The sequence below is a fragment of the Strix uralensis genome, chromosome Z, assembly GCF_047716275.1.
Source record: "Strix uralensis isolate ZFMK-TIS-50842 chromosome Z, bStrUra1, whole genome shotgun sequence".
In the NCBI taxonomy this organism is placed as follows: domain Eukaryota; kingdom Metazoa; phylum Chordata; class Aves; order Strigiformes; family Strigidae; genus Strix; species Strix uralensis.
Genome location: NC_134012.1, coordinates 98,541,546 through 98,683,930, shown reverse-complemented (window position 1 = coordinate 98,683,930; position 142,385 = coordinate 98,541,546). Strand labels below are relative to the sequence as shown.

The window sequence follows — 142,385 nt, the reverse complement described above, 5'->3', positions numbered from 1 at the left end:
TAAGCGTCAGGTTGGTCTGTTTTGCCCTCTTGTGCATACTTTCTTACTGACTGCCAGCATTTTCCAGTTGAGTCTACATTAATCTGAGCACTGATTTAAAATAAATTCAGTGATATTAATATCCTGAATAAAAGCAGTACGCCTCCCCAGATGAGAAGCAGCGGGTCCTGCCCCAAGCGCCTTGTCCAAAGCACCGATCTACGATAAAAGTCTGCCTGAGGATGGCAGCATCAGATGAACGGCACCGTGTGTTGCCAGCATCGGGTTTTCATCAGCTGACAATCCCTGCAAGGACGGTGCTGGCATCACAGCTACCAGCGTTTCCTGCTTATTTGCTGAGAGTGTGAAGGATGGATGCATTGCTCACGCTGGTTTTGTTTCCAGTGGCACACCATCCCTGCAGACAACGGGGATTTCTCTAAGTAGGCCCTAGTGCTTTTGAAAGATTAGCTGTTACTTAACTGCTAAGCTAAATCAGTCAAGCAGAGAATCGCAACTATGCTGTTTCAGAAGCAATTTCACGTTCTCAATGTGCCAGGCAGAAAGGAGTTGCCTCAAGAAGAACCGTGTGTGCACATACATACCCACACGATACACCGAGGGGGTGAAGGACACTGTGTGTTGCAGAACAACCACTCAGTTAATGCTCTGTGTTTCTCAGCTACCCCCGTTGGGCTTTGTGTTCCTTTCCACAGCAGGTCTTCTTGCCTTTAGTTGTACTTCAGTCAGTTACAGTTTGCATTTCATCTTTAATGCGAGTATTTCTACATAACTCTAGAGATACTAGCAAAGTCTCAGAGGGTGCTTCTGGAGCAGGTCACTTACATGTATCCATTTTTCAAGGATTGTAAATAAATATTGTAATTCTGTAAAGACCTCTCAAACTTAGGCTTAGTGTTGGTAACATTTTATCTTTTTTTTTTTTTTTTCCCTATTCCCAGGTGCACAGGATCTTTTGCAGCTGTTACCTTGTAAGTTATAACCTACTACTCAGAAACTTAACTTGTATAAAGACTGAAAAAAAGGAACGTCTGTGGGGATTTAAAGAACAAATAAACCGATTGGGGATTAAAGAACAAATAAACTGGGTTCCTCCGAACCCAAGGACAAGTGACCTCAAAGCATCATGGACAACCATGTAAAATAGAATGTAGCAGCCATTTATTAGTAAAAACAAAACAAAACAAAAAAAAAAAAATCAAAAAATGCCTGTCCTGGATCTTTTTTGGTGGTACCAAAGTTTAAGTCTTTGTGTTTTTAGAAGGACTACTGATAGAGAAAATGCTTTCGATGAATCGTACAGATAAGCTGTGGAAGGAACTGCTGATCCTTTCAATGCCACAAACACTGGCAACATCTGCCCGTTCATCTTTTGCTTTTGAATAGTGATTGTTTTATGAAAAGAAATGTGTGTCTTACCAGATGGGCCAGAACCACATCTGGCTGGACGGATGGATGGATGGATAGAGCAGCGTTAGCCATACACAGTGCTTTTTAAAAGCAGACTGGAAATTCTCATACCCCTCTCCCTTGGCCCTCTCCTTCTCTGGTATTTTGCCTGCTGTATGAATTACGATTGTACTCCTCTGGAAATATTTTACAATTTAATATTGAGTGTAATTAAGAATATAATCACTGTTATCAAAAAAGGTATTTAACTCTGTTGTAGTTTCTTTATCATTCATGTGGATAAAAAGTCTATAATAAAAAAAAGAAAACTATGAGATAATAGTTGAGCTTCCCTGTAATTTAATGCGATGCTTACTCTACTAAAGAACTGGGAAATTTATCCCCAAGAGTACATTTTTAGAAATATTTTAATTCACAAATAATGTGTTGGAAGTACTTCATGGCAGGAATCCTCTGCCTCTGGTTATTTTGAAAACATTTGGAAGCAGATCAGTGGAATTTGAGGAAGTTCCTTGTGCATCCACAGAAATAAAGGGAGACTTATGCCAAAGTCAGTTGACTTTTTTGAAGACTGTAGTTCAGGTCTTCTCCTGATGATGTGCAACACCCCGATTGCCAGGGCTTTCCTGAGAGAAACTCATCTTTGTGCAACGGGTCTCAGTATTCCCCTCGTTCCCAGAAAATCCCTGGAGATAGTTCCTTAGTGCAGCCCTGCCGATCTGGAAGGCAGGGGAGGAAGGGTGCAGCCTGTTTTCGTGCCCTGTCCTGCGTAGTTTGCTCTTCCAGTAGGTGAGCTGACAAGACTCAAATACAAGACTTGCTGAACTGGCAGCAAACTGGCTTTTGTAGCGTGGAAAAAAGCAACGGAAGTGCCAGAAAAGCTGGACCAGGTCAGACCCAAAGTTATCCGTGCCAGTGCCCTGTTCCCAATAATAGATGAAATCAGATTCTTTGTGAAAGCACGTGAGCAATTAGAGATACATTCCCAGAATATTGTTTTAACATCTAATGATTTACTGCTCATTTCTGATCTAGACATGATGTCTTGTTTTTATTAACCCTCAATGGATTTTTATTTCCATGAACTCATCCAGTGACTTTAAAACCTAGGCACACCTTTAGCAGCTTACAAGATCCTGTGGCAATAAGCTCCACAGCTCAAATACAGGTTGTGAGTTAAAAAACCAGCTGGTGGTTGTAGCTGCCACCTGCTAGCCTCATTTTATGCCCTGGGATTCTTGTACGGGATGAGACCAGTTGCCAGTTGGCTACTGGCAATCTCTGTCCACCTTCTCCATGCCGGTCCTGATTTCCCAGCCATCTATAGAGACTTTTCGGTTGTCTTTTTTCCAGGTTGAAGAGTTGTAGTCATCCCTCCAACAGAAGCAGTCCTGTAGCTTTTAGCCTTCATGTGCTTTTTCCTGATCAGCTACATCCTTTTATGAGATGGAGAATTAGCTGTGTATTGTTCTGCTGATGGAGGATGTCAAACTCAGACACCAGAGTGAAAAGAGTAGGCTTATTTTACTTTTAATAATTGAAGGATATAGCCAAGTAATACGGAAATTAGGCAACAAGAAAAATACAGAATAGTACACTCAATTATTACTACATACAGTTAATTATAGAAAATAAGAATAAGCAAGTTAATGCACCTAATCATTACTACAGGACAGGGAGAATAGTGATTAAGATCCATCACCCCTTGCATACGTTACCAACATCCAGACCCGCAGGCGCTGGGCAGCCCCGGCTGCAGCGAGGATTTGTTGAGCCTTTCCCAGCAAGTGGGAAATCCTACGCGGTGCGTCCACCCGTAGGTGAGGCACCCAAAGTCGCTGTGAGCGGGTCCAGCTTTATGTACCAAAAATCAGCAAGTCAGAATAACTGGCACTTTTCCTTGAGCAGAAACATCTGGTTTCATCCTCCTGTTGGATTCCACCCAAAGCCTGGCCAGGGCTTGTGTGGAGAACCAAGGGAGTGTCTAACAAGGGTTAACAACACTTGGGTTCTCAGCCTTGAACAAGGCTGAACAAGGGAGGTTGGATACATTCTCTCAGCATTTCATCCTCACTGCTGATTATATTCTGTCCAAGCTGCATCTTTCACTAGTGAGCGTACATATTTCGTTAATGTTCAGATACTAATTAATAAATGCTAATGGTAATAAAATTTTATTAATTAGCAGATACTAATAATGGATAGCATTTGGTTGTGAGGTTCATCTAGAGGTCAACTTTGTTTCAGGGACTATTATCCAGGCCCTAGCACTACAAGTATTCAGGATACAGGATGCCACATAGATTATAGTACAGAGTGACATGATGGTATTTTCTGTGATGAATGAACTCAACTGTAGTGTGGTGGTAAAATGTTTTACCACTATAGATCAAAAATTTTGCCCAGACATAAAGTAATCCAGTTAGTAAGAAATTACTGCCCTAATGGCTTCTGAGTGCCAGAGGTCCTGGATGTGGTCAGGCGTGCAGAGTAACCCATTGTCCCTCCCCACTGGAGAACTAGCCTGGTCAGACCCAGGAGCAGTCACGAAGGATCTACAACAGGTTTTTCTACTCCCTGCTCAGCAGTGCTCAGACCATCATGTTCCCCAGCGACTTTCCACAGCGAGTAAGTCGTGCATCCGTAAATTGTGAAACTGTGTATTAAATGCGTAGTTGACACAAAGGACAGAATGGGTATGCAACAAATGACATTTCAAATCGAACATCCAAACCCGAATTGTCCAATTTGCACTTGGTTCGTTATGCTAAACTCCCCAGTCAGGAGAAGGAAACACTGCTTGTCTGGTTTGTAACTGGTCTACAGACCACAACTGCAAAGTTAAGATGGAATGTATGTCTCAGAATTAAGCAGGAATGAGGTGTTTTGAATTAAAAAAATCATCCCTCACACTGATAAAGCTCGAGAAGGTGATCCTAGAAAACAAACACAGAGCAGCCACCACCTGAACCAATCTACTTCGGTAAACATCCATGGAAGCTTCTTATCACTGGTTGCTTTTTGTTTGCTTTCCTCTTGTGCCAAAGTTTATACACGTTAAGGTGATGAGGATCCCATTAAACACTTGTGTTTCACAGACTCAGCCCTCAACATTTCCACCAGCGGGCATCATAAAGAAAAGAAAATAAAGGATAGTAGAAGATTTACCCAGTAGTTGATATGCAGTGTACCCTAAGGCCGTGTCTAAAGTCATTCCCCTGTCCCTGAACTCAGCTCTATAGTTAAACCATTGCAGCGGCCCCAGCAGGGTTGTGTTTGAGCCCACTGATGTCCCAGGGAGCTGTTCCCGTCAACCCAGACCCACAGCCTTTCCCGATGGCAGTTGGATGTGGCTACCCTGAGCTGCAAGGTAAGGGTTTCATGGTGTGGGTGCAGCCACGGTTAATTTACTGGTATAGGATAGCCTGTATTGTCGCTCTCCTTAATTTAAAATGAACGTCGTGTTAGTGTGGAAAATAAACATTCAGCTTTTTTTACACGTGGCATGCAGCTTGTCGATACCTTTAAGGAACCTGCATGTTGACTAAATATCGCTTCCACAGCTCTTACCACCGGAGAGGCAAAAGGAAATAGCTGTATTACAAATCTTAGTTTCATCCTTTCTTTCTTCAAAATCCCCTGAGAATAGTAAAAACCACAGCACAGGCTACACACTGAGCTGTGATCTGAATTTTCCTGGGTGCTTGAACGAATAGATTGAAAAGCTCATTAGCGATTGACAGTCCATTTTTTTTCCCCCACAGAGCTGGGTTTCTGTGAACTTCCCACAGCATCTCCAAACTGAGCTCAGTCCTTCAGGCGTGGTGGTGCTTCTTCAGGACTTAGGGCTTAACTCATTCGCTTCTGAGATACTTTAGCACAGTTATTTATGTTGGTGAAGAAGCGCACCAAGCAAAAGCAGGAAGGTGTGTGCTTTCCCTTATTGGAGAGCATGAGAACAGACCTTCTCTTGGGACCATATTTTCGGGTGCCTTCAAACCACCTCCTTCAAAGACATTTTTTACCTTTTGTTGACCTTGTTCTGAAATGACAGGTGAAAACCAGTGAATCATGAAAAAGTTATTTGAAGTGAACAGCATATCTGAGCATTTATTGCTCTTGAGATCAATCATACTGACAAATAAATACCTTGATTATTATAAAAATGTTTTCTCCGCATGAATAGGCCAATTAAAGGCGTTAACAGTGAAGATTTGGACTTCTTGTCTGAACTGGGTATGGCAAGCAGGATAAGGCCCTGCTATTTAATAGTAAATAAAATGTGTGGTTGTTGTACTACTGACCAACTCTTGACTGTTCCTGAGTCTTTCATCTTCTGTGAGGGGTTGAAATTCAGATTTCCTCAAAATTTATTCTTCCTATTCCATGATTTTTATGTAAAACTTCAAGGCAGTTGTGCCAAAAGTTTTGCATCTATTTTGCAGTGCACAAAAAATAGCACCTTCTCAGCAAACCTGTATTTTTACACAAATTCCACATTTTACACAAATTCCACAAGGAATTAACAAAAACAAAGCCCAGCATTTGCTCTGACTCTCTTGGATAACTACTTTTACCCCACTGGCTTTCAAAGCAGAATCACTCTACTAAGCAAAACTGTTGGGAGAGCTCCTCTAGGACATCTCACTATTTTCCTATAATTTTCTGTAGCTCTTTTTCCTCTAAAGGGTTTGTCCATGGAGTTTTTGCCCAGATGAGCATGGCAGGGGGGTTACAACTAGATGATCTTTAAGGTCCCTTCCAACCCAAACCATTCTATGATTCTGTGATTCTAAATATATTTTGATAGTTTTACTCAGCCGGCTTGGATTATTTGGTACACTTTTGAGAGGGCTTTTTTTCACTATAGTAAGATTATCCTGAATACATACGCTGATATGAAATGTCTCATCTCCAAACTACTAGCCAAGTGTTCACTAATAAATCCCCGAGCAGGTAAATAACCTACAGCCGTACTAAGCCGCTCGGGCGCTGCACGTGGCTTGGATCCTTGTGCCCTGTGGCATGTGTCTCTACGGCCACGTCCACACTTGGCTGGTTGCCCTGGTCTCACTGGGTTTGTTTTACCTGTGCTGGCAGTTTGCAGTGGTGGACAGCACCCAATCCGCGTGAGATAAAATGTTCCTGCAGGAAAGAGCTGTGTCCTCCACTGCAGCTCCCCACTCTCATCTCAAGCTTGTCTGCAAAACTGAGTTTGGAGTCAGGCGAATACCAGGATAAAAAAGAAAAAAAAATCAAGACATTATAGATCCCCTTCGGGAATATTCAAAGCATCCTACTGCTTTTTCCTTAATGTCTCTGAAAGTTCAATGAAAGGGAATTTCCATTCACAAGAGAAGTTTACAGAGAACATGTCCCAGACACTTCCATCACGTCTCCACACTGGGCACGTACAAGGGATGGAGATCTACCATGCAGACGTTCAGTGGTTTGTAAGAGTGAGGTCTGCCATGTATTTACAGAATCACAGAATCACAGAATCATTCAGGTTGGAAAAGACCCTTGGGATCATCGAGTCCAACCCTCAGCCCTACTCTACAAAGTTCTCCCCTACACCACATCCCCCAACAGCTCATCCAAACGACCCTTAAACACATCCAGGGATGGGGACTCCACCCCCTCCCTGGGCAGCCTATTCCACTCTCTGACCACTCTTTCTGGGGAACATTTTTTCCTCATGTCCAGTCTGAACCTCCCCTGTTGCAGTTTAAAGCCATTCCCTCTTGTTCTGTCACTAATCACCTGTGGGAAGAGACCAGCACCAACCTCTCTACAATGTCCCTTCAGGGAGCTGTAGAGAGTGATGAGGTCTCCCCTCAGCCTTCTCCTCCTCAAAATAAACAGTCCCTTTCCCCTCAGGGCACAGTCTAAACACCAGAGAAGTCAGTCAAGAGACTCTCCTTGACTTTGGTGAGCTTTGGGACAGACTCAAAATTGCAAATGGGTTTCACAAACCAATTTAGGTTTTGGTTTGAGCTTTCTGTTTGTTTGATAAGGAAGTCAGTCACTGGCATCTGTCTGAATATAAAGTCCTCCCTTCTTGGGAAGTCTTTTGTGGCATGTACAACGTGGAAATATTTTTTAACACCATGCTTGCTCTGGCTCAAAGCCAAATAAAAGGCCACTGATGCCCTGGAGAGGGAGAGAAGGTATTTCCATACTGAGTGTTCTTCTCTGTGGATGGTACAGAATGGATAACTGTTGTGTGGCTTAACCAAAAATATATCTGCATGTATCTGCAGGCTTGCTCTCCACCGTTCACCTCTCTGTCAAATCTAATTCATGTAGTTCGTTCACTGTTTTCTTTGGCCACAGAGAAAAATTCACAGCCCTGGTCGTTATCTAAACATGACCGGTGATTTGGACTGTGGACATCTGAAATCCTGCCAAACAATCTCCAGGGGATTTGGAGAGGTGCTTTGGTCCTGTTTCATAGTAGCAGTGAGGCAAGAGGAGCTGAAATGGGTTTGCAGCTATTAATCTAGGCACAGCAGATAAATGCGTCAATCTCTATTGTTAGTTTTGAAAGACCTGCCAACCTGGAGTGTATTAATGTATTCTGTGTGAATGCATTAACAAAAAAGGAGTCTCCACCCTAGAGCACCACTCCTTCTCTGATCACAAAGCACAAGTAATTGCATTTTTTTCACAAGATAATTCAGTGCAGTTGCCAGCTTAGCTCCAGTGTGGCGGTAAGGCTTTTGCAGAGCAACACAAGGTCCAGATCTGCGGAGCTGTGACTTCCCTAGTGAAGGTATGGGAAGAGGTGGGTGCTGCAGACCAAGCTTGATGATATCCTCCTCCCCACGGTGCAGTGAAGAACAGCTAAACCAGGCTGCAAGAAACACCGAAATGAAGCACATTTCAAACTCAACCCTAAACTGGCCATCACCCATTAAAAACAACAGCTCCGCAAATTCCTGCCTTGTTCCTTTCAATGTGAAGAGCCACGTCAGTCTGCTTAACACCCAAAAAGCAAGGACAGGGCTCAGACTTACTGTGGTCCCGTAGTTGCCCCTTGGCCAGGAGCCATCTTGGCTGGTGGGCTTCCCTTGCCTGGAGAGCACCCAAACCACGGGGCTGCCTGCCCTCTCCACCCAGCCTGCTGGAGGAGCCCCAAAAACACCACTCTCGGGACATGGCATGTTTCTGCAGTGACTCCAGAATGCAAGCTACAGAGGTGGTTTTGCTGGAGGAGTTCATGCGATCGTGGCATGTCAGAAGGGGTTCAGTGCCCAGCGGAAGCCCTGGCAGGCTCCTAGGTGGAGTCTGGCTGTGTCTCCTGCTCCACCAGAAAGATCGTGAGAGGAATTGCTTATCAAAAGGACAGTGAGTAAAGCCGCACTTTGATCCACCTCCACACTTTATTGATTGGCTATAAACGGAAGAGATTATTCTGCCCTAATAAAAACCATGGAGAGAAGAAAGCAATCAACAGAGGCAAATGAAGTGAGCAATTAGTCTGAAACCCTCCAGACCAGCTTTACTTTCAGGCAAGGTCTGAGCAGCATGACGCTGACACAAGGATCTCCAGCAGTCACAAGGTAATCCAGAAATTTGTAATCTTATTCCGCTCTAGATTTAAACTGCCGTGGTTTATTTTCTTAACTTTTTTCAAGTTGAGGGGTGACACCGAGGTGCTCCTTAGGACATCTTACTGATGTGACAAAACCAGATTGTATCACAGTGGGGCTGGAGGAGTCTGTAGTAAGCAAGTGATTTTCATTTTCAGTAATACTTAGCCCAGCTCTCCTTTCACCGGGGAAAATTTCACATGAGAACCTGAAACAGCTTCTAGGCCAGCATTTCAGTTTATTCACAGACACATGCACTAATGGATAAGAGGCACAGCCTGGACAGTCTACATAGCTATAAAATTATGCTGCCTGGTTTTATTGTCCAGGCTTTATAAAAGTAGGAGTTATTGCAGATCCCTCTGATTCATGTCAGTAGGAGGGGTAATGGTTGTAATGATAGGACAAGGGGGAATGGTTTTAAACTAAAAGAGGGGAGATTCAGATCAGATAAAAGGAAGAAATTGTTTATGATGAGGGTGGTGAAACACTGGCACAGGTTGCGCAGAGAGGTGGTCGATGCCCCATCCCTGGAAACATTCCAGGCCAGGTTGGACGGGGCTCTGAGCAACCTGATCTAGTGAAGATGTCCCTGCTCATGGCAGGGGGTTGGACTAGATGGCCTTTAAAGGTCCCTTCAAACCCAAACCAGTTTGTGATTCTGTGTCTTATACAGTATCTCAGTCTGAGCAGCATTTCAGGGCTGGTATCGTTCCTCATATAAATATGAGTAAGGGTTTGGCTTGGCTTTTTTCCTATAGGGTTGTCACTTGCTTCAGTCACTCACTTTTTTCTTGTGCAACCTGTGGCTACACAGATTTTTCACAATAATTCCATTTTAAGTTAAGTTTATTGATGCAAAGAGAGTAGAATTAAATTGCAACATCTAAGACTTTAGATACAAGTTCTTTTTATACCTGAGAACATACTGGCAGACAAGTTATTCTTGTGTTTACTAACTAGATGTCATCAGGATACATCCTGTGACTCCACATTTTAGTTCTATTCTGGAAAAGGAGCTGGAATAGAATAAAATAATGATTGGAAACCTGCATATCACACACGCAAGCTGGAAATATGCGCATGCGTGTGTGTGCGTCTGTGTCTGTGCAGCAGTAGTAGTACAAGGTGACACCTGCATCTGACTTGAGCACTTTTTATCCATTATACTTTACACTAATAAGGCGTGTCACAGTTTTAAGCTTCTACAAGAAGAATATTACCATGGTGAAGGCATATAACCAAGTGGCAGGAGATATGCTTGAAATTCCCAGCCATGCCACAGGCTCTCTGACTGATGTAAAACAAATTGTTAGCCCCAGTTTCCCTGTCTCAACAGTAGGTTAATGATCCATCCCTGCCTCACATGCTGGCTGTGAAGAAAGCTTCATCCGCTGGTTTGAGAAACTTGGTGCTCAGATGAGGGTTTTGGTAACAAGCAGTATTGCTGTGGTAAGGTAATGTTCTTCACCACAAGGCATGAAACTGTATTTTGGGCCCGTGTTATCTTTCCATCTAGCTGTTGATCATTCCTAGTTACTTTCTTATGTGATGGCTGAGATGTTTTATAGGAGTTATCACTCCATTTCTGGAAGCAGTAAAAGAAAAAGTATAACCTCCGCTCAAGAAACTTGGGCTCAGTTACCTTTTCTGCTTAAGTGTCCCTCTGTGTCCTGGGGCAAATTGGCTGGGATTAGATAAAGGTGTGTGCTAGACGTGCTAGAGTGTGATGCCAACGTGCTTGTCCATGCCAAGATTAGATGCCATAGACAAACATAAATCATACTCAAGACACCCGGGGAGGCTCATTGCCTTAAGAGAAACCTTCAGGGTTTTGATGTCAGGTTAAACTCTGCCCTTTGGATCTGTCCCTTAATCCATCTTGTTTTGATTTCCAGTCTGCAAAACGGCGACAGCAGAATCTATCTCACAAGGAAGTTGTAAAGATAATTCACGTTAGAGGTGGTGAAATGCTCAGACTTCATAAATGAATCTAAAATAAATGTGCTGGTTTGGAACATTAAACTGTGATCCAGATGTCTGTTGGTTTCCTTTTTCAGGATGGTCCATGCTGATGAAGAAGGTTTCTACAACACCGTGGTTTCCAAGGAAGAAGGTATTTTACTCTCCTGTTTGTTTCATTAGCATTTTAAATCCATTTTGCCGTGTTTATTTGTGTGGTGACACTGCTGAGAGGCACCAGGCAACAGCAGTGTTATCAAGTATGTAAGATTAGCAGATACAGAGTGTTGAATGCGCTCAAAAGGAATGAGCGAATCAGACATGTTAGACCCATTTCTGTTGGGGTTTTAGAGGGGAGAATGGTGGAAAGAAAAGAAGCTGTTGCAGCAGAACAGAGGAGTGGGACACCTGAAGGCAGTGTAGCAAATTTCCACTCCTTTAAGTTTGGAATTAAATCCAAGAACAATATAGGATGGAAGCAGATTGAAAAGGGTGGAAGTGGATGGAAAGTGCTGGCTAGAGAAGCAGTAAGATTCAGGATCCTGCTGTGGCTTTACTGTGAATAGGTGGATAATATGTGGAAAAACGTTGTGGTCTAATAGTGCCGGGCAGACTTTTCCACCCTGAGATCCATTTGGCTGGGTTTCAGTCTCAGCCCTGCAAAGCAGTTTTGCTTTGTACTTTAGATACTGTACTGCAGATATGTACTGCAGATAAAGACCCATGAGTTATTAACTGAGAACTAACTGAGCTGTGAGATTTTTCAAGAAAAAGTATTTCCCAGGAATGCCCTTCTAACACAGAGCTGGTCAGCCCCTCCATCCACAGTTTGCAGCAGAAGGACCGCCAGTATTTGCAGCCTGTAACAACCTGGGTCATTTCACAAAAAGTCGCATTTCTTAAAGCTGTTTTTGGCAAAACTCACCTGTGATTGCCATACTCTCTTCAAGGTTCATCACCATCTACTTATGAGATTATCATGGTGTCTCTCAGTGGAAGTCTCTTACTGCTGGTTGCCATCAGCGTGGCAATAAGTGTTCTCTGGAGGTGAGTGTTAGGGCAGTAGGAGAGGACCCAGGGTCGCCAAGGAAATGCCTGCAGTGATGAATTCCTGTGGGAGCCGAGTGTGATCAGGGAGCCCATGGGAAGAGCCTGCCAAACCCTACTGCTTCGTGCGGTCCTCCCTCTCCATCAGCCCACAGCAGGGTGCAGTAACAGTGGCTGGAGGATTGCTAGGGTGGGTGCTTGGGTAACACCAGTTTAGACTCAGAATCATAGAATCATTTAGGTTGGAAAAGATCCTCAAGATCATTGAGTCCAACTGTAAAACCAGCACTGCCAAGTCCACCACTAAACCACATCCCCAGGCACCACATCTACACGTCTGTTAAACCCCTCCAGGGATGGTGACTCCACCCCTGCCCTGGGCAGCCTGTTCCAATGCTTGACAACCCTTTTGGTGAAGAAATTTTTCCTAATATCCAATCTAAACCTCCCCTGGCAAAACTTGAGGTCATTTCCTCTTGTCCTGTCACTTCTTACCTGGGAGAAGAGACCAAACCCCCCTTCTCTGCACCCTCCTTTCAGGGAGTTGTAGAGGGCCATGAGGTCTCCCCTCAGCCTCCTCTTCTCCAGACTAAACCCCCCCAGTTCCCTCAGCTGCTCCTCATAGGGCTTGTGCTCCAGACCCTGCACCAGCTCCGTTGCTCTTTAGGGCAATGATTTTGTTTTTGTTTTACATCTGCACCAAATTCTTCTCCCCTTCCTCAGATTTTATTGAAATGTGTATTTATATGTTTTATATTTTATTAAGGAAATTAAGAGACCCAAGCCCCTATTTTCTCACTACTGCCAACATTTTCAGTTTTTTCAAAAACAACATGAAGTCACAAGAAGAGGAACATTCCTTGAGATGTTTATTTCTATGATGAGAAAGTAAATGATATGTTTTGAGAAATCTCTTCAAGCAAAAACTCTGTTCAGCTTTAATTTGAATGCATCTAACCAAATGGAGGAGGGCAATGGGGTCATAAGACATGTTTTATGCTAAAGGGCAGAAGATTAGGGGGAAAGGAAAAGGTCACCTCCATAATTAATTAAATCAGCTTTACCCCAGCTATCGGTTCTGTACTGCCAAGACTTATATCCTGTTATTATTTGGATTGGGTTCAAAATAGAAAACAGGTCTTCATGCTTATCTGACACCTAATGATTTGCTTTGCTCCATTTCTGTTGTGCCAGGCGCTGCACATCAAATTATTTCTCCAAAAATCTCAGTTCGCCTGTGGTGGTGGAAAACATTACAGTGACGAAAAATAGCTCTGATGATAAGATTTCGACGGTGGATTTGACTGGCCCAGTGTGTATAAGTTACATTTCTGACAAGTGAACTGTTTCCCTGGTTTGCCATCTCTGAAGAGCCAATTTCCATTTTTTACTGTTCTTTTCTGCTGTCTCAACGACACCCCCCGGTTCAGCGCCTGAGCAGTGATGGCCCACAGCTTCTTCCACATGCAGGTTTCTTCTGGAGAGAAAAGTGGATGAAGGACCTGGGGGTGTATGCTGGTGAGCTGATGGACTGACATGAAGCACTTCATTTTCTCCACCATAGCTTTAGACTGTGAACTCGTAGCACACCAGTATTAGAAAATGCAGGAAAATGGAAGTGGAGAAAAAGCACAGATATATGTACCTTATCTCTATGATGTGTTAAAAATTTACCGTAGAGACATACATCCTTCCATATTATCTCTTTCTGTGGGTGAGTCATGGGAAAAAAAATGCAGTGGGGGATTTCTGGTGATTTTTACAAAGGTTTCCCAATCCCTCTGACTCATGTGTGAATCCCACACGTTATGCTGAGATCTAACCTTTTGCTCATGGTTTCCTACTAGCTGTACAACTCTGCGGCTATTGCTAATGTTATTGGACAGATTGCAATCTCTTAAGTCACCAGGTTTGTGATTTTTTTTTTTTTAATCTGCCCACTTTTACAGCATGAAGGAGGATACTGTCTATTAATCTTTAAACAGAGTGCTGCAGCTTTCCCAGCACCAATGACCTCTGCCTCTGGCATGGCACCAGCTTGCTAAGGAACAAGCCTGGCTGTTCTCCCTATTCAGGTGACAGTTAAAGGGGACAGACTAGTCTGAGATCTGGCACAGAGAGGGATCAGTGTGCTCCCTGGATCTGGCCAGCCTAGTCCAGCTTCATGCCCTTTGCTAACTGCTGCTGGGAACCCTTCAAGAGCTGCCGGGTATATAATTTTCCATGTACCTTATCAACTTTCTTGGCCTATCTCCAGCATGCTTTCCAATACAAATAGATGGAAAGTTGAAGGAATCAGGAGAAAAGCCCTTTGACCAATGGATATTGCTCCAAAAAGGGGTCTGGCATGGTCCGTTCCCCCTTTGTGCTCACACATTGCAGAGCAATGAAAATATCTGCAGGATCATTAAGGCACTTTGGAGTTGCCCACAGGTTGGAAGGATGGTTGGCATCAAACAGGAGGCCCTAAGGGCCACCAAATGTATGAACAGGAAGGCTACAGTCTATGAGTTTCCTCCTTTTCCAGGCTTAGATGGGGCCAGCCATTCACCGGGGAAGCCGTTGATGAAGAGTCTGGCCCCAGTGGGACACACCGTGACACCAACACGCTCGTGCAAGCTCCCGTATCTGATGCTTATCAAAACAGAGACTTAGGGCAGGCACAGAAAGATGAGGCTCTCCCACAGGCATGGGGCATTTCACAGCCATGAGTGAAAATCTGTGTGCTGCGAAGGCAGTCAGACTTCAGCCACCTTTACAACACCTCTGTGTTTGTCCCAAAAAAGCAGTTTCAGTAACTTTTCTATTAGCAGAGGTGGAAACCAGACCTGATTCTGAAACTGAGGGGACATGTCAGCTGTCCCTGGTGGAGGCTCAGCCACAGCAGGATCCTTTCTCCTCTGACATCAACCATATTCCCATTCAAACTATTGCTACTGACACCATTTTCCATGGTCTGATGAAACACATGCTTGCATGTCCACGGTGGCAAACACCAACTCCTTGCCTGAACAGTCTGTGCCACTTTGGTCTCCCTGTTGCATAACACCTGTACTTAGTGAGCTGCTCCTGCCCGTCCATCGCCCGTAACAGCGGCCTCAGGCACCCCTTCTCTTTGCTCTCCTTAATACCCCTGCTCGCTCTTCATGCCACTTGCCGTACAGAGACAAAATCCTCCCCCTTGTCAAAATTCATGGAGCTGTCTCCTCATCCTCCTCTAAATCCCTCCTTAAGACCCGCTGCTGCCTCAACGCCTGCAAATCCTGACCGTCTGTCAGCGGTAAGGCAGGGCTAAGCAGAGACTTCCAATTCTCTGGCAAAGTTTATTTGTTTTCCTGCTGCCTCATTCCTCATGTTGGCCTGCTTTTGATATTCACTGTTTTCCAGCTGAGACATGGACTGGAAAATCCCTACACCTGTCATCTCTGAAAAATATCGATATGGTACCAAGCATAATGAACTTTGGTTCTGGTTTCAGCATGAACACAGCACAAACGGTGACTGGGCTGAAGTTGCCAATAATCACAGTACAATACAATGTACTGTTGATAATACCAAGATGAACAGCAGCATGTGTGTGTGTGTACATGCACTAGACAACAAATGACATTTAAAGGCTGTTATGGTTATGGAGCCAAGTATGATAAACTTAGGAAATGGCGTCAATAAATTCAGGTGTAAATTTGAATTTTGTATTCGTTTTTCTTTTGTTCTTCAATCTCCGTTTGCGTATGAAACCGTATTAACGTCCTCTCAAGGTGCAAATCTTAGGAAAGCTGACAGGGTGTGATTTTTGAAGAAGATGGCTATTCACTTTTCAATAAGCCAGGAAGGACAGAGATGATACTGGTCAGCCCATACAGCGTCATGGACAAGACGAAGATCTTTTATACAGCTGCTGAAGGGTAAGAACTAGATACTAGTTCTCTCAGATGTACCAAATCTTATTGCATTTCCAGCTTTGGTGGTTAAAACAAACAACTAGACACTGAATCAGTTAAGTATTCAATTTGTGCTTACAACAGATGCATTATGTCTGTAGGACACATCACTGACCTTGGCAGTGCGATAGGTGTCATGACTAAAGGATGGCAAAGGCTTTAGTTTAACTGTGGAATGAGGCTACGGGAGTTATTTATAGCATATAACTCAGCTGCAGAACCTAAATTTTTTACATACACAGAATTTTTCAGTTAATGAAGTTACTCATTGTAGAGGTTGGTACATGGTAGGTGGGTGTAAGGACTCAGCTGCTTGGTTCGATACCCCATTCCAGAGTGCGATGGTTTGTGTCTGTTCAGAGCCCTCTTAAGGTAAAACCACGATGTAGCAAGTTGCCTTCTGGACTCTGAGGGTGAATATTTAAAGTTTGCTCATCTTCAGCTCATGAGGTATGACTAGGCCCATTGGCAAAGCCCGTCTAGAGACACACATTTGTTAGCAACCACTTGGCATGAGGCACCGAAAATAGAGAAGGCTGATGCCGTGTTCCCGTTAAGGGTCTTTCCACTGGGAATTACAGAAGTCAAATCAGAGGGAAGAGTTGCCACCAACAAAATACATTTCTCCACTTGATATTTGTTGGGCCAGTTTCCAGCCTTTCTTGTGTCTCAAAAATATTCTTACTGATATGTGTATGTCTGGGTATGTAAAATATCTAAAGGAGGAAACTGCCAAAGCTAGTTCAGAAAATAAACCCAGAAGATGGTGGCAAGTGAGGCAAAGGATTTAGGGACTGAAGTCATAAGAATACTTCCTTTGACCTGGTATTTGCTCACCAGGAATAAACTAACGTAATCCTGAAAACCTGCATGCAACAAGTTCGAGTATCGTTAACTGTAGAGGATAGTTAGACCTGAGGAGCTATGCTCTGTCTGATGATATTGAACAATAAACAGAATAAAAAATACCAAGGTCTTCACAACAGTTCACCAGCCTGAAGTTTATTCCTTCGACATCTGTAAGGCGGTTTAAAACTCTCCTTTATGGTGATTGACTGCACTCTGCAGATGACACCACAGGAATTTACTGCAATGAAACATAACACCTTAATGAAGAGAAAAAAAAAAAACCTTCCTTCTAATGCAAGCAACTTTGTCTGGTTTTCCCTTCAACCACGTAACATGATGATTCAGAGATAAGACTCATGCGGTCGTTAAGTTGCCATGATGGATTTTACAAAGGGGAAAATCACGTCAAGTTTATGTAAGCTTGATGGCACCTGCTCTTTGGAAATACATCTTAATTATGGGTAAAAATACTAAGCCATAACTTGTATACTTATTTTAAAAACCTCATTTTTTTTCAGAGCCATAATTCTAAACATTAGCTCTTCACTGAGGTTAGTATTTATTTATAGGCTGGATACCGTAAGGAGGTAGCCCAGGAAATGCTATTTGATGATGGTGGTTATTAAACGTGCCTGTTAGTGACCCCTCATATTTATCTGTATTTAATTATAGAATTACTGCCATAATGCCCTAAGTTATGTCTGAGAACAAAAGGCAGTTCTATTTGTGAGACCATTATATGCCAGCACTCACAACTTCTTAAAAAATAGTAATGACCTTTGAGATGAAATCTTTTCAGCCCAATATTGACTTTCTCTGTGTGTACGGAGTTTGGTAAAAATCAAGATTAGCCTTTTTTATTATTTATAGACACACAGAAAAAGATGGTTTGAACGATTTTAAAAAGTTTCTGGCAAACTTTGGGGGCCCCTGGGTAACTAGAAGTGGCTCCATTTCTAAATGTTAAACTGGTAGTTTTTATACCAACCACTATATGTAGTAGTTATACCAAATTTAAAAATCTAGATGAGAAATAAAGATGTTGGAATTCCTGAGCTTGCATGTACGTGTTCACACGTGCCAGTACACCTGAGTAGTGCCACTATCTGCTGACAAACAGGAAGTTAGATGTGTTTGCAGAATCAGAGCCAACATTTGGAAATATTTTGAGCTTTCATGTAACAAAACTCGTCAGTAAGGCTTAAATAATATTGATCCCACTGGAAGTGCAATAGATGCTTTATTCGCTTCCCTAAATTAAGGCTATATTCCTTTTCGAGACTGAAGTGACAAATACTTTTGACCAGATGACAAAAAACTCTGATGAATGTGTTTTTGTTCTCTGTTCTGTCGCCCTTACTTAATAGTAATAACTTTGGGGGTAAGTTAGTAACAAAACATGCTATGGCTCTGCTGATGGGGTGCTTCCTCCTGCGTCCAGCTCCAGCTGCTAAAACGTAATGTAATTTAATAGTAATGATTATCTAGATGCATAACACTATGTCATCGACTAAAGAAATTGTTTTGGAAAGGAAAAATGAAGACGAGAAGCAGCTGAGGTGTGGGCTTCTTCGTGCCTCATTCACATGGTGTCTGAGAGTCTATTGGTCGTACTGTCCCGACGCTTAATTAATTGCTGAAGTACCAGATCATCTCACGCTTGCTGGTGAGTGGATCTTAACCCAGAGCTGAAGCATGGAGATGTAATATTGATAAAACTCCGGATAATTTGCCCAGATCATATCAGAAATGTGTGGCAGGGTAAAGGATCGAGATGGGGTCTCTCCAGTCCACCACATTAAGCACAAAGTTATCATTGCTATCACAGCGAATGAGTCTAATAACCATCAAAGCTCAGTGATTATGCAAATCATTGTACCCTGATTGGGTAATAAAAGCTATCAACCATCCGGAGTTAAGGAGTTTGCATATTGTATGATTACTGAGAAATAAAATCAGAGTGATTATGCAAATCACCCCCTTCAGCCAATCGGACTGAAAGATGCAAGGGAAAAAAAATGTGTATTTATGCATCAATAACTATACAGTATCCCTGAGCTCCAGTTATTATTATTTTTGTTATTTGACTGCAGAAGTTCCCAGAGGCCCTGATCAATCCAATATAAGATAGAATTAGGTTTTGGATTCTGCTACGAATCTTGACTTCTGCAGTCCTTACATTTTGGATAAACAATTGGGATCTGAGCTGATTTCCTGCTAGAAGAAAAACGTAAATCAATAGATATTGAAAAAATGCAGGGGAAAAAAACGCAGATATTGTCCGTAAAATTAAATATAAAAACGTGTATTTCTGCACATGAGATGATTTACGGTTTTGACCGATCCTGCAAATATTAGATCAGTAATACGCCCGTGGGGGGCTACCTGGCAGCGGGATGACGTTTCCCTCCCACTATTTAGAAGGTGCGATGTTCAGACTACCGGCGGCGAGGGGCGGGCCCGCACTCGCTGCGCGCCAAGCGCGCTCCTCCGCGGCAAAACGCTGCGCGGCCCACAGTCCCCGCCCCCTGCCCCGCCCCCCCTCCCGACGCTCCGCCCCCTTACAAACCACACCCCCACCCGCAAAACCCCGCCCCTTCCCCGCCGCTCAGCCCCCGCCACGTCCCGCTTGGACGCCGGTTCGCGCCCCGGCGGCGGGCCATGGCGTTCACGCTGTACTCGCTGCTGCAGGCCGCGCTCCTCATCGTCAACGCCGTCGCCGTGTTGCACGAGGAGCGGTTCCTCCGACACGGTGAGGCCGTCAGCCGCCCGTCGGCTGAGGGGAACGAACGGAGCGGAAGCGGAGCGCGGGGCGGGGAGGCCCGGGCCAGGCCCGGCCGCGGCGACGTGTTCCCGGCACACGGCCGCGTGAAGGGAGGAGCCGCCCGCAGCCCGGCTGGCGGGACCCGGCCGCGGCCGCCCGGCGCTCGCCGGGGCCGGGGAGGCGCGTAGCGGGCTCCGCGGGCGCCGGAAGGCCGACCGGTGTGGCGGAGGCCCCTCCCGGCTCGCCGGGCTTCCTGGGGGACGGTGCTGCGGTCACCCCCCTGCCCCTCCCCGCGGCCTTTCCTTACCGGTGCTGAATATCAGCGTGCAAGGGATTGCTCGGGGGTTTTCAGTCTCGAAGTTGAGTTTTCTGCTGGTGTGGCTGATGTCACTTCTGTCGTTGCTTTGTCTGTCTCTTTTATCCCCATGGTTTTCTTTTTTTCTGTGCCTTTGTAGTATTTCATCTCCATTTGTGCCACGCGTCAGGATGCAGTGGTAGCGTGAGATGGTTTCTTTCATCTTGTCCTGCCTTTTTTTGGATGAGATGGCACTTCCCGGGCTTTGCACGATCACGCTCATGTTTCTGCGGTACTGAATAAAGATCGCCAAGGCTGGGGGCATTCTTGTCCTTTAAAAGAAAACAAAACTCTGCAAAACACAGAAAAAGCCACGCAAAGATCTGCAAAGCCCCAGAATAAATTACCTATGGTTGAAGGTTTCCCATTTTCCTGATCGGGGGAATCCTGACTTCTCCAAGTCAGGCTGAACTTGGATTTTTGGCAGGAGGGCAGATAGTTATCCCTTTTTCCCGTTCCCCAGGAGGATTCACTGCAGGGGACCTGCTCAGTTTGAGTTTGGGTTTTTCTTTTGCTTTCCTGGTGAGCTGCAGCTTGCAGAAAAGGGAGATGTGGGGACTAACAGGATGGGTCAAGCCCCTTGTCAGCCCCAGGTGACTCGGGAGACTTGGGAGTAACTCGGGGTTCCTCCAAGTGGGAAGCAGTGGTGATGGAGAGGACTCGTCTACCGACAACAGCGTGGTGCCAGCAGAGTGAGGGAGACGAGAAAGGGGGGGGGGGGGGAAATCACTCCGAAGTTGTCTCTGGAGAAAAGAAACTTGCAGGTTGCACAGTGCAGGTTTGAATATTGAGAGCCGCTCCCTTCTCTGCCCATCTCCAAACGGGTCAGGGCGGTGGCCAGCACGACACGGAATTCCCTGGTCCCATCACTGGGACCACAGACTCTGCTCCCCACAGCGGCCAGGAAAGGGATTCTCCCTTGAAGGGCTTTGTAAACCTTCAACACTTCTGTCGCTCTCGGAAAAGTTCCCAAGTCTGTTTTGTTTTATTTTTTTAATAGCAGTTACAAAAATCATCATCCCAATTTGGAATTTGTACTGACTGTTCTCTGTCGTGCAGCTTGTTCCTCAGTGCTGAAGCATCACTTCATACCCAACAATTATTTGAGATTTTTGTCTTCTGGTGAAGGACTGTGCACAGATTGTAGTTTGTTTTTGGTTTTGTTTTTTTTTTTATTTTGGTGGGTGTTTCTTTGAAGCCCAGATGAACTCATTTGTTTCTCTGGCATGCAGGGAACAGTAGTGTATTAAAAAGGTAAGGGTTTCCCTCACAGAATGACACAGAGGTGTCATTACTGTTGTGTTCATTAAAAGGTTTAACAGTTTTCAGATCTTGTATTCAGATTCTTGTATTCAAATCTGATGGTGGAATAAACCAAATTGGTTTGTAGTTTGTCTTTCAATGTTAGTATAAACTTCACCATATTCGAGATGGATCACTCATTAATATTGCTGATAGCATTTGTTGACTTTTTTTTTTTTTTTCCTGACATCTCTGGCTGTTTTTATGTGACACAGTTGGCTGGGGAAGTGATCAGGGGATTGGAGGATTTGGAGAGGAACCAGGAATTAAAGCACAGCTAACGAACCTTATTCGATCTGTACGAACCGTTATGAGAGGTAAGGTGACAATCTTCTGTTTATGTATTATTGTCTGTAAAATTTTGTTCCTGTGCTTTAATGAAGTAACATCAGGATTTTGGCTTGTTTACCAAGCAGCTGGTATTTCTGCTCATGATTTCCACTCTACCCTTCCTTCACGTGTGGACTCTGTATAGGAGGGCGCAGGTCATGGCTACATTGCCCTGATTTTGATAAAGTGTAAAACGTTCCCTGACTGACTCTGGCTTGTGGTGTCGCTGCTGTGTTTTGCCTTTCCTCGGAGTCTGGGAGCTGGGGGGAAGCTTGGTGAGTGTGCAGTTCACTTCACCTTGGCTAAATTCAATTTTATGTGAAGTACCTAGTGAGGGAAATGTAATTCCTGGAATTCTGAAAGTTAAACCAGGCTTACGTGCCCCAAAGGATTAGGGGAAAAAATAGACTTTTAATTTGTAAGTTACTGGTAGTTGTTCACTATAGATCACACCAAAAATTAATTTTATGATAAAGAGGAAGTAGCAAATCTTACCTGTCCTGTCGACCACTGGGTAAAAACCGATACATTTCTTTTAGATCACAGCAAGACAAGGGTAGAAACTGACTTTGAGATGGTTTGTTTCATTGTTTGGAGAAAGGATTGTTTGGGTCAAAGTTATAATGTGATGAGCCGTATAAAAATATTTATGCTGTTGCTTCCTAATTGTTAGTATCCTGGGCTTTGAACATGGCTCTTTCCACTAATTCTGATTTTTGAATAAAATTCAGTGTATTTTTTAAAGTTTTGTCTGATTTTACTCCTTAAAAGGAGGTCTCCCAAGATAAGTTCTGTCACTTGCAGAAGAAGTGCTCTTCTCTTTTTTCCTACAGTGCCATTAATAGCAGTGAACTCCGTTACAATCATTCTCCTCCTGTTGTTTGGTTGAAGACAACCTGGTGAAAATCTTTCGGACATCCAAAGAAGCAAGTTACTAACCATCACTGCTCTGAGTTTTCGGGGATCCAGCACGGTTTAGCTGTCAATTTGACATTTAACTTAAAATAATAAAGACACTATTTCTATTTATCCTTTTTCCTAATGTTCACTTGCAGTTTCATTAAACAAGATAAGGGGATCAATGCCACAACGCTGCAAATATATTGGACTGTGACAAGTTCTGTTGCTGCCTGTTAATAGCGCTGACTGTTAGAGTACACGTCGCGACATATTGCAATCACACAATCACAGAGTCTTCTAGGTTGGAAAAGACCTTGAAGATCATCTAGTCCAAACATTAACCTAGCATTGACAGATCCCAATTAGACCAGATCCCTGAGCGCTATGTTGCCTCTACTCTTCAACCCCTCCAGGGGTGGGGACTCCACCACCTCCCTGGGCAGCCCATTCCAACGCCCAACAACCCCTTCTGCAAAGAAATCCTTCCTAAGAGCCAGTCTGACCCTGCCCTGGCGCAGCTTGAGGCCATTCCCTCTTGTTCTATCGCTTATTACTTGGTTCAAGAGACTCATTCCCCCTCTCTGCACCCTCCTTTCAGGGAGTTGTAGAGGGCCATGAGGTCTCCCCATCAGACCTGTGCTCCAGACCCTGCACCAGCTCCGTTGCCCTTCTCTGGACACGCTCAAGTCATTCAATGGCCTTTTTGGAGTGAGGGGCCCAAAACTGAACCCACTCATCGAGGGGCGGCCTCACCAGTGCCGAGTCCAGGGGTAAGATCCCTTCCCTGTCCCTGTTGGCCACGCTAGTGCTGATACAAGCCAGGATGCCATTGGCCTTCTTGGCCACCTGGGCACACTGCTGGCTCATGTTCAGCCGGCTGTCAATCAACACCCCCAGGTCCCTCTCTGACTGGCAGCTCTCCAGCCACTCCTCCCCAAGCCTGTAGCGCTGCTGGGAGTTGTTGTGGCCCAAGTGCAGCACCCGGCATTTGGCCTTAGTGAAACTCCTCCAGTTGGCCTCAGCCCATCGCTCCAGCCTGGCCAGGTCTCTCTGCAGAGCCTCCCTACCCTCGAGCAGATCAACACTCCCACCCAACTTGGTGTCATCTGCAAACTTACTGAGGGTGCACTCGATCCCCTCGTCTAGATCATCAATAAAGATGTTAAACAGGAGTGGCCCCAAAACCGAGCCCTGGGGGACACCACTCATGACCGGCCGCCACCGGATTTAACTCCATTCACCACAACTCCTTGGGCCCGGCCATCCAGCCAGTTTTTTACCCAGCGAAGCGTGTGCCCATCCAAGCCATGAGCAGCCAGTTTCGCCAGGAGAATGCTGTGGGAAACGGTGTCAAAGGCCTTACTAAAGTCAAGGTAAACAACATCCACAGCCTTTCCCTCATCCAATAAGCAGGTCACCCTGTCGTAGGAGGAGATCAGGTTTGTCAGGCAGGACCTGCCTTTCATAAACCCATGCTGACTGGGCCTGATCCCCTGGTTGTCCATTATATGACTTTTAATGGCACTTGAGATGACCTGCTCCATGACCTGCCCTGGCAGTGAGGTCAGACTGACAGGTCTATAGTTTCCTGGATCCTCCTTTCTGCCTTTCTTGTAGGTGGGTGTCACATTTGCCACCCTCCAGTCCAATGGGACCTCCCCAGTTAGCCATGACTTCAGGTAGATCATGGACAGCGGCTTGGTGAGCACATCTGCCAGCTGTTTCAGCACCCTTGGGTGTAACCCATCTGGTCCCACAGACTTGTGTGCATCCAAGTGGTGTAGCAGGTCTCTGACCCCTCCTCTTCAACTGTGCTGACCTCATTCTGCTTCCCCTCCCCATGTCCCAGCTCATGAGGCTGCGTGTCCAGGGAACAGCCAGTTCCACTGCTAAAGACTGAGGCAAAGTAGGCGTTGAGCACCTCAGCCTTTTCCTCATCCTTAATTACCATGTTTCCCTCTGCATCCAGTAAAGCAGGGGAATTTTCCCTAATTCTCCTTTTGCTGTTAATGAATTTATAGAAACATTTTTTGTTATCCTTAACAGCTGCAGCCAAGTTGAGCTCTAGCTGAGCTTTGGCTCTCCTGATGTTCTCCCTGCATAACTTCACTACATCTTTATAGTCGATCGGATCGTCGATAGGATGAGGTTTTTACATGTCTCGTTACTCAGGGATGAATTTCCTTTGGTACACTTCCCAATTTATTTTTAAATTTAAAAAAAACAGAGGTTTTTTTAATTTCAATTAATACAGCAGTACTATTTTAAAGGATATGAATTAGGCTCGGAAAACATGTTATGAATTATTGAATTACAGTTGTGATATTGAGGAAGATAAAAGTAGCTGGGTAAAGTCCTGATTCAGTTTACATTGGAAGTCAAATTTTGCTAGTTTGATTGATTCCAGGCTTTTTTTCTGTTGGTGTTTCATAGCCTTTTCAAATCAATAATGTTTCATGTTGATGGTGAAGTAAGTTGAAAATAGGTGCAATTGCTATGCAAAATCTAAAAAACCTGTACCTAAAGCTGGACAACTCTTAGACTAGCAGGTGATAATAGTGATTAGCATTTGTTACTGTTCTGTCAAGGATTATTATACTTTTTAAAATGCGTGTTAAAATTCTGTGTGGTGATTAGTGTGTTGGAAGTGGGGAAACGTTTGTATTCTGAGCTTCTTGGGAAAGGTGGGAGGGGAGTTCTGTGCCCTTTTCAAATGGAATTCTTTGCTAAAAAATAGTGAATTTACAGCCTCTTCTGTTACTGCTGCTTCTTCACCTGCCCTCCATCTTCCTTTGTTAAATTAACAACTTTGAGATTGAAACTATGGGTATGATCTTGTTGCTTTGGTTGGATGTTATGGTGTTACGCAGCAAGTCTGCACTGAAGACAGCTGATTCTCCTTTAGAAAAGTTGGAAGTCTTATGTCTGTTCCTCTGCTACAGTGTTTTAGCTTATTTTCAAAGTGGGAAAGGCCAAAGGAAACGTGGCAGTTCCATTATTTTAAACAGCTTAGTTTATCATCCCTTCTTCTGATGTCTTGCTGTTGTATACGAAATCTGTAAAATGTGTAAATGAATTTAATGATCTTCAATTGCAGTGTTTTGCAGCATGGAATATATCCAAGGAGAGAGTTCTATGTTGTTTCCTTTTTTTAGCGCAAACTTGTAAATAAATTCTGAATTTCTAAGTTAAGCACTGTCTTTCATAATTCGCTCTATATCTGTGTACAGTGGGAGTATCTCAAAACCCAGCTTCATCCTGTTCCAGACACCAGAGTTACTGTTTTTACATTAAATACCTTTTTTCTCATCCCTGTGGCACTTGCAGGCATCATCTCTTCGCTATGAAGCTGTATTTTGGTTTATGTAGCAAATCTATTGAGCTGTGGCAACATTGGCCAGAGGAAGAACAGGATCATGCTAGCCTTTAAATTCTAAAGTAGGTAAATCTTATTGTAAAGTATTCCTTATAATAATCTTTGTGTAATTCTGAGGCGACAAGCGTATAGTCTGGATCATTGTTTTCCTATCTCTGTCTTTCGTGGAAACTGGATGGGACGTATGTGGAATAGCTACAACATGGAAGGTATGCAGGCCTTTTTGTAGAATTCTTGTAAAAAATCAGTGGTGGATGTTTCCATTGCTGATGCATTGGAGTGCCAAATGGTTTGAAGCACAGCTCACATATCGTCTCCTTTTCATATGTATTGACAGTTAAAACACTAGTTCTTTACTAAAATAAAAGCCAGTCCTAAAGATTACAAGCAACAGCTTTAAATATGTTGTGAAAAAAAAGTTATTTTTTTCCCCCATCTTCCTGTCCTTCAGAAAGGCTGAAGTTTCAATGCATGGCTTACAGCACATGGGCAAATCATTCCAAAATCAGCTGTGCACATGCAGTAAAAAGGAGCAGCGGTTCTGTGCAGCAGGAATCCTGCATTTGAGGCAAAACTGGGACACATTTTACTGGGCAGATGCAAAATAGTGATTCAAAGTGGGGCAGCAGTGGAAGATCAGGTCTCTCAGGTAATGAGCTGGGAAAGAGGGCAAAAGGGCAGACAGCAGCCAGGCAGAGAAAGTGTAGAGATAAACAGTGAGGGAGTAACTACACTGCTGCCATCTCCTCGTGTGGCTTTGAGCAGCTTTGGAACAAGTCTGCTGTGACTAAGTTCAAAGAAGGCAAAGGACCTCAAACCTGGCAGGGCCTTGGGTTCTTCAGTAACAGGGAACACGGGGAAAAGTTTCCACCTGGCAAAGAACTCCACATGCAAAGTAGCCTGGGCTCCAGCGGTCATGTCATGCCCCGAAGTGTTATCACTCACACCTGGCACAGAAATGACAATAACCAGAATGTTTTACAGATCAGGGTGAGGACTAAGACGTTCCAGTGTGGAATAAGTGGTCCTAGTAAGGGTCTGTAAACAGAAGAGGCTTTCACAGCAGAGGATTTGCAGTGTGATGGTACCCGTCATGGGTGGCTGCGTGTGGAAGATGAAGCTTGTGGGAAGATTCAGTTTTTAGTGCAAATACAGACAGGAATAAGGGATCAGTTCTGTATACCTGTAGAGTTAAAGGTTTTGTTTTGTAGGGCATGGGGACAGGCAGAGGAAGAAGTAGGAAGGCAATGGGTTTGTACACAAATAAGTGGATCTCAAACTGTTTTAATTATCCTTGACATCTTACCATAGGGTTGCAATGTTACAACTTTAGAATTGTACTACCTTATATACCTTGGATTTTTCTGAGGTACCATCACAATATAAAACTGTGAATGTATATCATAGTAATTTATGCCCTCATTTCTCATAACTGCAACAGCTTAAAACACAATTTCATCTACCCATGTTTTCTGTATGTTGCCTCTCCTGCAGATGAGCGTGGCACACTCTACTGCCTTCACAGCTAGACAGCGCTCTCCCCACACTGGGGCTTCCTACTGTCCCAGGCGAAGCGCACAGTCCTTAAAATTCTGTATCTTCCCAACCGAGCAGCTGTAGAAAGCTAATCTTCAAAATATCCACAAATACTCGCTGGGCGGCTTCAGGCCGCATTCCCAAGAAGACCAGGCCCGCTGGGGCATGGGGCGGCCGTTCCCTGCTCCTTCACACCCCCTCAGCGCGCAGCTCCGGGCCGCAGGACCGGCCCGGCCCCGCCGGCACCGGGCGCCCGGGGATCCGGGAGCTCATGGCGATTCCCGCCCTCCCTGCTGAGGCGCCGCGCGCCCGCTTCCCCTTAGCGCCGCCGTGGCCCCCACGGGCTGTCCACCGCGCTGCCTGTTGGCGACTGCCGGAGGCCAGCCGGGAACACCGGCCCTTGAGGGCTGAGCGCTGCCGCGGTTCCGCGCCTGGCCGCGGCTGTGGCTAACGTGCTGGTGACAGGCGGGCACCGACGCTCGGCCGGGCGGTACCGACTGTCGGCCGGGCGGTACCGGCGCTCGGCCGGGCAGCCCCGTTTCCGCGAGGGCCCCGCGGGGCGGTGCGGCGGCGGGCAGGCCGCAGAGGCGGCGGCGGGGCGGCGGAAGCCAGGTTAGTCCCGGGGAGGGGGCGTGCCCTCCCCTCTCGTTCGAGTGGGCTCGCCCGCCTTCTTCGGGCGCGAACGGGCGGAACCAGCCATCCGCGTCACGGGAAAGGGGAGCCCGCCGAGCCCGGAGACTCCCCCGCCAGAGAGTGGGCCAGTCACCTGCCCGTTGTAAACTGGCGGAAAGAGGCGGTACCATCTCCTTGGCCGGGGGTGGGGAGGGTAGTTGTAGTCTCATGCCTTTTCCAGTATGACGAGGGCAGGGAAAGGCCTCTGTCTTCGAAGCCGTTGTGGGGCAGGGGACCGGCCCCCGGGCTCCCCGCTGAGCGGGGAGGCGCGGACTGCCCCCGGCTCCTCAGGGGGCATGGCAGGTCCACAGAGGAGGCCGTGTGGGCTCTCTGTGGGGCTGGGTGGGTGGCCCTGGAGCCTACAGCCCCACTGCCCTCAGTGTAGCCTGACCCGGGCCTGGGCCGCTCAGCTGCCTTGTTCTGGGGCTTCTCTGGGGCTTCAGGGGCTCCTGCTTTTCTGCCTGGCATGTGCCATCCCCCCAGCACAGGCCCTTTGGAGTGGGCTGGTGGGGTTGGGGTGCAGGAGGCCAGGGGAGGCCGGCCCTGTGTGGGGAGTGCAGGGTACCTCTGCTGCGGTGAGCAGCCCCTCCGAGGCCCCAGCACATTTGTGCCATTACAAGCCTTGAAAGGGGACAAGGCCTCTTTCCCCATAGGTTGTGAGCATCTCTGTTGCATCCCTGTAGGGCATGTAGGCACCTTAGTCCGACAAAGACCAGGTAGGAGTTAAACTGGATGGTCCCTTACGTCCTGAACAGCCAGAATTACTCTATGGCTTCATCCCATTTCTGTAGTTGTAATGCCAGCACGAAGGTGAGGCTTCCCTGATGTGTTGGGCTGTGATTATGAAAGCTGAGGTACTGAAGTTTTTTAGGACTTTCTTCCTAGGCTGTGAGCTTTATACTTCAAATTAGGCTATGCCAAAAACTGGCTCTGCAAATAACTTCCATATCACCTGAATAAATAAATACACTGTGAGTAGGACACTGTGAATTGGAGAACCGGTGGAGGTCTAGGGTAAAAGAGGAATAAAAACCACCCCCATTTCTGCTAAACTAGGGTATTCTATCTGTCCTTAGCAGTGCTATCCATGCAGGCAAGGTGCAGTTGCTCTGCAGTCATGTGTCTTTGGATAGAATTTATATAATAGTACCTTCTTCAGTCCTCTTTTTAATCTCAGCACTTAAAATTCCCTCAGCCAGCACTGAAGTTTCTGGAGGAAGAGAGGTTTTTGTTGTCACGGAGGTAATGTGGAGTCATGCAAATGCCATTCTGTTCAGGTACTTTGTCTGCACTGTTTTACTCAGAGGAGATGTCTTAGAACCGTGGTGCCCTCTTTTCCCATGCAATTGATGAAGCTCCTGTAGGAGTTCTGTTATCAGCTTTGTATCATAGACATTTAACCTTGGCCTGTGTAGCAACAGACATACTATAAAATAAGCGTTTGTTTTTTTTTTTTTCTTATTGCAGGGAACCTGTTGGAATAATGCAAGTGAAATCGCAAAGTTTCCTGCATGTGTCTTGTACTTGAGACATGATCTTGATCATTGATAAAACTGTCTGCAAATACAAAACTGTCCCGATAGAAAATTAAATTTATTAAGGCAGATTCTAATCATGGTGTTGACTGCTCTGTGTTGGTTTTTTTTAAGTACATACATGTTGCATGTTCTGTCTGTAACCAGAAAGCTCAACATAAGATTGTGATGACTTGCTAGTGGTAATAGATCAGATACTCATTACAGCTAGGAGAAAAGCTTCTGTATTGGACATTTGTTAAGAAATAGCACAGCAAACTTTCTTGTGGAGCAAAATACAGCACTTGCAGCGCACGTAAGGAGAAGTGCTAGTTTCTGAAGACAGCTTTTTAGCCAGATGACTTGCACATGACCCCACTGTTTTCTTCCCCAGTGCCTTTATCCTTTGACTGCTGACTTCTGTTTTGGGCTGTGTCTCATGTACCTGTTCGTGTGACGCAGAAGTTTGCTGTAGAAAAACTGCTTGACTCTCCCCTTTGCCAGAGGAGGGAGTAACCCTTTGGGGTGCTGAATATCCTTGAGCCCCGAGAACTTCCAGGCTAACAGTCTGCAAAGTCACACAAGTAGTCAACCACCAAATAGCCTAGGAGTTAGCGCACCTGAGCTGTATTGTGGGCAGGATCACCCTAGATCTCGCTTACAAAAATGAAATTAACAATATCCACTTCTGCAGAGCATTTTGAGCATTATAGTCAGAGCACTGTATCATCACTTAGCAGTGTTATATTTACTTGAACAGCGCCATTGGTATCGATGGGACTTGACGAAATGTGCTTGCTGAGGCCTTGAACCAGCAATACCAGACCTAATGATCCTCTTCTCAACAGTCCTAGTTGTTTAGAGAATTTTTTGACGCGCACAAATAAAGGCACTTAAAAAACAAATAGCACCTGATTTCCATATATAGAGTCTTTGGGAAAATACCACCCCATCAATTATGTATTTTTTTAAAACACTGCCTTTTATTTCTCTGTCTAAAGGGGCCCATTTAATACTGCGAGTAATGTTCTGAGTAATACCGGGCTTGGCACAAATGAGGCGCTTAACTGAGTTCCTTATTTTTATTATCCATTGTCTGCTAACCAGTTTTTTGTTGTTTCATTTATTTGCCTTTTCCCTGGGGAAGGAAGGATGGCAGCTTGGCGTGCACTGAAAGCTGTCTTGGTGGATCTCAGCGGCACACTTCACATTGAAGACTCAGCTGTGCCAGGCGCACAGGAAGCTCTTAAAAGGCAAGCTACCTTTTTCGATTTCCTCTGATAGGTTATGTCAGCACTGTTTGCACAAAGAAGCTTCTTTAAGTAAATGGGCCCGAAACTTCTGCCTTTTTGTGCTGTTGTGGATAAGCAAATATGTGGCCAAATTCTGCTTGTATTTACACCTGTGTTAATACCAAGAGAAATCAGCAAAGGGTCTAGATATTGAAAAGTTACTGTGTATCACCTAAGCCCCTGCAGCTTTCCTAAGTTGCTCTCTAGGTCTTTTCTAAGTCTTTTCTTGATAGAAAAGACAATATTCAGGGTGTTTCCACTAATTCATATGGGACTGCAGTTTTAACCAAAGTAGAAAGTAGTTAAGTTAACCTGAATTACCTCATGTACACTGAAGTCACTTCAGCAGAGCTGTTCCCCAGTGCTTTGTTTAACTACAGGAACCTGATTGTACGTCTGAGCCCGTAGGTCTGTGCTGAGCTGAAGTGGAATAACAGAGAGAATAGCTTGTCCCAGTGAGCAGGACAACCTTTGCAGAGTTCTCGTCTCATTCGGTCTTTCAGCCAAGGCTTTGCTTTATTATTGTAAAGTTTCTCTGCTAGGTAAACAACCTCAGTCATTTTTTAGTTTGTGAAACATTTGATAATACAGCCCATCTTTTGTAGGAATTTCCACACGTCAATGAGCAGGACAGTTAAGTACCTCTTTCTCTTCTGATGAAAGGGTGCCTAAAGAAACTGAGGCATAGTAAAATTACTTAATCTGGCTGAGTCAAACCTGGATACGCCACACCAGAGATCTTTGTACTGTGTTATGACATTGTTTTCCTGGAGAAGACATCTTGCAATGGATGAAGAAAAGCAGAAAGTGATGTAAGCTGTCATGGTGAGGGAGGACACCTTAAGATGCTGGGGCACTAAGAATTAATAAGGGGAGAGGAACAGGGTTGAATTAAGGATGTGATTTTTTACTGGGGTTGTATTGGCCACTTAAATTTTTATAAAGCTAGACAGTTGCTCAGAGGAAAAGTTCACGGAGGAATTAGGAAACTCTGCATTATTTTTTGCAAATAATTCTGTGGAAATAATTATCTTGTAAAGGTGTAAAATTGCAAGGAAATAGAAACTGCTAAAGTGTTGGGTACGCATTTATTCGCTGCACCTTGTCTGCCTGGTGTTTCGTGCTGCAGGGAGAACTTGTGCCAGGTGAGAGTCATCATTCTCAAAAAAAAAAAAAAAATATGGTGATACTGTCGAGAAGAGCTCAGTATCTGTCCTGTTTGCTGCTCACCTGCAAACCTCCAGGCAGTAGAATGGACAGAAGAAATGGCTTCTGTAGAAGCAGACGGCAAACTGTTTTATAAAGTCACTGATTTCTCCTTTGTCTTCTGCTTCTTGATTCCTGCTGAGCTGAGCTCATGCAGGCCCTGTGCTGGCAAGGGAGGGGGTTAGCGAAGGGATGAGGTGCAGAGAGAGTCTGGTGCTGTTTGTCAGCTTCAACCTGCTGTCACCACTATGGAGAGTGGGTGTCATCGTTTCACTGCAAAGAACAGCCACGTCTTTTTGCTTAGAGGTTTGGAAAAAATATTTTCTCATGCTTTTTTCTGCTAATCCATGTCATTGGCCTTCTTAAAGAGAAGCTGGAATGATTGGCATGCAGTTTGCTGAGGGAACAAATGGATAGATTCCATTTCTAGGGTTACCTCCCAGTATTCCGGTTGATAATAAAATAAAAATTAATATTTTTTTTCCCTAGTAGGGACTTTTTTACTGGTTTGTACTTGTGAAGGGTCAGTGTATCTATCTTTCTGGGCAGCAGATCAGACGAGAGGAAGAAGTGGCAGGTGCGAGCAAGTCTCCAGCACTGACCAACTTTATTCTGATGTTCTCCATGCAATCGTGATGCCAGTGTTTGTTTCTATAGCAACACTCAGAGAAAGTGATGGTGGGGGAATAATTAAAGGGAACGTCGTTGAAATTGTCACTTAAAATTATTTGATTGTTTGGTAGCATGTACTGTCAGTGTAGGGCAATAATGTATTTTTGTGGGATACTGGTGTTCCTCAGCAAAGGGAGAAATGGCTGCAAAAGCTGACATAAAATTGCCACACAGGTAACACAGGTTCCTAGAGCATCCTGCATCTCTGAATGAGCCACAGCTGTGGTGAAATTCACTCAGCATGTGAGTTCAATATATTCAGCAACAAGGTTCTTTTGTTTGTTTATTTTGGTTCAGGATGCTCTTGATCCAGAATACAGGGCTGGCTTATTTATTATCTAGTTAGAATTAAACAGCTTTTCAAACTTGTTGTTGTTGATCGTAGATGTGTTTGTTACTACAATGAAGATGGAGTTTGGAATCACCGTTTTCCTCCCAACTTTTCCTGGTAGAAGAAAGGAGGGGAGATTTGGTCTTGTTCTGGTAGCTGTAATTCTTGCTGTCTGTTTCACATTACCCTCCAGTCCATGGAAATTAACAACCTCGTGGTTTTTCTGTGGCACCAGTAGCCTGGGATGTATAGTCTTTTCATCCGCAGCCTTTAGACAAACGGTCCTTTTTCAGTCCCAAAGAGACGTTAATAGAGGGATGCTGTGGCTGATTTGCCTTTCCTCTTCCTCCATCAGGCTGCGCAGTGCTCCGGTTACCATCCGATTTGTGACGAACACAACGAAGGAGTGCAAGAGAGACCTGCTGGAGAGGCTGACGAAACTGGGATTTGACATTGCAGAAAATGAGATCTTCACATCTCTGACAGCGGCCAGAAATCTTCTGGAGCAAAAGCAGGTGCGGCCTCTCCTCCTGGTGGACGATAAGGCCCTGCCTGATTTCGCAGGTGAGGTGGTCAGAAAACAACATGGGGGAAGTTCCTGAGCAACTAAGGAAACATGGTGCTCTGATTGTAGAATGACAGTCATACGTATACCACTAGCCGTGGTGAAGCCTGAGACGTGGAACTCTCCAGAGACATAAACATCCTTTCTTCTTTTTTAAATTAACATTAAACAGTTTGAAGTTGTACCTTCTTGAGGAGTAGTAGAAATGGCAACCAAAGACTTCAAATAGTCAGGAATTTGGGTAAAACTTGATACTTTTTGTTAATTTATGGTGTAAACAATATCACTAGATCATTGGAGAGTTATTGCACCTACTAGTGCTGATTTGTTTTATTGCAAGGATATGTCAATTTGTTGGAAATCAGGTTTCCCTCGGCTATTGCACAGTTTTTGCTAGTGAAGAGCTGAAAAGCAAGTGTGTAGGCACACGCAGGAGGCCATTTCTCTCTTAATAGATAATTATGAAATGTAAAATCTCCAGGTAGTTATTGTTACTTATCTTGTATTGAACATCTAGGTCTCGCTCCATATACTTGGATACCTTAATTGGTGACAGAAGGTTCATCACCCTCACTTCTCTAGATTGTCATCTCTAAAGACCTGGTTAAAACTTGCTTTGCTTTCACATGTTCCCATTTCCCTCTCTCAGCAAGAAGGGGAGTAGAATATGATATATTCTAACGCAGACATGTCTGGTGGGTGGCTGGAGCTAGGACTGTTAGACCTCGACTTAACCACATTATTGTTTCAAGAGTAGTGAAGATACCTGCATTTTTAAAGTTTTTAACGTTTTTACTCAGAGTTGAAAACTGTATTTTGTATATTCAGTCTTTCATTTAAAGTCAAGGCAGCAAAAATGTGGATGACTTACCACTGCTCCCTGTCCCCAGCCTTGTGAACTGAAATCCTTATGGCTGTGTACTTTAAGTAGGTTCTAATCTTGCTAGGAGCTAGACATTCCCTGTTAAATTTTAGTGCCATAGTCTAGTCAGTAATCTTCAGAAAGGTAAGTGTTCAGGAGAAAAGCCCCTGTGGGCTCTGAGGGCAACGAAACCTGATAATCTGCTCTACCTAACATCCTATCCAGAGAAATATGGCCCCAGCAATATTCTCTCTTTGCTTTCTCTGGGAAAGCTTTCTTGAGTCAGAAACAGCAGAGAGAGCAACTCTTGTACTGAAGGTATTTAAATCAGTTTAATCTCCATGTATTTGGGATCTTTCCACCAGTTTTACAGTAGCTGATGCTAATTTTGTAAAAGATGGCAAAGACAGAGGTATGAGTGGAATACATGGGTGACATTATCTGTATTGCCTGGGTCTGGAATGGGTTGTTTTGTTTCTTTTTGCTACAAGTGGTTTGGCTCACATTCTCGCAGTGCTGCTCTTGAAACATTTAAATACTGTGGAGAATGCTTTAAATTCCTCTTAATGGCTGCTATTGAACTATTCTTGGCTAATCTCACTGTAAAGTTGGTCACAGATGGATGAATGTAATCCATTCTTGGTTAAAGGACCCAGATGCTCTTGGGTAGTGTCACAAATCCATATGGCATCTCTGAGTGTACATTTTGCTCTCTGGGCTAACTGAAGGACATGGGGCAGGGGACATCAGCTGCGATGACACTCTGGAGACCCAGGAGCTCTAGTTGTCCCAGTAAAGGCGTAGAAGGTATGCTGCATGAAGGGGAACGAAAACCCCAGCAAGTGCAGGATGCAGCTGATAACTTAACCTGTCGTAAATAAAACTCTCTGGTACTCCTGTGGTTCCGTTGTTGATTCGGTTCAGAGGTGGCACTGCCATGTAAAAACAGTCGTGCCCCTCCGGATCAATGCAGGACAAAGGAGGTGAAAGCTGATCTTGAGGGGACTAATCCACATTAAAAAAAAAGACCTTGCAGAAGAGCCAAAACTAATCTAGTATAACAACTTCTAGGTCATGCTGCAATACTGTCTGCCATCATAACCAGACTGATATGTAGAACAACAGTCAGGCTTTATACCCTAAGTGGAGTTTCCTGTGACTAGAGGGAATAAAAAAAATGGTTGGAATTCACTAGCCCTCCTGCTTTACTGTCTTTATAAAGCAGATGAATATATGCAGAAAGCAATTCTCAGATAACAAAAAGTCATTCAGTTAAAAAAGTGGTTTGCTGCCTTTCAGTGGAGGCAGTGAGAGAATCGCTGTTCAACAGTCGCTGTTAGGACTTGTGTCCAGCTGCAGAGTCGTGTTCTTTGTGAAGGATGGCAAAGTCTGGATAGATCAACACCTTTTCTGAAGATGCTTTCCTCACTTCTAAGAGACATAAAACTAGTCTATGTGCTGTGTCTGTGTCAGAAAATGCTCATTTTTGCTGTAAAGGGATTAATTGCACTTGTCGACTGTGTACTGCTAAGTATGAAGAAAATTCTTTTGGCTCAGAATCATGTTTTGATTTTCCAGGGATAGTCACGGCTGACCCCAACGCAGTGGTGGTAGGACTGGCTCCCGAGCACTTTCACTACGAGAGGATGAACAGAGCGTTTCGGTAAGTCAGCCCCTCCTTGTGGCTTCTTGGGTGGTGGCTGTCTTGTACCTCTACATGCGTGAGGAAATCCTTCTCGTGTGAGAAGGAGGGGGTGGTAGCAATATCAATGTTACATAGCGTGGCTGTGGTGTCTTCCTCTGGGTCTGAGAGAGCACCGCTAACCTCGGTGGATTTGGGGCCTTAACCAGCCCTGGTTTTCATAGCTCAGTCTGTAAATAAACTGTAGAAGTACAGTCATGGTTGTCATTGAGGTGAAAAAGTTAGCAATGCTTCAAGAGGAAATACACAAAACCAGGGATATTGAGAAGTACCAGGAGATGGCTTCTATCTTCAAACCTCAGCCTTTGGAGCCAGAATATTATAGGGAAGGAAATCCAGTATTTAGAGCAGATTTTTCCTTATCTACCTAATGCAGGTTGTCGAGCAGTATCTTCTGAAACATCTTGTGTTCAGGAGTGGCCGGCACAATGTGCTGGGCTAGATGAACTGTGGATCTGACCTGGTCTGTCTTATTTCTGAAGCTCTTAGTTTTGTGTGTTGATTAAGGGGTAAATCAGATAAAATTTAACTGTAACTGTAAATGAGGGAGGATGCAACAGTGTATGCGGAGGTGCGCAGCCACGTGTCCTTCTTTCTAGTTCTAGCTCAGCAGAGCACTCTTGATCTTAACTTGAAAAAACCCTTTTGTTTCTAAGATGTGAGCCTGTTGCTGAGTTTAGCCCTGGTGATGTGTCTTTCTGTTGTGAAACTCACAGAGAAGGGTTGTCTGAGCACGCCCCTTATCCTGCGCCCCAACAGAGCCTGCCGTGCCCCCATTTCATTTCGCTGGGAGCTCTCTGAGCCCTGGAAGCCGTTTAGGCCAAGCTGATCAGCCTGGCCTGGTAACAGAGGAGCAGCACCCACCTCCCCATCCCATCCCAGCTAACCCCTGCGAGCAGGTGGTAACCAACGCCAGTGCTATCTCAGAGCTAAAGAGGACATCTGGTAACACCCTGGATAACTCCCTGCTGTGCTACGATACATGTGATGAGTCCTCTCCACTCTTTGCTCGTGGGACGATGGCTACCACACAATTTTTGGAATTTGAAAAAAACTGATCTCAAGCACCTTAATTTGTCTTTATAACCCCTAAATCCAAAGAGGGAGTATCAATTACTGCTCACCAGTGTCTTATGGAGGCTCCTTGGAGTAGGAAGCTGATGCTGTCCTTGCTAGTTCTATGTCATAAGAACATGTATTGACCCAAACTGACTCTCTGTCTGCCTCATTAGTGCGTGTTGCCAGTGACATTGATTTTGGAGTTTTACAGCACGCTCAGGAGTGGGCTGTAATTTCACAACTGCATGAACTTAACCTGTCGTGTATTCCAGTGCTTACATCATTTTATTTACTGATATTTCTGCCATGAATATAGTAGCCATTGAACAATAGTCATTAGCTGCCTCAGGCTGGAGGCCGGGACACTTGAAACCAGACACTTTAAACCAGTCATGACATTCAGGTTCCTGCGGGCCCTGGGCTTCCCCATGCCAGCACAGACAGGCAGGCCTGCAGAACTGGCTCTGTGGAGGTAGGAGAGGTTGGCCCAGGCTGAATTTGGGCTTTTTGCATTAAATTGGACACCAGCTCTGGTGATGAAGGTGCTGAAGGCCAAATCCAGTCGGTGTCCCGGCTGTGGGTGTGGTGTGGCCTTGCTGCCTAAGAGAGCCGTATCCAGGGGGTAGCGTGGAAGTGCGTGCTGCCTGGGCGTCCTGTATCCCGGGCTGTCAGGGTGTTGTGGCTGCGTCCTTCAGCTCACCTCGCCTTGTCACAGGTGCATTCCCAGCCACCTGGCTGGCTTGTCTGCCTGGAGGCAGATTTCATCCTCTGAGTCTGTCCTGAATTTGCCCAGTGTTTTCCTGGTCCTGTGTTTCAGGCTGGGCAGAGGCCCTGGGATGGGCTCTGTCTGATCTTTAACATCTCACTGACTTGTTCTGGGTTTTTCCCCCAGTCCTCTATTGAGGGTAAACTGGTTTTCTGGTGTCAGTTTTGTCTGGTCTAATGGAAATACTAACTACTGGCCACACTCTCTTCTTGAGCTTTATGCCATGTCCATATTCCTTGTCCTTTACTGCTCAGATAATTAAGTCACTGGGGATTTATATTGCCCATAGCAAAACTTTAAGGTGAATCTGATTAAATGCAGATACCTACAGTGCTGATGCCTGTATCTGAGCTGGTGACCTGGGCTCCTGAGGGAGAGAGGAGGTGCTTGTAAGGCATCATTCATTTTTCCCCTAGTTGTGCTTAAAATAGGACAGTTGAACTGTGCCCTAGAAGTGCTTTTTCCTCTCCACTGACTCTGAAGAGCCCAGTCTGACTAATTACCTGGTAGGCAACTACTCAGTTGATATCCAACATTAGGTTAGGTAAATCTAACCCAATATGAGTCCCAAAACGAGATACACAGAGTAAGGCCATTCTCTAGGCACCACTTGAAATGACTGAGACTAAATTTCCCTTTTTGTATACGTGGGATTTTGATACCACATTTAAAAGAATTCTCTCAGGTGAGATCTTTCCTGCAAACTGCTGAATGTAAGTGGTTGTGGTGCTGCTGTCAAATTAAATTTTTCTGTATCCTAGAGGCATCCTCCCATTGAGAACGTATCTGGCTGCTCACAGACTCGCATGCCAGCTCCCTTCTTGTTGAGCTTGCTTTGGAACGCATTGATTCAATAGAATTGTTTTGTGATAATTAAGTGAAATGAAATGTTATAATTTGTGTACTGCTCAGAGTACCCGGGCTGTTCTGCAAGCATGTGGGAAGGAGCAGACATCCTCCAAGGAGCACACAGCTCACCTAAGCCAGCCTCTTTGAGCAGAGCCACAGCAGAGCTCCAGAAAGGCAGTGAAGGGGCAAAGCAAGATTTTGTTTGTCTTCTTAATGGCGTTTTTTTGTAAATCAGGCAGGTTTAAGGGGAAAAGAAATCCTTTCTGCCCTCAAGGTAACAACCAGCATTTCCCCTCTTTTTCCTCTGGCTTTGCTAGTTACATTCCTACCTGTTGTGATAAAGACTGGAATTTCTTCAGTACCCAAAGAAGGTGCTGTAAAATCGAATGGGAAGCGTTTGGCGTTGTTACCTCAACTTTTAGAGATGCTGTCTGGAGGGCTTTGTGGCACTGGAGCTGAGGCTGGGGCGCAGGAGGACTGCAGTAACGTTGCCGTGCTTGGCAGTATCCAGAGGATTCCTCTAGCGCAGCAGCAGGAATGGAAGAATCAAAGATTAGGTCCACATTCTGTGAAAGCAAGCTCTCTTAAACTCTTAAAATTTATTACTTTGCTGTCCCAGGTCCACTGTTCCTGCACTGTGTGTGCTACCAAGACACGCTCCCTCCCACAACGGTTTTACGAGACAGGAGCCCTCAAGCAGACATGAACTGACAGGGCAGTGAGGCTAAGGAGGTGCTGATTGAGATCAGTGGGGCAACAGCAGTTTCTTAATTACTTCTTCCTTACGTTTTTCCACCTGCTCCAGACAATCCCGTGTCCTGTGCAGGTTTTTAACAGGTAGGTCAGCCGGCAGGCAACATTGGTGTCTGTGCAACCCCGAGGAGCGCACACGCTGTCGTGTCGGGGCAGAAATGAGTCCATGGAAGGTGGGAGGATATCGGCTGTTGGGCAGGCAGCAGTTCCCAGTCTCAGACCAGCGCTGCACTCACTTCATGAGGCTCCCAGGTGCTATGCCCAGCCAAGACCCTCCTGCAGTGCCGCCATATCGTGCATTATGACCCTTATTCAGTAACTCTTTTATTGTACTCAGAAGTATTTGGAATCCGCCGACTTGTTGCTTTGAACTATTTTCCACCTGGAATTTTTGGTTCCCAATAGCAAGGAGCCTAAATCCAGTTTTGTTTCTAAAAGACTTAGTAATAGCACTGTTAACTGGGGAATTTGGTGGGACACGAATCCCCCTAATACCTTCGTGCCTTTTTGTGTAACTTGTTATTGTAATTCCTCCAACGTTAAAATAAAAAGTTAAGGTAAAGTGATTCACCTTCTAGTTGGAATTCACATGGAAACACGTAGCTGTTCGGCTGTTAGAGGTGATACCAGCACCCCCAAGAGCTGCTGGGCTGCAGCATCCTGAAAGCGCTGCTGTGTTCTCAGTCCAGGCAGGGAGATTAAGGCTGTGGCCATCAAATTGCTACCTCCAACCACTACCTGTGGTTAATGTATTTTAAAATACTTGCTTGGAGAAATCAGATGGGTTCTAATGTTATGGTGTTTGCCTTAGTGAGAAGCGAGGCTCTGTAGAGGAATGGACCTAATTCCGTGAGAAAGATAGACAGGATTTAAAAATAGTTTTGTGTTAAAATCCTCAAGATAATAAATTCTTTATTTTGGGGATTTACTAGCTGTTTCTGAGGAAAAGAAGGAACTTTAACTCTCCAAATGAATGCTAGCTTGCGTTATCATTAGGGGCTGCATGAAAGTCAGTGGGAGTTTTGTTGTCAACGTAAATGAAAAGTTGATAAAGGCCAGTTGAGGCCTTCAGCTGTAAATATTTCTTTAATATGATTTTTGTACTTTCTTCTCCACTCATTCTTTAGGTTGATTTTGGATGGTGCTCCTCTTATAGCTATACATAAAGCCAGGTATTTCAAGAAAAAGGATGGCTTGGCTCTGGGACCTGGGCCTTTTGTAACTGGGCTGGAATACGCGACAGACACCAAAGCAACAGTGGTGGGGAAGCCAGAGAAAACCTTCTTCCTGGAAGCTTTGCGGGGGACTGACTGTGCCCCGGAGGAGGCCATCATGATCGGTGACGTACGTGGGGCCCCAATACTTTATCACCCTCCTCTTAACGTAGTGCTCATCTCCACTGCGTAGTGCCTACCAGATTACCAGATGCCATGAGCTGATCTTCCGAAAAGTGCTGGGATTAAACAAGGGGTGAAAATTGAGCTGTCAAAACTTGCAGGATTTAACATGTAGTCCGTGGGGTTAGTTCTCTTACTTCAGTCGCTGTTTGATCAGGCAAAAAAGCAGGTAGTAAACCATTCCTGTGACAGTGTGTCTAACAGGCAGCTAAACGATTTGACTCCATGCAGCTTTTAAGTGGCTGGTTAGTGAGGTGCAAGGCAGAGAATGTTATGAAAAACTTAAGAAACAGCATCTGTGACCGCTAACCAGCTGATCTGTTCTGTCCCAGGACTGCAGGGATGATGTCGGCGGCGCCCAGAACGCAGGCATGCGTGGGATTTTGGTACGCACGGGTAAGTGCTGGACAGAGCGGTCGTTGCAGGAGGCAGTGGGGCATTCAGTGATCTTGCTCCGAGCCCTGGTTCCTTGTAGAAGCCCGCCCACTCTGGCCTTTGTTACACCGAGGGGCTGCCAGGAGACCCCAAGTCCATCAGCACATGCGTTTTGGGGTGAAGTCAGCAGATGTGTTTCCTCAGCTGCAGCATGGCAGCCTGTCATGCAGTGGATTGTGATTAATTCAGGATAGGCCATTATATTTGATGTTTCTACAACAGGGCTAGAGCACAGACCCCAAACACAGAAGGATGATGTAAAGTAATAGATGGGGGCGGCTGATCTTGTAGGTGTGAATTTTTTGCTCTAATCACTCTTAAAATCCTGAGCACTAATCAAAGAACAGAACTGTTACTGTGACATCTCAGATTGACTGGTATTGGCATAGCATTGTAACCTCTGATCATTCAGGAACTCTGGTGATGTTCCCTAGTAATTACACTGACAATTATAAAAGTAATTTTGCTTCAGAACAAAAGTGGGACCTTAAGGGACTGACAGGTATTACCGACGTTATTGATGATACAGTGGACTGGGTAATGTCCTTCTGAGGTGGCAGCTGCTCGTGCCACACAGCCCATTATGCTGAAAACGAAAGCAAGCAATTCTACTTTTCCTCATAAAAAACAGAATGGAAGATGATAACGTGATTATTTCAAGACCCTACAACACGAAGATCTGAATCACATAGTGCCAGTACAGTGGAGTAATGCTAATTTTGAACCAGAGCCATCCCTGGAGGAATCTGCAGTGAGGCTCAGTGTTTGCTCAGGGAAGGCTTGTGGGGTGGTTGTTGCAGGAGAAGCTCAGATGGGTTCTGGTTGTTACTGATCTGAGGAGGCTGTAATTTTCAGGGGAAAAAAGGATACTCAGAGGAGCTTGGTAAATGCATCTTTTTGTTAATCTGTTACAGGTAAATATCGACCGGCAGATGAAGACAAAATCAATCCGGCTCCTTACTTAACCTGTGAGAATTTCCCAGAGGCAGTGGAACATATCCTAGAGCATCTGCTCTGAGAAAGGGAGTAGTTACTTCAAAGAAACCATCTGTGTCATATCATTTCCTTTACTCTTGCTTTCAAAATTAAGGTCACAGGACCAGTCAGTGCATGCGTGGCATCAGAAGCCAAGCTGTGAGCCTCTTCCACTCAAGATGTGACAGGGCCCCGGCGCAGTCGTGGCAAAGCCCCTTTCCTGTAGTAATTTCACTAGGATGTGATGAGGGACCGCGGATACCCAGCAGGTGAGACAGGAAGGCTACAACCAACACAGCCCCTTTCCTGAACGATGCCGGGGACAGGGCAGAGAGTTCTGTTTATTTTCAGTTTTCAAGAAGTAAGTGATTAAAAGCCCTGTCTGGAAAGTGTCATGTTCTTCTGCTGAATAAGCTAAACTGACAAAACCCACTGGAAATACTCCAGTAAATAAACCTGAAAGACTAACAGAGCCTTAGTCAGCCTGTAGTGATTTCACTGAGTAGGTTTCTGCTCTCCTCTAATTTAAAGGTAGAGATTATGCACATTTAGAAGTGACTTTTAAATTAAAATATCACCATTGTTTAATATTAACTACTGTTGATATCTTTCCTCTTATTAGAACAGATCCTGGGTTTTGTTTTTCAGATTTTACATAAAATTAAAACTGTCACCATTTTACAGATGTTTTAATTAGATGCTGTTATTAAAAAGAATGGTACAGAAACAAAACTCTGGTATTAAATGCCGTAGAGACTCTGAATTTTTGAAATTAGACTTCAGCAGGGCCCTATTAATGCTACAGTTGCAAGATTTCACTATTGTTGGGGCTTTTTGTTTCTTTTTAATGTTATGGGAAAAATCCTTCACAAGCCATGGGGACAGATTCCAGTTTTTACACAGTTGGTTAGCAGAGCTGTAAAATGAAATTTAATTCCATAGTTTGCAATGTTTTTCCTATGTGCTGAATCCACCAATATGAACCAACTTTGTAATGATGGTAAATACTTTTTCTGGTCCATTTGTAAACCGTAATAATCAAAGTCCTTTACAGTTGTTTTACAGTGCTCCTCAGTGTTAAATTATTAGATTGTAATTATACATTACTGGAGGATTAACCTTATTGAAAATACAGTTTTGTGTTAATGAGCCATGCTCGTTCTTGTTAAGAAAAATCATTGTGATGAAGAATGGGAAGCTCTCCTTACATCAGAGAGTGTCGATCTGTGGTCTCTGGTCGGATCAGATCTGATCTCTGTCTGAGACAGAATGGAGCAGACTTAGCAGCAGAAATAGAAGAAACAATAAACACCCCCCACCTCACACCCCCCCCTGCCTGGAACAAAAGCCGTCTTTAAATCCCATTTGTGTGCCCTCATCAGTTTTAACCTGCAGTTTTGAATAAATTCACACATCTAAGCACTCATGGCAACGATTCTGAATGTGTGTTGGTTTCTGCTTGGAGTACCTCAGGGAGGCCTTTGGCCCGTAGTCAGAGTCAGGTTCAGGAGGTGAGAGATCTGTAAGCAAAACCCTGTGGTCGCCCGTCAAGACTTCTGACAACGTGAGTGACACTGGAACAAAGAGACTGTCTGCCGTGGGGGTCCTGGTGCAAGACCGTGGCGCTTGGAAAGCAGCTGCGCACAAGCCTGTGCGAGGAAAACCCTGGCAGAACTCTGAAGAGGAGAAGTGTCTTGCCAAGCAAGAGGGAGGGTAAGAGTGGGGCAGGAAAGAGACCCGAGAGCCTGAAAAAATGACTAATTAGAGTTTCTGATTTAAAGGTTGCAGGACAGTGGCAGTCCTGACTGCTTACCCATACATGCTTTTAAGCAGAAGAGTGTCCAGCCTGGCTAGTATTGACCCTGCGCTGCAAAGACTCGCTCTGTGCGTTTTATGGCTGGCTGCAAACCAGTGGGGAACGACCAATCCAGTTTCTAGTTAGATTAGCCTAAATCTGCTGATTTTCTACACTGTCTGCAAGTCACTCTCATTCCGTGCCTTTTTTGCCTTGGAAAGTAATACATTTGGCATGTCAAGGCTTTGAGCTCAGCTGAAAATGATGACAAACATAACAAAATTTACCTGAATTTCACTGAAAACAGTGACGTTTTATTAAAAAGGGTGCAGGTCTCTGCTGGTAAAGCTACGCTGGTTGCGATGCTCTAGTCTCAGAAAGGGAGAATTACGCTAATCATCTGTTCTGAACAAGCTTTCTGCTCCAGTTCCTCTACCCCAAACCTGTAAACAACTGTTGTGAATAACAAGCAAACAATCTCTAAGTCTTTACACATAAAGTTAAGGCTGGAGTCTTCCTGACATAGCAACTGCCATTACATATTTCCATGAAGAATGTTTTTTGAATGGTCATTTAAAATGGATAATAGAAAAATAAACAAAGAACACCACCAACCCCCCCAATTAAATTTTGGAATTGAAGATTTTCCCCTGACATTTCTCACTGCATTCTCTTCCCTGGAAACAACAGCACTTCCTTCCCATCACCATTCGATCCTTTGGAGGCACAGTGATGCTGCTGTGGATAGCAGAAGTCTTTGAAGTTTTCAATCTTTTGGGGTTTTTCTTTTCAAACTGACTCAAATTCTCTCTGCCAAGCTGTGTACTTCTGGCTTAGATTCTTTGCTGATGGTTTGGTGTGGGCGATCACGTCCAGGAAATCTGCTGTTGTGATTGTGTCTAATTGGATTGTGGGTAAGTTACTGTTACCTAAAGAGAAGAGAATTGATTAAATACTGTTATTATTACCAGAAGACATTCTTTTATGTCCCTGCCAAATGCAACACTTAATATGCAAAACCAAAATGATAATCCTAGTGAGATAAGGAAAAATTCATATCTGTGCACAGAGCACAGATACTGACAGCTTTAAAAAAAAAGACATTTTCAGAATTGCTAGCTTAGGCAGATGTTTCAGAAATGTAGTTTAAAACTTTCCTAAGCAGATAACAGAGCTCCACCTGCTGGGGTTAACATTATAATGTCTAGAGTTACAGCGGTAGATCAGCATTTCCCAGACCGGATTCTCTACTCGGAGCTGTGGTACCTGGCTGATGGTTTTCAAGAGCATCGAAAATTTTCCTCACTGGTCTCATGGCTGCTTCCTTGCAGACGAGTTTTATGTCTGAGCCGGAGTACCCGTCTGTTTCCTGTGACGGGATCAGAATGATACATGACAGCTTACAGGCTTACAAATCGGTCAGGAATGGAATTTACAAGCACATATATTTTATCTAAAATATTTGTAAAGTCTATTCCTGTATGAAATATATATATATATATGTGCACATATATATTTTTATGTGTATCCTCCCCTCAACATTATGCAGCTTGTTCTTGTTTTGAATGCCCACACTACCTTGTAGGAGCAAGGAAAACACCAGGCATTTTCCTTCTAAAGGCAATTTTCTGTAGGTCAAATAAACCCCACCCTTCTGTGTCTGTTCCTGGCTTTCCTGTTAATATTTTTTAATTATATTTCCTTATTAATGCTTATGAAACAAAAACTTAGCAGTATTGTCTCTGTGAACAGACATAAAAGGGGCCAACTGGGTAAGCTCTAAGATATTTTCAAAGAATTGAGGATGTGACAACAGGCTAAATGAAGAAAGCCTCCTATCTAGTGAATCTCTTCACTGTCTAAATGCTCTTTTCTCCCGCAGCAGTGGAACTGTGACAAACCTTCCCTACACAATTAACTGTTCATTACTCCGATGAATTGGAAGTGCTCCCAGCTTGGTGAGAAGAGTGATAAAATATACTGTTTCTGGAAGTCTCCCTGTATTTAAGGCTGAAAATCTGGCCCAACAGAGAGGATCAGAAGACACCATTTTGCAAGCAGAGCTGTGTGAAACCAGCGATTTCCACAGCCAGGAACATGCCAGTAAAATGCTCAGCCCTGTGCCTCGCTGGTCTCCCTTTGGCTGGAGCCTCAAACCAAGCCGAGGTCCTTCCCCCAGCTCCGTATCTCACAGTTCTGGACCTCTTCTGCCACAATGGCTCCCACCCAGGAAGACCTCAGTCACTGCCTGGGCATTGTCCCTGCTGCAGTCTCACCTGGCCCAGCAAGCCATAGTCCAGATCCGTTCTCAGCTCCACTCCTCCGCTGTTGCTCAGAGGGGGCAGCCAGTGCTGGATCATCACCCGCCGTGCCTCTTTACTTGGGAGGTCAACCAAAATTCTCTTCTCCAACCGCCGCAGCATGGCAGAATCTAATTCCCTGCAAGCAAAGGAGGAGCGGAATCGTCTCAGCACACCTCGCTGCGGAGACATGGCTTTGACAGCAAGATTCCTGCTGTGGGGGCTGACACTTTTTAACCCCACCTGTAACTGTGTCAACCTAATTTTGAAAAAAAAAAAAAAAAAAAAAAAGTGGGGGCTGTTAATTACCCAGTGTATTCCTATTCAGTATGTTAGCAATACGCTGGCTTGTGACAATGAGTCTTAACAATAACAATCAGAAGTTGTAGTTCTCCTCCCTGGCTCTGGTACCCACCTGCAGCGTGTCTCACCAGGAACAACATCTCCCTTTTTCCCTTTGCTATTAAGGAGACACTACAAATTGTCTGTCTGGGATACTGTCAGGACTAATTAATTGCTACTTTGTAAGGGATGCTTAGTAGGTATAAAATACAAACTGAAGGTCTTGGATGTGAGCGCCATGTTTATGGCAGAACAAGATGTCAATCTGAGACTGCTCCTGCAGTACAAAATATAAATAATACAGCCACAAAGGCAAGTGTCCTTATAAAAAATCATGTGAAGGATGGACAGGCTGGATAAATGTGTCAGTGAGCCAAAAACGATGATGCTGTCAACATCAACACCAATGTTTTGCCTAAAAAAAGAAAAGGAAAAGGTAAAATACAAAAGATTGGGGCTACTCTTCATTATTACTTGCTTGTGATGCACAAAGGAAGCTTGAAAGAAAAATGAATGGTTCTTTCTGTTCCTTTCTCAATGCATTTCATCACCATCTAGAAACAGTCCTTCTTGCCAGTGCCACAGATTCTATCAATGTCAGGAGTTCTGGCACGCCCAGCATGCCAGCTTCTCTCAGACACACATCCAAACAGTTCATTTGAATATAGTTTTTTCCCCAAGTGCTTTTCAGTTGTTTGCAACTAACAACCAAATAACTCAATACAAATTCCTACTCCAGTTCATCCCTTGTCACTTGTGTAATGGGAATGGTCTACAGGTACCCCAGTCATCCACATAATTTTCAACAAGAAATAGCTGCCGCAAAATATTTACTCAGTCATAAGTCTCCAGTGCCTTTCAGGAGCTGCTCAGAGCTATTATCCTTCCAAGTGCTGTACCAATCTTCCTCTACTGGCCCCATTCAGTCACAGGCTTGTTATTTCAGTCTAAAATATAATTTGGTCCTCATACCTGCCGAGAAACTCTCATCAAGGGGAAAAACACTTCCATGTGCCTTGTGCAGGCAGAAAAACACAAGCACTAAGCACCATTTCCACCCTTGTCGGCTGAGCAGAAGGAGCCAGCTGTTGGAGGACTGCACCTGCAATCTGGGACCATAGCTACACTTAAATAAACCTGCCCCTACCTTTCCCGACTCCCTGGTGAAATCTTTTTGCCAGCAAAGTCAACATTCAAGCAACGCTTCTTGTATGAAACTCCTCTTTAATTTACAGGGAGCTCAAAGCCAGCTCAAGTTGGATCTGTAGCACGTCAACAGAGCCTATTTCTGTCACCTTTGGTGACTTGTCATTATTTTTTAATAGCAACTGTTTTCTACTGACATAGTACCTGATAAAAGCAAAACTGGGCTCCCAAATCCCCAGCTAGGTGCCTGCTTAGGCTTTCGACAGACCTCAGCATGCCTGGCTCTCAGCTCAGCTGCAGCAGAAGCGTCCCTCTCCCCAAAAAGGAGCTCTCAGTTTGGGAGAGCTTGTTCCACATGCGCTGCGCCAAGGGCAATTAAAGTGAAGATGAGAAAAACAGATCAGTAGGAACTCAGAGGACAACAGGAACTCACTCAGATCTATCCCACTCCTTCTAATCAAGGCCTCAGAAGTAAATACCAGAGTTTGCTAATCAATGGCTGTTGGTATATTGTTATTATTGGTATTTTTAGGCTAAGATGCTGCCCAACATCCAGTACAACTCCTCTCGCACAGGATCCCACCCAGACTGGACAAAGAACCACGTTAGTCCCCGCTGTCCTTCCAAACGTATTTTTCAGCTCAACTTCTTCTCAAAATTGCTTTGCTTGGCTGGAAATAATTACTCTCTGGCTGACCAACCCCTTGGCTGTTGTTTACCCATATTACCATCCTCTGTGTAAACAGTGCAAAAGTCCTCAGGGTTTTAGAGATGACTGCGTAGATACTCTAAACCACCGTTGCAGGGAAAGGACAACCACAGCCAGAGCCTCTGCAAATACCCCACAAATCCTCTAAATGATGACATTTTCCACCACTCTTCCTGCTTCAGAGCATTCCTGGGGTGTCCCCCAAGATCACAGTTTCATGAGCTCCCTAACCACGTTCTGTAAATAAATCCAGTGATGCACAGAAGTTGCTCTATTTATCCAGAAAGGTTACAGTGACCCTGGCTAAATAGCAAAATAAAGACATAACATTTTTGCTATCTGAAGTGTTTAGGTTGTTTGCTAAATTGTTTTGTTAGTGATCAAATACAAGGTTAAGTGACAGTAACCAGAATAGAATAATAAGCACTGAGCCAACCAAAATATTCTCTGAAACAATAGCTAATAAAAGTATTAAGAAATGCTCATGAAGGATACACAAAGCTGTACAGGACCTATAAGAGTGGGTGACTTTTTGGAGCTCCCCCAGGTTGACATCAGGAGGCATGATGTCACGTTATCACTCCCAAATTTCATGAAGATAAACAAGACAAACACCTATTTTCATTTCCAGAAGGAAGAAGGGTAACAAATGCATTTTCCAGAAGGGAGAAGGGTTACAAATGCATTTTAGGCAGAAATTAAGCGACCTCAACAACTCCAAAGGTGAACCCAGAAACAGCAACAAGGACTGACTGGTCCATAGTTAATCCCTGCCTAGTGCAATCATCACTGTGGTGCTCTAGAGGAAAAGGCATCAAGAATGAGCAAACTTCTCATCCTTCCCACCTCCCATCCTCCTGTGCAGAGGCCTGGGCAGGGCCCCCATAAGCTGAGGACTTGTTCTCACTCCACGCCTTCCCCTGCTCCTCTTAGGGCTTCCCCACACTGTCCTTCTCCAATCCCCTTCCCGCTCTCCTCCACCATACACCGTGCCCTGCTGAGAGGGAAGGAAAGGGCTTGCTACGGGGTAATCCCAGATCTGATTAGGATTTTGCAGCCACCTCTTCCTGAGCTCATCTTGGCTGTGCACTCACAGCTCTGACAGGACTTGGCTCGGACAGAAGGGAAGAGTCTTACCAGCCTGCACCAAAGCTTCACCCACCCTGATGCTGGGGAGGGAGAAGCAAGCAGCACCACAATGGAAGTGAAATCCACTAATACATTAGGAAACATTCACTACATGGATAAGGATCACTTTATTTCTTCGCTAATGAGGCCTTTATTTTATTTAATTACGTTGAATCATTTCAACAAGTAATTTGTCAATAGGAAGTGCCTTGATGAGCAGCAGGTAGTAAGGCTGGGCAGCAAGCACTGGCTGAAGAGGAAGATCAATAGCTGCAGTGCAGCTTAGAACAGCGTAAAGAGCTTTGTTTAGGCTTCTTTTCACTCATCTAAAAGCAGCTTGGTACTAATTTTTTTCATGATCAATAAACACCCAAGTTAAACAAATCTCTTGAAATCCAGCTTAATACCAAATGTTTGCAAGAGCACAGGGCTGTGCTGTGAAGCTACAACCTCGGACTGCAGTACTAGGTATTTTGAAACTTTGTTATGAAATATCCCTATGCAGCTGAAGTCTGGGGTCTTACAGTACAACTGAACAGTAATACACATAAAAATAATCTGTAAGCATAGAGCTGAGATGTTAAAGGGAATTCGAATCCTGCCAACCTCTCTGCAAGCACCCTCCCAAATTCCTTGAGGTTGTAAGCCTCAGTGACGATGTAAGATGCTCATGGCTTTCACAAGCTTTCTGTCCTCCTAAAACACCTTTCTAAGGATATACTTTCTAAGGATTTAAAGGTTGGATTTGCTTCAGAGAGGCCAAAATCCAACTTGCCCATGAGCAAAGTTGAGAAAGTCCAAAAGGAAATTCTAAGCTCTCAGCTATAAAACTTTTGAAAGTGGGAGCTGGCTTCTCACAGCAGCTCAGCTGTCACCCTCATACCAACAGAGATTGCAAGCTTTATGTGGGAGCAGTTCCCCCAAAATAGAAATCTTGTCATTTTGGATCTACCTTAAAAAAGCTGTGACATTTCTTATATTTCAAAGAAGCAATTTTTCCGAAATTAGCACTTTGGAATTGCAAAGTGATCCAAAATCAAACGTGTAAAATACTCAAAACTGTATTCTGTAATTTTTGCATGACTTTCCAGAAAAAGTTTATTGGTTGCATAAGACAGATGCACGCTAACAAGACACGTGCAGGAATCTCTTTCTGCAGGAGCATCGAGAGAGAGGTCAGCCTCATGCTTACACTGACACATCTCCAAGATCCCTAGATCCACCACCAGCCACACAGTGACCTTCAAACCAGTTACTGTCTCTGAACTCTTCCTCAGTGGGTTTGAAATACCCCATTTTTCCTTTCAAAGCAGTGTGCAGGAGTAGGAAGACATGGATCCTCTGAAGACATCTGATCCTTTTTAATGCTGCCATGCTGCAGCATTACATGTGAAGCTTAGCTACTCACAGGATAATTTAAAAGACCATGGAAAGGTGCAATGCACTGCTCAGAGTTTCTCTTCCTAAAAGGGTAACGATGCTACAATAACATAAACATTTATAGCATATTACTAATGAACCATAGAGCCAAATGGATTATTAATGCATTAATTCTCTTTCAAACTTAACTGTTCACACACAGAGTAGATATTTATTTTTCAGCATTTTCTTACACAACTGGAACGTAATTAAATCAAATTCTGCTCAGTTCCTTTCATGTAGATACTGTAACACAAAATGGGGTGGATTTTGTACTGATTTAAATTCATGAGTTTGTTCAAGGCATAAATCCTCCAAACCAACACACAGACTCCGCTCTATTATGGCTTTAAAAGCCAGTGATGGCTCTGTACTCGCACTGTTGGGCCAGGGTAGGAACCAGCCTAACTTGTACATCTAATTTCTGCATAAATTTTAGGTGCTCACATGGCCGTTCTTCTAGTTAAAGAGTCTGAAAGCCCTGGGCAGGTCATAGAGAGAGGCAGATGAAAGCCTCTGAATATGTTGCCACTTTGGCACTTGAATTTGAGCAGGTAAGGTGTCTGCCTGGTGGCTCTCAGAACCATCCTTCCCTGACTATATGCGAAACATAAGATTTTGTATTAGGAAAGAAAATGTAGAGGGAATGATAGGCTTGTAGAAGGAGGCGGACTGGATCTCTTCCCATGATGGACAGAAACCTTTACAGCAGAGACGAAGAACCGTGTAATTCTCAAGTGAGTTCTTAGGTATTTAATCTAATTTATATAACTTTAATGAGGGATACTGAAGGGTAACACACTGCCTTTTTTTATGCAACTGTGCCTCTATGCCTAACTTAGAAGACCAATCCCCTTAGGCTTTCTTACATTCAGAAGAGAGAAATACTTAGAATTACTCTCACGGTACTAAATTAGGCCCCTGCTTTGATTTACAATATCACAGCACGGCTAAGGTTGGAAGGCATCTCTTGGAGATCATGTAGTCCAACCCCCTGCTCGGATCAGGGTCAGCCAGAGCAGGTTGCTCACGGCCACATCCAGTCAGGTTTTGAGCATTTGATGGAGATTTTCACAACCTCCCTGAGCAACCTGTGCCAGTGTTTGATCACCCGCACTTGAGCTTTCATGAGATTCCTGTGGGCTTACTCCTCCAGCCTGTCGAGGTCCCTCTGAACAGCAGCACAACCCTCTGGTCTATCAACTACTCCTCCCAGTTTTTTATCATCTTCAAGGGTGCACTCTGTCCCATCGTCCAAGTCACTGATGGAGATGTTAAATTTACAGCACTGACCGGTGTGGGTCTCTCTATTGCTCTGAATTGCTGCATCTCTTGTTTCGCTGTTGGCTTGTCTGTCTCATAGCAGAGGAAACTCGCCTTCTACCTCAGCTGCCAAAATTATGTGATGTGAACACAAAAGTTCATGAAAGGTGACGTACTCTGAAGGACTCAGGCTTCTCAGCACCAACATGTTTTGAAATGGGCCAGGCTTACAGGCCACATGGGATTGATTGAAAATATTACCTTTGGGCCTCAATTCCGAGGCACCAACATCACTTCCATTGTTTAATTCTCTTTGCCTGTTCCCTTGGCCTTTCAGTCAGGTCTCCCAAAAAGGGGGTCAGCTGAGGAGAGGAATAAAGCATTACCACAAACTTTGTGAGAGAACATTAGGTGGTGTGTCATGTCTGAGAAGTGCATTTGTACTAGGAGTTGAGGCTTTTTTAGAAGTACTCAAAAGCAAGCAGCTGGGGATACACACACTAGGTCATTCAGACTTGGACACGCCCTAGAGCCAGCAACAGCCTGGAGCCCTCCAGTCACACAGAGAGGCTTTTCCAACACATCTCCCTGTGGCAACCTCATGAGAATCAGCCAAAAACCACTAATCATGAAAAACAATCCCAGAAAGAAGCTTGTGGTTTTGTGGGTGCAGAGCCCTCCCTTGCTCCCAGCCAGTTTTGGACACCTTGTGCTGTGGCTGTCAACACTGCAGAGCTGGGCGAGCGTCACGTCAACAAACAATGTGGCTTTCAGTCAAATTTCAAGTAGCGCCACTTGAAATGCTGCTAAGCCACTGCTCACACAGGGTTATTCCTGAGAACACCCGCCGTTGGGCTCCACCAAACATTTCCCAGGCCATGGTTTGAAGTTCCCTGGAAACAGCACTGCTGTTTTCTCCTTTTCTGACTCCTTCACCTCTACATGCGAGAGGTGAATGGGCCCACTTAGGTCTGCATACCTTTAGGGACATGGGTATCAAGACAGACCTCAGTGCTATGATGATCAGCAGACTGCAAAAAACAGCCATTCAGCCTGCCCCTAGCAGACATCTTGTATTTCTCTGCTTCATGTATACTTCAGGGAAAGGAAGAAGAAAACCCTTCTTATGCCTAACTCATCTTTTTTGCAGGCATCTGCATCCAAGACTGTCCCTCACCAAACAGATGATTTCCACAGTTTACTTTGCTGAGGTTCCCCCTCTGCTTTCAACATACAGATTTTTCTGTAGGAAAATACGATCTTCCACTGAAGATTTCATGGATTGGTAGCCCAAGGACAGGGGGAATCTTGGGGCAGCCAGAAATTCACAGACTAGTTCCAGACCTATGTAAACTGTAAAAACAAGCCCATCGTCAATGGGTTTCAGTTCCCTGCACAGGTGTTGGCTTCTACTCTGGAAAATTATTAATGAGCTACAAATCAGACTGTTAAAAATAGCTGTGCTTAACCAACAGCCGTTGTTTTCCCCATGTACTATTCCCAACCATTTGATAATGTTTTGCATGAAAGAAAAAGATGCACTACACTAGTTCAGATGAATGATCATGCCAGATCAACATGCTGGCTCTGACAGTGGCGATGGGAGACGCTGTTCAAGGAGAGCACATGAGCTGGCCATTTTTCTGCTGGCTGTTGCACTCCCCCCAGCATCTACGGTTGTTACCCCACAAATGTCACCTCCCTACCTCATCCTTTTCTGTCTGTCCTGTTCTCAATACATGTCCTGCTCACTTTGAGAACCAACATGGCGAAATGCCCTAGTTCCAGTCTTAAACCATTTAATCTTCTCTTCTAAATTATCTTAAAAGAAAGTGAATAATTTTGTCCCTCAACTTTTAAAAGTCACATTTCATACCAATAAAATCCAACATTCCTATTTGTGGAGTATCCTTCTAAGCACTAGATGTTTTAAGCACCTTACAGTCCCAGGCTGAAATCCTTCTTAGCTTAAACATAGTAAATAACTTGTCTATAAAGTCAAATACTCCATTTTTAATATTAGCAGCTGGTAGCACCAGCATATGTTGACTTTATTATGGATTATTCTCATGTGGCACAAATAGCAAGAATTGTGGAGTTTAAAAGTAAAAGCTCCAAATTAATCTTTAAATGCTTTAACCAAGTATCAAGGCTTTTCTGCAAAAGTCTAAATAGAATCTTTATCTGCGCTTAGAAGCTCATGCAAATGTATTCAAAATGTACTCTGTGGATCTCTTACCATGGCAGATTGGAAGCTGCTAAAACAAACACAAGATCATCAGATCGGGCCAAGCCATCCATCTGCACCAGTAATTCTGTTTTCATCCGCCGACTTCCTTCATGTTCACCACTACCAAGATTCAGAGAAATATTATTTGCTCAGTGCATTAAAGTAATCATCTTTATTTATACAGTGTCATTCACAGCAACTGAGCCCTTGTCACAGTTTTGCCCCAGTTCAAAGCATGATTAAGCTCCATTAGCTAACATCTAAGCAATAAAATCAAGCTTTCTAATGATTACTTAAATGGACTCTTTTCAGTGCATTAAAGTGAGGAGAATTCACTCTTACTGAATCCAAAGAAAATTTTTATTTTTATTTTTTCTTCATATTAATCTCCATGCAATGCTGATGTTTACTGCAAAACAGTTAAGGCTTTGATTGAATGATCTATGTAGGAGAATTTTTATAATGTGATAGTTGCCATTAAATAACTAACACACCTACCTATACAGGGCAACTACTGGCATTTTTCTGTGAGCGAATTTTAAGCAGTCACAAGAAGACACACCTACTACCGAATTCAATATTTTGCAAAATGTTCTATCAAAAGCAAATAGAAAAATAGGCCATATTGAAATGAATTTTAAAATGGGGCAGAGAGCACACAGAGAGGATCCTTCCTTGAAAAGAGAAGGGGAGCTTAAGCAAAATGTTAAGATTTCTGGCCCTGATCCAGGTAACCAATTTTGCAGGAAACCAATTTGAACTCTTGGTCCCAGATGTGGAGTTCTTGGAAACTCCTGGATCAAACCCAGAGAAAACATCAGGGCCTTAGATGCTAAGAGCTACAATTCAGGTTTAATGTCTTATTTCTGCAAACGCATCCACACATCGGTGCCAAGTCAATATTTAATAAGGATATGTAAAAGTAACTGTATAATCTTAGATAAAAATCCTTATTAAAATATATAATCCAGAGATGTTAATGAGAGCTTTTAAAAGTATACATGAAAGCAAAATTTGGCCCATAATTTATAGCTATTAACTGACAATTATTACAAGTTGCATCTTTACAATATGTCATATTCTATTTATAAATCTTTGTGAGCATATAATTTACAGTACATAAAATCCACTGTAATGGGCTCCTAATGGTTATAACAATATTTTTATATTTCTCCTGCTTCTTCCCCATCCATAACATTTTCAATCTATTTTAAACTATAAACTGCCTGTACCATGGATGACAATAACATCCTCCCATTCCTGCATCTGGAAGTCCTGACAATGCCACTAAAATTAGTCCCATTAATGAAAATGCCATTCCACCATGTACATCCCATCTTACCCTGCTACACCTAAGCCTGTCCAAACTGACACAAAATCAGCTGTTTCCTATTCACCTCTAATAAGTTATAGGTTGTTTCCCGCCCTCCCTGCCTTTATTTCCACTTGAAATCCCTTATTTTAAAGTACAGCACTGCTGGTTGTACACTCTTGCATTTCCCTCCTTCTCACAGTCTTGCTGGACCCACAGTCCCTTGCTACTCTTCACACAACCTGTCTTTCATGCTTGCTTCTCTATGGATCTCATCTACTCTGAAAGAAACAACCACTACATCTCGCTCTTTAAATCCCCACAGCGTATACAACACTTCCATGAAATGGTGCTTTCAGAGCTGATAGGCATTCTGACAATAACACACTGTGAGGCTACTAAACAGAACAAAAGAAAAATTGCTTAATAAAAAGTAAAGAAAACTACCATTACCACTCAAAGTAATTATAATGTCAACAAAATCTAAAAGACAAGTCTTTCAAGGGCCCGAAGTTTATGGAGTAGCCTCAGGTTTTAGTTTAGCTAAGATTTGTTTCTAACAGGTACACTGCACGATTAAACACTGGTCAGTACCTGAACACACAAACACAATATTGAAAAGACGCAGTAAAAGGGGGACAAAGATTCTTCTAAAGTCATAGGAAGTGATCTCATTAGTTACCCAGAAATAGTGCCTCTTTGACTCATGACTGAGTCCAGCTCATCCAGGAAAATTGTGGAAGGAGCATGGTACCGGGCAAGCTCAAATAACACCTGTTTAGAGAGAAGAATAAACATGAAAGAAAAGCTAAACTAACACAAAAAGGCATTAAGGGCCACTGGCACAGAAGATAAATAACAGCACCCACATTCCAAACTTCTAGGACAAAGGGGGATATCTGCTGGGAAAAAAAAGCTCTGGGTAGGCTGAGGGTCCCTGAATCCTCTCAAATTCTGAAAGGTTTGTAAAGGAGCTCTAAAGAACACAGACTTGTAATCTTGTCTTTATGTGTAAATTTTTCTGGCTACATTCTATCAGAGTACCCTGTGAATAATGAGATAGAAGAAAATGATCCATCAGAGGATTCTGGGAACTTTTAAATTGTTATCAGAGATTAAACATCATCTTTTGTTGTTGCTTCATTTGTAGTTTTGTTAAATAAGGATTTGAGAAAAAAAAATTACAAGTCAGCTGAACCACAATGAAAGGAAGTGGAGTAATTCTCTTGATAAGAATCAAGCAGTTCTTTTGTTTTTCCTGGTGAAAACAAACATAAACTGCTTGAACAATCAAGATTAAAAAATGGAATATTAAGATGACACAGAAAATCTGGGTCTGCCCTTTGGAGAAAGAAGTTTCATCTATTTTCTGTAAACATAGGGAAGCTTATATTAGCAGTAAGAACATATTGTCAGTTCTTCTTCAGTGAAGTGTTCTTTGAGTTTTTAAATAAATACCGCTAACAATATATACTAATCCAGCACTTTTTAATCTGAACACTTGAAAAAACAAATTTTAAAATATATATGTTATTTTCTACACTTTGGATATGAAGCACATTATTTGCCCAGAGTCACAAGTAGTCCATGACCAGTCTACAATTTTACTGACAAATCTAAAACATAAAATCACACCAATACAGCTGAGAATTGAGGAAAACAGGATGAGTGGACATGTCTCCAAATGACCACAAAACCCACATATACTCCACACAACTTGAGAAAATTCCTTCATCAGCCTCGTGCAATTTTAGGATATAAATTCACACAATACTTATCTTAGAGCTGTCCTGATCCACAATCTCATTTCATTTTTGGATTATGACAAAAACACAACTAAGGGTAAAATGCCACAAACTCAGTACCACTGCAAATGCTGCAGCATGTTCACAAAAACCTTTTGGATGACAGTGTCAAAAAATGGACTGTCCCATCCCTACTTCTGCCAAAAGGAAAACTTCTAGGAAGCTACTGAGACAGATGTCAAGAGGATAAATAACATAGGAGGTGAATGTCAGAAGAAAAATGTGCCATTTTAAAGGACAAAGGACACATGAAGAATAATTATGTTGCAGAGGTTGCCTAAATTTCAAGAGAGATTAACAATGCTTGCAGTGCTATTTGCCAAGTGCAATCTGTTACGATTATTTGTTCTCAAGAGCTCTGTATCTATCTGAAGTGTAGCCCAAGAGATGTGTGTTAAGGAAGGCTAATAGCTTGTGGATTTTTTACACTGAAATGGTGGACATTATGGAGAGATTAGGATGGGCACATTAGCGCAAGGATGCTACACCTGAACTCCTGAATTTTTTTGTATCACAGCTGAGCCATGCATGCTACTTGCTAGTCTATATGCAAAAATAAATTTACCCATTTACTATCAAATTACCTTCCTTAAAACATTACATCTGCGTTTGACTGTAAGATCTTTGTGACAAGGGAATTCTTTGCCAATTCTGTGCCCTGAAGACTAAGAGTAGTAGGGAATTTGGGAATCTAAATAACATTTTGTAGGGAGCCTCGGAGCCAATCCTTGCCGAAAGGATGTGAAGTGCTTTGAAGGGGTCACTAAGCAAACACTAGTTTAGTTAGGAAATCTGCTTGCCTGTTTCATATTCAGTGAGTCAAAAATATTTGTTGCCTTCAGGACATCTGCGTCATCTCACATTACAGAACTAAAATTCCACAGCAAGAATCCATTGTGAGACTCCAGCAGAAGTGATATAATTCCCATTTTAATCGGATACAAACAGAGTTAGATGTTTTGTCCAAGAAAGGAAAGATTATGAGTATCAGAGGAATACTCACTTTCCAGTTCCGTGTTAAACTCCAGTTCTTTAAATGGGAATCTGATGTTTGTTGAAGTATAACAAATGAGATGATAATAATCCTTACCCGGACAAGTTTTTCTGAATCACCCCTCCATTTGCTGACAATGGTGGATGCTGATATGTTGAAAAAGGTTGTATTGCATTCTGTGGCAACAGCCTTAGCAAGCAAAGTTTTTCCAGTACCTACAAACAACAGCATTGAAGAAATTCACTCTCTAAAGAAATACAGTGAAAATGTTTGAATAATTCCTTGCATCCTACTATCAGTCAGAAAAAAACAGTAAAAAAAGTCATGGAATCAGACTGGCTTGGGTTGGAAGGGACCTTTAAAGGCCGTCTAGTCCAACCCCCTGCCATGGGCAGGGACATCTTCACTAGATCAGGTTGCTCAGGGCCCCGTCCAACCTGGCCTGGAATGTTTCCAGGGATGGGGCATCGACCACCTCTCTGGGCAACCTGTGCCAGGGCCTCACCACCCTCATCATAAACAATTTCTTCCTTCTGTCCAGTCTGAATCTCCCCTTTTTTAGTTTAAAACCGTTATCCCTCATCCTACCCCTACACCCCCTGATAGAGAGTCCTTCCCTATCTTTCCTTTAAGTACTGGGAGGCCACTCTAAGGTCTGAGCACTTCTCCAGCTGAACCCTCCCAACTCTTTCAGCCTGTCCTCACAGGGGAGGTGCTCCAGCCCTCGGATCATTTTTGTGGGCCTTCCAGAATTGTCTGGAGAAACTCAGGTAACACAGCACTGCAGATCCATTCCCCAAATTCTGAAGTACCACATGCTGAAATGGTCAGATACCTTCTGTGGCAAGTACATTTAAACACTCAGAGGAACAAATGGAGTTTACTGCAGCCTTTGCAACCTGACTCAGGCGGTGCTTGTTGCCTCTGTCCCCTCCTCTCCTGTCAAAGTGGAGCAGAGCAAGCAGGGAAGCTGTGCTGACATGGAAAACACCCAGCTAGCACAGAGGGCAAAGCTTCCACCCCATTTCCAAAACAACCCCTAAATGCAGAAGAAAGATAGGATATTTTCCTTAAGAAGGTGAGTCATTGCTATATTTATTCACATTTTGGAAAATCAGGTCAAGCCAAACTTGATTAATATGGTCCAAGCTGAGTAAAAACAGAGTTGTCACTCCTCTGGATGGTGAGTATGAGTACTGTTTTTGGAAGATTCAGGTGTAGAAATAGTTAAGGGTTGTGAGAAAGGCAAATGGACAAGTCTGAGTGTCAGAGACAGATGTAACCATCCTTTATGTCTCCTTTTATTTCACATTACAGAACATGTTCTTTACCAGCACATTTGATCTAATTAGCACCAATTATTTATCCATGGGACAAAACCAGAGGCAGTGATGAACAAATGGATACGGTATAAAGCTCTCCATACCTGGTGGTCCATACATCAATAATCCTTTCCAAGGAGACAGAATGCCAGTAAACAGTTGTGGGTACTGTGGAAACAGAAAATTAATTTATGGATTAAAACTGTATCATCTATAACAAAATGCAGGGGATTCTAACCCCTATCTCCACTGCTCCTAACACATTCAGGAAACCCAAGAAATTTGAAGAGAAGGGCATAAAAACCCTGCAAAACAATACAATATGTATGATCTGAGTACTGAGAAAAATACTGTATTTACCATTCAAAATCTGATTTAAGTGAATACTTCATACGCAATTGGTTTGATATCCATTGAATTAATATGGGCCAAATCCAGCCCCTCTAACATTGCCAAATATGCCAAAGAACAGAACCCAATACTTATAATTTTAATATTGAAAAGCCGTTTTCCTACAGGAGAATGCGCATGCCTTTGTCAGATGAAACAGGAATAGTTCTAACATGAACTGCCTAGAAACACACAGAAATAGTGAGAACTCTAAAACATCATTGTAATTACAAGGAAAATGCTAACGAGCCCAACATTGGTTTTCTCAAAACCATTTAGTGCCTTACCCTTATGGGATAAACAACTGCTTCCTTGACTAGCCTTTTAGCTGCATCCAGTCCAATAATATCATCCCACTTCACGTTTGGGTTATGGAGATAAATGTCCTGCAACATACATCACATCCTGTCAGTAAAACTTCTTCTGCACGAGGATAATGACCTCTGGCAAAGAATCGACTCAGTTATAAAATAAGAGTGCTATTAAGTGATACAAACTGTATTATTTAACCCTACGTACCAGGGACCTCCCAAGAGGAAAGCATACACAGCAATCATTTCTACAGAGCTGCTACACTGTGCCTTGCTTCCCCTCAAGCCCCTAGTTTCCCTAAGAACATGTACACTGCCAAATGTATATGCTGAGCAGTTCTGTTTCTCAGATCTGTTTTTTGTTAGTTGGTTTTAGTAACTAACTAACGTATGAAGAGCTATCATGATATGAAGGTTCACCAACCCTAATATTTTGTCTCCGATGCTGGCAAGTACTGCATGTTTTAAAAGAAGTGCAATAGGAGTGATATGTTGGTTCATATTTACATCCACCAAAATCTGCAACCGAAGGACTTAGATAATTAAAATTACATCTTAGTCTTTGAGTTCAAACACCCTTTGACATTCATTCTTCAATGAATTTCTCTTATCTCTTTTTTGAACTGCTTATTCTGTAGTAATGAGTTCCACAGTTTAATCATGTGCAGTGTAAAGATACTTTTGTTTGTTTTAAACTTGATGCTCAGTAACTTTATGTCTGCACCTATTACTTATAAGTAATGGAAGAATTGGTATTTACTCCACACTATGCAAGATTTTATACGCTGCAGGAAAAACTGTGAGAAACTCTGTAACAGGAGGAAAATTTTCCCCTAAGCATCTATCAAAAGATAGTCAGTAATTAGTCTATGCCCTGAAGCACTCACTAAATTAATTTTATTTAATTCATCAAACTTTCCAAATCTACAAATCTTTCCCTTTGCCTTAGTAATATTTTGTGACTTTGTGTTCCAGAGACTAATTGTTCTGCAGAAATTATCATATCCTCAACAAAAATACTTGGGATAAATTCTGCTCTCCAATAAAAACAGGCAGACCCCAGAGACTGAAGAAAAATTATGTGCTTATATCCGAGGGGAAAATTTGATTTAATACAATTAGAAAAATTATTTATATAGAGTAGATTACACTTTCCCTTTCTATTAACAGCAAATTAAGATGAATCAGATTTATGATACTAAGTAGAGACTTCCATAACTGTTTACAAATTAAATTAGATTGTGTTGTGAAATAGATACCACATGCTATTTATTTTTATTGATTTACACAGTGTTGATTACCATAGCAACTAGGAACATACCAGCACAATTTAAAAAACATACCATAACGAAGGTTAAAGCAACCCTATTGCTTTTTGCTGAAGTAGCAGAATGAACAACACTATTTTAAAGGTTTATCATAAATTAAAAAACAGACAGGAATGGAAATGAATGAGAATATTCTTACTTTAAGGTTGGAAATTTCTTAGGCTTCAGTTCTACTAAACTGCAAATGCAAAACTTGCAGACCAAGAATTTGGGCCATACACAGTTTACAAAAATCAGTCAGCAAAAGACTTCCAGTCTCTTTGAACAGCTGACTTTAAGTATGTGGGAGCAACAGCTGATACCATTTCTGATGCTTATATCCTGAAAGAGTCACAACACTATCAAATATTGTGATACTATGAAGTTTTTTGGACAAGTGCCTCGTGGAGTTTGGGAGGTGATGCACGCAAAGCATTTACCTGCTTTGTAGCCAGGCTGATCCCCAGTAGCCTAAGGCCTGTTTGCTAGACTGCACCTCGACCCACAAGTGCAATGAAATGGTGGTGACAATGTTGGGATTCCCTCCAGGTGCCAAACTACCTGTCCTGGAAGAATCCCCAGTGTGCCCTGGGATACAGTGTATTATTGATGCTGTCCTTGCAGCTCCTGTGCTGGGATGAGGGAAGGGCACTGCTTCCAGAGCCTACAATAACAGCATCTCTCAACTGCGTCAAGTGAGAAGAGACAAGGAGTCCAGATCGTGCAGGCAGCACACAGCAAAGCACAGCACCAGCATCATAAACACTGCGGGAATATCAGGGTTTAATAATTTTGGTACATGGTATCTAGCAGATGCACTCAGAATCAGGATAGTGCTGCGATACTGGCACACCATCCACACTGCATACCACCCGATGCCTTGAATGAAAACTGCACCCACAGAGTTGAATCAAGGCTTTCCCACCATTTGATCACAGATAATACATTACATAATAGCTGGTATTAGCTAAATTATTTAAATCTCTCTTTTCAGCGGAGTATTGTACATTTTCTGTAGCAATAAGAACAAAGGGAAAAGCTATGACAGTCTCATGGGTATAGCATGATTAGATTACACGTTCCCCATTAGAAATGAACACTCTTAATTACGTCCTCCCATTGTGTATCAGAAAGAAACATCATTACATGTAAAGAAATGACTTGTTGGGAGTCGCATGATAAGAGAAATAGCTTGCACATTCAAGAATAAACACTATCAGTGACAGTAAAAAGAAACAAACAGTATTCTCAGATGACAAAGATAACCAAGATCTCTATACAACTGAAATGGAGATCCACTTACTTTGCTTACAACCGTTGCAAGTTCTCTCATCTCACCAGTCATGCCAATAAAAGCACTAAGGGGTTTCAGTAATCGTTCCTAAAAAAGACAAACATAAGTTCTTGTCAGACTTCAATTAATTTTAAATAGATTAACTATGAAATAATTTCAGAAAAGCTGATACATGGTAACAACTTTTAAAGCTGTAAAAATATGGATAATAATAAAGATTTTGAAGTAAGCCATATTTGCAGTAACTCATCGTTTCATCTTACAGAATCTAATCCTGCATTAACATTAAAATGAGACGCTCTCTTACTGCACGTGTAGTCCTAAACATGCCCTACGTAGATTAAGGGAAGTGAAAATGTAAATATGGTTCGCCACATTAGCATACAGCCTGTTTTGAAAGTCTCTTCGAGTGTAGCAGTTGCCAGGTGGAGTGGCACTGACTAAGTTGGATGTGCTGTCGTAAAAGCTATGGCTTCTGTTAAGGAGTGATTACTTTACTGAAAGTTTTCTATCTTAACCATCTAAACTCTGTTCTTGCCTCAGCTGAGGTAAACACTAAATAACGTACTGAATTCAAAGGAACCAGAATTTCACCTTCAGACGTTCTGTGGGTTTCTGCAGTTTTGGGGTTTTTGTGGTGAATCATAAGGTATCACTTGTATTTGTTGTCTTGTTCAAAGAGTAAACAAATGTCAACAAATTAGACAGGTATCAAGTATGACTGTCCACTCAAGAAGGAAATACACCACTCAGAAATCTAAGCCCTTTTTTAGCACTTGGGAACAAAGACAACATCACTGCGGTGTTTTATTTTGTTCCTGGCTATATGAAACTGATGTTCACGTTCACTGGATGGAAGTATGAACAGAAGCACTTACTGAAGGATCTGGATCACAATTGAGGCTGTTCAAGGCTATTCCATTTGATGATACTTTGACAGCATCCTGAATCATCCTATGGAAGTCAATTACTTGGCCCTAAAGGAGAAAATAATGTTTTGATAGGCTTTAACTATTAGAACAGCAGTGGACCAAATTTTGCTTGCCATTATAGCAATTAGTTTCCTTGCTGCACATAAAGTCCTAAACACGGCAAAAACTGACCACAGAACCCGTGGTAGCAATGGGAAAAGAACACACATCTCCTCAGTCATTGCAACAAGTTTGCTGCAGAGCCTCTTATCATCTCATTCAGGAATTTGAAATTTATCTTCAATTTTAGCTATTACCTAATTACCTTAGCTATTTTAAAACCAGAGATATTCTTCCTTCTTGATGATGTTTGAAACACTATTTAATGCAAGCAGAGTCTCCTATGCAAAGAATTACTGCCCAAATCATAAAATTGAGCCTTCAGCTGATTATACAGGATTATTTTATATACAAATAGACAGAAAAAGCTCACATTTGAGATTTGTGAAAAAACTTTCATGTGTTTTTTCTACATACACTTTTCTACCATAAATCACATGCCAGGTTTCCACCAACCCTTCTTAGGTGAGTGCTGTCTCCTCCAGTTTTGTTGATTGCTGTAATGCTTAAGCCAAAGTGAGATTGCTCCAGAGTAACTGCACTGTCATTATCCTAAAGAAAAATCAATTTTAAAACAGATGTATTGCTAAGTAGATGAGTTACAGTTATCCCATTATAGGTATCATCCTACTTCTTCATACATGCCCAGATGAGCTGTATCATTACATGGTAGTTGCAACAGTAATCCCATATTGTCAGACACCACCGTACATTTAGTTATGTACATTTAGCCATGGCTCTAGAGCTCAGCATTCAAGTTATTTCATACGCGTTGTTATTATTATTACATTTCATTCTAAGTTGTAAATGTGCATTTTACATAGCTATGTGCAGAAACACTTAATGAACAGTGGAAACAACAGGCAAGTATAAGGCACAATGTGTCAACTCAGAAATGAGGAGCCATTTTAGGATTATAAATTACTTTGACATTCACTTCATAGCAGTCACTGCTGTAGTGTCCAAAAACTAAGTTTTTTAAAGGGTGAGAGAACGGGTCAGTGATGAGAGCCACCCTATGCAGGAATATGGACAAGGACTTAAAGAAAAAAAGAGGTTCCCTTCTCGCAGTTCCTCAAAAGCTATAACAGACATGGTGCTTGCCCACCAATCTGTTGTTCCTGCTCCCTCCTCTGTAAGGGATGGTAATAGTTTTCACAGCAATCTTACCAAAATGAGACTCACCAAACTGAAAGTTAGAGAGCCAAATTACTCCCCCAATCTCAAACACGGTGAAGATGATTATAGCTGACACCAGTCTTTCTATTTGGTTGGTTTGTCTGGCTTTCTGGCACTAAAAGATCAATCTACTGGTGTTAATGGGAAAACTCTGGTTGCTTTCAGTATAGGTTGGATTATATGACTCCGTTTCCTTTAATTTTTGCCTGTGACTTGCTCCCAAACTCACAGCCAGAAAGCATATTCTCCTGAACTCTTGCATCTATAATCCTTAAATGACATAACTGGTAAAACCCATTAGTTACACAATTATTAATTGTTACACAATTATTGTGTAACTTGCATCCTCTTGCTGCCTATAGCCTTTCAAAATAAAATCACATAAATTTCAACTGTAATGCTGCCAAGATAAAACACACTTAAACCTGTTTGAGGGTCTCCTTGGTAGAAGATTTAAATTCTGTTGTACTCCCAGGTGAAGTTTTTGACAATGGTCGTTGCACAGTCTGATGTTTAAGCCTTGGGAAACTCTGAGAAGAGCTTGCTGCCCTAGAATTAAAAAAATAGCACCTTGAAAGGCTTTCACAACCTCTTTTTTTCCTTCAAAATACCAAAATATTAAAAGGCAAGAGTTTTGAAAGAAAGCAGTTTTGGGCTAACTTTTCTCCCACTGTCAAGTTAAGGCATCAATTTTAATCACAGCAAAGTTCAATGCTACCCTACACGCCACCCTATCTTAACAACACTGTAGAAACTTTGTAAATTGTCTGCATCTCCATTTGGGAAATAAGTCTTTATTTTCCTCTAAAAGATACAGAAAAATGCACCACGCAGTCAGCAGCGTGACTCTAGGCTTTAGTATTCCTATGGTATCACAGTTATTTTAACCATGCTGCATATTGCTTTTATAGGAAAATTTTCTGCCCAGAAAAAACCCCACACATTTCTCTTACCTTCTTGGTCTTCCCCCAGTTCTCAGCTGTTGTTTATTTTCTGCTGTGGCAAAATTAATATTAAAATGGAAAATAATTAAGGATATAAAAAAGGGCAACCTGATTTTTTTCCCCTTCAAAAATATTTTTGAGCATACATTAAATGACATTGGAAAGAAAAATGCATAAGCAGGAACAGCATGATTACAAGCAATGCAAGCTTGCAAAAATGTTTTGAAAGCAAACTGATATTGGAGATAGCAGTTTGGCTTCAGGCTTGTTAAATTTTAAGGTTCATTCAGTCTTTGGCTTCTTTGCTTACATTTTAAAACCAGTATCATTTTCACAGTAAAATGGACACTACCAGAAATTAGATTAAGCACAATAAACTAATTTAATATATCACACAGAATGCTTATTTAATGCTAATATTTTTTTCATTGCTGAACTGGGAAATAAGAATTTGCCTCACTCTTCTTAGTAGTAATTTTATCATGTTCAACATACCAAGACAGCATAAATGTCACATTGCAACGGTGGTTATCAAACTATGTTATTTTTTGCACTTACATCATTTGAAACAACTGTCAAAGAAAAGCCTTTCTCACAAAATGTCAAACTCACAAAGCCCAGATGTCAACTGATAAAGCCGAGGGTTTGTATCATGCTAGCATGCACCTAGTTGTTCCAAAATACATCTCCTATCAGTGTTCTCTGTACAATGCTCTTGCACCCAGATTCTCATACACTTAAATACAATAATCCTTCCCAAACAGCTCTTTCACTGAAGGAGCTTGGGAACACAGCGTACTTCGAGGCAGCAGAGCCCATGCGTGAAATTTGTCATCCTGCGGGTACATCTACAACACTGCTAAGTGCAATTCTGCATGGAAATGAGTTGATTCTGCAGGATTTGCTGGGAGTATTACAAAGAATTTAGTAGGAAGGACCACCACCCTAATCACTTTGTTTGGCCTATGTGTACCATGACCTGACCATGGACACAATTTAAGGCAGGTCACAATGAACCAGGCAGCAGCTTCTCTAGAGAGACACACGCAGGAGGGAGACTGCTTAGGCTTCAGAGAAAAGAAATGATACCCTCCTGCCAGCATGGTTACCATTCTGGGCTTGGGTGATGTCAGCATGCCCCATGCCTGAGTAGCTTTACTGTCCAAAAAATGGGTACTAAGAGCTTGTAAGTGTCTAAGAGTGGCTTTCTGGGAATTGTTCACTTGGATCATGGATCAAGACTTGGTGACTACTCGGTTTGACTAAGTATAACGTGATGAACGCTTTGCAAAATACATTTTCCTTCTTGATTCGTAACAAATCCCTTTGGTTTTGTCCTGCAAGACTGCTCCTCTTTGTATTAATGCCAATCAATAGGTTCTAGCTGTAAATCTTTTTCATGCAGATAATGCTTGCTTCCAGCTAGTACTGATCTTCTGCATCACTATGAATGTAATGATGACTAGTAGCTTCAGTACTTTTCAAAATCATTTCACCTAGACAGGTAATTTTATTATATTTGTATAATGTTTCATTTACCTGTGATTTCAGAGTTGCTGGCAGCCATACAAAACAATGATGACTGCTCAGAGATGTTCCCTGGCCAATCATCCCCTCCTCTAATGATTATATTTTTCTTATGAGACAAACAGGTAAGAGATGTTGGTGTTTTATGCACCTTCCAAGCTCCTCATAAGTGACTCTTACACAGTTTTTCTTATGGCTTCTGTAAGTCACATTTTGTGCTCAAGTACAAAACCATTCAGGCTCTCAGGGTCATAACAAAACACTCACGTTCTGATTTGCCTTATTCTGTATCATTTGTTTATACCTCAGACTTTAAGGCCTTTGGAGCAGATAAACCTATTACTTGTTTAGCATATTACCTTTAGTATATGAAAATGTGTGAAAAAAATGGTTAATGAGACTAGTGGTGATAAACTTTTAAGCACTAGCTTGGATGAGCAAAATTATAATATTTCACTTAAGTGGGTTATTTTAATTTAAAAATTAAATCCAAGATAGAACAGACTTACTACTTTCTCCCCATGAGAAGAAAGTGCATGTATCTATGCCATAACACTTTGTGCTTACATGGCATTTTCCAATATTGAAGCAATTTGTAAAAGACAGCAAAACATCACTTTCTTTTTCCTCTATATAAAGAGAGAAGGAAGAACAGAAGGGCTCAAAGTTCCATCTCTCAATTCTTATGTCCCATGTGCTAGAACTATAGCTCTGTAACTGTAAGAGAGTTCAAACATTAAACACTGACATACACAAGAAGGGTGGTAAGTATATCAGGCAAATATATGTTTTAGGCTTTGAGAAACAAAAGCTTTCTTTTTGGAAAACAGCCACATACCAGTGTCCAGGACCTTTCTGGTAATTTTAGGATATTTTTGAAATTTTACAAAGTAATAGCTTTCATATTCCATCAAAATTGTCTCAAGATCAATGTTGTCACAAACTTCAAAGCCTCGTAAACTTAATTTTGTCTCTTGTTCCAAAGCATTTGCAGCATCGACATACCTGGTAATTTCAAAAAGCAAAGATCAAAACACTGAGTGTTATTATCTTATTCTGATTTTTGACAGAAAAAGCAAACAATGGCATTAGTAAGTATATGCTATTTTTAACCTGTCCACAATTCTATTTATTATAAAAGCATATACCCTATTTAAAAGTACTTTGCTGATTGCTTTAAAGTATTTTTAAATTATATAGGACATTTTTGTTCCAGAAACTGAAACAATACAGCAAAGTAAACTGCCAAGATATGTAATAGTAGTTTACCTCCTCCTCACATTAAGCCAAAGGGCCATGCTGTCGATCCACGCAACAGAGGTCAGAAGGACACATTATGGGAGGTCAGACACACACAAACCCACAAATGTAGAGCAGCATTATTTAAAAAACATACCCTTCCTCCATTAAATAATGCAAAATTAGAATGAGGAGGTTTTTTCGACGAGCTTCTGTTCGCATCTCATCCTGTGAATTAAGACAGAACTCTAGATCAAATGTAATATTCTCTTTATTGCTGTAAACAGCATCTAAATGTAGCCTGTGGAAACAAACAAATTAAGTCAACAGCATGTAAGAACTGTAAAACAACTCACTGTTAATAAACAGAAGGAAAGTGGTTTTCAACGTAATTTTTCTTACACATTATCAGGGCTACTGGATGGGTAGAAACCTTTTCCGGGAGAAGAGAAAATTACTTTGAGGTTGGAAAAAGTATTACTATGGTTATAGCTCTCCAACATGTTCAGGCTGCTAAGAATTTCAGGTAGGACTCTTGCAGACCTCATGCATAGTGTCTCCAAGGGCTGTGCAAGGAAATCTTGTGCTCCAGCATGGCTGTGTCCCTCCCTCTTGGAAACTGGAAACCCATTTTCTGAGTGCTGGGAGAATTCAGGATGGAGAAAAGGTCTGGGATCTGCATAACTACACTACAAAGATCAGCTGTATACTCCTGGCCCTTCCCAATTCATGGACCTTGATATAAAAACATAAGTGAAATACAGAGTACTCGAAGAATTAGTAGTTTGAGATAACATTGCCTAATTTTAACACAGGATAGACCAAAGTCAGGTCCCAACATGCAGAAATTTAAATATGGAGCCAGTCCTATGGATTTCTTCACACAGACTGGACAACCCAATGTCATTCACAAATGGTGTAGTGATAAAAACAAGGCAGTGTAAAACATCTTTGTCATCATTCTGTGAAGCTACATTGGGGGGGAGCATAAAGTGCAATATCAAGTAGAGCAAAGGGGGTGGTGGAAGCAGAAATCATGTAAGATACGGGAACAAAGCCTTACGCTGATGAAACGTGCCATATATGCTGAGTGTCTGCAGAGAAACCCTGAGATTTTAGGGTCAGAAGGAAAGTTCTAGAAATCAGCATATCGACTTTGCCTCATTGGGTTTGAAGGTGGAACCACAGGAAAAGCAGGTATGGCCAAACCCACATTTAGGCAAATGAATTATTTCTTTTCTCTTTCAGGATGCTGGCCTTCAGCATTGGGAGTTGGACTCGCTGATCCTTATGGGTCCCTGCCAACTTGAGATATTCTATCATTCCGTGATTACTTATGAGGACCCAGTGTGAGTATGAAAGAGTGACACTTATTCAGTGGATGGAGAAAATAGCAGTAGTTTCTGTTGCTTGCATAGCACATATATATTCCTGATCATGTTGTATACTAATGCATACACAGTCTCCTACTTCCACACCCCGTTTCCCTCCTTTCTGCATCCTTCCCCAAGAAAAAGCCTAGCTCAAGTGTTAGGAACCTTCAGGTGACAGACCCACAAACCTTTATCCTCCATACTGGAAAGAGAGCCCCAGCATCTGTAAAAATTTCTTCTGCTGCTCTCTGCCAGCACCTGGCACACAAACAAGCCAAAGAATTACTACTGACCAAGGCTTATGTTTTCAAATCCCACAAGATGTGTAAAAGGAATATCCATAGAGAAAGACAATTACCCTCTCCTCCTTCTGGTCTCTTGGAAGGAAGCATCATTACATACTGTGGACACCAGAGAATCACTTATTCCTACATGCAGAGGTGCTTTTGGGTGGTGCAGTGTAATGCAAGACCAGTTTACCTCTTTAGCATGCCTTTCCTTTATCAGATTAGACCTATCTGCTCCCTCTGCACTGTACACAGCAGTGAGTATCATATAGCATTCTGCTGCTAATTTAAACACTTGTGACAGCACAATCAGTGATTGGGTTTTTTTTTAAAAAACTAACACCTCTCTGTGTGTTCATCAACCTGTAAAAAGTACTGGGTAGAGCAGGCAAAAGGTGTCCCAGTATAGCAGATATTTTCTGGGATATTTGCTTCAGATGTGGGGCCATCTAGTGACACAACTAAGAAAGGGCTGGGGGTTTGCTTTTAATGTTTCCTGTGAGGTGAAAGTGTGTTTGTATTTCACGTATTAATAGAAAGATTGGTAGAATCTTCATTCTGGTGTTTGAGGGAGAAGAATCAAATTGGCCGGGGAAAAGGGAAGAAACCACACCCCATTTTTAGCCTTTACTATCTTTAATACCCCCTTGATAAAGTTACACAGCCACTCTGAGTCCATAAGGAAGCTACAACACTGTTTGCCTTTCAGTGGTGGTACAAAGATTTTTCTAACCATTTTAGGGAGTAAGAGTGATGTGTAAATGCTTGGTAGATCAGTAACTCTTGAATGAAGTAGATCGGTTCCTGAGAGGTGCTGCAACAAGAAACAAACCAATTCTGAGAACTGCCATGAGCAAAGGGATGAAAGGATCTTTTCGTTCTTACTGTTTTGAGATGCTGGTGTTTGGAAAATACATTTTGAATTGTGGACCTTTCACCATTTCTCCTGGATCATCTGAATCTTCTGAAACAGGCTTGGATGTGCAAGAAGGAAGCCGGAGCTATCACTCGCTGAGAGTCCCACCTGTCTTCTAAATGTAACTACTCCTGCTGTTTTATGCTGAGAAAAATTGACTGTTGTGTTTGCCCACATATCAAAAGGCAAGATCACAGCTACCTCTGAATATTTAAACACAGAATGAAAACACAGTGGTTGCCATAGAAGACAAACCCACCAAATGTTTCATGTTTTAGTATTTACAGTAATAGTCTGATGAGAGAGGAATTGCATCTGCCTGATGAGCTGACAGGGCTCACAATCCCTGCTTGGAACTTTCCTTGCAAAGAATTTGCATTCCGGTATGTCTTCTGCTGCTGTGCATCTCACTAGGTTACTCCTGCTATCCTTAAAGGCATTTTAAGTTCTAGTATAAATAGTGATAGAGTGATGGGCAGCATCTCAAATATTCTAAGTAATGACCTGCTTTGGGTATAGGATAACATTGTGTCTATGGATGAGCAACCCAGTTCAGCCTTAACATACTAATGTTCATCCTGTTGCGCTGACCAAACGGAAGCAAAAGTGAACCTTTACCTCAAAAAAGAGGCCCACCTAAAAATCAGAAGATGGTTTAGACTGAGATGTTCATTCTGTCTTTACCTTGTGTTAATACAAATGCGAAAAGCAGTGGTTAATTTGAGAAGTCAGACATCAGTCCAAAGAAAATTAACTCAGTTGTTAATCAGCTGATCCACTGACAAAGATTTGCATTAGATTGGATCTGAAAAACAGAACAGAGATGTCAAAATCTCTGATCCCAGTTCTGTGGAGTTTCTATAAAACAAAAATTAAGGACCTTTCAACACGTAACTGTTACCAAATCACAAACCTTGTGAGTCAGTGGCACACGAATCATTGCTTTCTTGACCAACCCCACAAAGCCACATCTCCCTGTCTTTCACCAATCTTATTTTAGCACATACTCATTCCAGGAGGTAGGTGAACCTTGACATGTGTCAGTGCCACCAGCAGCTTTAGCTGTCCACTCACAGCTCTCTGCCCGTGCTGGTCTCCTTTCCTGAACTCCAGTTTATTCTCTAAGGACTGACTCCCACTGCAAGTACGTCCACAAAACAACATGCCTGCCACAGTACAGACAGATACTAACACTGCCCAGGACTTCAGCTGTGCTTAGAGAGGAAATGGTAAATCTTATACAGCATGAAAAAAATCAGAGTACTTATGAGTGCAAAGTTACTTAAAATTCAGTTTAGCTTTATAGTGATTTAGCCTTCCTGTTTAATTAGTATTTAGAATTGCATGTTGTTTATAGCCACTGGTACTTCAATAGATGTTTAAGTGTTTAAAGTTTAATAAGCTTCCATTCTTAAAAGAACAAAAAATGTATGTAATTAAATTTTCAATTACTATAGGGGATTTTGGGGTCCATGCAATTAATAAAAGCTTAAGGCACTTGAGCGTGATCTTGTTTTAAAAACTAAACAGTTGAGCACTTAACTAATTAGCTCCAACACTTACAGTGTATTTTATTTATTTCTATCTTAACAAAAGTAGTAAGTATTCCTTTCTTTGCAGCCGTTTAAAATTAAACTCTATTAAGAGTTGTGCATCCTTAAATGCAATTGTTCATTTAGTCATTTCCATACCTTTTACTAAAATGCATTTACATTATAAATCAACCTAGTCTCTTGTGTAATTCCATCAAATTAATGGACCTACTAAAAGATTAATTTAACCTTATAATGTTTCATTACCATTTGAGCCTATATCTCTGCATGACTATATTTGATAGCATGAAGAAAAAAGTTACAGTCTGAGAAGCTTGGAAATCATTACTATTGTAATACTGTGCCCTTGTACATTCAACTGAGGCAATCAACAAGTTGAGTTCAGAGGGATCTGTGATCAAGAATTCGGACAAGAGGCACACGGTTAGCTCTGTAATCACACAGGGGAAGATCTTATCATAATACACACACAGTGTCCTCTCCTTCTTGTGCTGTTGGGATCCCGGGATGGCTGCCAAGTATGAGGTTCCTCAAGACCAAGCTGTGCCAGGATAGAGTAGCTGAGGCATGACAGGCTCACCCAGTTCTCCCCCTCCCTCCACCACCTTGTATCCCCACAGCTTTCCCTCTCCCCTAGTCCTCTGTATCTTGTATTTGCAGCCTTGCCAGGCTTTTTAAAAGGCTGATGTTCAATTATTGCTTGGCTTGGTGACAGTATTTTTTTCACAAACACAGACAGAGAAGGGTGAGTTTTAAACAATGTATGACTTGGCTGCCATTGAATAGGATTTCCCAGCACAAAGAAAAGGCGCTTCTTTACTCTCTTCTCTCTTCCAAATCATACAAGCCTGCTGCAAACAATAGAGCTGGCAAAGTTTCTCAAGAAGGATTACAAATAGCTTTCATAATTAAAGACATACAGCAAGCTCACCACAGAAATTAGGCCTGTCCTAGCAGTAACACTAGGATGCATCCGAGATATGTTACGTTTAAAATCTAAAGACATTTTACAATTTGAGTTTGGTGCACTGAAAAGAAAAACCTTCTGATTTCTCCCCCCACTGCAATAGTTACATGCTGTCCTTCATTAATTCATCGCCAATGCTAAGAGCCACTCACAGACCACTGTTATCTCCCTCTTTTAACAGGAACATTGCTGAAGCCAGGATTTACACTGCCAAGACTTCACTAATTTGAAGTGATATATATTATGAATACATAAAAATGAGTAGACACAAAGTATGGTTAATTATTAAATAACACAAATAAAGGATGCTGAATTTACAAATTAACTAATTAGCATTAACTCTCCCACTCATTTGTATGAATTTTCAAAGTTCTACTGAAGTTTACATTAATATTCTGTCAAGAAAGATTTACAGAACAAACATAGGAAATATTTAACAATTAAAACCAGTGAAATGCCTCACAAATTTCTTTGATTGTACAACTACATTGGGTAGCCGTGAACAGCCATATAATTGTAATGCATATAAGAATTTTACACAATTTTTTTTAAACCCTTTTTCCCAAAATTGCTAGAAAATAATAATTTCCATTATATAGAACACATTAATGGGACAAAGCATTACAGATAAGGGCAGAAGTTCCAGTAATTATTTAGTGCTACAAATTAAGGATGTAGCAGCCTAACTTTTAGATATGCATTGGAATACTGCAATTCAGAAAACAGAAATTAAGTATCTAGGCTCCCTCCAGAGAAGTCAAGAACCTTAGAGCAAGAATCAAAGAATCCTTTTGGTAGCTTCAGGTTGTGTCTTAGTCAGTTCTAGTCAACTGGCTTAAAAAAAAGTAGGCTCCAAAATTCTGCCCTCTGCAGAATATGAACACCTCCCTCTACTCTGTACCCAAAATATAAACTCCGATTTCAAGTCCATCTGGTGAAAAGCTATGGAGAAGTCAGTTTTCAAAGCAAAACAACCCAAACACAATGGTACAGCTCACAGGCAAAGAGTTCTTGAGTCCTATTCCCATCGATGTTTCTGCATTTAGTTGTCACACCCATCCTTGGGACCAGGGCCACCCAAATCCCCACTAGTGAGGTTACAAATCAGACCCCTTTTTCCTCTCCTCTTCCTTCTGCACATTAACACCATTTCAATACCACACCTTAGGGCACCACCCTCAGTGGCTGGGATCTGAATTCACTTGCCCTGGGCAGTGTTAGTATCTGTCTGTACTGTGGCAGGCATGTTGTTTTGTGGACGTACTTGCAGTGGGAGTCAGTCCTTAGAGAATAAACTGGAGTTCAGGAAAGGAGACCAGCACGGGCAGAGAGCTGTGAGTGGACAGCTAAAGCTGCTGGTGGCACTGACACATGTCAAGGTTCACCTACCTCCTGGAATGAGTATGTGCTAAAATAAGATTGGTGAAAGACAGGGAGATGTGGCTTTGTGGGGTTGATCAAGAAAGCAATGATTCGTGTGCCACTGACTCACAAGGTTTGTGATTTGGTAACAGTTACGTGTTGAAAGGTCCTTAATTTTTGTTTTATAGAAACTCCACAGAACTGGGATCAGAGATTTTGACATCTCTGTTCTGTTTTTCAGATCCAATCAGCACAGGGGTCAGAGACTGTGCTGGAGGCTCCCATTCCTAGGTAAATGTATCATCTACTAATCAAAGAGGTTGACATAACCTAAAACTCAGCCTCAGAACCCCTCCCCAAAGTACATTTTCGTGAGCAATCCAGTGCTATTCATGCACAGTGGGGACTTGTGTATGCATATAGAGCACCGAACACCTTTCTGGCAAGGTCCTGCAGTGCAGCTTCAGAGTCTTACTCTAGTTGAATTTGACCAGCAGATGGAAGCAAAAGAACAGATTAAGAAATGTAGCAAAATCCTGGTGCTTCTGGGCTTCCTGGAGCTCGACCCAACCGTGGGATGGAGGCACAGTGGGAGTGTACAGCCCTGATTTACGGAAAAGGGAGCTGGGGGAGGAATACGGGCTTGTCCTCTTCCGCTGCACCTGCTCCTGCCATGACCATGCAACGGACGAGGGCTGTGGGGAGCAAGGGGGGCTGCCCTGCCCTGCCCTGCGGCGCGGACAAGCAGCACTTCCCTCCTGTAAAGGGAAGGGAAAGGAGAAGGAAGGAGTGTGGGAAACCCCCACGCCGAAAGAGAGCCAGAGCCACCGCCAAGTCGGTAACCCCGGGACCCTCTATGCCCGCCCCCGTCTCGGCCGCCACGACACTGCCAAACCCCCCGCGCCTGCGCACTGCGCACCGCTCCTCTGCGCCTGCGCAGAAACGCCCCTCCCGATTTCCATGGCAACGGGGACGCGCGGCCGCCCGTCCTGCCGGTTCTTACCTCCTCCCTCGCCCGGTGGGTGGTTCTCAGCGTTTGGCAGGAGAGCTCCATCGGGGCGGCCGGTGGACCCGGCCACGGGCGGCGACAGCCCGCGGGGACAGTCACAGCGAGCGCCCGGCCCCGCACCTCGCGGAGGGCAGCGAGCGCCGTGGGGGAGAGGCCCGCCCCACCTCCCACACACAGCCAATCGAGACGCCGAAGGGTGAAAGATTGCCCGCGGAACTACCCAATCAGAAGTGGAGCAGGGAGCGGTCGTTTGAGGGACGGGCCAATCGCAGTAGGGAGGGAAGGCGGGGATAGCAGTAGCGCTGGCCAATCGGCGTTAGGCTCACCTGAGCAGGGCGGTGGGGTAGTTTGTCGAGCTGTGAGGGAGTGACAGGGTATTGAGCTGAGGGGCTGGGGCCGGGCTGGACCAAGCCAAACCAAATCAAACCAAACTAAACTAAACTAAACCAAACCAAACCAAACCAGCCCAGCCCACTGTTAAACGCGCACATTTCACCTGAGAAGAAGAGCAGTGCTGTCAGCCCCTCACATCTAGGATGGCAGTGGGCCTTAAAATGGAGGCTGCCAGCATGCTGGTGCTGAAGGAACACAGGGCTGTGAGAAGGGCCCTTTTCAGAGCACCCGAAAGCTGTTGCTAAACTTGGCTGCCTGATTGCTGCAGCCTCCTGGGTTCGGGATGTGAATTGTTGGTGGGTTGAGTGGTGTGTGTTGGATACTGTTTGGCTTCAGTCCAGCTGGAGCAGAACATGAAAAAAAGGAAAAAAACCCTCTGAATATACATGGAAGGGAAGCTAGAGCATGCAAATGGCTTGCTCGCTGACAGCCACAACGGCAGAAAGCAGGATGGAAGAGGTCAGAGTGGTGAAGAACAATCCTCTGGAAACAACCTGTCCTCTTGTATGTGAACGCTTTCCAGCCAGGCAGCTGCAGGTGCAAGCTCTCCCCAGGTCCTGCCGTTGGAGACCCACAGCCACTCAGTTACACCAGCTGTTCCTGGACAAGGTAACTACCAGATTCTTTGTATCCATGCCATGCTATGTTTGCTTTGCATCTCATCCCCAAATACATGTTCTCCAGACATCCAGACCTTCCTCCAAATGCTGGCTCCTCAGTATAACCATCAATATCCCAAAAGGCCTATCCTTTTGGTGGAACCCTGTTTCTACTCCAGAATGTTTCTCCAGCCCTCTCCCTACACTCTCCCAATCTGGTGTTAGGCAACACAAACTTTCTGTTCCCTCAAGCTCCCTTCACCAATACAATTCCAACTGCACATACTCATAACACTTCTCTCTCTCCTTTCGGTATGTCTTAATCTCAAGGATGTCCTAAGCAAAAACACGACTTCAGCATACGTTAACTGCTCAGTTACACTGCAAATGTACTTTCATCCTGTTAAGCATGTAATTTAATACATACCTTTTTTATTAAATTTGTCCCATAAATCATGAAGTTTTCAAAGTGTATCAGATCAATGTTCCTGCATTCAACCTAGGTCCTTGCCTGCTAGACTTTGTATTTAATTTTGTGGCCTTAAGGTGGTAGTAGAGTAGGTAATGCGTTCATTTTCCATTACTGGGTGCTTGTTTTATGGCTCTGAAAGACAAGTTCCTGTAATTGAAGTTAAGACTCAAGCCATCCCAATTAGGTTTCCAAAATCATACTGTTACTGTTGAGAGAATAGCCCAGGTTTTTGGTTTTCCTTGACTGGAGAGTGTTTTCTACCAGTCTCTTAAAGGGGTAGCACTATCTTAATATGTGATTTGCTACTGTTTTGGTGGACAAAGAGTCTTCAATCCTTAGAACACAAACGTGAGGGTAATTTTCATGATGAATCTTCCAAACTGACTTTGGAGACAAATGCACACCCACAGTTGGGGAGGCTGTGTTCAGGACCCCACAAAAGCTCAGGCAGTTAAATCTGCAAGGGCAAACTTCAGCAGCTGAACAGTGTTGGTTGGCAGGATCAAGGTGTCCCCAAACAATTCAAGAATGTACAAAGAAACCATGCTAGGGCACTCATTATCTAGGCCTTACATTCAATAGGCATCATTTAATAAAAGTAATAACAGGTAAACAACTTTATAGCAAACATTTAAATATTTTCCTGCTGTGCTTATAATCAAAATATAGGTGTAACACCCTAGTATGTCAGGATAGGCAAGCAAAGCTAATTAACGTGTTTCATCATCAAAACATAAAAATAAGAAGAAATTAGATTTCTAATTTACATTTTGTCTATATATAATATATATCTACTGAGTCTGATATCACTTTAGTTAATATAACTTCACTGTATGTCTTGACAGAGAAGATTATTTCCCATCTAAGCTCTGTTTTGTCCGCTGCACAGAAGGTGCAGATACAAAGCACTGTACAAAGTACAATTTCTTTCCAATACATAAAGTATCCAACTCAGAACATCTTGTCTTGGAATCAGAGCCCATATTTTTATCGGCAGGGGAGCAATTAAGGGGGTCTGTGAGTCTCTGTTCTTTGACAGTTTTAGACCTAACACAAGGGGACTGTGGGCACTGAGCGGCACCCCATCACATTTTTGCCATCCACTTTCTCTAGTGTTACATTAAAAAATAAATGGCTATGGGATAGGAAAGATGATGGAGAAGTCTCAGGCTGGCCTCCTAAAGTTCCTTCCTTTAAACACAGCATACACACAAAAAAAATCTACCTTTGACTGAGTCATGTCAGACCCCCCCAGTCACTGTCTGTAATTCATTTTCAGTTGTATTAGCAGCTGGTTAAGCAGCACAGGAGGCGTTTGTTGAGGTATAATGCTGATGAGTGTAATCGCTGCAATGCTGGGAGCAGCTGTAGGGTGAGTTTTTTTGTTGTTTCGTTTTTAACTGTCTGCAGTGTGTCTGTGGGAGGCAGGGAGAATTTATTTAGATGCTCAGATGTTCCAATTTCAGTAGGTAACACAGCTGTGGGAAGAGTCAGTGCTTGTATAGACAGACTGTGCATAGTCCTAGAAAGATGACTAAAGAAGGTTGAAGCCCAGATGTTTGGGTTTTTTCCTAACAAGTCTAACTCAATTTAGGGGGCAGGATGCTTAGACCCTATAGGCTCCCTTCTTACACTAATTAGAGCCTATTGGGAAAACAAACTAATTGCTGCAGTGATATGCTGTCAGATGGGAGTTGTTGTAGATTGAGATCAGAGGGAAGCTGAGTACCACCACTCACTCCCCGCTTCTCCCCCAGTGTGGGAAGGAGGAAAAAAGTAAAAGGCTCAGGAATTGACATAAGGAGAGAGAGGGGTGACTCACCCATTATGGTCATGGGCAAAAGACAGACTCATCAGGGGAAGAGAAAAGAACATGAATTTAATTCAGACACTAGTAATAACACTTAACAGACAGAGTAGGACTGTGAAAAACATTACCACATCTTGAAAACACCTCCTCCCACACGTCCCTTCCTCCTGGGCTTAGTTTTGCTCCCCATATGTCTATCTCCTCCCTCCCCAGCAGCACAGGGGCAGGAAATGGGGGTTATGGCCAGTCCTGCCGCTTCATCCCCCTCTGGGGGGGGGCCGACACATGACTCCTTGCATTCTTCCCCTGCTCCAGCTTGGTCTCCCTCTCATGGGAGACAGCCCTCCACGAACTTTCTCTGACATGAGTCACTCCCACAGGCCGCAGCATTTCCTAAGATGCTCCGGCGTGGGTCACCGCTATGTGTTGCAGTCCTCCCAGCACTCAACTACAACAGCGGGGGCTTCTTCTTCCCACAGAGTCCTGGCCTCTGTTAACTGCAGCCGCCTGCTCTGGTGTGGGGTCCTCCACAGGCTGCAACTCAGCATCTGCTCCTCTGGTGACCCCCATGGGTAGCGGGGGCTGTGTGTGTGGCCCTACCATCTCACCACAGGGTATGGGGGGCTCTGTGCTCTGGCACACCTCCCCCATTCCTCCCACTGACCTCAGTGTTCACATACATGTCCTGCTCATAACTCCAACTCCTTCTCCCAGTTCCCCTTCTTAAATACGTTATTGCGGGAGTGTGGCCACCATTATTAATTGGCTCAGCCTTGGCCAGAGGTGGGTCTCACGTGGGATGGGGGGAGTTTTGAGAAGCTTCTTATAGGAGCTACTGCTGTAGCCCCTTCCCCTGCTACCAAAAACCCTACCACATGTGCAAACCTGGCATGCTCCATGATCTGGTTGCTGTGAAGAAGGATAGGTTATCTGTTCCTCTGATGGCTGGTGCTGGGCCAGGTTTTAGAGCTTGTATTATAAAATTAGAAAAGACTTAACGGGAGAGTGTGGAAATGCTTTAGGAGCTGCAGCAGAGGGTTCTGTGAGGGGAAGGAATCACAGAATCATCTTGTTTGGAAAAGCCCTTGAAGATCCTCCAGTCCAACCATGAACCTCACACTGACCGTTCCCAACTCCACCAGATCCCTCAGCGCTGGGTCAACCGGACTCTTCAACCCCTCCAGGGATGGGGACTCCCCCCCTGCCCCGGGCAGCCCATTCCAACGCCCAACAACCCCTTCTGCAAAGAAATACTTCCTAAGAGCCAGTCTGACCCTGCCCTGGTGCAGCTTGAGGCCATTGCCTCTTGTCCTGGTGCTTGTTGCTTGTGTCAAGAGACTCATCCCCCCTCTCTGCACCCTCCTTTCAGGGAGTTGTAGAAGGCGATGAGGTCTCCCCTCAGCCTCCTCTTCTCCACACTAAACCCCCCCAGTTCCCTCAGCCGCTCCCCATCAGACCTGTGCTCCAGACCCTGCACCAGCTCTGTTGCCCTTCTCTGGACACGCTCGAGTCATTCAATGGCCTTTTTGGAGTGAGGGGCCCAAAACTGAACCCACTCATCGAGGTGCGGCCTCACCAGTGCCGAGTACAGGGGTCAGATCCCTTCCCTGTCCCTGCTGGCCATGCTATTTCTGATACAAGCCAGGATGCCATTGGCCTTCTTGGCCACCTGGGCACTCTGCTGGCTCCTGTTCAGCCAGCTGTCAATCAACACCCCCAGGTCCCTCTCTGACTGGCAGCTCTCCAGCCACTCCTCCCCAAGCCTGTAGCGCTGCTGGGAGTTGTTGTGGCCCAAGTGCAGCACCCGGCATTTGGCCTTAGTGAAACTCCTCCAGTTGGCCTCAGCCCATCGCTCCAGCCTGGCCAGGTCTCTCTGCAGAGCCTCCCTACCCTCGAGCAGATCAACACTCCCACCCAACTTGGTGTCATCTGCAAACTTACTGAGGGTGCACTCGATCCCCTCGTCTAGATCATCAATAAAGATGTTAAACAGGAGTGGCCCCAAAAACGAGCCCTGGGGGACACCACTCATGACCGGCCGCCACCGGATTTAACTCCATTCACCACAACTCCTTGGGCCCGGCCATCCAGCCAGTTTTTTACCCAGCGAAGTGTGTGCCCATCCAAGCCATGAGCAGCCAGTTTCGCCAGGAGAATGCTGTGGGAAACGGTGTCAAAGGCCTTACTAAAGTCAAGGTAAACAACATCCACAGCCTTTCCCTCATCCAATAAGCAGGAGGAAGTATTGGAATTGCAATAAGAAGCAGCAGCAGAAGTATCAGAAGCTGGAAGAACATCAAATGCTTGAAGTAGGTTTCTTAAAATTTTGGTGGAAAGAGAAGTGTTGGAAAGGTTAAAGTGTTGGTAAGCTGCTAAGATGGCCTGGTATCTGGGGAGTGTAAGTCTGGAGTTGATATGTGTGTGAGGAGTTTTGAAAAAACAGGATTTTGAAGAACTAGAGCAAAAGGGGAGACTGATTCCAGTTACTGGAAAAACCGCAAGAGAGAGATTTGAGAGAAACCTTGGTGTAGAGATAACAGAGTGGGGGAGGACCGGCCTGTGCCCTATGCTTTTGTAGAGTAAGGACCTAGGAAAAAGTTTGAGGAGGACGGAGTACTTGTTTTTTCAAGGATATAGCCCCAGTGATGAGCAGGGGAAAGGTTGTGAGGGGAAGCTGGGGGAAAACAAAATATGATTAAAAGAACTCTAAGGAACTGTTTTCGTCAAGCAAGAACTTAGGATAAGCTAATATGTAAATACTTCTTATCTTATGCATGTGAGGTGTTAAAATGCAAACTATAATCTGTTTGTTCTTACCTCAATGGATATTGGGGATGAGAAGAATGAGGAGGTTGAAAGATGTGGTTATGAAGTGAGAGGTGAGTGTACATGAGAAAAGGAATGCCTGGCTCTGGTGTGAGCTTGAACATTGATGTCTTTCCTGGTGTATTTAAAGGAAGAAACGTGAGGGTGTGTTGAAAGAAGGAGAGATAAGGCTTTGGTCTGGCATGTGCTTTAATGATCTAAGAGTTCCTAACCTGCAGCTTGCCCCTTTAGTCTGGTATTGAATTGCAGGGAAAAAGAAACGTTTGATGGACTTTGGAGTTGAACTCATGCAGCGGTGTGGCAGACAGCATGCTTTGTTAGGCTGGAAATTCCTGGCTTTGACTAACAAAAGGGGTTTGAAATTAATGAAGTCCTTATGTTTAAATCTTCAAGGAGTTGACTGTTATAAGACCAAGCACAGTTTATGCAGAGAAGGACTGTCTAGCTGTGGTTATGGTTAAAAACTTTAGCAGAACTGATGGTTTATCTTGGATGAGCTGTTTTGCTATTGCAAAAATACTGCTAATAATGTTAATTATTGAGTTTCTATGCGTCCAGATCCTGTAACTATATTGAGTGACCATAGCCAGTGTGTACAGAAGGCATCACTACCCTCTCCAAAACCTCAGTTTTTTGTTCCCAGAATTGCCTGCCAGAATCCCTCCTAGCAGAGCTTGCTGATGATGAGGCCTGTCTCTTGGCTCATTAAGAAGCTCCTGGTGTAGTGTACTTGTGTTTGTTCTGAGAGATCTTACAGTTGAGTTACCGCTCTGAATCTGTCACTTGTGCAAAAACTGCTGCCTTTTGGTTAATATGGGTAAATACATTTTGTGTTTCAGAAATTATGGGTTCCCCCCCCCCAATGTCTCTATTCTTGTTTGGGTTGGTTTGGCTGCTTGCCTGTTTGTTGGCTCAGTCTTTGCTTTTTTTATTGCAATAAATTGGTTGATTGGTTTAACAGCCCAGTTGCCAGTGAAACTGAATATTGTGACTAGGTAATTATTGTGACTAGATAATGATCTCCGGCTGCTTTTGAAAATAGTATTCTCAGCTGCACCTCGATGTTTATTTTTCTGTGAATGTCTCAACATTTCCCTTACAGCAGGAAACCCATTACCCAGTTTTGAAGCTTACTGCCAGTGACTTTTTCGCTTCATTTTTTATTGATAAAATGTGTCACATCATCATTGTAACACAAATTATGGGAATGTTCTTGTTTAGATGGATAAAACTAAGAAAGCTATAAAATCACAGCGCAAGCCCAACCTTCCTGTTTAATACGCTTCAGTCGCAAGACTGTTGTATTATTTGTCGTAGGGTTTTTTTTTGCGAATGTAATAATCGTTTCACCCCTGAGCGTGACGTCCGCGGTGTTAACTTTGGGGAGAGGGAGAGGGGCAGCCCTGAGGGGTGCCATCCCGCCGGCCGCTCCCCGCTCACCCTCACGTCCCCTTGGCTGTCACGCCGGGCGCCTTCCGCGCCGCCCCGGGCCCGCTAGGGACCCCGAGGGTGGCGGAGGGGCCCTTCTTAGTACCGGCGGGTCTGTAAGTACCAAAAAAAATATGCTCTTTTCTTCCCCTCAGGGGCGGCCCCGGGAGACGGTGCGAAGTCCCTCCCTTCTCTCCCGCCCGTCCGCCGGCACCTCCTTCCCTCGTCATATGCCGGGGGCGCGCGCAGGGTGCACGATGGTGGCGGCGGGGCCCGGCGACGGCGGCGGCAGCAGCAGCGGCGGCAGCAGCAGCAGCAGCGGGTAGAAAATGGCGGATTTCGAGGAGCTGCGGGTGAGCAGGGAGTGAGGCGGCGGGAGCGGGGGAGACGCGCGCTAAGATGTCGCCCGGCCGTTCCCACAGCGGGGTGGCCCCTCGCCTACACCCCCTTCCCCCGGCCTTTCCTCCCGGGGAGCCCCCGCCGCACCCCTCGGTGCTTGCCGGGGATTGGGGGGGGGGGGAGGTGAGCCGTCAGCGCCTCTCGCTGAGGCGGCAGCCCCGCTGGGAAACCCCTGGGCCCCACGGCCGCCTCTGTCTTCCCCGGGGAGGGAGCGGGGCCGCCCTGAAACGCGGCTGGGGGGCGGTGGAAGCCGGCGCCTCTGCCTGAGGAAAACCCTCCCTGTCACTTCCCGCGGGCGGGGGGCTCGGGGAGCCCGCTGTCCCTTTTCCCCCCATCTCCCCTACCCCCCGACATTTTAAAAGGCGTTTCGCTTGTTGCGGGCGGCCCGGCCGGGCGAGAAGCCGGGCCCCGGCCCGGTGCCGGCGTCTCGCATGGCGCCCGGCGGGGCTCCGCGCCCTCGGGAGGGCCCAGCGCCGCGGTGCCCTTGCTGCGAGCTGAAGGGAGATTGTCTGAGAAATTACTGAATTTTGGGAAGTGCTAATGACGATTGAATTTTTAAAAAGTCCTTAATCGCTTTCTAACCGGGAGAACTGTGCCTGTGAAGCGTGAAATCCAGTATTTCTTTTCGGACCTGTTTTATCTTCAGTTGAATGTATTTTCTATTGCACTTGTGGAGTTTATGTAACAGATTTTTTGGTGCGCGGGGATCGCCTTTCATATTTTGAGGTGTGTACGCAAAGAGCAGACTACACTGTTTTGTTTTTCTGTACATTCCTTGAGCAGTCTGGGAGTATCTTTGTTTGGAAGGAGAATGTTGTCCTTCTGCAGTATCTGTAACTGCAGAAGTGTTGCCGTGGAAATACTATGTGCCCACTGAACCCCCCCGACCTAGACTTTCCTACAGAAGGAATAAAAGTCGGTTAAATACGAACCACTGTGTATTAGGCTTTAGTGTAGAGAAAGGTCTGATGGCTGACCTGACTGTAGTCTGACCAACAGTGGGAAGTATGCTGCAATCACCAGAGCATTTCCTACACTAAGGCTTCTTCCAGCACTAACACCGCTTGGCTTGAAGTGGCTGTAGTGTAGCTGAGAAGCTTGGTTATAAAAACCTCATTGAAAGAACTGAGTGTCTTTATTTGGGGATAACAGTGCTCTATCTCAATCTTAGGTTTAAGAAGGGTTAGCTTATTTTTTCCCAAGTCAAATGTTGGGGTTTTTTTAAAACTTGTTTGTGTTTACATGTTTTTCTGTTTAGTATCCTCACTCTTTTTTGGCCCTTGTTCCAAGTTCTCTCAAAGGGTGTAGCTATGTAGGTGGCTAAACCCCCAGTGTAAACTTTGTAGCAGAGATAACTCTGCTTTGTGTAGCTCCTCTTCTCTGGGCTTGAGCTGGAGCTGTGATCTGCATTTTCCAAAACGTTATAATCACTTACCTAGGTATGCATAAGTATTGATAGACTCTGGGAATTGGGTACCTAAATACCTTTGAAATTATATATGCACCTGAGTGGCTTGCCAGAAGTAACACAGGAAGTATGGAGGGAAGAGGGAACTGGGTTTCAGGCCACCTACAGGACTGCCCTTTTGTCACTCAAAAGAATAGGTATCAGTAATTAAAAAAATACTAGTCTGAAGAAATGTCTTTTGATGTTCCCATTCCTCTTATTTATGAACTGAAGCTTCTCTAACTGTTCAAGATCTGGCTGATAGTAACTCATGGTTCATTTTGGGAAAGCTCTAGGTGTTTTTTTGAAGAGAATAGTGTAGACTGCCTCCTGTCTTCAAGGCCTTTTCTGACATGTTTTTTTTTTAAAGAAGATATGTTTGAATGCATCTGCCTGAATACCAGGCGCTTAGTCTGCAGGTTTAAGTTTTTTTCAGACAACCAATTCTTACTGCTTTGGCCAGAGAAGAGAGAGACACACACACACATGCACACCCCACCCCCCCCCACCCCCACCCCCCCAGTAGATTTTGTGAATTGATCTTTAAGAGTGATCTTAAACTGCTGCTTTATAGATTCATGTTTTTATGGCGTTGTTTGCTGCTCTCTTGTTGATTGCAGTTTCCTGTAGTATGTGATCTCTACCAGCCTTATAAAAGGCCACTAGGGCAATTTGGAGAGTTTGAATTTATTTAGTAAATCGTTAAGGACTGACTAAAGGCGGGAGGTCAGAGTTCTCTCAAGCTCTGTTTTTTGAGGGAAACATGCAGGGACAGCATTTTTCTATTTTCAGGGCAAAGGATTGTTTTAGTATTTGTTAGTACCATCCTTGCCATCCTCTGGGTCTTTGGAGTAGTTCTGGGGAGCTATGACCAAAGGATTATAACTGAGAGGCTGTAGTGAAAGAAAACAAAGGGACTCAAAGGAACTTGCTATTACATCATGCCTTTTGCAAATCTTCAGTTTTGTTAAAGGATTTGGAAGTAGCTGTAACCACAGTCACTACTTTTCAAGATATTGGTGAAAATGTCCAATATAAGGCTTACCCCTTTCAGACCTTCAGGTTAACCCTTAATTAATTAGTAGTGTTTGTTGAATTCTGTAGGTTACCAGTTTCTGAGACATTAGGGAGTTACTGAGAAGATGTGGTGAGCACAACGGTATCTTTCTTGTAGTTTGAGATACAGTTTCCAGACCTGCTGTTTTTAAACATGGCTCATACCTTTATCCATAATCCTCACTCATGAGTAGTCCGATGAATGTCAGAGGGATTACACAGGCGTAGATGGACGTGGAGCAGAAGTCAGCAGTCTGGTGTGGAGGCATGTAAACACATTTTTGAACAGAATTGGCCCAGGAGTGGGGAACTACAGCTCCTTCTGAGAGCCATCTGTGAGAAAACGGTTCCAGCTCCCAACAAATTAACTCACCGAGATTTGGCTTGAAGCTACTGTGTGCATCCCAGCAAAATACTGCAGATAAGAGGATCGGTTATATGTTATTACTTAGAGGGAGAGAGAGAACATCTCTTGGGTCTCCTAAGTTTCTGCTGGCATCTTGACTCTAATTTGGAAACAACACAGGGTGCAGACTACCCTTGAAACACTGCAGATCCCTAGTTTAGAAGGTAACAGCTTCAGCCTCATAGTTTGTATTTAAGTGGGTTTTGAAGTAATGTGTTAGTTTCATCTTTATGGGGGGGGGAAGCAGCTCTTTATAGGCAAATTAATATGCCTATGCCAAAACTAATTTGTGTGATGCTAGAGATCAGTTTCATGGCCATTGTGGGAAAAAAAAAATTGTTTTAGTGAGAAGAGTTGGAAGTGTGCTCATACATCCTGTGTGGAAGGTGAGATTACACACAATTTGTACACACAAAAATCAGGGTTTATAAATGCTGAAAGTAAGTCCCACTTTTAATTTTTGCTCTTGCACAGCCAGTACTGAAGTCAGGCAATTCAAATGTGAAGAGCAATATGGTTAGGATACCATATTAAAATACAGAAATTGAAGTCTCATTCTTGTATGTATGGGATCTCTCATTCATACCAGATTTGGTGTCTTTCTGCTCCTTTTGCTTTATTTTTTGGGTCTGAATGGATGGTGTTTGCCTGTTTAGCAGGTGAAGCAGTGCTTCGTGCTGATTTGTTAACCAAGACAAAAATGGAGAGTTATTTTCACAATGTCTACTTCAAGCTTGTTGCCGAACAATCTGTTTTACTCTGGTTTATTTTAGCTGTATTAATAACATTGTACTGTATGTGCCAACCGGTTTGGGCGTTTGACATAGAAATTGAATTCTGCATGTTGATCTGGGGTAAACTTAAAATGATGGACAGAATAGGTACTGAGAAGTTTGTTGGTGATGTAGTGATCTTTAGGTTGCAGTTAACATGGAGTGTATTAAATAAGATAACCTCTGATAAGATACTGTTAATAACCTATGATAATATACTGTTATCTTGTATCTCTGCGTAATTCCCCTGTTCTTCCTAGATGCATAATCACTTTTTCAGACCAGTGAGACCTGTGGTACCTTAAAAGTTTGTTGTATCTAGAGTAATCTACAATTAATGATTGTGCTGAGTGATGGAGAAGAGGAAGGAGATAATGTAGTTTGTGGTACTTAAAAAATGAGGCTGCAATGAAATGGGTCAAGCTTTGTTTTGCATGTCTTACCTGAAATTAATGCAAGTATTTGATTCAGGATTTTCACTGTTATATTAAGTGCATGCAACTTTGAAGACCAATGCCTAATTTAGGAGCCAGGCTAGAGTTAGTCCAAAAAAAAATCCCTGTAATACTGAGGACCTGATGGTCATGCTGTTTACACCAACTGTTGTGCTCTTCAGAGTTGCTCTTACTGCGCTGTACTACTTGCACAGATGTAACTAGTGACATCTTCATTCTTTCCCAGGACTTGCAGTTTTTTATCTAAGGTTACATCAGTTTCCAGAATACATTTATATTTGTTGTTAGGGTCAGCATAGAGGTCTTCAACCATCCCAAGACGTGAGTTGCTCTTTCTTACCAGTATTACACATTTGTAGCCCGCTGTAAATCAGCATGTATGCAGATTTATTGCAGAAGATGTCACAAATGTGATTCTCTGCTATGAGTGTCAGAAAAGGGCTTAAAGTCAGGAGTGGGCATTTGTCCTTGGTGTGTCCCTTCCCTACATAGCCTTCAGACACTTCAGAAACCATCTGGAAGCCAGTGGGGCTGAAGCAGAGCTCTTAGGTGGAGACTGACTAGAACTGTTGAGTTGACTTGGATTGCTTCTGCAGGTTCAGGTGTTGGGTTCACTACCTGAGCAGCTGCGATTGCCCTAGAAGCTACAGTCATTGGCGCAAATTGTAGATATATGTCAATAATTTAACAGGCATCCTTGATTGCCTTTCATTCATATAAGTACAATGACTGCTAAAATTACAGGTAGCGTTGGCAGGGGGAGTGTGGAGAATCATGTACCTCTTGTTTGAGAGGTATGTTTGGTTCCTTACTTTGCTCTGAAACATGCCTGCCCTTAATTTCAGTGGTGTGTCAGCATTTCCTGGACTTTCCCTGTGAAGTGAATGCCATTCCAGATACACCTACGGCTTAATGTGTTAGAACAGTATTTCTGCTTATGAATCATGGTTGCTATAGTTTAACAATAAGAAACAAAAAACCCTTTGAAACTTCTTACGACCTTCAAGTATGAATTTCAGGGGAAAAAGTGTTTCTGGAATATAAAAGTACTTGAATTATCCAGACTGATTTCCTTCCTTAAAGTTCTGTCAAACTACTCTTTGTGTTCATGGAGAAACATTAAAAATAAAACGACTTTGGTCTTCTGTGTTAAAAAAGCTCTTTATTGGGCTGTGCAGCTGTAAAGAACTTCTCTTAAGAGAAAATAGATGGCATTTACATGACACAATTTAAATGTCTAATCTTAATTCAGTGATGTGAAAAGCATGTTAATAGCTAGGCTGCAGTCTTCTGCAATATTGCTGGAACCCCAAAATAAAATAACTTGGTAGTGTTTGTTGGAAGTAATATCTATCTTGCACCATGATTATAAATGCTCCTAAGCATATGTTACACCTCCATTAAAACCTTGTTGATTATAATGAGTGTCAACTTTCATATATCTGTAGATGGAATAATAAGCTAAAATGTGTAGGTCAGGCTAGCTGTGTGTTCATGCACGTGGCTGTTGTTACCTTAAAGGGAATGTAGAATCAGCTTTAGGGGGAAAATGTTTCAAAAGCCATTGTTTAATTACTTTCAGTAAAATTCACTTTTGCAAGACTTCTTTAAAAAGCGTATGTAAGATTTTTGTGTTGATGGACAAAACTGTAATTTTTTTTTTTGCTCCCAAGCACTTTTAATGGAGGTGTCAATTTAAAATCTTGCTGACTATGTATTGAAGCCAGCCTGTGTCTTCTAATGAAATGAAATCCATCTTGTAACAAAATGCTAGTTTGTGGAATTTCTGCATAAAATGTTAGCTGTTTCAGGGCGTGATTAACTGCACATTTCACCTTGAGTAACTTGCAGGAATGCACAGAAGGCAGCAGACAGGGTAATAGACAGTATTTTGCAATACATGCTTTTCCTTAATCTCAATGTAACGGATTATTTTGTTCATTTGCATTCGGATAATGGAATCCAGAATCATGCTTACTGCCTACATCTGAAATAAAGGAGCTGATGCTGCTATCAAGCTTATGCAACTATCTATGGAACCACAACATGAAGTTCTCAGTAAATTCTTGAATATCAGTATTATCTTATCACAATTTCTCTTTTATGTGGCATGACTATAAAGCTGTTATAGTACTTCAAGCTATTTTTTATGAATACTGAAACACTTTATTTTCTTCACCCTCTTTGACTGTGAGACTAAGGAAAAGTAGCAGGAGGGTGCCAGGTGGAAATTAACCTTCTCCAGCAGCTTGTGAACTGGATGGAGTTCTGTATTTCCTCTTCTCTTGTATCATTTTTCTGTTGAGAGAAGTTGCTGGGATGAAATTAAGGTGACATCTGCTGTTGGTGTCGTCTTCAGAAGTTAGGGTGAGCTACTCAATGCCTCATGTGACACTGCTTTCACTGGCAGTTGCATCCATGGTGCATTTATTGATGGAGTGTTGGGGGAATACCAGTTTGAAGACTGCTGGGTTAGCTTCCTGATAGCTACTTGATAGAAGCGTCATTGTACCCAAACTGGCTGTCTGGAAATGTTGAAATTCAGTTGAAATAGGATAACTTCATCCCCTCAGCAATGAGAGAAGGGTGTACCTGATGCGAGGAGTATCACAGTATTTTAGATAGTTGTTTTGATATGCACGAATAATCACAGAATCATTCAGGTTGGAAAAGACCCTTGGGATCATTGAGTCCAACCCTCAGCCCTACTCTGCAAAGTTCTCCCCTACACCACACCCCCAATAGCTCATCCAAATGACCCTTAAACACATCCAGGGATGGTGACTCCACCCCCTCCCTGGGCAGTGTATTCCACTGTCTGACCACTCTTTCTGGGAAACATTTTTTCCTAATATCCAGTCTGAACCTCCCCTGTTGCAGTTTAAAGCCATTCCCTCTTGTTCTGTCACTAATCACCTGTGGGAAGAGACCAGCACCAACCTCTCTACAATGTCCTTTCAGGGAGCTGTAGAGAGTGATGAGGTCTCCCCTCAGCCTTCTCCTCCTCACACTAAACAGTCCCAGCTGCTTCAATGGCTCCTCACAGGATTTATTCTCCAGGCCCTTCACCAGCCTCGTTGCCCTCCTCTGCACTCGCTCAGTACCTCAAGATCTCTCATATTGAGGTGCCCAAAACTGGACACAACACTCCAGGTGTGGCCTCACCAGTGCAGAGCACAGGGGGACTATCACCTCCCTGCTTCTGCTGGTCACACTATTTCTAATCTAAGCCAGGATGCCGTTGGCTTTCTTGGCCACCTGGGCACACTGCTGGCTCGTGTTCAGCTGCTTGTCAATTAGAACCCCCAGATCCTTCTCTTCCAGACAGCTCCAGCCACCCCTCCCTGAGCCTGTAGCCATGCAGGGGGTTGTTGTGGCCCAAGTGCAGGACCTGGCACTTGGCCTTGTTGAAGCTCAACCCATTGACGTTGGCCCACCGATCCAAATCTATCCAAGCCTCTCTGTAGAGCCTCCCTATCCTCATGCACATCATCACTCCCGCTTAACTTGGTGTCATCTGCAAACTTACTGATGATACACTCTATGTCCTTATCAAGATCATCAATAAAGATGTTAAACAGAAATGGTCCCAACACCGATCCCTGAGGAACACCACTTGTGACCGGCCACCAGCTGGATTTAACTCCACTGACCACCACTCTCTGGGACCGTCCATCCAGCCAGTGCTTGATCCAGCAGACCACATGCTCATCCAGGCCATGAGCAGCCAGTTTTTCTATGAGAATTCTGTGGGGAACTGTGTCAAATGCTTTTTGAAAATCCAGGTAGACAATATCCACGGCTTTTCTCTCGTCCAATAGTTGGGTCATCTTGTCACAGAATGTGGCCCTTGAAAAGGCAGGTCCTGGCTGCTTGCTCCTGCTGTCTTGTAATGGCACAAGAGGGATCTGGACAGGCTGGATCAATGGCCCAAGGCCAATTGTGTGAGGTTCAACAAGGCTCAGTGCCAGGTGCTGCACCTGGGTCACAACAACCCCCTGCAACACTACAGGCTTGGGGGAGAGTGGCTGGAAAGCTCCCTGGCAGAAAAGGACATGGGTGTGTTGGTCAACAGCCGTATGAACATGAGCCAGCAGTGTGCCCAGGTGGTCAAGAAGGCCAATGGCATCCTGGCTTGTATCAGCAATAGCGTGGCCAGCAGGGACAGGGAAGGGATCGTCTCCCTGTACTCGGCACTGGTGAGGTCGCCCCTTGATGACTGGGTTCAGTTTTGGGCCCCTCACTGCAAGAAAGACGTTGAGGGTCTGGAGCATGTCCAGAGGAGGGCAGCAAAGTTGGTGAAGGGTCTGGAGCACAGGTGTGACGGGGAGCGGCTGAGGGAACTGGGGTTGTTTAGTCTGGAGAAAAGGAGGCTGAGGGGAGACTTTATCGCTCTCTACAACTGCCGGAAAGGAGGTTGTAGTGAGGTGGGGGCCGGTCTCTTCTCCCAAGTAACAAGTGATAGGACAAAAGAAACAGTCTCAAGTTTTGCCGGGGGAGGTTTAGACCGGATATTAGGAAAAATTTCTTTCCAGAAGGGTTGTCAAGCATTGGAACAGGCTGCCCAGAGCAGTGGTGGAGTCACCATCCCTGGAGGGGTTTAAAAGACGTGTAGATGTGGCACTTGGGGGATGTGGTTTAGAGGTGGACTCTGATCTTAAAGACCTTTTCCAACCATAAATGATTCTATGATTGAAGTTCAGTTTTCATCTGGCTCAATTCCCTGATCTGTCTAAAAACAATTTTCTCAACATTAAGGAGAGAATAGGGAGCAAGGAGCTAGGGACACAGGGGGAGTTCAGACTTATTTTGGTGGCTCACTGCATGGTTGTGGCATAGTTGTGTTAAAAGTTAAGCTGAGGTCAGATCTGTGTTAGAAGATAAGGGTGTAAACTCTTAACTGTGTAGTAAGGACTAGGGAAGGTAAACCTAAAATACTGCATTTTGAGTTGTATCCCTTCTGAAATCAGTGCCCAAATCTTTAAATGTTGTGTATTGGACTGCTATTTAAAAGTCAACAATGCACTTCTGAACTGTTTTTAAAAATATCTTTTATGATCCCAGATGTTTACTACTTCATACTTTCTCTTAGGTTCTTTGCCCTCCAGTTCTTGAGCCTGGAGTTGATACAGTACAGCAGTACAGATTAAAGTCAGACGTTCTTTCATGCTTAAAACTTAACCTCCTAGTTATGGTGGAAGAGTCCCACAGAAATAGGAAGGAAGGTGTTTAGAAGAATTCTGGACAATTTTATACCTCTGAAAAGAGAGCTTGCTCACAAAAATGTGAGACGATGCACCTATGCTACATTACTCATTTATAGTGATGGGGGGAGAAGATCACTTCCTCTTGCATAGTGGGCTTTTTTATTTCTTGGGGTTTTTTAAAAAATGAGAATCTGTTTATGACTTCATAGTTCAATCCTCAGTCTTCCATAACTAACTGATAACCAAGCAAATAGTAGTGTTTCCTCTTAAGAGATCTTTGTGTCCCACGATACCAGAACGTGATACAAAAGGAAAGGAAGTTTTCTGTGACATTTTGGAAGAATCAGTTATGTTGGTTAAACAGTTTGTTAGTATGTTAGTAGCTTTTACAAAAAGTGCCCACCTCGCTGTGCCACCCTTTCAAGAGTGAAACCTGATGTGCCTGTCTCTGTTCACACATGCATTTAATATGCTGCCCAAAATAAAGGATCTTTCAGAATAAACTATGCAGAACTTAAACACTTCCTTATTTTATTTCTTAAAGAATGTTGGAAGACAGGTGATAATACTGATTAATCTGATTTTTTTGTTTTTGTTTTCTTCCTCTTCTGCCTGAGAATTTAAGATAGCACTGCATGGGTTGCATTAAGGTTTTGTTGGTATTGTTTGAGTGTGGAAACAGAAGTCTTTTGAAGTTATGAACACAACTAAACTCAACCTTCTTTGTTTTAAACCAACTGTACTCTTGTGTCGAGTAAGGGTATGGGTAGTACCGAAGGTAACAAGTGTAAAACTAGAATGATGGAAGTTCAGATGCTTCACCATGCTCCTCAGAAAGGCCTGCTTGGGGTACTGTTGGTTCACCTGTGCTTATATCTTTTCTTTCTAGAATATGGTATCCAGTTTTCGTGTTTCTGAACTGCAAGTGTTGTTGGGGTTTGCTGGACGTAATAAAAGTGGGAGGAAACATGACCTCCTGATGAGGGCGCTGCACTTACTGAAGAGCGGCTGCAGCCCAGCGGTTCAGATAAAAATCCGAGAACTTTATAGGCGTCGGTACCCAAGGACAATTGAAGGACTTTCAGACTTAACGTCTATAAAACCCACGGTTTTCAACTTGGACAGTAGTTCCTCTCCAGTCGAGCCTGACCTGGCTGTTGCTGGCATTCACCCACTCCCTTCTACTTCAGTCACGTCTCAGTCTCCTTCCTCACCTGTGAATTCTGTGCTCCTCCAGGACACTAAGCCCCACTTCGAGATGCAGCAACCATCCCCTCCGATTCCACCTGTTCATCCCGATGTTCAACTGAAAAGCCTACCATTTTATGATGTGCTTGATGTGCTCATAAAACCTACGAGTCTAGGTAAGTGTTTTATAGCTCTGCAGGTTGTTTAATTCATGGAATAGGTGTTGCTTGTGACAGTGCTAAGTCCAGACTTAAATGGCTTTTTGCAGCTGGGGAAAAGTGGAGGCTCCCCTTCTCATCCCTACCCTTGTCGTCTCTTCACCGCTTGTCCCCAGAAGTGCCAAGACACACTTCAGAAAATAGTGTTCTCTTCTGTAAATACTATATAATTAAAGATCTTTGCCTTTTGAATATTAAATAAGGTTTTTGAATATTTAATAAGGTTTAATAAACCTTACAATGATCATCTAACTGCCTGACTGCTCCAGGGTGGACCAAAAGTTAGTGTGATAGTTAAGGGTGTTTTCCACGTGCTTCTTAAACACTGACAGGGTTAGGGCATTGACCACATCTCTAGGAAGCCCGTTACGGTGTTTGACCACCCTCTTGGCAGTAAATCTTCCTAATACTTAGTCTGAACCTCTACTTTTGACTGAAAGATTTGAAGTCTCTGCCTGGTACAAGTGAGGAACCCATCGGTCAGGGCCAACAGGAAAATGATTTCAGGGTTATATAGGGAAATTAATAAGTTGCAACAGTGTAAAGAGAACAAGGTCACTGGTTTGGTAGATTATGCTTATCTCACTGCAACAGTTCTGCTGGTTCTGACGTCTGACACTGAAATAGATACTTTGTGCAGCAGAGTTCAATGTTGTGCTCCTTCTAGTGAAGGTTTCTCAGCCTACGGGTTGTTGCCATACTGTATATTAAAATGTGGAGTGGGCTGTTGTCTTCCAGATCACTTGAAGTCTCAGTTTAGTTTCCTCAAACGCCTCACTCTTAAATGTGCTTAATTATTTGGAAATACGTTGTTTTCTGTCTTGAAATTCAACCTGTCTTACCTTATATGGTAGAAAATGTTCCCGAACTGTTCACTAATATTGTTTAGAAACACTTCAGCATTTTGCAGGCTGTTTGTATCCTCTAAAACTTTTTAATTTCTTAACTGATAATAGAGCCTTTTAGGCTGTGACTTGTACCTCGGTGAGACATACACTGATCACTAGTCATCCTCCAGTACCCAAAGCAGCAAACATTACTAACAAGCATTATTTACAGTGCCTCTTGTCACTTCTGTTTGTGTGTCATGACACCCTGTTAGAGAAAAGTTTAATATCAAACCCGAGCATTGGTACAGTAGTTGCTGCGGTCTTGGACAGCTCTATGGCTCCTGCTGCCATCACCTTTACAGAGATAATCTGTCAACACCACCGTGTCCTGCCTAACGCCTGCTTATGTTCGCTGTGCGCAGTAGCTGAGTGTCTTAACTAGGTTCCTGAATTATTCTGTGTTGTGGAACAACTCTTGGCTCATAGTTAACCAGACTGGTTGCCAGCCACATAGTCGTGCTGTCCCATAAAATGCAACATATGCTCCACGTTATATTTCTGCTGTGTAGTTACCTTTTGTTTCCTGGTCAATGATATCTAGAAGTGATAGTGATATGCCAGAAATTTCCCTAACAGCTGTTTTCCTTAACTTTGGAAATGATCCTTTTTTTCTGAAAGGAGAATCCTTCCTTAGGGGTTAGAGCTGCATGTAAATTCCTCTTTCCTTTGCAGACTGTAGTCTCTTCATTTCAGGTTGCCCAGTTGTCATAGGAGTGAGGATTATCTAGTCCTGTAACATTTGGCTTCTCTTAGGATGTAGGCAAGTGGGACAAAATTAATTAAACTGAGTGCTTGCTTGCCTTCAAACTCTTTCCAGAGCACAGTACTTGAAGATGGCAGCAGCCAGAGCTACAACTCGGATCTGTGTGAGGAGGAGTGGGGAAATTGATATGCAAATAATGGATCCTTCTGATGTTAGAAGGATATGAACATTGGCTGAAAATTACTATTAACATGGATTCATGAGCAAATTTGGAAATGAGGCTTCCTTTGTTTAATAGTTTTAGATTGGTGTGGTGTTACGGAGGCTCTCAAATAAACAAGCAACCACCAAAAATTAAAAATTTATTGTCAACACAATTAACTAGCCCTCCGCAAATTACAGGTTCGAATGTCTGTGAGAGGAGAACAGAACAACTTCCTAGGGTTTAACAGGCAACCCGAAACGCATAACAAGGAACAACTCCTTAGGTTTTAACGACAACCCAAAACGCTCTGTCACTCACCTGAGAAGTGAGGGCTCTCAACTTCGAGGACCTGCTTAGGGCAGTGTCCCAACCCAAGTCACCTCAAGGAGTTTTCTTGAGCAGCATCCCGACCCAAGGGGAGAGTCCTCAACTGCAGCGTGCTGCTGCAGGGGATGAGCTCAAAATGGCTCCCCAGGGAACTCCATTTATAGCCAGGCCGAATCTGATCTGCACTCAATAGCCAAAGGCCCTAACTGCCCTGAAGCCCCAAGAGCAAAGGCAATCAGGAGCTGCTACACTTCAGCAGCCGAGAAGCCCTGTTTTCATTGGGCAGGTGCACCTGCCACATGTGGATAGCTTATAGTCCCAGTTAGTAGACCTGGGTGATTTGGACATGGAACAAACAAGTTTTGTGTGTTTGAGAGTTAAGGATTCAGAAACCAAATAGACAGGTAGGGCGGAGAGCTAGAAGTATAGTTCACTTCACTGTGACTCTTTAAAAGGGGTGAGTGCAATTGTTCTTTTGTACTAATACAAGAACACAAGAGCAGGTGTAGGTGTGGGGTTTAGTTTTAAACCACAGTCAATTCAATAACAAAATATTTCCATGATCTTTTTTATATGTGCTTGAGTATTATTTTAAAATGTAAAATGCTGTCTGTGGTGTGTGTGTGCACATACGTGCACAATGTAGATGTTTTGAATTGTTTGAGGAACTTGGGGTGTGTGTATGTTTGCTCCACCTGGGTTCTATTTTGTGTTTGGTTCCTTCTTGTGTGTGTTTTCTGGGCATAGAGATCATCTTCTCTGAATGTCACAGTGTACAAGACAGACTAGCTCTTCCAAATTTGCCTGGTTTAGTTGTGCTATTTTTGCATTTGTCCTACTTTGCTGGTTACTTTAAACTGTTGGACAAGTCCAGTCTACCTTTATTTCAGGTCAAGATTTCTAACTTCTCAAGTCGAAAGAAAGTAGAAAAGTAACATGTACATACTGTGAACCCTTAATACTAAAATATTACTGCTTCCCATCATTGATAGACAAGTAGGATTCTGATATGAAAGTTGTATTTGTTTGCTTGTTTGCCAAATGCTACTGAGCGGTAATTCCCAGACATGAAGTCTAGCTGGCTTCTCTGGCATTAGGAGTTGTGCTCCCTCCCTTCCTTCCCAAAGGCTTAGTTACCTTTAGCTGTTTCTGAATTGAGTAATTTACCAGCTGTCCATTAATAACTTCTGGTGCATGTTCTCTCCTTGTAGGACATTAAAACAGTTGTAAACATCAAACATCTTTTCTGTGGTACTCTTTTCGTCAGGTATCCAGTGTTACATTTTGTTGTGTGCTTGTTTGAATGCAGCTTGCCAAGCTTCTTTAGTACTGAAGTGTAATGTGATATTAAGCCATCTGAATATAGTTGAATGAATGATTTGTTCCATTGCTTTCCTGTTGACAGTTACATGCAGTTCAACCACAATTTGATTATATTAAGTGACTTACGCCTTGTTCCAGGAAAAACTCAGTTGCAGTTTCTGTTTTAATCAATGACTTTAATCACCATGGCTAAACCTCTTTTGTGTGTCTCTCTTTTTTTTTTTTTTTTTTTTCTAGTACAGAGCAGTATTCAGAGGTTCCAAGAGAAGTTTTTTATCTTTGCTTTGACACCTCAGCAGGTCAGAGAAATCTGTATTTCCAGGTAAGAAATAAGTGTGGCATAGTGTAGGTAAACTTTTGCAAAATTTTAGGAGAAAGAGTGGGTGTTTTGGTTTATTTTATGCATCTCATAGGCTTGCAGATGCAGAGTGATAATCCTCACCAAAGTTATGCTGAGTTTATCTGTTTGGTTTTCCTCAAGAACTACTGTGTGCAGAATTTATATGCAGTTGGGGTAAATCCTGTGCCACTAAAAGGTTAACAGTTAGTTTGTTCCAAATAATTGTGACTATTCTAGAGAGGTGGTAAGCTTTTCTTCCCTGCATGTTTCCTGGCTGCAGGAATGGAAGGCTGCTTTTATCTTTTTGTTCCAGGGTTCATGTTGTTGCAAGACCTATGGTGTAAGCCAAGAGAATTCATAGGGTTTTTTCCTCTCTGGCGACATCATATATTATTGTCACTATAAACTCTTGACATAGGACGCTGATCCTGAAGTTCTGCTTACCTTGCAGTAGCTAAACAGAGGTGTCACTTGTAAGACTTGTTTATAGCTCAGTCAAAGAAGAATAAGAGCAAAGCACAGTGATGTTGAGGCAGGTGTGCCAGTTCTTTCTGCATAATACGATAATATGAGATCTGCTGTCTAAATGAATACTTCTCTCTTTCTTTCTCTTTGTCACAGGGACTTCTTACCAGGGGGCAGGAGAGATTACACTGTCCAAGTTCAGCTAAGGTACCTTTTTCATAGTGTTCACTTCTTAATTGACCAATGTAACACAAGCCTAGATGTTTGTGGGGGACATACGAATGTGGTGACACTTAAATGACGCTTTCTCTTTTTGGGGATATAGGTTATGCCTAGCAGAGACAAGCTGCCCTCAAGAAGATAATTACCCTAGTAGTTTGTGTATTAAAGTAAATGGGAAGCTGTTTCCCTTGCCGGTAAGCTTGTTTGTATGTATTTGTGGCTTGTGACTTGCAGTGTGTGTTTTTTCTGTAATGTTAGCTTGCTAAAACAATCAAGCTGTTTATTGTTATCACTTAAATTTCCCTGGTTACTAATGTTAGGCACGTGGTTTGTACATTTGTTGTGCGAGATAACCATTACTACTATTAATCATGGTACAGCCACTGCATGGATTAATTGTGTTTTAGCCACCTATATCAAACCTCATCTGTTACAGTTAACACAACAAAATATGTCAAAAACAAAGCCCGTGTCTGCATGTGGAATCCTCCTCACAGGTCTTCAGCTGAGTTTATTTGACTTGATTGGTGGTAGCCCTTGCTGTTTGGGATGTCTGTGTTTGTGATTGGCTTGAGTTCCTTCTTGTTATGAGGGAATGGTATCAAAAGTGTGACTGAAATGAAGCATGTGCGCTGCAGAGTCTGGCTCTAAAAAAGAAAAAAAGTTGGGAAATAGAAGAGAACTTGCATCCTTGCTGTCCTGAAAGCAAGGCAGCTTCATTTTAGGTTGGAGACCAGCAGGATTATTGTGGCTGGTACAGTGTGCGTGGAAATACTCTCCTAAATATTGCAGGGATGGTGTGTGCATCCATGTAAGCTCATTATAAAGTCACCATAGTAGAGAAAGGCCTACTACAGCAAAGCAGTTGGGATATATACTCTGTAAATCGCTGCAGCTGTTGGGTCTTATTAAAGAAATGGCAAATCATTCATTCTTTTAAATGTGAAATCGTCAGCAGTACCCATACATCTGCTGCTTCTGTGTTGTGTGATAAAGCACACGTGGTAAGGTTCCCAGTAGCTACTGGGTCACTCATCTGGGGTGAGAATCACTTTAGGGAAAGTTCTTCAGCAGTTGCTACCTGCAGCTCTGGTCTGGCAGAGCTGCCTGTAGAAGCTCAAGTCCCTATTCTGTCATTGCAAGCAAGAGTCCTGTCTGAAATTAATAAAGGGCTGTGGTGAGGCACAGCCAAGGCTTGGTTGTCAGGTGAAATGTATGGACTGGTAACAGAGCTGCTTTGGAAACCTAGGAAATGATGTGATGTCTGTTGAGTCCTTGGATTAAAGGCAGTGATCATCCTATGGTATACTTGGCTAGTGAGCGGAAGAGGCTGTTTATTTCTGGTTTTTATTCTCAGTCTTAAGGTCTTTCAAAGTAACGCTTTTTCCAGGCTCTGAATGTGTGCGTTTCCCCGGGTAAAACAATATATGTGCCTGTGTTTTTCCAGCATATCCTTTCTGGGAGAGTTTCTTGTGTAGAATAACACTGTCTTGAACTAAATGAAATCTGGCAGTCAGTTCTGTGCAAGAAATAGGGCTGCAGTCTTTTATTGGCATCCTTCTGGTGCAGGATGAGTTTTTCAGATGAGTGGACTGCAGGCTGTCTGTGTGAGCTCAAAACAGATTCTCTGCGTTCCTGTTGCAGACTGGCTTGCTTTCGTAGTGACAGACACAGGGCGAGATGAATAAGCTGCAGTTAGGCTGTGTGCTCCTTCACATCGCACAGGTACTTCCCGCTCACGACATGCTGGAGAGTATGTGCTTGCCTAGAAGCAAAAGGGAACTGGATGGCTCCTGATTCAGTTCACGTACGTTGTATAGGAAATAAAACTACAGAGAAAAGCTGTCCGGGTTATGAAATTCTTCATCAAAGCTGAGCAAACAATATCTAGTTTTTGTTTCTGCAGACAACAGCAAAGCCTTTTACCTCATAAATACAGCTTACATTCCATGTACAGCTGCTCCGCAGGGGCCCTGGCAGTGCACAATGACAACCTGTTGCTGATGGGGCTAGGTGTAGTTGATGGGAGGCAAAGCAGACACCAAGGATGTGTAAAATCTTGTTGCAAGAGCTCCACTGTTTCTTAAATAGAATCAGTGAAATGTTTCCTGGGTGTGAAATGCTGAATTAACTCTTTATGTCTTGCTGTGTTTGTCACTAAGACTGTGTCCTTGTGATGTTCTACTCTGTTTCAGTGGGGCGGTGGTGGGATGAAGGTAAAGCATCAACATTACTTTTTACTATTCCAGTGAACTCAACTGGACCAAAACTATATTCTCTGCCACCTTTTAAGCACTTCCATAAAACCACTTTGAGCCAAAAATGCTTTAAAATTGTGGCTGATTTACGGTGTTAGACTATCAAAGACTGGTATTTCTCAGAGTAAGTGTTAAATTTAGTCTCCAGCCTAGAGAGCTTCTAGGTTTCTCTGCTTCCCATAGATCTGTTTAAAACTAACAAATCTGTTTCAGCAGGTTTCAGAGTACGGCGGGGAGACTTGGTAACACTTTCCTCATCCTTTCTTCCCATAGGGATATGCTCCACCGCCAAAAAATGGAATTGAACAGAAGCGACCTGGGCGCCCCTTGAATATAACTTCTCTAGTTAGGTTGTCGTCAGCAGTGCCAAACCAGATTTCCATTTCCTGGGCTTCTGAAATTGGAAAGGTAAACTGTATGTTCTGTGGGGTGTGAAAAATTGTCTAAATAACCTCATCTAGCATTCCTTCTCCCCCACTGCCTGATGTTGCTGGCAAGGCATACACCAACAAGTGTCTAGTATTAGGTGGCTGAACTTATTATCAGTGCCAGTAAACAAAGTTTGTTCTAGAAATATGGTAGTTTACAGTAGCATATATGAGATTTGCATACAGATGGCAAAGACTTCCTTACAGAATTCACATTTGAAAGCCTGCTGTTAGGGGTTGCCTGAAATGTGTGTCAAAAATACCAAAATCTTTTTTCAGTGTAAATAGTACAAAACAGTTCAGACATGACAAAACAACAGAAGGAAAACCTACTTTCTTCCTTGTAGCACGATGGCTGTGAAAAATGACATTATGTAGCCGTATATTCTAAGGCATGTTTCTTAGTATCTGTTGTAACTGTCCATTGGAGAAGGCTTTTTAAGATGACTGGATGTGCCAAGGCAGTGGGGGTGGAGACATGCATTTGCTTTTGAGATTTTTGTGTTTTCTAACCAAGTAATACTAAGTAGTTTTACAAAATTTTATTTCATAGGAGGAACTGGTTGATGGATATTTCCATCTCTATTGTTTTGAGATTCCTTTTTTACATGAAAATGGTCTCTCTGTGAGTTGATTTAAAACTGTACTTGCAAATAAACCAAAACAGGGGTGGAATTTCCAGCTCAGAAAGCCCTTAGACAGCAGATTTCTGGGAAGGGTTTACTGGGGAGGTGTCATGCTGCTGGTGTCAGCCGTTTCTGGGCTTGATAGATCTCAAACATGCTTGGTTGGATCATACTTGCGTGGTGTGTGCGTTTGTAACGTGGGGTATCTGAGCAGTGTGTGTTTTCTTAAAAATGAAGAGTATTCTAGAAGTTGGGGTGGCTTGAGGGAGAATTGACTCAATGTGGGGAAGGATGGAGGGCTGGGGGAAAAAATGAAGATTGAAGCCTCTTCATAATACAGTCCTAAACTTAATGGAAAGCTGCAGTGGGGGGAAAAGCATGCTAGACTCAGGTGGCAGGAGATAAAGGGGGTGGTGCCTGAAATGTGACACCTGTTGCTCTCTAGCACCTGCAGTTATTAAAGATAGTTGAAAAGGAATTAGCCTTTAAAATGGCTGTGTGGTTAGAAATCCCCCTATGGATTTACTAAGGAAAGAAAAGGGGAGAGTGAGGAAGTTCTGAATTCATCCAGGTTTAAATAGCTCTTGCAGCAGCCCTTTCAGCTGTTGGTAAGTCAAGAACTCCTCTGTGACTGACCAGTTGTGTAAGTTCTTCTGGATTCAATTATCAAAGTAGTTTATCTCCTTTTTTTCTTCAAAATCAAAACTTGTGGACTAGAGACGCCACACGTTTCAAAGTGAGACTCCAGTATGAGCTTTTATACACTAATTAAAATTTTAGAAATCAGAGAGAAAGCTAATGTTCAGAAAATGAGTGGCAGTGCTGCTAGCAAAGTTGTTGGTTTTTTTTAAAACAGAGGTGGAGGGAAAGATCGAAGCCTTTGCTTCCCAATCATAAAGCACAAGAATCTTGAAATGGCTGCAGCGTTGTTTGTGTGGCCTTGGCCTCTCTGGCTGACCCCTGCTTTCTTCCCCCACTGTATCTGCGAAAACATATTCTCATGGGAGCAGATGAATTGGAGGTTATCCCAGCGCTCCCCCTTGCCCCAAGAGGTAACGCCAGTTCTTTGGACTAACGTTGGTGCTCGGCTCTAAGTATCAGCACTCGCGTACAGCCGTTGCCATTCATCCTCTCGATGAGACCCTTGGGGGCAGTGTGGAGTGTCAGCGGGCTCACATGGTGAGGGCTTACTGGTGTCTGCCTGGCCCATAGCGAAGGGCTGCTGAGCAGAGAAGGCGTTAATCCCACAGAGGTGATCACACTTGAGCCTGTGGAATTCTGTCCGTAGGCAATAAACAGTGCAATGTATGGTCATTCTTTAAGAAAAAAAAGAAAAAACATTTTTTTCCTAGTGGTTTCCCATGCATTTAGATTAGTTTATCTGCTCATCTAGATAAGAGCTGGTTTTCCTATAGGTGGTAAAGCAATAGCAGGACAATAGGTGTTCTTGTTTAAAATTCTTGTGTGGTACCCAGCAGTACAGGAGCCATAAGCAGGTGGCAGGCAGAGAGTGGAAATAAGAGATGGCAGGTTGTGTGTGTTATACAGATGAAACCATTATTATTCTGCAGTAGCGGGAGTTGCAGAATTTTCTCTTCATTAGTGACCTTGAAGAGAGAGTGAACACGGAACAAAAGAAGCTGGCAAGCAGTGTAAGAGTAGTAAATGCTAGGGAACGTGGCCAGCCTCGGAGGAGTGGGTATGGTGTAATGAGGCTTGGTTTAAAAGTGCAGAGCAAGCTAAAAAAGAGGTACCAGCAAGTCAGTGCAGCTGTGTGCTGTTTGAAGGTGTTGTGTTAGCACCTGAAAGACCATTTGTCTTTTCTTTTGTCACATGATTGATACTACAAAAAGCGAAGGGTTTAGGAGAGAAAGGGAGAAGTTCTTAAGGACTGCATGTATGAGAAGGTCCATCACCTTAGGTAGTCTAAATCATCTTCCCAGGAGAAGAGCCCAGACTGTCTCTTGGTTGTGGAGTTACTCTTAGTTAAGCCACAACCAGCATAGGGCAATTGGACGTGATTGGCAAGAGAATTCTGGCAGAGTATTAGACTCTTTCACAGTAGTGAAGCTGTCTATCAATGCTTTTCATAACTATTAAGCAAAAAATTGTCATGTTTTTGTTTTTACTGTGTGCTACAACTAGTCTAAATAGTAATCTGTTGTCATAGCGAAAGTGCTGTATGAAATCAATATTTAATCTTTAATCACTCTTTTTGTAGAATTACTCCATGTCTGTGTATCTCGTTCGTCAGCTCACTTCAGCTATGCTTTTGCAGAGGTTAAAAATGAAAGGTATCAGAAACCCCGATCATTCCAGAGCACTGAGTAAGTCTGATTTGCCTGCCTGTACTTTTTGAGGGTGGTTGGTAGTTCTTTAGAACTGGTAATACTTAGGGGGTTTCCAGCATTTTGAAAAGAAAGTCCATGCCCAGAGTGTTAGTGGTTCCCTTTGCTGTTGCTGAGGCATCATGCACTTGTCAGTGTGGGTCCCTGCACTGGTAGGGAGCACACCTAGAGATCCCATCTGAAATGCTCCTACAGGAATGCCACCAGCACCACTCACTGGGGTGGGCTGTGAGGGGCAGCTAGGTGTCCTAAATTCTCTTCCCTTGCATGTGATGCCAATTTGTACCTCATGTCTTTGTACCTCACTCACTGATGATTATTTTATTTATCTCTTGGCATGTTGGGTTGACTTGGCTGTACTAACCCTTGTGGCTGTTAGTGCATCTGCTGCACATCAATCAATCTTGCGATGCACAGTGTTTGCCAGTTGCTTATAAGCAGTGAAACTGTTGTTGTTTGATATTGCTGTGAACTAATTTCCTAGATGCTTGATTTTTTTGGAGAGCTGGAAATAAAGTACATGTACTGGCGAATCAAGATTAGCATTTTAAATAATGATGTCTGTGTATAACTTCTTAATTTATTTTAATAGTTAAAGAAAAACTAACTGCAGATCCTGATAGTGAGATTGCGACAACCAGTCTGCGAGTATCTCTGATGTGTCCTGTAAGTGTGGCTGGAAATTACTATATGCAGATTTGTATTTTCATCTTTAGTGCAGAGTTGGGCTGCTTTTAAAAGGCCCTGCTTTAGAAACTTCACTGCCTTTTGTTCTATACTGATTCATTAATATAAAATAGCAGGGAGAAGGGTGCATCTACAAGCACCTGGTTGTAGCAGCACATTCAACCAGCTGTGGCTTAGAACTGTGAGTGCCTCAGTTGTAATGCAGTCAGAACCAAGTTGCTACTCGTGTGTGTATAGTGAGGCCTTTAGAAGAGGTAGGTAATCTTGTATATTGAGGCGTTGACACTAATTGGGCAGGGTGACAGAATAATTAAAGGATACAGTGGTAAATAAAACTTAAGATCTCCTCGTCACAGTAGTATTGCTTACACAGCCAGCTACTACAACACACAAAAAACCCCTGATCACCGTGTAACAAGGTAACACTGCCTTGGGGTTTCTCTTCCCAGGTAGAAACTGGCTTTGTGTTTATGACTGGTCTGTTAAGGTAAATGTTAAAATGGGTATTACAGCATTCTGAGTCTAAAATAAGTGGAGCTCACAAAAACCCTTGAAATATTTGGCTAAAAGAAAATTATAAAAGCGAGTGCTTCATTAAAGGTCTTTTAATAAAAATAAAATCCTAGAAATAACAGGTCCATTAGAAATGTTTCTGACTGTTTTCAACTCGGTGAAGACTTTGAGGGTGGCCTTATTGTTCCTTTAAGTGCACTGTATGTGCTTTGATAGGGTGGATTTGCCTGCAGTGACCTGGGCACCTCTGTAGTGAGAAGAGACAGTTACTTCACCGACTGCCTCTGATTTCATTGTTAGCCGTCCAGGCCTACTTCACTCTATTCTGTTCTGACACCTTTTAAATGCATCTCCTGCAGTTGGGAAAAATGAGACTGACAATCCCATGCCGGGCTGTTACATGCACACACCTGCAATGTTTTGATGCTGCTCTTTATCTTCAAATGAATGAAAAGAAGCCTACCTGGATCTGCCCTGTCTGTGACAAAAAGGCAGCTTATGAGAGCCTAATATTAGATGGGTAAGAGACTGGGTTTGCAGATTACACAATTACTTAAAATTTTTCATGATAGCTACTTGTGACTTGAGGTTTAGCCATTTCATACTATTTTCTTTGTCAGAATGCTTTAGACTGGGAGGAACTGTTAGACCGTTAGTTTCTATTCCCTTGTAACAAACTGTGCAAGTTTATCTCCTAACTGCATCATCAAACTCTTCAGCCTCAGTATATTTCCTCTGGAGAAATCCAAATGTGACGTCTAAGGATAGGTCTCCCTTTCACATGACCTTATCTCTGAAGCTATTAACTTTAAAATTTAACCTTAACTCATAAACAAGTGTCAAACTTGATTCAAAGCATGATGATTTCTGCTCCTATATGGAAATCTATGAATTGCAGCAAGTGTTGGAGTAGAACAGGGGTCGGTTGGGATACTTTCAGGTTTCAGTGTCTGGATGTCTGCGAAGGCCATAATTACAGGCTTTCAGGTAACACGAACTAGGGAGAGAGTACTTGCAGTAGGGTGAAGGTGATCATAATTTGCTTTTCAACTGTGACTCCTTGTCACTTAGAATAAAAAATTGAACTTGGAATCAAAAATGAAACCACTCTATTTTTCAGGCTCTTTATGGAAATCCTTAATGAATGTTCAGATGTGGATGAGATCAAATTCCAAGAAGATGGTGCCTGGTGCCCCATGAGGCTAAAGAAAGAAGCTGTGAATGTCTCAAGTCCACAGTGCACCAAAATAGAAAGTACGTCCATCTGGGTGCTGGTTGCAAACCAACGAAAAGCCTTGGAGACTCAGTTGTAGCTTGGATAACGTGTGTGGATATTGATGTTTGTTTTGTGGAGGGCTTAATACTTCTTTTATTTAAACTGAAAAGAAAGGGTTGTATCTCTGAAAGTGTGCATTTTTGGGCTTAACTGCTTTATAATAGCAGTTAAGAAAACAAAAGTTGCTCTTGTTTTAGGTCCTTAAACTGGTAAGTGAGGATTAAAGCTTGTGCTTTAATAGTCTCAACGTGATACACAATACTAATAAAACAGTTCCTGGGATGTTAACGTTCTCTGTAGTGGCCAGGAAGTTGAGCTAAAACAGGATTTGAGTTGCTGGTTCTGTTGCAAATAGAAACTGCTGATGGTTAACAGCCTTTAAAAAGCAATGATATTTTATTTTCTTGTTTAGGTTCCAGTGTGGTTAGCAAACTGTGTTCTGTGACAGTGGCCAATGAGGTAAACAAGAAGAAAGTTGATGTTATTGACTTGACGATAGAAAGCTCTTCTGATGAAGAGGAAGATCCTCCTGCCAAAAGGAAGTGCGTATTTATGTCTGAAACACAAGGAAGCCCAACCAAAGGGTTTGTCAATTTTAAAGTTAGTTGTTATTCTGTAATGTCTCAGATAAACTGATGTTTAGTTGAATGGACTTGTAACTCTTCAGGATCCAGCTCCACACTTCCAGAGGAGAATTTCTAGGCCTTTCCTTGCAGAAGGTTGTGTTGCTGCAGTACCTTTGTACAGGCAAAACACTATTAAATAGTTTTACATCTCACAATCTTGCGCTGTTGCTGTGTTTGCAGGGATATTTCTCCATAGAAAAGGAAGCTGATTAAGCTATTGGACAGGATTCTCCTGAGAAATCAGGTTATGCCAAGTGGAGGAGCTTTATGCATTCTTGCTAAGTTAGTGTCATCTTTTCTCTCGCTGTCTATTACATCCTTTCTAATCTGCCCTGGTGGCCAGGAAAGCAGGCTGAGTTTTGTGTTTCATCCATCCTGTCAGTCTTGGAAGGGAGGTGCTTTCCTCTTTAGACTCAAGACAAGTTCTTTCTCCATCTCTCTGTTAACAGTGTCCAAGACATTCCAGAGTTTGTTAGCCATCGTTACCACTCAGTCCTGTGCCTTGGTTAGCACAACCAACGACTTCCCAAGTCCTCTGTCAACTGCTCCATCTCTGTAGTCGTGCCTGACTTCAGTGGCAGGCTTAACCACCTTCTTGACTGTTGTGCCTTCTTCTGTCTGTCCGTCCCAGGCCATGCGACTCAGCTGCAGTTACCGTTTGTGGCTTCCATAAAGTTCTTGCTCTTGGCCCGCAGGGAGCACTGGTTAGGCTCACCAGCAGTCACTGTTCCACGAGGCGTTTCCAAGCATCAGCTTTTACAAATGGCTTATTAGTGTTGCTGCATGGCATGAGGGGCATGTCTGTGTGTCTCAGCGTAGTGGCTTATGTCTTGTGTGTATAATAGTAGTAAAAACAACCCCCTTCTGTTCGGCCAGCTCTTGAAGTAATGAGCAGGTGTACTGTGTTTAGTCCACAGGAATGTGTGGTCTTTGGTAGAGAAAACAGTCAGCTTCAACAACTTCCAGCAGTGATACTGAAATGCTCTTGCTTTTTGTGAGGATTGTGGAGAGGTCTTTCTGTGAAAGACTCTGTTTCTTATTTTTGTAAGAAAAAATAACTACAAATACATCTCTTAATGAAGTTTAAGAAGGCACCAAGCCTTCCTTCCGTGCTCCTGTGTTTGTCTGAGATGGCTACCTGCAACCATAATTGTGGAAGGACTTGAGTTTTCTTGTCTGTCTGTGACCAATGTCTTTTCCTTGCTGTTCGGGTTTTGAAATGGAGTGTGTTCATTTTTCAAATCCAAGTCAAAGCCAGACTTTTGCGGAACAGCTTATCTCCCGTAAACAATGTTGCCTGAATGCTAGTTTTGGCAAAACTGGGGTATCTTCCTATAGGCACAGGCAACGTAGGCTGAAGTATAAGAGGTGCTTGAGAAGGGAGGGTCTGAAATCGGAAGCAGCGTAAATGCAGCAGTCTGGGGAGGAAGGCTCGAGTGGGTAACACTCGTGGCTGGTGGGCTGGAGGGAGTGATGCGGAGCAGCTGGGAGCAGGACTCCGGGTGTTTCCACCTGGCTTGGAGTTCATGAAGTATTTGATGCACGTGGCTGGTGCCTGAATGCCTGTGGCATCATCTTTAACAGTGCCGCGAAGTTGGGCTGGATGATCTTCAAGGTCTTTTCCATCCTAGATGATTCTGTGAAGTAATTGGGCAGAAGGTGGGGATGCAGAAGGGTTTTAACTGGTTGCATGCTCCTGCAGAGCTGAACTTAGCTTGGGCTCAGGCTGTGAGTAAAGATGGGTTTGATATTTAAGTCCCACCCGTGTAATCTGTGCTCCAGCGGCTGGGTAAGGGTCAGTCGTGCCCTTGACATGACAGGTCAGCCCTGAGGAACAGTTACATGGAGAAATGGAAACGAGTGCTCTCCTCCTGGCTCTGGCTACCTGCACCTCCCTCCCAGGGTGCTCCACAGATACAGATCCACATTTCTGTCTCTGAATGGTAATGACTCCAGCACTGTACTTTGTTTTAACGCCAACTTGCTCTTATATCACAGCTGCTGTTGAGAGCCACGATACGGTCATGTTATTATGAAGACTGTTATGAAAGAGGAAATTAGAGTGGAATACTGTGTAGTGAGTAGCCACGCTACAGTTGTGTTGTAACAGAGTGACCTTGTGAATGAGAGTGCACAGCGGTGCATCATTTCTCTTCTCTAACTAATGGCCAGGTTGTTTGTAATTTCCCATGCTGTTTAAAACAGGGTTCTGATGTATCGGCCGTCTGCTGTCAGAGTGCCCAGCGTGACATCGGTCAATGCTGCTGCTATTCCTCCTTCATTAACAGACTATCCAGTACCATTCCATCATCCACCAATATCCAGTATCTCATCAGACTTGCCAGGTAGGTGGTGGCTATTTTTAATGTGTATTTGGAGAGTCTTACTAATTTGCGGGGTGGGTAAAAATTGGGAGAATCGATCAACTTTTTTTTTTTTAATGGAACAAGACTATATGCAGTATTTCACTGATGTCTAGAAAAGTCCAGTGCAGGCTGTCTTCCCAGTTTCAGATTGCGCTTTGCAACAGGGATGTGCAAAACATTGCTTCTGGGGTATAAATTGGCGCTTTGGAACGGCAGCCAGAAACACTTCTCGCTATATTCAGTTAGACTTTGTGTAAACATCCGGTTGTTACGTGTTGTAGATGCGAGGGAGAGTAGCTGCTTATTTAAGTTATAGACGTGTGATGGCAGTGACTCATCCCGACCCTAGATGTAGAGATGTTCTGCTAGCTGATTATAGTGGTGCTCTGTCTAGACTGTATGAAAAAGGTTAAGGTGAGCTACAATATGTAAGCTGACCTCTATTGACTTTCTTTACCTAGACATACCCTAAATGCCTATGATGTATTCTTCAACACTGCTGCTAAATATCAGACAAAAGGTGGGGAAACTGATTGTTTTCTATCCTGGCTCCTTGAAAAGCACACTGTATATAGGGACTCTGGGGGTTCTCTTTGCCGGCTGTAACGAACCCAGAGCCCAGGAAATGGTGACTTGTGGTGACAGGTGTCACATTGGCCTCCTGTACTTCCCTCTCCCCCCTCCATTGCCTGTCTCCATTTCTCCCCTGCAACATCTCTGGGTTTTTTCCTCTTCTTTCAGCACCAGTTTGGCAATGGGATGGATATCATTCCCCTTGTTTCTCTGTCCATTTTGGTTCCCTTACTGCTCCCTCCCTCCACTTCTCCCTTGTTAAGAAATCGGTTGCCTTCCCAAATTGGATAGGAGAGTAAGTTGAGAGAACTGTTGTCTCTCTCTATCAACTGAAGTTCAAGAATGTGCAAGAACAAAAGAAGCTGTCAATTCTGTAAAAGCAGCTGATCTTAAATCTCCTTCAAAATTTTTCTGTAATGGAGAAGAGGAGGAGACATGCCGCTGGCCAGAACAGATCTGGAGGTGAGGGGAGAGGGAGGGAGGAAGTTCACCATTTTTTTCTGTTGACATAGCAAACACAAGGCCAATATTTAGAAACAAAACAAAAAAGACTGTAATTTCTCATTGGTTTTCATAATTTTAAACATCTTTGCCCTGAATGCTTACACGCTAATGGTGTATAAGATGGACACTAGTTGTCACTGCTCTTAGAGGATATACCTTGAACTATTGTAGTTTCCTCTTCTTCGTTCCTTTTATTTGTCTAGACACAAAACGGGGATGATATTAGAAATGTTTCCTTATTGGCTGCCCGTGGGTGGAGGAAGAGACCTGCTGCTTGTTTTTGGACTTGTGCATGTTGTGACTTTACTTCATTCCAGCATCTTTAATGTGATGACACTCTTCATGTCCCAGTTTGGCCAAGTCAGGTACAATATGCAGTGAAACTTGCATTATGAACCAACAGCTCGAAATGGCAACCTCCATCTAAGCAACCACATTGAACCACCCTGCAATATCCAGTGAATAATCACCATTATGTCATTCTCATTCTTAAAAAGAGCCACTTGTACTAGATAACTCGTTTTGCTGCTGCCTGAAGTAGTCATTGAGAGTGGTGTCACAGTGGTATATTCCATTTAGAAACTGTAACAATTGCAAAATCTGTTCTACGACCACAAAAAAGTTCCTTAAATTTGTTGTGTATGAATAAAAGAAAGACGCATCAACTTATTATCCTTCCTTCTAGGTCTGGATTTTCTTTCACTAATCCCAGTTGATTCACAGGTATGTTTCTGAACATAATTAATTTCCAAGTCTGGTTTTTGTGACATACTGCTTGAGTAACTATCGGGGCGCTGTCATCATCCATGCCATGTCTGCAGTCCACTCGCTTAGACCTAATCACAGGCCAGGAAAATCCATTTTCCTGACAAGAGGTGGTAACAAAGAGCCCTTAAGGGAGGATTCAGGTTAGCCTCACCAGGATAAATCCAGGCATGGAAACAGGCTTTTTATTGATAGCTTCTCTTTCTAAAGTGGATACATGCACACCGCTGACATGAATACACCCATCGTGTTACTTTGTGCTCTTAGTTCATACTGTGTGTCTGTAGGCCAGATGAAGCTCTGTCAATATGCTTCACTGATTGCTGTTTCTGTTGGTCTTGATATTAGGAGATCAAGTTTTAAAGAAAATATCTTAATTAATTTGATGGGCACGTGGCTGAACAGTTTTATAATAAATCCCTCCATGTAACACCTAAACCCCATTGGCTTGGGATTACATGGAAATGCTGTAGATAAAAGTAGCTAGGTGGTGCTTTTCCTTTCCTGGAAACTTAAACTTTACACTGTTCGGGAGAATGATTCTTACAGTAGCTAGACTCTTACAGACTACAGCCTTGAAATGTGGGGGAATATCAGCTCCCCGAGACAAGAGGATCTGAAGCAGACCCTCTGTTTTGTATCTGTCACTAGAAGACAACAGTAATAGGACTCTGCAGTCCAGAGTTGACCTTCTGGTGCCTTTAAAAACAAAGGATGAACTTCCTCCTTTTTTTTGCCACTTGTGATCTCTGCGCACTACTCTGTGCCTGGCTTTGAGATCTGAACTGCCAGAAGTGGGAATAACACAAGTTTGTTTATGTGGGAGACTGGAAGCAGGTATGCTGCTCTGAAATGTCCACTTGGGACAGTTCAAACAGTTGTAAACATAGGCCCAAGATTGGGATCCACAGGGTAAGAGAAAGTAAGGTGTGTTGAACAACATGTGTGTGTGTGTCTGCACGTGTGGGGGTGTATTAGATGATCCTCCTCTGACACCTGGCAACAATGTTCTGTTTTGAAATGCTTAGAATATTTAGCGCTGGTTTGAGAAGGCTTGTTTCACTTCAGGAAATGAACTTAGAGATTTTTCTCAATCAGACTTGATCAGGGCTTATTTATCACTGCTAAAATGTTGAGGCCTGCATGTATCATTGCAGGTATATACTATGAAAATGTTGATTAGTACAGCTGCTGCCATTTGAGGGGAGGAAATTCTAACCTCCATTGAAGTAGCAAAAAGCATTCTGCTACTTTTCATGATGAAAGGAGCCTGAAATACGCTGTTGTGCCCAGTAACATTCTCCAAATGCGAAGGTGGTTTGTTTTTTTTTATGGTCATCATGTGGACATGATAGTGTTTCTTAATGTGCTAGTCAATGCTCAAGCTAACCAGTTAGTAAGAAAATAAAAACGGGGGGGGAGGAGGATGAGGGAGAAGGGCTCGTGGCTACCATCTCTGCTTGCTTACTCGCTGGTTTGCAGAACTCCGGTTCTTGCTGTGCATGTGTTAACGAGGTTCTGCTCGTAACGTGTTCTGTGCTTGTTGTAGGGAAGATGTATCTTCAGAGCATACATTTCCCTCGTGCAGTTAGTCTCTTCATTCTTCGTTGTTTGTTTCAAGCAGTACTGTCCTCCTATGTTTTTGGATAGTCTCACCTCAACCTTAACAAGCAGCACGCCTGGCAGCATCATCACATCAACCAGTCACCAGGAGAGCAGCACGCACGTTAGCTCCTCCAGCAGGAGCGAGGCAGGAGTGATAACCAGCGGCGGAGGCAGCGCCCCCGACATCATCTCACTGGACTGAAACAAGGGGCAGCACGGGACTCCCAGGAGCATTGCACAGAGCTGCTGCTTGTATCTCTGGAACTTTCAGCATCTCAGAAGTTATTCTGGTATTTATTGAAAGGATTTGCTTTCTGGAAAATGGAGTAACTTCGTCTACACTAGAAACAGAAGTGATAGGGTTTTTTTCTTGTTCATTAAATAGCTGGTATAGAAAAGGCCCCTTCAGGACATGCTTTTATGCTTTTAGCTTGTTCCGGAGAAACTGACTTTTTGTTGCGGGATGGATTCCACAGATGTCTTTAAATTTTGTTGTAAAACACAGCAATAATGTAAAAACAAAGTTTTTTATTAAAAAAGGCACTTAACCACTCTAGAACAACTACAACCTGGACAAAGGTGCAGAAGTGTATGCATTGGTGATTTAGTATTTTCACTGGAGCCTGTAATAAACTTCCTGTAAGACAATGAAGCTTTGAAATAGCCATGACTTGTGTTGTAGGTCTCTTGTTCCCCCCTTCCCTGGGGATGGAGGGTAAACCTCTGTAAATGGGGTTGGGTGAGTTTTTACCTCCTAATCTCATGTTTTCCACAAATGCAACAAAATCCTAAGATGTGACTTCTTCCTCTTAATGTTCTTATGCTGGGGAGGGGACAAACTATCTATGCAAACTCTGCATTACACAATCTCTGTGCTGTCATGTCAGAATTAGGACATCTCCCTGCCATCAGAAACTCTCAGCTATGCACAGTCAAGCTGTAGTTGAGTTTGTGGTTTGATACCTTTAAGAGGTGATAGAAAGAAGGCCTTCAAACTCAGATTTAGATTATAAAGGCCTTGGTGGCTCTCCTTGAAACTGCTGTCCCTCACCAGACGAGGGGACCTTCATGCCTTTGTGGCAGCTGTAAGGAGACAAAATGTGAATTACTTTCTCTGGTGCAGCATTATTTTCTAGGTTTTCTTGCTCCTGGCTTGTCACCTCAGTAACTGCCGTATTCTGTTTGGGAATACTGCACTCCAGTTTGCCTCAGGGGAGGCCGGGCTTTTTGGAAGAGAAAAGCTGTAGCTGCACAGTGTTCCTCCCTAACTGGAAGGAGTGTTTAGGGCTTAATGATGCTTTGTCCCACATTACACACCTCCTAAGGGTGGCTTTTCTAATTCGACGGGAGTAACTTCTTCCTGTTTCACTCCTCTCAGTCTGCTGCTTTGTTGTGTGTATGCAGCATCTCCCCACACACCTCCAAGCGTAACCTCAGCAGTACTGTATGTGGAAGAGGTTACAGACCAGGAAAATCAAGTCATTTCCACAGAGCTGGAATAATGGTGTTATCTACATGTTGACATAGCAGATTTTCTAAGTGTTGTGTTTCTGTTGAGTAACTGTATTTGAGATTATTCCTTCCCTAATTACCAGCTTTCACTTTTTCCTAATTTTGTGTTCCTTTTTTCTTATTTCTTTAGTCAGCTGTCTGGTGCTTTTTGCCTTCCACTACTGTTACAGTATTTGAACGAAGTACCTGGATAAGAAATAGAAGCAGGATGTATTGTAACTTGTGTCTGCCCTGTACCTTTAGCACTGCATTACTACTCCTCATTGCCTTTTTTGTATCATCTTTCACATCAGCCTTCAATCACATGTTGGTCTTAATATTGCATCCAGTCTTTCTTCTCCTTATCTGTTTTTTTTGTACCTTTTAAGGATCAGTTTTCAGTGTGATTTATTTCTAATAAAGCCATGCTGCTCATGAACTTTCCTGACGGCCTGCAGCAGATCAGTGCTTTCTGCATCACGGTTGCACAGTGACTTGAACTATAAATAAAGCGTGGAAAGAGGTTCCGCAGTTGTTCTGAATAAAGTGTTTTAAACTGGTATCTGTTGCTGAAGATGCTGTTTGTACTCTTAACGCCAAACTGACGCGTGACTCAGGCACGTACGTCAGAAAAGTGCCATTTTTAGGACATGTGCTCTAAACCATTCATGGTATTACAAAATATGGCTGGAACTTTAAGTTAATTTTTGTACCCTGGTAATAGTTAGTTGTCAGGGCTGAGGTAGGGTTGTGTTCCCCAGCTGTTTTGGGCAGGAGTTTTGCAGCTGCATTTAGCTTCAAACCTTGACCCGCAACAGCCATGACTGAAGGCATTTGCACCTCACCCCTCCAGGGGAGTGCTGGATTCTCATGGGCTCTGGTGCAGGCAAGCGGTCAGGTGAACGCTGTAGTTCTCCTGCTACACTGATGGACACGCAGGAGGTAATTACTAGGCTTGTGTAATGCCTAAATCCTTTAATTCACTCAGGTTGGTGGATGTTGTGTTTCAGAGGGGTTGGAACACCCATTCAATGCGCTGCCTTCCACAGGACAACAAACTGACCTAAATGGGCGGGTGGAGAGGGGACAGGGGGGTTGCAGCTTAATCGAGGCCTATACCACTCTGGCCCTGCTCAAAGCAAACCTGTCCACTGCAGCTAGACAAGTCTGGCTTGTTCTTCCTTGAACAAGTTCTAAAATGCATCAGAATGACTATCCAAGAACTTCTACCACGAGAAAAACCTCAGATGAAAAGGTTAGCTGACTTCTTACCTCTTTGTTTCCTCTATGGAAGTAGTATCTGGTTACTGCTTTGAGCGGATCTTAGCAAAGATACCTTCAACCCAACTGCAGAAGGAAAGCAAAGTTTATGAGACCAACACAACGTCCCTCCACCGCACAGACAACCAGCGTGCGGTGAATGTCATGCTGCAAGAGCTGGCCCTTTTTTTCCCCACCCATCACATCTTTCTTTGCATTTTCTGGAAGTGAGCTAGCCGCTAGAGTACTAGTTCCAGAAAGGCCATACCTATACACCTAAAGGCTATTATTAGCCTGAGCTGGCTTCTGATTTTCATACTTCCAGGTCAGATAGAGCTGTCTGAAACAGTCATGAGCCATGCAGGCAGGACTTTGCTGCCCAGCGATACACCACCAGCCCCAAGGAGGTTCTGCACTGGTCCAGCAGCAAGAATTGAGCCATTTCCAACATTACTGGGGATTTCCTATACTTCTGCTTTTAAATCTAGGTGCTGGATGCTAGAAAGCTTACCTGTAACTGCAAGCCTTTCACTATCAGTCTTCAAGAGCCCAGAGGATTCAAGTTTGGAAATGAGAGAATGCATCTTCTGGCTGAGAGGACAAAACCTGACAGTTCAACAAGAATTTCTGCAAGAGCAACAACGGAGGGAGCTGCTTCCTAGGTTAAAAGACAATTGTGGATTAGGCAAACTAAAGAATACCATTAGTCCTAGGGAACTGATTAATTTTTTTTTTTAAATACGTATTTTTGACACAGGCATCAGTGACCACAGACAACATACAGGCAACAACAGTCCCATACATCAAATTAGCATGTCATTTTTATTTATTTAGTAGGTGGTCAGGCCATTATCACAACATATTAACACTCTGTGTGTATTCACTATGACACTTAACTTTCCATTTCCTTCCTGCTTTTATGAGGAAATGGTATCAGGACAAAACTGTGCAGTACTTCACACAACATGAAACAGAAGTGATTATAACTTATCTAGGAAGTTATCCAGAGGTGGAATATCCTCCTTCAAACCTTTGCGTTTACGTGTTTCAGCCACAACTTGCCAAGAACGAGAATTTGCATCACAGGGATCTCCAGGCAAAATCTGCCAGTGATCAAAGACACACTGTGGAAAAGCCTGGCCACCAGTGCTGGATTGCAAGTCAGCGGTAAAACCTGGTGGGAAGGAAAAACTAAAACTTAAAAAGGGATGAGGCAGCTACAGGAAAAAATAAAACTGGTTTATTGTATTTCTGCATAGACAACACCCTAAAAACACTCTTCCAGAGCCTGGGTATGGTACTGTTAGGAAACCCCTACTTTGCGGGTAATTCTTTCAAGCAGGTAAAAATGAGACCAGCTCCAAAGAACTGCAGACAGATCTTGTGACCAAGTAAATTGGCAATAAAAAGGCAAACAAAATTCAATTCAGATAGATAGAAAGGTATATGGGGACAATGATGTTTCACGTGTCTCAGGACCTGAACCAACCACTACCCCTCAGTTTGAGATCTCGGGGTTATGGTCAGTAGCACAGAAGCATTAGTTCAGTCTTCAGCAGCAGCCAAAATGAGAAGTCAAGTGCTAGCAGCTGTTAGGGAAGGAACCAAAACCAAAACTATCCCACTGGCTGGGATTGAGTTAATTTTTTTTCTCAGTGGCTGGAATAGTTCTGTGCTTTGGGCTCAGGATGGGATTGGGTATGAGAAGAATGCTGATAACACACTGATGTGTTCAGTTGTTGCTCAGAGGTCAAGGACTCTCCAACTCCCCATGTCCTGCCCGTGTGCAGGTGCACAAGAAGCTGGGGGGAGCACAGCCAGAGCACTGGACCCAAACTGGCCAGTGGAATATTCCAGATCATGTAACGTCATGCCCAGGATATAAAGGAGGGGTGGATGGGGAGGAGGGGGGTTCTCTCTCACTTCCAGGATTGCGACTGCAGGATCTTGGTATTTTGGGATCGCTGGCTGGGAACAGGCTGGGTATCAGTTGGCAGGTGGTGAGTGATCGCATTGTGCATTACCCCTTTGTACTTTCTATTATTGTTTCATTTTATTTCAATTATTAAACCGTTTTATCCCAACCTGTGAGTGTCCCTTTACCCCTCCAATTTGATTCCCCTCATCCCCCGGGCAGGGGAGGGTAAGGGAGCAGCTGTGTGGGGTTCAGCTGCTGGCCGTGTTCAAACCACAACCCAGGTGAAAGCCTGCACCTCTATTACAAAGGTGTGCAGTTATGGTTCCTTTCTTATAAAAGCAATTACCACAGAAATGGTTCAGAGAAGGGGAATACAGGTGACCAAAGCCCTGAACTGGCTTCCATGCAAAGAAACACACTTAGCAAGCCAGGAGTCTTCAGCACAGAAAGAGCAGCAACATAGTAAAGGGTCTAAAAATTAAGTGACATGGACACAATGGATAAAGATTAAAATGAGCTGGTGCTCCTTTTGATACAAAGGAAGCATCAGCTGAAGCTAGCAGGAGCCAGTTCAAGTGACACAAAAGGAAGCAGTTCTTCACACGTCAGGTGGGTGGAAGTCCTTGCCAGTGCTGTGGACGCTGACGTTTTACCCCGAGGGGGAGACTGCGTAACTTCATGGAGAAATCCATTGAGGATTACTAAATTGATCTAGAAACCATGTCTGCCCCAGGAAGCCTCCGGAAGTGGTTATAAAAAGGCAACTGGGAAGTTTTGCACCAGTGTACCTTGTTCTTTCTCTTCCCTAAGCACTCACTTTCAATCACTGTCCTGAATAAGATGCTGGGCTAATACGACTTTTAGCCTGACAGTACAGGAACTTTAGGTGTTTCTTTTCCCACTTCCTCATCTTCATAGCAGTGCCATCCCCTTCTCCCAAACATTCAGTCCCGTGAAGAGCTGCTGCCTGTGAACAGAGACTTCGCTTCTGCACAACCGCTTCTAACCACTAGTTTACAGGAATACTGGTATTTCCCCACATTTTTAGATTGCTGTTTTAGCAAGATTCAACAGCAGCTTTGGCAAGGAACTAGAAAGGCAATTTTACAGAATATGGAAGTTAACGTGCTATGTAAGTTGAGACTAAGAGCCCAGTATAATACACATTCTATCCAGTCTAAGCTTATACTTCTTTTTGTTTTTCCACGTTAGGAAAATGGGTCTCTATTAAATTGTTTTAAGCTCTATGGAAAAAAACTCAAAATACTCAAAACCCAGCCACACACACACACATGTGTAAGTTCTTTTAAAAAGTTAAATTGACAGTTTAGACTTTAAAAGTTAAGCATCTCTTATTTCATCACTGATTACTTGAGCAGTCACCACACTTGGCAAAGAGGCCCCCTCCAAAATAAAACATGACATTTCTTACAGTTTTACTGTATGGGGAGTTCCAAACATGCCCCATGAAACTGGTAAACTTCCTGTCACGATGTGACAGGATACTCTTGAAGCACATTTTTAAATGGGGAGGAGGGAAATAGGACACGAACAAACCACAACACCAAAGGGCTCTGTACCACACTGAAAAGTTGAAGTTTCGGGCGCAGCATAAGAAAGATCAGTTGGTTATTTTAAAGTACTCTTAAGATTGGCAAGAGGGTGTAGTGTCATTTAAGCTACTCAGACTGGCACTCTGTCCTTCTTTTGAAGATTCAAATTGCTACCAAATTTTCTAGCCTGCTGTCACAGACCAACTCTTTCTTTCAGGCTTGCTTCAACGGAAGACCTCGATTTAAAATGATGGAAACCGAATCTGGTGTACTCTGAAAGGTCTAAATGTGCAGAAACTGCCACATCTTTTTGGCACTCTGCTGGCAGGAAAGCCCCATGGAGTAGGCTGCCAGGAAAAAAAAGGAGTAAACTGTTCTGAACTGAAGATGCAAAGGGACAACGGGAAAAAGCTTGGAGCTAATAAGTGGGAATTCTTAAGTCTCTCCGATCCCGCAGAGGTCTTTCTTTAATTGCATGTGTGTAACAAAAGAGGCATAATCTTACCGAATGACTCGTTTACAGGTAGATACGCCTTGACCACAAACACTTGGGATTCTTCAAAAATGTGTCCTCTTTTCCTGTTCAGCACACCATAGATCCCACCAACCACTTGTTCTGGGCACTATAAAAAAGAAAATTCTGTGGAGTTAGATGAAAGGAGATCATCACCACTTATTAAACACAGCCAGGCAGCATTAGACAATCCCTCTAGACAGCTCTCTTGAAGTTTTTCACACGATGACTCCTCACTCAGAGAAATTTCTCTCCTGTAACAAGTGGCTTCACTCTCACTTCCCAGACATCTTTCAGAAGCTCTGCCTGCCTTCTCTGTCTCACTTGACTGCAAAGTTTCCAATTACTGTATATACTACAGACTATACCAGATTGTAGTTTACATAAACAAAGTGAGGCAAAGGTACATATGCTCAGTGAAGTACCTTTGGCAATCTTTGGGCACAAGAAAGCAGAGTCCTGTAGTGCTTTGTAATAAATGCATTTACTACAGGATGCAAATTTTATACAAACAGGATCTCACTGTACCTTATCCTAGAACTAACATGGCTGACAAGCATTCTGATAAAAACTGTACTTAGAAAAACACATTTGCTTAGAAACCTAACACTAAGGCTACAAAACTCCCCTGCTTTGTCACGATAGGTCTCACAAGTCAGAGGTGAAAAAATTCTCCATTTTGCAGTTTTGTCCTTACTTGCACTCATCTCCTTCAGCCCTCGGGGCTAAAACATTTTTTAAGCAACTGAGTTGGTAGATTTTCTGCCCACTGTAAGAGACAACTTGTAACTCCCCAAAACAAGGACTGAGAGAAGCAGCCTGAGGGAAGCATAAACAATGGCGAGAGACGAGACTCTCTATGGTCTCTTTATCTATGATGAAGATAAGGGAGGGGGGGACAGAGGCCCTCCGAGCCTTCCTGAGGAATGTCTCCAACACTTGCAAGCACCCTAAGACGAAACTATAGTCACGGGGTGGATAATGTGGAGTCTGGACAACGCAGGCTTTGCGCTCAAGGAGCTGACAAGGCTGCTTGGATAGCAGAGGACAGGCTGGGGGAGGGAGCCCTCTGGAGACAGGACGGTTCTGCTCTGGGGTATCTTGTAAAGTTTCAGGGCCATCTGTCCGGTGAAAGACCTTTGCTTCATTATCCACAAAATGCGTATTAAAGTTGACAACCCTAATGCCTAATGAAGATTAACAATATCATGGCAGTTACGACATCCCATGAAGCACCTTACCCCTCCTCAGATACATGATACATTAATATTAGGTTGACCTGGGGGAGAGACCCAAGGAAAGTGTGTCTAAATTGAGGGGGGGCAAGAATAACAACAGTGGAGTGAAGAAGAAAAGAAGTGGAATGAAGAAGCAGTGAAATGAGTGAAGACAATGGATGCATCCTCGATCCCTTGTCAAAGGGACCAATGCAGGAACCTGGACCAGGGATGTCTATCTCCACCCCCTCCTCTCTCTCTCTCTCTCCTCTTTTCTCTTTTCCCCCCTTTCCTTGTTATCATTAACGCAGGGCATATCATATCATTTGCCACAATTTGTGATATACTTAGGCAATTATTGTGTATCCAGTTAACACACTGTGGGAAATCAGTAACTGTTTATGTCTGGACTTTGAGACTTCTCTCACTGTTGTCCACTCTGTTGGGGATTTACACATCTAAGACACTTGTCTCCCTCTTCTGAGCGGGATGTGACACCCACCACCCAGCACTGTAGTCTGGAATTCATTTTTAAAGCAGGTTTTAAATCTTCCAATTCCTTTTAAGACAGTTAAGACAAACTGGCATGTCAATAGCTGTACCTAGCGATAAATAAATATTTTTAGCATGGAATATATTTTCCAGGTTATTTTATGGAAGAATTTAATTTTAAAAGAAAAAACAGCTATTCAAAGGACAGACGTTAATGTTTAAACAGCTCAAAAAAAGCTTATTAAAAAAAAATATCCTTGCTGCTCTTTCTATTTAGGATGCCCATTATTCTCCTGAATGTTTAGAGTGACAGAAAGAAAGGAGGAGAAAACAAACCCCGAATCCTAACTTTTCCGCAGGTACTGGCAATTCATAAAGAACAGTATAATTCACCTCTATATTTTTCTGTTTCCATTTAACCTTTCCCTAACTTTGGAATGAAAAACCTCTTTTCAAACTAAGTCTCTGCATCACTGACCTAAAGGACACAGAACAGAGCTATCATGGTTTCTTGGAAGAGAATGTGGAAACACGATTATATATCTGTCTGTTGCATCTCTGTTGTTGTCAGTGTTAGGTTAACAGTTGGAGTCGATGGTCTTAAGGGTCTTATTGTATATAATATCCCATTGCCTACCTGTATTTCTACCAGATAGATGGGCTCCATAAGCCTGGGTTGTGCCGTAAGAGAAGAGGCATAGAGAACCCTCCTTGCAGTAGGGATGATTTGCCCACCACCATGGTGAATAGCATCAGCGTGCAGAGTGACATCATGGATATCAAAAGAACACCTCTCGTGTTCTCCTCACACAAGACACCCTGAAGTATTAAAAGGGGAAAAACAGAGGTTTGATACTACTCGGGAGTTTTCAAGATAGGAACCTTCACTTAGCAGGATTCTAGCCTGATTTAAGTCATGCTGGTGCTGAACAGCTCTATTTGGACCAAGGCAGCATTCACCATACACACAGCAACGTCCTTCTAGGAAGGACTCAAATGCTCCTCTAGCATGTGAGAACTCGCACTCGGAACAAATGTTAAAATACCCACAGACAACAACGTGTTCATTACATAGGTTGAGTGACATAATTTCCCCAGTGGGGACAAACTACAACTAGCTCACTACCCTCTTATCAGTTATTGACAGTTTCTGAAGATTTCACGTGAACAGAGCTCAGATACATTTCAGTAACACAAGATACAAGTACGACATACAGAACTACACTTACCTCTTTTGTAGCCCACTGGAAACCAGCAACAACACTGTCTTTGATTTCATTTAGATACTGGACACCTTTTGTGATGTCAACTAAAATATTTGGACTGGTATCATCAGGCCCAAAGCACCAAATCTTACAAGCCTCAGACACACCCCACTCGTATTTCTCCGCCAGGTAATGCGCACGCTGTTTCAATTCTTGACGGAAACTGACTTCCCCTTTGTCTATGGTCTCTGCCAGGCCATCAGGAAAGGGTCGAGCTGTCATATACAGCCTGTTGTGTTTGTTGGGAGATTTGAATAAGCACACCTGGCTTGACTCTTCACCAACTGTCTCACGGTAAGATACAACTGGGTCTGATTTCTGTCAAGCAGATCAAAGACAAAGAAATTCCCAAGTAGGAAGCTGATCATTTCCACCACCAATCAAATGCCATTCAATAAACTGTGTCTTCCCCTCCTAAGGCAGTGTGTTAATGCCAGCTTCACTCAGTCATTCAGGCAAGCTCCACTAGCTTCATCAGGAGAAACAATGTTTTTGGTAGCACATCTATGGTTACCATCATTGTTCAAATCAGTTTTCCTGTTCACTGGATTTCCTTCACACCTCTGTCTTAATTCTAAGCAATTTCAATGAACTAATAAAGAATTCCTTTTATTACTTAATCGGTTGGTCTCCTAAAAAGTTTCAAATTGCTTTAAGGAAGTTGCTCTAAGAAACCCAACAACAGCAGATTAAGATGATTATTTTCACAGGTTAATATTTAGTCATATTCCATACACTGCAGTCCACAAAGATTCCTGAATACCTTAACTGGAATACAAGCATGATCTTCTTCCAGATATTTAAGGCAAATTTCTAGATGCAGCTCCCCTGCTCCAGCAATGATGTGTTCACCAGACTCTTCAATAATACACTAGAAGAGGAAAGAGTAGGGAGTAAACATTGTAAGAATTTATTAGTATTAACAGAAAAACACACACACTAAATCTGAAAAGTGTCAGATCCCAAAACCGCTCAACCCCAAGTATTCACACAATTTAACATATCTCTATATTGTTTCCAGGAGTGATCCAGCATAGATCTCTTCACCAACAAAACTGGGTACTCTCACATTAAACATAGTTCCTGTCCTACTGAGGTATCTGAACATTAAAAAAAGTGTAAGAGAAAGTACTGCTCAAAACCCAACACTAACTGCTGCAGAGTTTGTGTTCTTCCTCAGGATCTTCCTATCCAAATGCTCACTGAACTTAGCCCTGTTTATCTTGTGTTAGCTCATACAATCACAACTGAAAACTGTTTTGAGCCTGCAGCCATGCCATTAGATCACATAAACTGCTCTCTGTGAATAAAGCCGAATGCTGCAAACCCATAGCTCTACAGCTATACACTCACCTGAACCATAGGATCAGACTTGGCAAGACGCTTTAGACCTTCAACTAGTTTTGGTAGATCAGCAGGGTTTTTTGCCTCAACAACAACACGTACAACTGGACTAACACTAAATTTCATCACTCTCATGTTGTGGGCATGTTCAAAGGTGGTAATGGTACCTGTCTTCACCAAAAACTGGTCAACACCAACTAGACCAACAATGTTGCCACAAGGTACATCCTCAATGGGCTCAACATAACGACCCATCATCAAAATGGTTCTACAAAGACAGAGGATGAGCAACAAGCCTTGAATACCTGTTTTATCCCCAGTATTTCCAAAAAGCTAAGCCTTTTCTCACAAAGGAAAATTGCCTACTATTTGCCTATAATCCCTCTGGATTACTGATTTTATTAACCAGGAAAAGAAGACTCTTACAAAGACATACGATCTTCATTTCATTAGGATTCCAGAAACTAAAAGCAAGTATTTGTTTTTACATGCATTGCTATTCCAAACAAATATACTATTTCCATCTACCTTTGAATGGGTTTTAGGTAAAGATCTTCTTTTTTGCCAGGTGTGTAGTTTGGCCCCATAATTCGAACTTTCTGCCCAGTAGAAACAATACCAGAGAAGACTCGCCCAAAGGCATAGAAACACGCCTTATCAGAGGTGGGGACCATTTTAGAAATATACATCATCAGAGGGCCTTTGGGATCACAGTTTTTGACACCTGCAATGAAATACGTAGCTGCATCAGACACATTTTCTGTTAGACTTCAAAACTTAGAACTATATATGTATGATTACCAAAATGCCGTGAACCTTACTAACAGCTCCTCTTTTTTTCATTTAATAAAGGACAAAGGTGTGCTGACAGATGAATTATAGCCATGGTAGCTTTCAAAGATTCTTTGTTAAGGTAACAAATCATCACCGTTGTTGTTTCTTTCAGTACTGAGACCTCTGTTAGTATTTATTCCCTGCTTGCCCAAGCTTCCCTCTTCTGGTAGCAGGGTCCATGATATCAGTAAATCTGTACCAACGTGACCTAGTCCGAGGAGAAATTTTGAATAGGGGAATTTAAAGATCCCCTGTAATCCATTAGAATCCAGAAGACAAAATACAGCGCTAGAAATGTGCATCCTCAGTGATCATATGGATGATATGGTCAGAAGCAGGATGTCTAACCAGAAGACCTGTTCTGGCTTTGCGAGAAAGAGTTAACAGTTTATAAACACACGTGCCATAGAATCATAGAATGGTTTGAGCCATCACAGATAAGCTTCTCTTGAATGGACTTGAAAATTACTTCAAATATGATTTATTTCAACATTTGTGGATTTCTGAGGGAAGTGACAAATCTACACAAATCCAAAAAATGCAAATCCTCTTGAAAGTACTCAAGTTGATGATCATATTACAAATGAATTCTTCAAAACTTAACTCCTTCCTATCAATGTCAGACCAACAGCCCTGTATCAGATTCAGATTCAGCTATTTGCTCTTTATCTAGTCATGATCTCAGCCACACCTTCAGATAACTCAGAAATGGTTTCATTTTTTACCAGATTTTCATCCTTCACCTTGAAGATTGAGAGTGAATCAGAGAACAGTAACAACATGTCAGGCTCTAGGCGACACGTTAGAAGTGTTCAAAAGCAGAGGATCTTATTATGATTCTGACTGTGACTAAGGAGGAACCACAGGATTCAGTAGGAGACCATAATCAAAGCTGCAGAGAGAATGAGGGTAATGAACTTGCTGCTCCATCTGTCTCTTACAGTATATCCAAAGGCTGGTACATACCATATTCCTGCTCATCTCAACCGCCTGTTCTCTGAATCTAAAATAAATACAATGTGATTTCACACACATCAGCATCCAGCATATAAGAATATAAAGCAAGTTTTATGTGTAGTACCCCAAGGCTTTTCCTTTGCTTTCTCACTTTTTATAATACCCTGCTCTAACAGAGTCTCAAATTAGTAATTATCATTATAACATGGAAACTTAATCCAAATTAATTTTAGGCAGTTCTACTCATCTGTGCACTAGGGGTGCTGTATTTTTGACAGTGCTGGTAAGCTGGGAAAGTTTTTTTTACCCATAGCAGCTTCATCATCAGATGGCCCCTCATAAAGAAGTTCACAGCGGTATTTTTGCGCTGTTACAGGGGAAGGTAGGTGAATGGTGATCATTTGAAGCAAGGCATCTCCAGCAGGCAGCCAGCGGTGCATCACAGCCTAGGGACCCAAAATTCACAATGTAATTAAAACTTGTTTCAACAAACATAATAACTAACCCCCAAATAAACCTTCTGGATAGCATGTAGAAGACTACACCTAGGGGTGCGATGTAAAAAGTCACGACAACCATTTAAAATTTCTTTATAACTACTTAAGTCTTGTTAAAAGCGAGGAGTAAAATACTTCTCTAGAACAAGCAATTTGAACATAACTGTATGTTTGAATTACTGCAAGCACTCCTTGCAGTCTCTTTTTCCTTGGGCTAGGGACTTACAGTTCAACAGAAAGGTTAGGATTCTTGGATTGTATTAAGCTCCTGACATAAATGTCCTTCTTCTCTGATGACAACTGGTTACAATAGTAGAGAGAAAAAGGTCCATGAATAGTCATATTTTATGGCTATATCTTTCATATATGGAAGATAAAACTAAACCCAAATGTTTTATTGAATCACTGGCCACTTGCCACAGTGATGTAGTTGGATTTCCCTTCTCCAGTGACTACTTCAGGAAGTTTCCACATGTATCCCCTGGGCTCCCTTTTCACATGGGTTTTAACATACCTGAGGAGAACACGAGTTAGCACAGGAACCGGACAGTTTCTTGAAGTCTCTGCTCTTAACATTCAGTGCTGCATAGAAAGTGATCATGTGCTTTCAGACATTACTCTTCAAAAGGTAGGCCAGAATTTGGCAATGTTCTTGAATATGTTGGAATTTGTGAGAGCCAACCAGAAACCATGTTTCTGATTACACAGCCACAGCATACATGTGTGGCAACCAAAACTTTGTATTAGCACTGCATTTACACCTCAGGAAGAGGGAGGGAGGCAGTATTGGGGTTTTTTTCAGGCATGAAACAAAAATTTTCTCCCTTTTCTTAAATCAAAACAGGTATGCCTTTTGTATGCTGCAACACACTTAAGTCCTGCTATCTCTCTAGCAATACCTTACCAAGCACCTTATTTCAAATCATGACATTCCTGACTCACAAATTAACTACTGATCAGATTATAAAAAGACAATTAATATAAGTTTCTGTGGATTTTAGAAAGACTTGCAAGACTGTTCTCATTACACAGCTCAAGGGTAAGAAATGCTACCACACTGGCAATTCTAATGAAGTAGAAAGGCCAAGTTACCTTAAGAAGTGGTTTTCCCTCTTTATCTCGATCTTCAATGTCTAGCTTGATATCAAGTTTCTCTATCAGTTTGGCTGTCTCTTCCTTCTTAAAATTCATAATGGCATCAAAGATCTGAAACATGTTTGTAGTGACCAGAGTAAGTAATATAACAGAGACAGGTTTTGCTTGCCATTTATCTTAAACATGTTGTACATCTGAAAACCCTTTGGTTTCTCTGTTCTGGGCTTTTGTTTGAGAAACTTTTCTAGTCTCTACAGAAGGTATGGACCTACTTTCTAAGACGAATGGCTTTCCTAAGAGCTAACCTGCTAAACTAAAAAATGTCTCCCCTTAAGCCCTTGCAATCAAATCAAGACACAGTTTGCTTTACCTTAAAGACAGGATCCAGAACGAGCTGGCAAAATGTCCTTGGCAACTTCTTTCCATTTGGGCTAGTGGCTGATTTGCTGAATTTTCCAGTTGCTGGATCAAAATATCTAAAGAAGATGTTTATTTTTACTCATGCAGTTTGAACCTACGAAGTATCCACTTTTCCTGCAAATTTCCACTTAGTTATTTTTAAAAGCAAACTTTACAAAGTTTCACATTTAGGCAGAGATTAAAATAGCAGAAGAGTGGCTAATCCTTATTTGAATGTAGTAATAACTGTTAGAGGTTTGGGGAGGCAAAGGATGGCTTTTTGTTTGCTTAGGTTGTTGAGGTTTTTTACTACACTTAAAAACAGACTTCGGTGTGCATTTGTAGGCTTTTACAGGGAACTAGGCACTATAAGCAAACCTGTTGCCAAGAATTCTTTTACTCCACTCTGTTATCTATAGCTGTCTTTCGAAGCATTGCTAACATCATTTAAATACCATACAAGACAGATCTTGGGAGACCCTATGAGCTAAATGAGTCAAGGTAGGTTAATTTATTATAAGGCATCAGAAGACAAGCAAATATATTGACCTTTCACACATGTATAAAGCATTCAGTTAACAGCAAGTTGTGTACACATCTAATAGGAAATGAACTCCATTGTTTATGAGATACAATTTAAGGTTCATTAAATTCACAGAAACACTCACTGGTATCAAAAGACTGGATATGGTCCATAATCTTGTGTTGTGTGTTAGTTTTACCTGTGCAGTTCAATAAAAGCATTTATGTTCTGAGAGTGAATCTTCTCTCTCTGCTCTTACGGAGCAGGTTATCAGAACTTGCCACAGAAGGCACATACAGCATATCTGCACTACAAGCAACTGCTTTTTCCAGATACAGAAATATTTTTGTTGTAAGAGTTACAAAGTTATGTCTCTAACTAGCTTCCTAAGCTGCCTATGAAAGCACAAACTCAAGACACACCGATATGCATCACTGATATTCTTGGAGTGCTACTGTGGTATCTAAGCATATATCTACATTCATTCCATGTGTACTGTGTTACTTACTTATCACCTCAGTTTTTTCATCATCTCTTCCACTTTCTTGGAATGCTCAGCTGGAGGGAGTTGCGCTTTTTCACCTTTGGCAGCAAATTTGGTTACATACATCTCAGCAAACTGCTTCAGGGTAAACGTCCAACCATGCAGACCGGAGCCAAACCCGACAGTACTGATAACTGGATCAATCTTTGAAGGGGGGAAAAAAGTGAATGCATTTCACAAAACAGTGATTTGAAATGTATGAATTGCTTTCAATGACAGGTAGGATCAGTAAAGATCCCAAATATTTTCTGAAACATAAAACAAGGAAGTATTTCCCCTAAAATGGGTCTATTAAGTATTACTTCGAAGCAAGAACCTTACTTTGTCCCACACAGTGGGAATACTTATAACAAAGGCTAAAATAAAAACTCCAGAAATATATTTGTAAAGTGCTAAGTAGGATTTGGAGGATTATGACTTCATTAAGAGTATTAGCTGAATTGTTAGTGGACTTTCTCTGGAAATTGAAATATAGGTGGTTCATTCCTGCCACACAGATAAAACTGGTCTGACTTAAGAATGGCCGAGATTCACAGAATATAAGAATCGGAATACAATCCTAGCCAAGGTCCTTTGTTCCAGTAACTAGATTAAGCTGCAGTCAATTTTAGCCATAAAACAAGCTAGTACAGGACAGTCACATTTAAACAATGGGAACCAGGTCTGGAAACTCTGGTGAGAACATCTGTTTTGTAGATATTTGGTGGAAAAAATAATATCTGAAGCAGCCTTATTCTGACAATTCCTTACTCTAACAGCTGGACCACCAGAGAAGACCTGCAGTTGAGTTTGTTTTCTTGTTTTACAATTCTCAGCTCCAATATAGGAAATACGATTTGCCCTTCTAGTTTCAAACCATCCTTCCAGAGATATCCAGCATATTATGATGTAATTGCTGGTAGAATAACAGACACCTGCATCTTCAGATCAGAAAAGAGCAAATGAAATGTCTTATCAGTCAGGAACAGCAATAAGTCCATATTTCTTGTCGTGTAAGTGACATAAGCAGCAAAGTCAGGCACAGAAAGGTAATCTTCTTGTTTCTGGTCTTTTGCCTTAAATTTCAAACCGTAGTTTCCCTTCAGCAGTTTGCCCCAGGCAAATGTCTGACATTTGATGTTTGAATGACACTGAGCAACTGGCTTGAGGTTACACATTTTGTTAGTGAGAAATTATCACTGCAGGATGATCTGCTCTCTGAATTCTCCCCTCTCTCCTAGTTGCTTTCACTCCCCAGTTTGTTGGTCTAAATAATATCCCCGAAAGAAAAAGTATGAAACAGTGGGGGTGGAAAGGGACCGAAGAACAGCTCCTTCAGGGTGGCCAGAGATCTTTACTGCCACAAATGTATGTAATTGTTTCATCTCAAGGCTGGTATTCTCCAAAATAGGATTTCAACCACAGCAAAGTTTTAAAGTTTTCTTTACCATAATATTACCCATTGGTCCAGTTTCACCTTCTCTGTAGGTGGAAATGATGACATTGACATTTTCCACAATACGCTGATGTGTCTGGTAAAGTTCCTCAGGCTCCAGCTGCAATTCCAGCAATGCACGATCCATTTTATTCATCATCAGTACTGGTTTGATATGTTCTGCAATAGCCTGCTGCAGAACAGTCTCTGTCTGTACACAGACCCCTTAAATATAAGCACAGTTAAAACATGCCTTATATACAAGGGCAAGATCTCTAATGTACTTTGTACAGTGGCGACTGGGAAATTCAAACTGGGAATTTGATGGTAGTCTCCGTGCTCCCTGAAACCGTCATTACTCAGTTGCATGCACTGCTCCATTTTCTAACTGAAGGAGGAAAAGGATGACAGGCAGCTCCACTCCCTAGGAATTTACTGAAAGATTGCCTTTATTTCCTCAGTCACTTTCCATTCAAATCACAAGCTGGATACAAAGTGGGTATCATCCACTAGGCTACAGGAAAGGCCATGGGCTAAGAACTGCAAATCAGAATTCATACCATTAGGAGTTAAACTTTCAGAGAAAGAAGATTCTTGCATCACTCATGATTTTTTTTTTTTCTTAAGAGGAAGAAAATAAAACACACTGAGGTCTTTCTAATTAGAAGAGCATGCTTACCTGAAACACAGTCAACCACAACAAGTGCACTATCAGTGACACGGAGAGCTGCTGTAACCTCAGAGGAGAAATCAACATGTCCAGGGGAGTCTATTAAGTTAATAAGAAAAGCCGAACCATTCCTACACTGTTTGATGAAGGCCAAGTCGTTGTCTGAGAGTTCATAATACATAGAAATTGCCCTGTAAGAGAAGAAAATTAATTTAAAAATTTAATAATGTTTCATAATTTGATGATTTTAAAATCTTCACTGGTCAGGCAGCTATACCTGCTCTATTACCGTGCCAATATTTCTTGATGTATTTAAACGAAAAACCACAAGACGACTTCAATATTTCAATTTCTAAAGTTCTTAGGATCTAAAATTCTGCTTTGGGTGTAACTAATTTTAATTCTTATGCAAAATCAGCACCTCAAGATAGTAGTCACAGCATATCACCGTCCGACACTTATAGGGTCATGCTCCAAATCACTTTACAACTTATTGACTTTGCAGTTGCAGACTCAAAGACGGGATAATAATAAGAAGACATGGCCCACCACAGTGGCTTGGGGGACCAGGTTATTAGTGTGTAAGCAATTCAGTAAAAACAAAGGTTACTACTAAGAATCTTTCTGAACGCATCTTCCTCCATAGTGAGAAGCAAGTAAGAATGGTCGCTAGATGCCACTTAGAAGCTTTACTCCAACACTGCCCAGATTGTACTCTGACGACTGTGAACTTCTGCTCTGTAATGCACAGCTTGATTCACATGTCAACTTAAAAAAACCCTGACAAGATGCTAAGCTGTGAGCAAACCACTTATCTGTCTTCAGGTTAAAAGAAAAAAAAAAGAGAAAGATACAAACAAATTCTTACGTAGACTTGATTGTGATACATCCTTCCCGCTCATCTTTCTGCGTGTCTGTGAATCGTGTTTCTCCGTCTCTGGCTGAAGTAATGATGCCTGCTTTACACACCAACGAATCTGTCAAGGTTGATTTCCCATGATCAACATGAGCAATGACAGACATATTCCTAATATTGGACTTCTTGTCCATGACTGCTTGGATCTGGTCTACTGTGAAATTCACCTGGATGGGGAGGGGAAAAAAAAAAAAAGAAAACCAAGTATTACTTCCTCTTAAAGTACACAAAAGTTTATGTGAAATTTTAAACTTTTACTATTTGTTATTAAATTCACAATCTAAGGAAGAAATCACGTTGATCATACTTTTAAGCTTAATATTACAAACAGCTGTTCACATTTTTGGCATGTTTCTGTAAGCATGAAGAGCGGAGCCATAACTTAAAACAGCTCAGCTTTCGTATCACAAAATGTCAACTACCACAAAAATGAAGAATCCACCTGTGGTGACAGAACAGCTCCCTATCAAATGTTACCGGAGGGTTAGTGAACACAACTGCAAGCTACAGCTCTCATCAGAGCTTCCGCACACATCCTTCTCCTCTCCTCCCACCACTGCCCTTCACTTTGCCAAGTCCTCTTCCCACACCAGCTCTCCATCTCCCCAGGCTTTTCAGGTGAGCCACTCTTCCCGGTTTCCAGATGAGGCTGGGTCTTCTCCTTTTGTAGCCAATATGCCAGTTCTAGAAACTGGTGGGCCAGCTCAGTCAAAAACCTCTTTGAAAACTTAACTACCAAAAAGCAACATTTTTGGAGCCCCTCTCACAAATAATATCACAGAAATTCTTCTCATTTACATACTTCTATTTCTTGCTAAGAACAATTTCCCTCCTTCAATTTGCAGAATTAAAAAATAATCTTGACCCTCAGAAGCCCTGGTAATTATGTATTAAACACATGACAACTTTGCAAAGGAAGCTGAGATCTTACTCATCTCGGTCTATCTCATTCTGTAATGAATTTTAGACTGGCTCTTAGGAGGCATTTCTTTGCAGAAGGGGTTGTTGGGCATTGGAATGGGCTGCCCAGGGCAGGGGGGGAGTCCCCATCCCTGGAGGGGTTGAAGAGTCGGGTTGACCCAGCGCTGAGGGATCTGGTGGAGTTGGGAACAGTCAGTGCTGGGTTAACAGTTGGACTAGATGATCTTCAAGGTCCTTTCCAACCTAGATGATTCTGTGAGAGTCACCTGTATGTCACAGGAGTGCAATTAACATGGCTATTCTTGCAAATCCCTTTAATGCATGAAGTGCTTCATAGGGACATGGAAAAAGACAGAACTAGGAGGAAAAAAATGATGGAGGATATTAAACAAGCAAACACAAAAACCAAGTATCACATCAGTAGTTTATACTAGTTGCTCAAGTGAAGAAAAACGTACTATTCGAAACACTTAAATAGGTTCCTCATCTGTGTTTGAGTTGCAAAAGACACAGAAATAATGAAACATGCATTTCCATTGCTACACCAACAAAGGTTTCTAACACAGTCTGGGTCTTAATGAGTGCATCTGAACACAGGGAACCTGGCTTCTTGCAAGGACAAGCCATTACTTAAATAAAAATAATCCAACCCAGCTCAGAATATAATTAAAGGTAGGAGACAAAATGGGGTTTTTTTACATGAACAGATACACTTGATATATAACTTATTACTGCATATTTCCATACTAACTTTGAATCTTCAGTTCAACTGTTTTATTGTACATTTTCTCAAGAAAAGCCTTATTAAAAAAAGGAGTATTTAATTAAAATAGCCAAGTTCTTTTTAGAGACGAGAAATACGCAAACTAAGCAGCAGCCTGGCCTCTTCCCCCCAAGAAGTATTATAAATAATACTCTCCCCTACATTTATAGTTTATTTCCTGCCTCAAAGACTGCAATGCAGAAAACAACCAACCCACCCCCTTTTTTTTTCTGCTGAAATTTTTAGAGTATGCTTACGGTTTTGTCAGTGATCCACCTCAAATGAAGGCACTTCACATCTGACTTTGTTCTGTTACATTATTCTTCAGTTTAATAAAAACCAATTATATTTCTTTTCTAGAATGTTCTGAGGTGTCCTGGCCTCCACAGCAAAATTTCTTCTGGAGAACTTGAAATCTTTCTTTTCCACTTAGAGAAAACAGCACCACTACTTTTCTTTTCTACTTTTATCATTTTCCCTGTTTTTAAATTGTTTCGCTAAAAAAACCCACCAGTACTTAGTGAGAATTAAGTATAGTGCTAGAGCTGTGCTATATACACTTATTTCATAAATGTAAATAAATACTTAAGTGTTGACATGTGTGTACCTATGTGCTCTTTGTATTAGCCAATTACACATTTCCTTAGTGGAACAAGGGAAATTTAGTTCTGATAAATATTTAACTAGTACAGATACCACATTTTGAACTGAAAACTGTATTTTATTCCATTGCCTCCAAGTTTCCAATACATTTATATACACAGGCTACGTTGTAGGTTTCTTTCAGGGCAAGGAACAGAGATGACTGTAATAGTTTATTTCTTCCTCATATTTTAAGCGCACAGGCTTCCTATGCACGTCCATTTTCATTAATTCTAAATGTAAACTTCATGCACGTGTTCCTCTGACAGGACTGGATGTTCTCCTACGTGCTGTTGAAGCTATTTAGTCTGAGAAAGGATGGTACTGGAGGTGTAAAACCTTGATTTGTGCCTAAAAACAATGGAGCCTTACTCTGCAGCTGGGATAATTACGTCCCACTGCTACAGAATTAGAATGAAAACAGGTACACGGAGTGACGAGTGACGGTTATACAGGACATGGATGTAGAATGTTAGTTTGATGGGTTTAGTTGCTTGGTGTTTCAAGAAGTCATTACTATATTACTATTACTTTGTGGTGGAGCTGGAGCAGCTTGAGTTTGAGATGGAAAAGAATCACTACATCACAGTGAAGGAAAGGAGAGCCAACAAGCACAGTGAGAGAAGAGCAGGGTCAGGCAGTACTGGGGCGGGAGGTGGGGGTAAGGCAAAGGACAAGGGACATCTACGACCAAGTTTAAGGGATTTGACAGACTGTGGGACCCAAAGATCTAGTGTTACACCTCAAAAGAAGTCATCACACTCAAGGAAGTAAAGAGGCAGGCCTCCGTAAGCGACCTCACAGCTTCTGCTGGTAAGTCTCATGGCAAGTCAATGCCAACAACACGATGACATTTGTATTTCAAACTTTGTCCTTTTGCTCAACTACAAGACTGCATCCTTTCGCAGAAACCAAAGGTCTGTTGTCTTAGGCATTACTGTGTTAGTACTTTTTGCCAGGCCTACAACAATACAATGCACCTGGGCATGAAGATTTCAGCCCATAGGAAGTTAATACTGAGAGCCAAGTTTAGGTAACTGGCACTCCTTTATTATTGTTTGGTTCAGCCCTTGGCCTAAATGAGTATTTTTAAGAGCTTAACACTGCTAGCTCACTTTTAATTCACTTTCTTATATCGTAGCAACTGTTCTTGTTAATATAACTGAGTAAACCATTCTTAAGTTTCTGCTAATTATCTTGTTAATAAAACATAGTCTATTATAAAAGATAAAGAGTTCAATTCAAGCATCAATATTAATGTCTTACCAGGCCTTCCGGCAGGAACTTCAGGATTATGCATTAATAAATGCTATCCACTTCCAAACATTTTATTTATCATTTCATTTACACAAATGCCAAAACAGAGTTGACCATATGTGCTGTTCTGTAAGAGAGACGCACTTGCATCACAATTTTTTGGTCATAAACACAATTGAAAACACAAAGCCAGATTAAAAATTAATAGTAATTTTAATCCTAAATGGTTTTCATTAAAGTTAGAGTTTCTGTTCTGCAGTGACAGACAGCAACGAGATTATTTTGCTATGAAATGCTTGCTGCAGAGGGGTTAAGGTCTCCTGTGTGCAACAGCAAGCAAAAAATGAAGATGAAAGCGGTACTTGTAAAAGGGAGAAACATCACTGCTTTATTACAAGCAGAACATCGATTTTGCCAAAACCCTCAAGTTTCACAGCCACTACAGCCAGACAATAACCTTGCTCCTTTTAACTACTGCATTACATCATTTGGGTAGCCCATACTGCAGTGTTGCTTATCCTTGGCTATCAGTAACACCTTCAGGTTAGACTACCTTCCTCTTCTGCAGAGCATCTCTTTCTCTTAACGATGTTCAAATTCTTATTGTAACGAATCATTACATAGCTTCAAATCAGAAATACATATTCTAAAAACAAACTAAAATGAAATCACACACTGAAGCTGACATAGGTAACCAGAATGGCCATTTCAGTAAACAATAATACAAGGAAAGATTACAAGACTGGGAAATAAAAAAAAGTGTTCCGATAGCATTAATCATCAAGAAATACAAAGGTGAACAAGCATCTGCTCATCACAGAAACAGGCTAGTAAATTCTGATTCACTAGAATTAAAGAAAGAGACTCAAAACAGGTGAAACACATTACCAGAACTGCAGTGATTTAAAATAATGGGACAGGCTTCCTAAGGGGAAGAATAAATTAAGACTAAACCAACACAACCCGTCCTCCAGCGTTTCTAACAGATTGATTTCCTTGAGAAAATGCTGCTGAGCTGGTTCAGGTCAGACCATCCTTCCTCAAAATCGGTGCAGTGCAGCACTGTATAATACATGTATTCACAGCTATGCATAGCCCTTCCCAAGCCCCACTGGAAGCAATGCTTTTATCTCCTAGCGTTATAAACACTGATGATCAGGATTTAACCCCAAAGTTTACACTTGAATTCACTACACATGGTGGTAGGCAAAACGTACAGCAATGTTCAAATCCGTGACCTACACGGACAAGGTGCGCTCCCCATACCTGAGGAAGGAGGAGAAAGAGAGAAGCAGCGGCACCCTCCCTACTCGTGCGCATTGCAACCTTCCAATAAAAGAGCACGAGGGGGGGATAAAAACAAATAAAAGAAGCCCAGCGGTGCCCCTGTCCCACAGCCCCCGGGCGGAAAAGGACGCGGCCAGAACCGCCTCAGCGCTACCGGCCGCCACCGCCTCCTCCCCGGGCTCCTGTCAGCACCGGGAGGGCGGGAACCGCCTCCCCCCCCGCCTCAGCCAGCCCTCAGAGCTGAGAGAGGATAAGGAGAACCTACTGAAAAGCCTCATGCTCCGGCGAGGGCCAGCTGGGCGGCTCCGACCCGCCACCCTTGTCCCTGCCCGCCAGGCTGACAGGCAGTGCTGTGAGAGGAAAATGGCCGCCGCGGCGCCAGCAGCCGCCCGCTGGGAAGGCGCAGGCAGAGCCCCGCTGCCGCAGGGCACGGCTGTGGGTCGGTGGCTTGGCCGCCCCGCGGGAGCACTCACCATCGTGGCGGATGGCTCCGGTCCCACCTGCCGCCGCCGCCGCCTCAGCCGGGCTGCGGGAGGTGGGAACGAGCCGCGATCAGCTGTTGCCGGGGCTTGAGCATCCCCCTCCCCGCCCCGCTTCCCTCGCCGAGGGCTCGGTGCTGAGAGGCGGGCGGCTTCCCCTCAGGGCGGCGGGGCTTGGCCGCCGCCTGCTCCCGCGACGACCCTTCCCCGGAGGGGAGCTGCCCGCTCCCGCGGCGAGCCCCCCGGAGCTCTCTCCCAGCGGTGGCCGGCACCCCTAACGCCGCCATGACCCCCCACCCTCAGCCATCGCCCGGCCCCTCAGGGGGGCGGCGGCGGCTCCCGGGCGTAGTGGGAGAGGACGGGCACCCCCGCCCGCACGGCGGGTTTGGGGCTCATTAATCCTCCCGTGACAGAGTCCCGACTCGCGCCATCGCGACAGTTCCCTGTCCCTCACTCAGGCCCCGTCAGCGCCCGGGGAAAGGCGCGGCGGAGCCCGTCCTTCCCCTCAGCGAGGCCGGCGGCGGGTGCCGGGGCGGCCGCGGTGTGGGCGGCTCGGGGGCGGCCGGCACCGCCTCGGTAGGTTTTTCCCTCTCGGGATGCTCAGCGACAGCGCGACTGGTTTGATGTCTTGCTTTGAGCAGGCAGGTGCCACAACCTCTCATTAGTTACTTTTAAGAATAGGTTAAATGACTGATCGGTTCCCTGTTGAAACGCGAAGATGACATCGCGTCCCTTCTAAAAAATAACTCGCTGTCATGAACGACACTGAAGTAATAACAGCGCTTCGCATTTTTAATACAGACTTTCACCCGAAACCGTCTTTCAGAAATATTAGGTAATTAAGTTGTCAAGCGCGGAGTGAGCGCATGGATGTCTTCACTGAAAGCACCGACTCCTGGGATCAAACTAAAGGAAAATTTAAACAGTAATACTTCCCAGGAATTGAAGATCAGAAAAGAAGAATATCAAATCAAACTATTATGCAAGCATATTATTATAAATAAAGCCCTTATGAGTGGAATAAACGGCTGTATCAGCCATACAGCATGAACAGTCCCTTTCAGAGGGGGCATGCCTCAGGCATGGAAAAACACTGACCTATTACTTCTACCAGAGCTTCTGCTCAAGGAGAACTTGCAGTATTTTACTCAATTAGCTAAAGTTTAATACAATCAAATACATTTAAGACATCAAAATAACAAGAGCAAGCACTCAGCAAGGAGCAGAAGGTGTGAATGTGATTTAGGAAATTCTGGCCTTTTATTAAACAGTGGTAATAAATGGCCCACGGAAGTTCAGAATTACATGTTGCCTCAGAGGCATTGCTCATTTTATTAAAGAGCAGGTATTAGCTGCACTCAAAGTGGTACTGTAACAGAGGAAAAGCTGGATCTGAGAGCTCCAGACCTTCGGCCAGAAGCTTAGCAACTTCATATTGAATAGGCTGTAAGCCCAATGCCTGTGCTGCCTTGTCAGTACCAGTATTCAGAACAAAACAGTCTATTTGACCAATGTCCTTTACGTGGCCAGGAAAGAAAAAGGCTGAAAGCTTCTTGCCATTCAGCCCCTGTGACGTTACACGTGCTGTTTTATTTATCTCTTTTCGTGGAACAAGAGGAAATGTTCACCAGATACTTTGCTGGCAAACTTTTTCTACCCAAAGGCTCATTTTTCTTTTATCATATCTTTGCTTATGAAGCAGACATCAAATAGCTTCCTTTAATCAAGCTAGTTGTGTCACAACAGAGCAAAAGCACTGTTGTTTTGTTCTGAAGATCTGGTCAGCACTTGTATGGACTTCCTTATGCAGACAACGGCAGCTCTAAGCGCGGTTCTCTGTCAACGTGGAGAGCTCTTTCTGAAGACCTGATGGCTGGTTACAAAACCAGCTTTTCCTTGTGTCTGCGTGCGTGCACACACACAATTTTAGGACCGTTTTGCACAGCCATGCTCCTATAAATATCATTGAAATTAAATTTATTTTCCTCTGTCTTTTATTGCATTCCAATTTATGCCAATCTGTGCAAAAAAATGAACTTTACAGAACTGTTGAAAAGTTTCCAAATTAACAGGCTCCCTGAAAAAAAAAAAACCCTCAGTGTTTACTGGCTTGCCATCTTCATGGGTATTTTATTCTTTATATGACCTCCTTTCCATTTAAAAATGTCAACTCTTACACAAGGTATCTTTCAGCCTGTACACTACCTACAAAAATCCTACAGGTGCTAACCATTCCTCTTCCCACATTTTTTTTTTGCTAAGAGCACAGCCTTCATTTGTATTTCTGGAGCAATTACTCTCCTTATTCTCTCCTCCTTATTCTCCCTCCTAAATTGTGCCTGAAGAATAGAAGTTGTACCTATAGAAATAGCTCAGCCAAGGGCTGTGTGCCATTCAGCACACATTTTAAGGGCATAAGTGAAATTGAAGTGATACATTATTTTTGTACCTGCCTTCTGCACCAACTTGATTTTTTTTCATATGCTGTGGTATGCCTAGAAGAATCCGAAATGATTTCATGTAAGTGATTAATTATTCTGTGCTTAGAGCAGTGTAAATAAGAGCAGACCGTAGCAAATTTTGGAGGTTTGGAAAACTTTGAAAAGAGAGGTTTGTAAAAGTGTAGCTGAGGCTTCATGGAAAGAAGTTGGTCCAAACTGTACCCAGTCTTTCCTCACTGTTGCATTGAGGGTACAAAGAGCCAGGGTCCTTATTCACTAAGATGTATTGGAACATAGAAAAAAGATTGCTTTGACAGTTAACAACTGTGGGGCAGGAAAAGCCATCATGGAAGAGGATGAGCCGTTTCCTGCTTCCAGTGTTTCTCAGAGTTTTTAATCTGTTTTCACTTACCCTGTTTTGCTCCGGATCCACTATTTCTCATACACATGCATAAATTTTTCCTATGCAGTGCCTGATACACTTTGGTCTAGATTCTGTTTTCTATTCAGTTCAGATAGATTTGGCTTGCTTTGTAGTGCATGGAATACTTGGGTTTTCCATGACTGTAACTGAGCCGAATGGTCCCATTGTCTATACATATTAATTTTGATAACATTCAGTGGTTTAGAGGATGGGTATTATCCATATTATTTGTACATGGGCCTGTGTAGACAGGCAGGACTTCTCTGGCTATCATCCAGGTTAGCCAAGCAGAAGGCAGCTCTGGCCTGAAAGCCAGAGAGCCTGGTTGGTCTGGTTTTGATCTAACAATGTCTTTTCTCGGGGAGCATGTTAATTCAGGGCTGGCACTCCATCATCATTACTGTATAGCTTCCACACTGGTGTTGCCCCAGATCTTGAGTTTTGAGTGCATCTGAAGAGGTCAAGTCTGCCTTTGCCTGCTTGTATATAGGATTTTCCCCAGAACAGTTTAAATTTGAACACTGCCTGGTTAAGAATGGCATCACCTTAGCCAACAATTTCGCTTGTTCTGTAAATCCAGGGTCTTATTTGTGTGTTGTTCAAATGTATTGACTAAAGTATCTTCTGATTTGCAGTATTAGTACTGGTAAGACACCGCAGTTAACTGAGG

The 142,385-nt window shown here is 43.0% G+C and overlaps 6 protein-coding genes across 29 annotated transcripts in view; 4 read left to right on the top strand and 2 right to left on the bottom strand.

Moving 5' to 3' along the window:
- Nucleotides 1–1,068, top strand: part of SKOR2 (SKI family transcriptional corepressor 2) — a 27,860-nt gene extending 26,792 nt beyond the window's left edge. Inside the window, exon 8 of the mRNA XM_074855974.1 lies at nt 942–1,068. The gene's annotated coding sequence lies outside the window, so the exon portion shown is untranslated. The remainder of the gene's footprint in view (nt 1–941) is intronic.
- An 18,338-nt stretch (nt 1,069–19,406) lies between these two features.
- Nucleotides 19,407–22,584, top strand: IER3IP1 (immediate early response 3 interacting protein 1). The gene is made up of 3 exons (XM_074855231.1): nt 19,407–19,556; nt 21,441–21,542; nt 22,389–22,584. The coding sequence occupies exons 1-3, from the start codon at nt 19,466–19,468 to the stop codon at nt 22,442–22,444; spliced, it is 249 nt and encodes an 82-aa protein (XP_074711332.1). The 5' UTR covers nt 19,407–19,465; the 3' UTR covers nt 22,445–22,584.
- A 5,295-nt stretch (nt 22,585–27,879) lies between these two features.
- On the top strand, nt 27,880–43,849 carry HDHD2 (haloacid dehalogenase like hydrolase domain containing 2). Of its 5 annotated transcripts, none has more exons than XM_074855226.1 (7): nt 27,880–27,979; nt 30,701–30,806; nt 33,410–33,618; nt 36,060–36,144; nt 40,738–40,954; nt 41,340–41,403; nt 42,357–43,849. In XM_074855226.1, the coding sequence occupies exons 2-7, from the start codon at nt 30,706–30,708 to the stop codon at nt 42,458–42,460; spliced, it is 780 nt and encodes a 259-aa protein (XP_074711327.1). In that variant the 5' UTR covers nt 27,880–27,979; nt 30,701–30,705; the 3' UTR covers nt 42,461–43,849. The 5 variants fall into 5 exon arrangements, with proteins under 5 accessions (XP_074711327.1, XP_074711328.1, XP_074711329.1 ...); XM_074855227.1 differs by having other exon boundaries at nt 27,906–27,979; nt 30,705–30,806; XM_074855228.1 differs by lacking the exon at nt 27,880–27,979 and adding an exon at nt 28,068–28,163.
- Nucleotides 43,850–44,494: 645 nt separating this feature from the next.
- On the bottom strand, nt 44,495–76,940 carry KATNAL2 (katanin catalytic subunit A1 like 2). 2 transcript variants are annotated; one of them, XM_074855225.1, is made up of 16 exons: nt 76,866–76,940; nt 69,562–69,632; nt 69,004–69,170; nt 66,648–66,690; nt 66,120–66,243; nt 64,972–65,067; nt 64,363–64,461; nt 63,494–63,571; nt 60,860–60,958; nt 60,287–60,350; nt 58,957–59,075; nt 56,744–56,835; nt 54,759–54,869; nt 46,489–46,651; nt 45,479–45,581; nt 44,495–45,141 (listed from the first exon to the last, which is right to left on the bottom strand). In XM_074855225.1, exons 1-16 carry the CDS (start codon nt 76,914–76,916, stop codon nt 45,002–45,004), a joined length of 1,620 nt encoding a protein of 539 aa, XP_074711326.1. In that variant the 5' UTR covers nt 76,917–76,940; the 3' UTR covers nt 44,495–45,001. The 2 variants fall into 2 exon arrangements, with proteins under 2 accessions (XP_074711326.1, XP_074711325.1); XM_074855224.1 differs by lacking the exons at nt 64,972–65,067; nt 69,562–69,632; nt 76,866–76,940 and having other exon boundaries at nt 69,004–69,152.
- Nucleotides 76,941–84,315: 7,375 nt separating this feature from the next.
- Nucleotides 84,316–116,649, top strand: PIAS2 (protein inhibitor of activated STAT 2). 19 transcript variants are annotated; one of them, XR_012627219.1, is made up of 15 exons: nt 84,322–84,752; nt 95,032–95,506; nt 99,234–99,318; nt 99,958–100,008; nt 100,127–100,217; nt 102,555–102,689; nt 105,557–105,662; nt 106,276–106,349; nt 107,243–107,403; nt 108,004–108,137; nt 108,572–108,743; nt 110,991–111,130; nt 112,432–112,593; nt 112,914–112,951; nt 114,644–114,719. XR_012627219.1 is itself a non-coding variant. In XM_074857069.1 (14 exons), the coding sequence occupies exons 1-14, from the start codon at nt 84,729–84,731 to the stop codon at nt 114,798–114,800; spliced, it is 1,887 nt and encodes a 628-aa protein (XP_074713170.1). In that variant the 5' UTR covers nt 84,316–84,728; the 3' UTR covers nt 114,801–116,649. The 19 variants fall into 19 exon arrangements, 12 of the variants coding, with proteins under 12 accessions (XP_074713170.1, XP_074713180.1, XP_074713168.1 ...); XR_012627217.1 differs by having other exon boundaries at nt 114,618–114,718; XR_012627218.1 differs by lacking the exon at nt 114,644–114,719 and adding an exon at nt 113,151–114,536 and having other exon boundaries at nt 112,914–112,980.
- A 1,503-nt stretch (nt 116,650–118,152) lies between these two features.
- Nucleotides 118,153–138,915, bottom strand: LOC141938348 (elongation factor 2-like). The gene is given in 16 exon segments (XM_074857080.1): nt 118,153–118,523; nt 121,326–121,443; nt 123,681–123,829; nt 123,832–123,862; nt 124,273–124,626; nt 125,072–125,179; nt 125,662–125,920; nt 126,181–126,376; nt 127,751–127,889; nt 129,033–129,146; nt 129,406–129,511; nt 130,473–130,645; nt 131,929–132,140; nt 132,595–132,776; nt 133,454–133,668; nt 138,845–138,915. Coding segments are annotated over 16 exon segments (2,553 nt in total). The 5' UTR covers nt 138,848–138,915; the 3' UTR covers nt 118,153–118,329.
- Nucleotides 138,916–142,385: the final 3,470 nt, after the last annotated feature.

Bases quoted from the DNA above. Each gene is read 5' to 3' on its own strand.
- KATNAL2 (XM_074855225.1), bottom strand. From the start codon at position 76,916: ATGGAGCTCTCCTGCCAAACGCTGAGAACCACCCACCGGGCGAGGGAG. The intron at 65,068-66,119 runs GTTTAAGTGTGT...ATTTTTCTTTAG, and splicing joins CCAAGGAGACCCTCAAACAG to GATAATGACAGTGCAGTTAC. The intron at 64,462-64,971 runs GTTGGTGGAAAC...TTTCTCCTTTAG, and splicing joins ACAGCACTCACCTAAGAAGG to GGCCAAGTAATTGACTTCCA.
- PIAS2 (XM_074857067.1), top strand. From the start codon at position 84,729: ATGGCGGATTTCGAGGAGCTGCGG. The intron at 84,753-95,031 runs GTGAGCAGGGAG...TTTTCTTTCTAG, and splicing joins CGGATTTCGAGGAGCTGCGG to AATATGGTATCCAGTTTTCG. The intron at 95,507-99,233 runs GTAAGTGTTTTA...TTTTTTTTCTAG, and splicing joins CATAAAACCTACGAGTCTAG to TACAGAGCAGTATTCAGAGG.
- HDHD2 (XM_074855226.1), top strand. From the start codon at position 30,706: ATGGCAGCTTGGCGTGCACTGAAAGCTGTCTTGGTGGATCTCAGCGGC. The intron at 33,619-36,059 runs GTGAGGTGGTCA...TTGATTTTCCAG, and splicing joins GGCCCTGCCTGATTTCGCAG to GGATAGTCACGGCTGACCCC. The intron at 41,404-42,356 runs GTAAGTGCTGGA...AATCTGTTACAG, and splicing joins TGGGATTTTGGTACGCACGG to GTAAATATCGACCGGCAGAT.
- IER3IP1 (XM_074855231.1), top strand. From the start codon at position 19,466: ATGGCGTTCACGCTGTACTCGCTGCTGCAGGCCGCGCTCCTCATCGTC. The intron at 19,557-21,440 runs GTGAGGCCGTCA...TATGTGACACAG, and splicing joins GGAGCGGTTCCTCCGACACG to TTGGCTGGGGAAGTGATCAG. The intron at 21,543-22,388 runs GTAAGGTGACAA...TTTTTCCTACAG, and splicing joins TGTACGAACCGTTATGAGAG to TGCCATTAATAGCAGTGAAC.